Source organism: Furipterus horrens, unplaced genomic scaffold (genome assembly GCF_987537825.1).
Source record: "Furipterus horrens unplaced genomic scaffold, mFurHor1.1.pri manual_scaffold_9, whole genome shotgun sequence".
NCBI classification, from domain to species: domain Eukaryota; kingdom Metazoa; phylum Chordata; class Mammalia; order Chiroptera; family Furipteridae; genus Furipterus; species Furipterus horrens.
In genome coordinates this window covers 44013203-44157381 of record NW_028327179.1, presented here as the reverse complement: position 1 = coordinate 44157381, position 144179 = coordinate 44013203, and the positions used below count along the sequence as shown (strand labels likewise).

The following is a 144179-nucleotide window of genomic DNA, read 5'->3' as shown; positions in this document are numbered from 1 at the left end:
GCCAGGGCCTCTTTGCTTCCTTTGAAATGGCTGATCCTTCCTCACTCTTTAAAACTCTTTGATTTATCAGGCCTTCCTCATTCCTGTTTCTCATCTTACACTTAAAATTCAGTTTTATAGATCGCTTCTCGCTTGACCTATTCAGATTTCAGATTTTATATATAGAAAATAGATATGACACCTACTTCATATAGTTATTGAGAAAATTCAAAAGCCATGTACATGAAGTATCTAGTGACATGCTCAGTTAAAGGGGATTCTTCATGATTTTATTTTCTTCTGCTAAGATCAGATTTAGGGTATAATTAAGCAAAGTATTCCAAACCAAATATGAGTTAGAAAAATGAATTAAACATAATTTGAATTTCTTGCAAATTTCAACTTGGGATAAGAAATACAAAATATTGTTTTATCTTATAAAATGTATTTGGTTACTATTACTATCTGAATAGGTTTGAACTGTTTTGATACCATCTCTATTTAATCAATCGTAACATCTTAAGAATCTTGGAACTGTAGTAATGTGCAAAAGAAGCTAAATATGACCAAGAACTCAAGCATTCAGTTTTTTAAAAAATCATCTTATCCATGTTTAGGTTAAGAGAGAAGTCTATGAGGATGCCCAACTGTATACAGCTAATGAAGTTACAAAATGTAAGCAGTTTTTCATTAGCTTCACAGTTGTGATCAAACTTCCTTATGTGGTCTAACTTCAACCAGTCTCCTGCTCTAGCAGAGAAGGTTATTAATACTAATGAAATGAAATAACACAACGCAGCCACATGGCCATCACGTGCTCAAACTCTGTTTCCTTTTTCTACCCTTACCTGTCAGAACTATACTGCTGGCTTGTTTATATTTTTTGTTTCTAGAAAAGACAATCTCCTTCTATGGCTGCAGCTGTCCTATTAGAGCCCTTGAATAAAACATTATATAAAGAAGAGAAAGGAAATTAAGTTTTAAGTCTGATTAAAATGCTCTGGCATTTTTTATCATTATATTAAATTCTAATAAAATTATGCAACAGATTAGTGAGTTTGAAGGACTCCTCAGCTGAGCATGATGCTCTGTATAAATTAATGTCAGAAAGGGCTCTGCCTTTTCCTTCCTGCTCTCTCCTCTCTGGTTCTCAGCCCGATAAATTCTAGCTGCATCGACTTCCTTAATTTCAAGCCTGTCTAATCCCTTTAACTCCGGCAGATCATGAGGCTTTGTTTGGGTCCTGCCTCCCTGTGGCGTGGACTGAAATTCCAGACAGTGAGCTATGGCCATTGCGGGGCTGACCTTGTTTGTTTTCCCTCCCCTCAGGCATGGCTGCACAGTGCTGCCGTTGTTCAATGCGTCATGCAGTGACTGCATCGTATGTTTTTTTCAAGGTTTTGTGTGTGTGTCTGTGTGTGTGTGTGTGTGTGTGTTTAAGGCAGAAGTGTAAAGCCAATACTGGCTACTCTATCATTAACAGAAATGAGCCAAGAATTAACATCTTTTTACTCTTATTAATTAGACCAACAAAATTGAGGATTCCAGTAAAGAATAGACTATAAATATTACAAGCTCAACTTATATGTAGAAATAATGTTAATAATCAAAAGAAGAATAGAAGATAGAAGTGGTATAAGAAATCTGTTTTCTTATGTTTTATTGCAGTGATTAAACATTAATTAATAATGTTTAATAATACAACAAATAAGAGAGGTTATAAAAGTAACCACCAAGAAGTCAATATAACTAACTAAAATTGAAAGGTACAGAGGAGGGAGAGGAGGAGAAAAAGTAAAATGTATTAATAATGTCATTATTCAAAATAGTGATCCAATCAAATGTGTATAAATAAATAGAAATTTAAATGTTTTTTAATCTTACAGCTAAAATGGAACCACTAATATATAAACCATTTAATTGTCAAAATATGTACATGCACAGAAATTACTCAAAAGATTGAAGGAAAAAACAGTAAAAGAGAAGGCGTTACATAAAATATGCCAAAACAAAAATAAAATGTGTTTACCATATTAGTAATTATTGACTGGCTAAAATCATAAATTGAAGAAAAATAATTTCTTATAAGATCCTAAAGGAAAATGCTATGCAGTCAATGAGTCTCTTGTCTTCCAGGAGTGGGTCTTTCTTAGGATCCCTGCTGCTTCAGTCATTGGCTAGGAGCAGCCCATGGGAAGCACAGCCTGGGTACATACATACTCAGTATACATTTCAGAGTACAGACACAAGGTCTGGGGTCAATTATGCTTCCACAGTTGGAGGTCTTGAAGGCCCATTCTCATGGTTACCATAAAGAAGCATTGTGTTGAAGATTGAAATAAAAACAAAGCAAAAACAGAACACTGAATACTATTCATGACTAGGCAACTGACTCAAATTAACCTCCTGAAACCATAAAGAGTTACATGAGAATGTGATGGTCCCTCCTCAAAAACTCAAAAGTGCTTTGCGTCCTGTTTTACACTTATTTTATGCTTCAAACCTATGCAAATAAATAAAGGTATTTTTATTTGTCATTGGTCTATTAAATTATTGCAAATAAGTAGTCAGAATATGTAGACATGCAGAAAAGAAGCTTTGATTTTATGGGGTAAAGAGGGTAAGTATAATAAATTTTATTCCAACTTTTTGTCATAATTCTTGATCCTTCACCAATGTGTTACATAAAGTATAAAACAAGTTTTAAAACATTGGAAAATAAAATCACTAAAAATTGAATAAAACAAAAAAAATGTAAAAATGTATTCTAGAAAATCATATCCATAATTTTTGAACCAGAAAAATATACTACCATATACAATGAAACATTCAACAAATTCTTCTTATAATGCAAATAGTGCAATTATAGTCCAAATACTGTGGGTCAATAAATGTTTATGTAACAGTAATTCTAAGTTAATGCAGGAACATACTACCGATTCGCAGAATGATGTTTCCTATACTCCTTTGATTTCTATAGCAGGTGCTCTAGTGAAGATAATTATTTAAACATACAGAAGTTCAAGACAAAAGACAGAATCAAATGAGACTTTTCCTATACCACAGCAATATTAGATAGAAATCAAATTTTAATGAAATCCACACTGCTTCTGAATAAGCTTAAGTTTAGCTCCCAAATCTCCATTGTTTGATAGTCTCCCATAAATGAATTCTTAGAAGAGATTTTAAACAATAAACCTCATTTTAGTAGCACAGTGGACTTCACTGTTAAATCTTCATCGATTGACAATTGATCGCTGTCTTTGAGGGAAGTCCTAACCTGTTCTGATACATGCTCCCTATATGTATAACAACACCTCTGTTTTCACATTTAGGCTCCCACTGTGTGTGGCTACCTTATCTCCTGTCGGGATAACAGGAACAATTTCTGTATGCATAAACTCTGCAGTAATCAAAGGATGCTTCATACCATGGCTACAGGATCTAGTCTAAGATCAGATCACCTTTTCTGTGCTGATAATTCCTTGTAATTAGCTATCCCCTTCATTTGTTTTTCTCATTTTTCCATTTTGGCCAATACCATCCTAAAGTACTAACCAAGTGGATATGGTTGTTCGAAGCCTTTAAGTTCTCAGAACAACCAAACTTAGAAGTCAGATAAAGGATCACCTGCCAAATTACACTTTTAGCATACTTAAAACATCAGTGTTTCACCCTGATTGGTGTGGCTCAGTGGGTTGGGCATCGTCCCACTAGCTGAAAGGTCTCTGGTTTGATTCCCAATCAGGACACATGCCTGAGTTGTGGGCCAGGCCCCCCAGGGTGGGGCACATGAGAGGCAAGCAGTCAATGTTTCTCTCGCAAATCCATTTCTTTCTCTCTTTCCCTCCCTTCCCCTCGCTGTAAAAAAATAAATAAATAAAATATTTTTAATGAATTGCCATTTTTATTGTATTTTTCCATTAAAATGTATCCCTCTAATAAATAAAATATTTTTTCATCAGTGTTTCATTAGCATGTCCAGGATTTGCAACCTCCTGATTGATTAATTTCTGTTTTCTCCTTATCTGGGAAAGTGCTTAGTAATAAGGGTGGTTTATGGTGTCACATTTGCAATTTAGATGAATCTGATCATACCCAAGCCTTTGATTTTATTTTAATTTATTAAAATTAGTTGCCATACGGAAGTATATTAGTTTCAGGTGTACAACATAGTGATTTGACATTTGCATACCTTACAATGTAATCACCACACAGCCTAGTAACCATTTGTCACCAGGTAAAATAACTGGGAGTTTGTACCTTTTGTTCTCCTCGCCTTTGTCACCCATTCCCTAGTTCTTGACTTTTAATTAAGCTGTGTTTCATTGTTGAGAAAGCTCTCAGTTGGGTAGAAACAAAGATTTTTTGTATTACTGTTTATAAATAGTTAATGATTCCCCAGGGTCTTTGTGTAAGTCAGCCAGTAATACATAAATCAATAGAAAATTGGTCTTACATTTACATAAGTGACAGTAATTTATTTAAACCATCTTATCTGTACCATTTAATCATAAACCGCATGCATTTTTTTCAAAATTGAATAGTTCAGGTAAAATTCTTATGAATTTTGAGAAAGATCTTGGAAATATTTTTTAAATTAACTTTCACTTTATAATAGTTTTAGATTTACAGAAAGGTTGCAAAGCTAGTACCAGGATTTCCCAGATACTTTATATTCAATTTTTCTTCTTTTAACTTCTTATATTAGTATGGTATATTTGTTACTGTTAATGAAATTATATTGATATATTGTTATTGCTATAAGTCCATACTTCACTCATACTCTTAGTTTCTACTAATGCCCTATTTATGTTCAAGGATTCCATCATATTTACGTTAAACTTAATTGTCATGTTCTTAGAAGCATGTTTCAACTATTTCAAAAATTTTTAATGTTCATTAAAATAGAATTATGTTTATAATCTTTCAGAATTAGATAACATTGCAATGCATTTAAAATTTCATTTTAAATTTAAAAAGTTCATTTTAAATAAAAATTTATAGAAAAGTTTATTTTAAAATACATTCTTATTAAAAATGTCTAAAAGTAATTACATCAAGGGCATTATGTGGGTATCTAGAATGCATTCTGAATGCATTTGTTATAGAAGTATTTTGCAGACATTTAACTAAATGTTTATAAGATAAAACCCTAGACTCTGATGGTTTTGATAAGGATGAAATACTGACACAGACATCACTTTTTGGAAGGGGAAGAAGGAGGGCTTGGGTGGGCTGGGTTTGGAGCTATTAGAAGTCCTAGGATTAGTTATAGGACATTCTTTGCCAAAGAGATGGGTGAGATGAAGAATATAGTCCTTAAATCCTATGTGAATAAGTATAAGCAGCAAAAAGGTAGGATTGAAGCAACTTGCCTAAAAGGTTCACTCTTATCCAAGGAGGGTAGGGAAAGACTCTAAGAGGGGCAGGGAGAAGAAGGGGAGGAAGAAGAGGAAGAATATTATCATGGCAAGGGGGCCAAAAGGGATCCTATATCTCAAATAAATTGCACCAGCCACAGGGATATAGAACTTTAGATGTACAGAAAACATTAAAAGATTCTGGAGTCTGAGAGATCAACAGATTAAAACACCTTGAAACTGAAAATAAATGCCGTCCTGTTACCGGAACAGAGCTGCTCTCCCCTTTCCCATAACCTTACCCCTTGCCTCCCCCATTTATCCTGACCTCCTCTGCTTTAGGAAATAGATGAGTATGCTGGGGAACTTTGGGGAGAACAAGAAGTCAACCTTTTATAACTCTGTTGAATGCACACGCCCAAGTCATGTTCTATGTGGGTCTGTCCAGGAGAGTCTGCTAGGCACAGGGGTGGCCAATGCACCAAGAACTGCAAGGAGGAGCCATGGTAACGGGGAGGGGTGGGTATAGCAGAAAAGAGTCCCTGGACTTGCTTGCTTGATGAATCCTGGAGGTTCACAGGAAAGGAGGAAGCACCCATCTTCAAACTAGGGACCAAAGGAGAAAATTCTTCCATACTGATCTCCTGTAGCTTCCCGTTTTCCAGTAGAAGAGTGTTATCTCCAAGTGGCTGTGGCTTTAACCTCTTACAAGTGTGCATAAACCCCTTAGTCTGTGCTCTTGAAAAAGAAAAACACACTTTATTCAACTGGTAGGATTTGGGCAAATTGCAGTGAAGAATAAAAATTAAAACGACCTCTAAGGTGAACCCTTTGGGGCTATTCAGTGTGTCTTCCACAGCTGCATGTATAATTGGGACTGATCTGTCCCTTGCTTGTACTGTAAATGCTCAAGAAATGTAGAGTGAATTCTTCCATTCAGGTTCTGCCCCAATGTGGAGAGGTGACCCCTATCTCTTCCAGTGTGCTGTCTAGCAAAAACGGAATTAAAATTCCAGAGGAAAAAGAAAAATCACAGCTTTAGTGATCAATTAGATGACAATGGCTGCCCAAGGAGAGGCAATTCCCCAGTACAGGGTGCCACCTAACTGAAGCAGGTAAATTCTTTCTGAAAGGAGTTGAGGACTGATGGGGAGTTTTGTGGTGCTCAGGTTAATGGAGCACCTCAAACTAGGAGACTCTGAGACTCCAGGTAAGTCAAACCAGACCCGATGGCAAATAAGGAAAGGGCTCAGCAAGCCTTGCTAACCAGATGGAAATAGTGTAGCTGGCCTCACCCTGGTGTCATCTTGGTTTTAAGTGAAATGGCAGCAGCTACCTTTTTTAGGTCGAGCAATCTTGGATAACACCATGTAAGACAATCAACACTGTAACAATCCAGTGATTGTGCCCATGTGACTTAATGATACCAATGTAATATGATCCAAGTCAAGTTTATCCTGAACTGCAATGACCTGAGACCCTGTAGGCAGTGTTTGCATGTAGGGAAGATTGGCAGCAGAATGTCTCCAGGGGGCTGGCTTTTTGGCCCATCCATTGCCTGTTGTAATTATTGACAATGACATTAAAGATCAGCAGACCCATCATATGGTCTCCACGTGGAGAGATTTCTTTTATAGCACATTCTGTATCTCTTCTTGTAACACTTCACAGTATAAACCTTACTGTTTTTAGGCTTAACTTTTGTTATATAAACCCATGTCTTGACAGGTAAAACGCTTTTACCTTTAAAGAAAACATCTTTCATTCAATCTACTGCTTTCAGAAATCAAATTAAAAATCATAATGGAACAATTACTTCTTTGTTCTACCATGATATTCACCCTCCTGAGAAATTAGGTTCACCTTTGGGAGAATAAAATAAATCACATTGATGGAGAACGGTGGAGTAATGTGACCCATGGGGATTTTTCAGAAGATATGAGACATCTTTTCTGATGTTATGGTTGATTAGAAACAGTGGTTCAAATGGCATGTACTTTGAAAGATACAGTTTCTGCAAAGGAGAAATTTCCCTTGGAGTTTCTAATCAACTATCTGTTGGTTAAGGGAGAACAAGAGTAGGGACTTAAGGCCTACAGGGACAGGATAAAACTAAGGGCCTGTGTCCCCAGAAGCACAACTGTTAGGATGCTGAACCTTCAGTCAACAGCAGAATGTGAACTCACTATACAATCGGTGTAACATAGAAAATCAGATTCACTAAGAAAAATGATTTGGGGAAAACTTCTTTACAATAAAATGAAAAATAAAGTTGTTTCCTTACTTCTTACCTTTGAAAAAGTACTTCCCAGATTGTTTAAAACCTAAATGAGATAGATATCCAAAAAACAAAATAAAATAGAAAGTTTCTTACACATATCAAAACCCACAAAATACAAAATGAGAATGTAGCAGTTTGACTACATCAAAATAACATTTTCTTTAAAGATAAATTTTACAGATGTGTAGAGGAATGTTAAAAGATAATACAAGACTCTAGGCTTACATTAGACACGTATATACAGAATATAAGGTGAAATGCTGAAAATCAACAAGAAGAAAAAAAATTCCATAGAAACAATATATAAATCATATAAATATATATCTCATGGAAGAGGAAATAAGAATTGCCAATAAATATGATCAGAGATGCTCAGCTTTATTAGTAATAAGAGAAATGAAAGTTAAAAAAATGAGAAATCACATTATACAATGTAATTTTGGATAATCAAATATTTATGAAACTATAAAATTGAAGAACGAACTTGGGAAACCAAAGGTGAACAGTTAAGGGAAATTAAAATTATTTATATCACAATATCCTGTAATGTTTTTCCTCAGAAATATTTCACCAAAGAAAATTCTTGCACAGATACATCCAATAATATATGCATACTTTTTTTGCACTGTGTGTGTTAATTGCAGGCAACATTCCTGTCTATAACTAGATAAATAAAATTTGGCGAATACATAAAAAAGTATATGATATAGGCATCAGTGTAGATCTATATTGAAAGCAATATACATAGTTGTTAAGAGAATAATTTTGAGTTTAAAAATAGCAACAGAATGAGATTCATAATGTAACTTAATGGAAATTAAAATATACACACTAAACATTATTGTTTATTTTTCAATTTAAGCACTTATTAAAACATGTTGAAGTTGGCCGCTATCGCAGGAAACAGAATGAGAGAAACCATGGTGATGGGAAGAAATGAAATGAAGTAAAATAAGAAAAAGGTCTTATATCATTTTTTATGAACCAAAGTGTATGCTGAACTCAACTCTCCACTCTAGCACTTCATCAATTACAGTTGAAGTTTTCCTTCCCAGCGCTGGTTGTCAAGGCAGTTTCTGCTCCTGAATATCTATCTCCTCAGGTAAACTATGACATGTTGTTTTTGTCTTTCTGTCTCCATTTTTGGTATAGCAATTTGTCCTCAGCTCCCTTATGGATCCAAGAAGAGTTCATTTCTCATTCTGTTCAGATTTTAACTTGTTAGGATAATACAAGGATGTCTATTCTCACCACTCTTATTCGACATATCACTTGGAATCTTAGCCAGAGCAATCAGGAAAGAGAGAGAAATAAAAGACATCCAAATAGGGAAGGAAGAAGTAAATGTCATTTTTGTGGAAGATATGATTCTTTACATAGAAAGCCCTAAAACCTCCAACAAAAAATCTTTTAGAAACAATAAATAAATACAGTAAAGTTGCAGGATACAAAATCAATGTACAAAAATCTACTGCATTCCTCTATACTAACAATAAAATTTCAGAAAAAAGAAATTAAAAAAGCAATATCTTTTGCAATTGCAATAAAAATAAAATATTTAGAAATAAAATTAACAAAGGATCTGAAGGACCTATATGCTGAATACTACAAATCCTTATTAAAAGAGGCCAAAAAAAAACCCACAATGAAATGGAAAGATATTACATATTCATAGATTGGAAGAATCAACATAGTTAATATGTCCATATTATCCAAAGTAAAATACAGATTTAATGCAATCCCCATAAAAATACAAATGAATTTTTGAAAGAAACACAACAAAAAATTATTAGATTTATATGGAACCAAATAAAGAACATGAATAGCCAAATCAATCTGAAAAAAAAAAACAAAGCAGAAGGTATTGCATTTCTTGATTTCAAATTATACTGCAAAACAACAATAATCAAAACAGCATGGCATTGGGAGAAAAACAGATACACAGAACAACGGAACATAATTGAGAGCTGAGCAATAAATTCACATATATACAGGAAAATTATTTCTGACAAAGGAACCAAAAACATACAAAGGAGAAAAAAAAGTCTCTTCAATAAATGGTGCTGGGAAAATTGGAAAGCAACATGCAAAAGAACGACAATAGACTAGACTGCTATTTGTCCCCATATACAAAAATTACCTCAAAAAGGACCAAAGACCTAAAAATAAGCCCTGACACAATAAATTACGTAGAAGAAAAAAAGGTACTAAACTGATAGACCTTTGTCTTAGAGAAGATTTATGAATTTGACCCCAAAGACAAAGAAAGTAAAGGCAAAAATAAATGAATGAGACTATATCAAACTAAAAAGATTCTGCACAGCAAAAGAAACCACCAGCAAAACGAAAAAGGCAACTAAGAGAATAGGAGAAGATAACTTGCAAATGGCAGCTCTGACAAGGTATAATGTTCAAGACATATAAAAACCTCATACAGCTCAACACCAAACATACAAACCATTCAATTAAAACATGGACAGAGGACCTGAACAGACACTTCTCCCAAAAGTACATACAGATGGTCAACAGATATATGAAAAGATGCTCAACTTCACTAGCTATTGGAAAATGCAAATCAAAGTTACAATGAGATACCGCCTCACACCTCTCAGAATGATTATTATCAACCAAAAAATAATAAAAATGTTGTAGAGGTCGTGGAGAAAAAGCAACCTGTATTCACTGCTGGTAGGAATGAAAAAAGGGAAGAAAAGAAAAAAGGTCCTAAAAGAAGCCCAAGGGAAGAAACACTTTCTTTATACCAAGACAATGATAAAAATTACATCTGACTTCTCTTGAGAAACAATGCAAGCAGGAAGAGAAGAAAGTAAAATATCTACAATGTTGAGAAAAACAAATACCAAACTGAAGTTTTAAACCCTACAAAATTATCCTTTCTCAGACAAACAAAAATAAAGGGAATTTGTTGCCAATAGACTTCAGTGTATTAAAAGAATTACATCATAACCAAGTAGGATTTATTTCAGCTATGTAAAGTAGGCTCAACACTAAATTAAAGTAATTCATCACATAAACATGTTAAAAAAGAAAAAGCATATGATCATATCAATGATGTAGAAAAATCATTTGACAAAATTCAACACCCATTTATTTTAAAACTCAACAAACTAGGATCAGAGGGTGACCTCCTCAACTTGGTAAAGAATTCCTACAAAAACCTCAGCTAATATCATATTAGATGGAAAAAAAAAAACCTCAAAAGCTTTCCCACTAAGTTCAAGAATAAGCCAAGAATATCTCCTCTACCCCTCCTTTTTAACATTATACTAAAAGTCCTTGCTAACTTAGTATGATTTTTAAAAGGTAGTAAAATGTATAAAGATTGGGAAAGAACAAATAAAACTGTCCTTGTTCATAGTTGGATGATAACCTGTGTAGAAAATCTGAAATAACTTACCAAAAATCTTCTGGAACTGATAAATTGTTATAGTAAGATTGCCAAATACAAGGTAGTAGACAAAAGTCAAAATTGCTTTTCTATATACCAGCAACGAACACGTGGAATTTGAAATTAAAAACATAGTGCCATTTTCATTAGCACCTTCAAAAATAATTTTTTTAAAAACTTAGGTATAAATCTGATAAAATATATACAAAATTTATAAGGATAACTACAAAACTCTGATCAATAAAATCAAATAATTAAATAAATGGAGAGGTATTTCATATTCATATATAGGAAGGCTCGATATTTTCAAGATGTCTGTTCTTCCCAACTTGGTCTATAGATTTAAATCAATCCTAATAAATATCCCAGAAAGAGACTCACAAAAGTATGGTGAACTGAACTTTATCAAAAGGCTAAAGCTAGTACAATGGAGCAAAGGTAGTCTGTTCAAAAAATGGTAGTGGAAAAGCTGGACATCTTTGCATGCAAAAAAAAAAAGTGAGTCTAGACAGAAATTACACACTTCATCAAAGGAACTCAAAATGAATCACAAATCTAAATGTAAAATTCTAAACTGTAAAACACTTAGAAGATAACATAGGAGAAAACCTAGATGACTTGGATATAATGATGAGGTTTTAGATACAACACAAAAGGTATGATCAATGAAAGAATGTATTGATAACATGGACTTTATTAAAATGAAAAACTTCTGCTCTGCAAAATACAATGCCAAATGGATGAGAGTACAGGCCGTAGACTGGGAGAAAATAATTCAGATATACCTGATAAAAGACTGTTATCCAGTACAAACAAAGAACTGCTAAAACTAAACAATAAGAAAACAAAGAACCTGCTTAAATAATGGGCTAAAGATCTGAACATACTTTTCATGAAAGAGGATATACAGAAGGCCAGTAAGCATATAAAAAATGTTGAATATTACATCATTAGGAAATTGCAAATTAAAACAACAATGAGATACTACTATATATCTATTAGAATGGCCAAAAATAAAACATTATGTCGACACCAAATGCTGACAAAAGATGTGGAAAAATGAGAATTGACATTCATTACTGATAGAAATGCAAAATGGTACAGCCACTTCGCAAGACCATTGGTGGGTTGTTTCAAAACTGAACATTGTATCACCATAACATCAACACTCATACTCTGGTATTTATCCAAAGGACTTGAAAAGTTATATCCAAGCAAAAACTTGAAGCTTTGATTATAATTTCCAAGACTTGGAAGCAACCAATTTGTCTAATATGTTATAATTTTAATGAAGATAGACTTTTAAAAATATATTTACATTTAGTGAAATCTTAGAAAATTACATATTTAGTTATGACTTTTAAATATCCAATTGTAATATAGGATATTTTCTTCCATTTTTTTACATTCTCTGTTTTCAAATTATATTTGTTTTAATAAAATAATTGATAATATCCAAATCAAGATCGGTTTCTTTTATTGTTGTTTCGTTATTATTGATGTCTTTGCACAAATTCATTTGGGTTTGGGGAAACATTATGTTTTGACTTTTCCCAAATTCTGTCTTCTCTGACACTGTCATTTGCATCTGATTATAGCAATCATTCTTTGAATGCCACATCTTTTAATATGGGTCCATGTAATACATGCAAGGTAAGGACAACAGAATTTTAATTCCAATCCCAATTTCAATGTGATGGGATTATTACACAAGAATCATACCTGTCTTTACCCATTAAAATGTAATTCACAATTTTTTAATAGAAGTCTCTAGAAATGGCTGTGAGGTTATCAAAATTTGTTCACAAATAACTTTCCCTCCAACATTATTTTGTGGATATAGCTCCTTCTTCTACCTTTATTATTTCTTTGTAGAGGTGGTTTTTTTTGTAATAGAGTGAATCAGTGCCTTAGGCATCCTGGTCACAAGGCAAGAAGTAGAATTCTTATGTCCCCCATATTCTTTGTGTTTCTGAAGGATTCTACTCTGTCACAGTATTTCCCTGTCACAAATATGAAGCTGGAAAAGTGAGAATGATCAATGCTTTGACTTCAAGGTGTTGTATAGGTTTTAAAGAAAGGCATGGCAAGAAATCCTATTAAAATTAAAATTGAAAAATTTTTAATTTTCTGCTTAAAAAAAATAGAAGCGTAAATAGTGTGGAAACTAACCTAGTTTATAGATTTTTCCTTACAATAACATTTTCAAGTCATTATTTAGTCTGCCACCATAAATGTATATCTATATATTCTGTCATAGGATAAAGTGGCATCTGGTTTGATAAATCTTGTAGTTGAGTTATATGAGGGAGAATTAAATTCAGGCATAAATATATTACCTTATGATTTAATAATGACATTTTAACTTTTTAATAATGTTTTATGCATAAGATAGTGCTTTATAAGAGGTTTAAGGGAAAGAAAACTCTGGAACTTTAAGTCAATAGAAGTTTTTTCACAGGGTGACTCTTTATAAAGATTCACAAGAATAAACTGAGAAGGGTAGAGCATTATGAAGGAGTATCAAAAATGTGCAAACGAAGTTTCTTTTGCCACTAGATGGCATACGTTAGCTGTGACTCTCCCTTGAACAAAATTTAAGAGATTTAAGACTTGTTTCTCCAGAGTACCCAACACATTTCTCAACTATCTCCTCTTTCAGGCTTCACTGTTTTGTGTTGCTTCTTAAGACTAATAAATTTTACATATTTATCACAGATGTTAGAACCATATAAACCATTTTAATAATTGAATAACATCATGTGATTTTAACATAAAATCATATATCAAATAAGTGGTGATGGTAAGAGACTTGACTTGGATTGGAGAACACACAATACAATGTACAGAAGGTGTATTGGATTGGCCAAAAATTTCCTATGTTTTTTTACATAAAATAAAAGACATAAAAAAATTAAAAATTTTATATTTTCACCAATAACTTTATTGATTTGGTTATTTTGAGTATGTTGACTATCTCCTACATGGTATAACATTGATTGTTCTTGATTAATATCTCCATTTGATCACTATCAAGTTCAACTGGTCTCCCCAACCATGAGCATCATCCAATGAGAAATCTCCACCACAAAATTTCACAAACCACTTTTGAGAGATTTGATCAGTCACAACACCTTCTCTATACACTGCACAAATCTTTTTTTGTTTCATTGCATTTTTTTAATGTGTTTTATTGATTACAGTGTTACATTTGTTCCAATTTCCCTTCCCTCTGCTCCCCTCCACCCGGTGGCCCCCCTCCCTCCAGTTGTCACCCCCTTTTAGTCCATGTCCATTGGTTGTACATATAGTTCTTCTCAACCTCTCTGTCTATTCCATTCCCTCCTATGATGTTTCTTAATTCCTATACCATCTCCCTCCCTCTCCCCCTTCCCCCTCCCTGCTGACCTCCCCCCAATATGCTCCCCATACCTATAGTTCTTTTTCCGCTCTCGTTGCCTATTTAGTTTGCCTTTGTTTCAATTCCCTAGCTTCTGTTGTTGGTTCTTGTGATGCAGTTTTCATTTTAGTGTTCACAGTTTTGATCCTCCTTTTACTAAACCAGTCCCTTTAACATCTCATATAACAGTGGTTTGGATCTAATGAACTCTTTCAGTTTTATTTTGTCCAGGAAGCACTTTCTCTGCCCTTCTATTCTGAATGACAGCTTCTCTGGATAAAGTATTCGTGGTTGTAGGTTTTTGCTTTTCATTACTTTGAATATTTCTTGCCTGCAGGGTCTCCCTTGAGAAGTCAGTGATAGTCTAATTGGGACCCCTTTGTACATGATTCTTTTCTTCTCTCTTGCTGCTTTTAAGATTCTCTCTTTATCTTTAACTTTTGACATTTTGATTATAATGTGTCTTGGAGTGGTTCTCCCTGGGTCCAGTTGTTTTGGAACTCTCTGTGCTTCCTGGACCTGTAAGTCTATTTCCTTCCCCAAGTGTGGGAAGTTCTGCTTTATTATATTTTCACTTAATTTTTCAATTTCTAGTTCATCTTCTTCACCCTCTGGCAAACCAATGATTCTTATGTTGGGCCTTTTATAGCTGTCCCAGAGGTTTCTGATCCTCTCATGGTTGCTTCCCGTTTTTTCTCTCTGCACTGGTTGGCTGTTTGTTCCTTCTCTGTGTTCTGGTTTGTTGATTTGAACTCTGGATTTTATTTCTTCACCATCTGTCTCGTATGAGGTTTTGTTCCTTTCAGTATGAGTGTTTTTCGTTTCTTTCTCATCTTTTTCCAGATCTTTTGTTAATTCTGTAAGCCACCTGATAACAATGGCCCTGAACTGAGCCTCTGACAGGTTTCTTATTTGTTCATCTGTCAGGTTCTTCATCTGTTGCCTGGTGAGCTGCGCCACCGGGATTTCTACAGTTGTCTGCCTCATTTTGACAGATTTGCATTTTGCTTTCTTGGGCCGGCTATAGGGGGCAGTGCCTGTGTACTCGTCACAACCCAGCGACCAGCGGTGGTCCAGCAACCTATTTCGCAGCGCTGTGGCGCTTTCTTTGGGGGCGGGGGTCCAAGATGGATTCACACAGTTATTCCGCCAGGAGACCAGGATCCGTCCTCCCGCCCTCTGGGCCTCACCGTCCGAGGCAATGCGGTGGCTGCTTTCCCAGCGTTGGGGTGGCAAGCTGCCGGGGTTCGACTGCAGCTGAGATTGCTCTCCCTGCCGCTGCCCCTGGTGCTACCACAAACAGCTCCGCCCCCTTTTGCTCTTCTTACCTGCCCAAAGGGCGCCGCTGGTTTATAACTTTGTATGTTGGGCTTCCATGTAGTTTTATTTTCTGGAATTTCTAGTTATCTTTTGTTTTGAAGTAGTTGTATTCCTCTCTAGTTGTAGAGGGAGACCGAACGTGTCCGTCTAAGCCTCCACCTTGGCCGGAAGTCCTCTCTCATTGCGTTTTTAACTTTCTTGAAATAATAAAGTATAATATGCCTAAAATGTTGCATATTTTCTTACATATTTAATATTAAAATGGCTACCAAAAATTTACCAATTTTGATTTTTTTTAAATGCATGCTGATGTGACAGCTGTCACAATACAATCTAACAAAATTGTTTTGAATGAAGTTAAAGACAAGTAAGCACCACTAGAGCCAGTTTACGGAAAAAGACAAATGACATTTTTGGCCTAGTCAATATTATAGAATTGTATACCTGAAACCTATATAACATGATTAACTGATGTCACCCTAATAGATTTAATAAAAAAGAAAAAAATTACAGAGGGGCTTTATATTGATATTTTAAATGTATAAATTATGTACAGGAAAATAACATTTTCTTGGTCCTTTCTTGGAAAAAGGTCCCCAAGAATTCTCAATATGAAGGGTTAGCTATGTAAGATAACGTGGATGAAATCTTGAAAAATAAAATACAAGTCTGATCAGATAGATACTAGAAATGAAGGGAAGGCTTTACGTTTTTGAGAAAATTATTTTAAAATATTGCCATTTGGGTACTAATTAGCAAGGAGTCTTCTTGATTATTATCTACTTGGAATGAAGTAATTGTCTTTAAGAAATCTGAGCCATATAAAGACATACTCCGTGAGGCATATCCCTTAATAATCAATATAGTACATATATAAACATCAGTTGAGATCATTCTTGCCTATGCTGGGAGAAGAAGAAAGACAAAGGGAAGGAAATATTACAACCAGAGCCAGGAACTACAAGGAAGGATAAATTGGCACCATTTTATGGCTTAGAAATTCAGTGGCTTGAATGTTATCTTTGGCATTCAGAGTTCAGAGAAAGCTAGGATCAGACTCAGAATATATTTATATTGTTTATATTTATATTTATATTTACATATTTATATTCATATGGAACTCCAGTGAAAAGTGAATTCACAGCCATGGCAAGTCTGCTCCACCAAGGTCAGAACTTGACTGGAAAAAAATGTAAAAGTTGGAGTCGAGACATATGAGATGATACACTTGATAAACTTGAAACCAGGTTCCCTCTGAACTCGGGGCCTATATGACTGGCTCACCTTTGCCTGTTGAAGATGAATGCTCCTCATTGGCTTGAAGCCAACACCTAGCAATTTAACTTATTGATCATTTAGAGTCAATCTCAACCTCCTCTGCTTGCTACCAAACCAACAACGAGGGTCAAGTCAAAACATAACTAACTCGGGGAAATATTGATTCTGCCATGGGAGGAAAATGCACCAGAGAAGCTGCAGGATGTAGTGTGTTGATATGCTTGGGATGCTATAACAAAATATCATAAATTGGGTTGTTTACAAACAACCAAAATTTATTTCTCATAGTTTTGGAGGCCAGGAAGTCCAAGCTCAAGGCACAGGCAGATTCAGGGTGTGGTGAGAGCTCACTTTCTGGTTCAGAGATGCCTTGGAACTATAGCCTCACATGGTAGAAGAAAGGGGCTATAAGAATACTAATTCTATTCAGGAGGTCTCTGCCCTCATGACCTAAGCACTTTCTAAAGACCCTACCTCCTAACAATATCATATCAGGCATTATGTTTCCACATATGAATTTTAGGGGGTCACAAACATTTAGACCATAGCATGTGGCTAGCATGTACCAGCATACGTTTCAAGAGTATACATGCCACTGAATCCTCAGGTGCTGAGGTTGATGGATCTAGAGTTCTGGAACATAAAATTGATAAGGAATAATTTATCAATATGACAATGGGGAATAACAGTCTGGCAAGGACCATGGAAAACAGTATTAACATGTTCCTGGAAACGTAGAAGAATAAAGAGCCACACTAAATAAAATAAAAATTACAGAATGTTTATAGTAGATGTTTCAGGAAGGAACAAAATGGCTCACAGAAATGGCATTCTAGGAGGGCCCAGAAAACACTGAATTCACTAAATCAATAAGGAATCCACTGGTGAGAGCGGCATCCCATCGAGAAGTTCAATGGTAGCTGTTTTCTGTGGGCCAGAGCAGGTAGTAGGCATTTTTGTTACAGATTTGAGCACTCTGATTACAATGGAAAGTAAAAGTGTGAAGTAAGAAACATTGTAATGAGCAATATGGTCAGAGTACCAGCTGAAAATGCCTGTCACACAAAGTTATGGAAATGGTTACTAGGATACATGATTCCATGTACTGGACAGATGGAGAGCCAATTAGGGTATTTCACAATTTATACAATTAAGAATTCAAAGATCCATAATCTGGAGATTTAGGGCAGCTATCCCAATAAAAAGTTTGATCTCATGCCAGTACCCAAAGGTGAGATATATTGAAGACTCTGAAGGACTATCTGGGTAATACAGAATGTGTATGTGGCAACAATTCCTCTAGTAGTTTTTCCCCAACAGAAACTAGATCATTTTCTTTTATAAGCGATCAGTGTAAAAAAGAGAAAGACATTCTGGTAACTGTTAGTTATAAGGTTCAAGATGAAATTGATTTGTTTGGTCTGAAGCATCACCATGGCCTTAGACTTAGGGCTTGTGGAGGCCAAGTAAAAATAAATGAAGTCCCAACCCAAATTCTCCTCACTGTTAGTCTATGAAGTTCATATTCCACATGGTGATCTGGTGAGCATTTCCACAGTGCCCAGATATATACTTGGAATGGGCACACTTGGTTGCTGGAAGAGTCACATCATTAGTTCCTTGATCTGTTGCAATGGCCAAAAGTTAGTCTCTGAAACTACTTCTGCCTGGCAAAGATAATAAAATAAATAAATAAAAATAAAAGCATAATCTTGGAATAGATGGGATGTGACAGAAACTAGAGTTATCCTGACAGATATAATGGGTGGTGATAGTCCCCATGTATGCCTCATTTAATTCACAATTCTTTCCTTTACAAAAATTAAATGGCTTCTGTGAATGAGAGGAAGCTATCAAACTCAACCAAGAAGTAGCCCCAATTTCAACACCTGAGTTAGGTATGACAACTCTACTAGAGCAGATCAACAAACACAGCCTCATGTAAATGGTGTAAAGACATTGATTTGATGAATACATCATTTTTATCCATATGAGAAATGCCTTTTTATTCACAGAATAGGCTATAATATGTATTCATAGTCTTGCTCAGATTTAGGTTGATTCTCTAACTTGCTGTCATAATATCATCCCAAGTATCCAGGATTGACTGGACATCACATCATATTGTTTCATAATATTATGTCATTATATTAATTGTATAGATAAACAAAAAATGGTAAGAAAGTTGGAGGCCTTCATAAGACACAAGCACATCAGAGGATGGGAAATAAACCTACAAAGATTCAGGCACCTTCACCTTAGTAAGTATATTAGACTTCCCATGGTTAGGGACAACCTAGACATTCCTTGTAAAATAAAGGAAAATTGTTTCACTTTGAACTTTCCACTTACTAAGATAGAGGCAAACAGCTGTTAGTAACAGTACACTGGTCTGTTTATTGGGTGACATTCAAAGCTAACAAATTTGAGAGGGGCTCAGAGTTGGCAAGGGCTCTGCAGCAGGTCTTGGCTATAGGGCAGGCAGCCCTGCCTCCTGGGCCATGTGACCTAACAGGCATCTATAATACGTACTAAAGGACTCTGGTGAGAAAGGCATTGCATAGTTTCTTAGGGAAAAACCCAATTAAAGAATGACAGTGTGAACCAGTAGGTTTTAGTGGCAAGGCCATGCCATCTACAGGTGGGAGCCCTATGCCGTTCCTTAAAAGAATAAATAAATAAACAGCCTCTGGTGCAGTAGAAATAAACTATCTGAGCATGGAACACTAAGTCACAATGTGGTTGTAGCTGCCTCTCATGACTGGATTCTATCAGACCAATCAAGTGAAAACAGTTTATTCTGCGTGTTGGAGGAGGAAAGAGGCTGAGTTTGTTTTACTGGCAAGCTGGCTCAGTATATGAATGCAAGCAGAGAAGGGACTTCCACTGCTGCAGCTGGTCTGAAAGCAGTTAACTGTTATTTCATATGTGCCTTCTTTACTGAGTATTTTAGATTTCTTTCACTTCAGGCTAGAAGCTCAGATGGGTTCTCTGTTGCAACTGTATCACAGATCTATTTCTGCCTGGTTCTTCTTTTCTCACTGCCTTGGGTGTTGGTTCCCAAGGCACTCCTGCAAGCAAACTGTTGCCTAATAATTGCTTTTTCAGGGCACCTGACCTAAGACACTATCTGACTTAAGATGTATACCTAGGAAAAACTTCAGCAAGTATAAATTTGCTTTTTTTGCTTCAGTATTGCTACTCTCTTATTTCTGCAGTAGAACTCTAAAGCTTTTGAGGTATATTAGGATATTGGAATTAGGTAAGAATATGGTATAGTCTCAAAACTTATTAAACAAGTTCACTGTTGAAAACACATGAAATTGTTTACCACTTAGATATTTGATCTTGTCTTTTGAAAAAGAGAATCAAATCCAGTTTTTGAGTATTCTGATAAAGAATTCAGTCTTATTTAATGATATTGTATTCTTTTAATTTATACATTATTTTACATAAACGATCTTTATTTTCAAATGCCTTCATTTATGTTATTTAAATACAAATACAATCTGAACATGATTGGAATCCTCAATTTATTTTTCTATTGGTGATTAGTCTATCATTGTAAATTTTTTAACTAAAAACAAACATCTCTACAGCAAGTAAATCTTAGCATAATTGCAGCACTAAACGACCTATGGAGGCTAGTGCAGCCACTGCAGAAAGCAGTATGGAGATACCTCAAAAAATTAAAAGTGGATCTGCCTCTTAACCCAGTGATCCCACTTATGGTAATATATCCAAAGGAAGCCGAAACACTAATTTGAAAGGACATAAGCACTGCTATATTTATTTCAGCATTATTTATAAGACATGGAAGCAGCTCAAGTGCCCATCCATAGATGAGTGGATAAAACAACTATGGGACATTTACACAACAGAATTCTACTTGGCTGTGAAAAAGAAGAAAACTTTATTAAACTTTGCAACAGTGTGGATGAACCTAGAGAACATTACGCTAAGTGAAATACGCCAGTCAGAGAAGGACAAATACCATAAGATTTCACTCATATGTGGAATCTAATGAGCGAACTGCACTAACGAGAAAAACAGAGACAGACTCATAGAGGGAGAGAAAATGACAGCTAGTGGGGAGGGGGATTAAGGGGTGGAAGGATTGAGTAAAAAGGAAAAAGGACTTGTGGACAGGAAGAACAGTGTGGTGATTGTCAGGAGGAAGGAGGTGTAAGGGGACTAATTGGTCATGGAAAATATACAACAAATATTAAAGAGAAAAAAATATGTGACAGGTTACACAAAAGTATCCCCTTATTTTGAAAAACAATAGGTACTGTTTATTGTTAAAAGTTATATTTGTAAAAGACCTTTTCAAATATAGCAAGTGACAGGAAGATATGGTGACCTTTATTCTTGTTAAAGCCAAATGTCTTCCTCCAAAATCACTTTATTTTCTTAATTGCTCAACACCTTGACTTCACCTGTCTGACTGTTGAATAGATATTGCATTCCTGTCACTGAAAAGAAAAAAAAAAACACTTTGTTAAGTACTTATAATAACTTGAATGACTATTAACTATTGGAGGTATAATTTAACAAATAAAATGTAACAAAATGGAAAATACTTTATGATAATATTTTTGGGGACCCTTCTGTTACTAATCATTAGTTCAGCAGATGTATATACATTTCAAAAAGTCTTGATTAATTCTGGTTTTCTTATTGATTCTGGTAAAAAGCATATTACTGGTAGAAATCAGAATAAAAAATAATTAACAATATCCCAAATTCTTTATAACGTGAACGTAAAACATCGTAGGAAACATACATTGAATATTATCACTCCATTCTACTAATGAATTTTCTTGACTCCCTCCTAATAAACCTAAGTCACCTTGTGTTCTTGAATGCTTAGCTTATCTTGCTGAATTCTTTTCTCAACTTTCACTAACATCTGTTTGAAAGATTAGAAAAGAGGTGAACGCTTCAAGATAAAACAAAATATACACATAGTAGATATATACATGAACACCCAACCAATTATGATTCATTTAAAGTAGCCTAATCTTCCTTCACTTATTCACTCAACAAGTATTTATTTCATATTATCTCAAAGAGATTGAGATTGAAGTTTCTTTCACCAAACCACTGGGATTTGTATCCTTTTCCCACCATTTACCAGACACCTAACATTATACAAGTTACTTGACCTCCTCTGCCTCATTCTCTTATATGCAAACTGGACAGGTAAATATGGTACCTACCTCCTACAATGAATGTGACCATTAAATGGTTTTAGACATATACCTACCACATATAAAAAGTGCTCAGTAGTCTAGGAATTTTTGTCAAGTGCTAATTAAAGGGAAATTCTTTCATCTTGTGTGAATATTATTATATGCAGCTACTGATCTGCAAGACTTGAAAGGTTTAATTCATGTACACTCTCAATTAAGAGATTAATTAAACATCAAAACAGTTGAGGCAGAAAGGGAGTCAAGAAATAATAGATCAGCATTGAGAAAGCCTTTAACATAGAATATGTGAGGTGTGTTTCTTGAGTTGGACATTGAATGAACATTATATGGAGGTGTGGTGGCCAATTTTTATGTAGATTGTACTCTGGCGTTTAACATTGGGAATCACTCTTCCTTTCTCTTGAAGTGGGAGTAAAACGGTACACTTTAAAAGCAAGTTTGGTGTACTTAACACTCACTTTTACTTTTACTACTTTTTTTTAACATAAAGGTCACAACTCTTCACAAAGACATGAAACAATAGGAGAGACCATGGTGAACAAACACAGAGATAAGTGGATTTTTTCCTAATTAAAGAAAACATAGTATAGTGAGTTGGCACACACTGAGATCAATCACCCTACAGTACTGGCTATGAAAAAACATGCTGTTCGATATACATACATATAGACGTGAGACATAAACATAACCATTGGCCTTTTGGGAAAAAACGATAGCCATATCAGAGTTAGGTTCTCTATAATGGGAATACATAGAAATAACATTAATTTAAGAAATTAGTAAAGCATGTTATTTTTTGATAAGCAAGAAAAAAGAAAGTCAAATAGAATCCTTGGAAAACCCAAAACAATTAAATAAAGTCACATTCAAATATGAAGCACAGTAAAATATGTCTTCACTATAGAAACAGAAAGTATTAAAAAGAATGATTTAACCCTAATTATAACAATCCTCCTTCATGTAGCAAATGGAGACATACACTGGGTCTGTAGAGCAATGGCTTCCAAGGCTGGGGACACAACATGACAGGATGTGCGCAAGACAATTTAATGACCATAGAAAGTTTTCAGGAGTTTTTTACTTTTATTTTTATCATTTTACAAATTATACTGGCAGTTTTTTGTATATATAATATAGTAGTACAGTACTTCACACATAAGCATCTCTATGTAATGAATAAAAAACACAAAAATCAGGCTGTTGCTCACAATTTATTTTCCGATAAGGGTGTACAGTGAAAAAGGCTTGGAGAGCAACAATGTAGCAAATGAAATAATATCCTTGCGTTATTTGGCTCTTTAGTGAGGAGCATTGATATAATAACAATAGAATATTGCTTGCTATTTATTGACTTTTAGAATCAAGTTATTAGAATTGAATAACAATTTTGTCTGGAAACTGAGACTAAGGTGAATGGTGGGTGCCATGGGATGAGGCAGAATACAGTTGCTTTTCATTATAAGCTCTTATATCGTCGTCGGCAGCCGTCCGTCTCGAGAGACGATGGTGTAGCTTCTTCAGAGTCTATCTGCACCGCCGAGAATGGCTGTGCAGTCCGACTCGGGAGTGACATGGTATCTGTCTCCTCCCGTGTTGAATCGACATCTTGCGATGTCGCTGAAGCTACAGAGCCTGGGCAGGGTAATATGGAGGGTCTGCTGTTGCCCATGCAGCAGACCCCCCCTCTCTTCGCAGCTGAAGGGTCCAAGGGAAAGACGGAGTCGATACAGCTTGGCTTCAGGTGCGCCGCAGGAGTTGCCGGTGTTGACTACAACGTCAAACCGCCTTAGGGACTCCGGCTCCGGATTTTCTGTCGGGGTTTACTCCCTTAGCCTTTCCCCTGAAGAGGTATGCCGCAAGGCAGCGGAGGTTTTTTGGAGTCAGAGTTTTCCTTCTCTGATGTACCCTGACTGGAAGATCGAACCAGCGACACTTAGCTCGCAGGCCGACGCTCAATCCACTGAGCTAAACCAGCCAGGGCAATAAGCTCTTATATACTGTTTTGTTTTTATCATGTTCACATACAGTAGTCCCTCTCTATATCACGTTTCACTTATCACGACCTCACTGTATCGGAGGATTTTTAAAAATATTATGTTTAATTATTTATTGCAGATTTTTCACTTTATCATGGGATTTTGTGGTACTGTAGACATATGTTGTTAAAGTTATGTAGGTTTAAGAGTGTAGAATGTTTAAGAACACAAGTAGTGTTTATAAAAGTGTGGAAAAGGTTAATAAGGGAGTGGGAAAGGTTAATAATGGACTGGGAATGGTTTATAAGTGTGTGGGAAGGGTTTATAAAGCCTTAAAATATATATAAATACTAAAATAAGTGTAAGGTTCCTACTTCGCAGATTTTCAACTATCGCGGGAGAGTGTACAACATAATACCCGCGATAAGTGAGGTAATATTGTATTACTCAAGCATGTCAAAGAAAACCATATTATTTATTTTTTAAATTAAGCATTAAACTTAAGGTCAATTTGTATATTCATCATGTGTTATATTAATCATGTGATTCATTAATCAAGAAACTAGACAGTAATTCAGATTGCTATTTACCAACTACAATAATTTAAAATATTTGTTAGAAGTACACATTTCCAAGTCTATCTTCCTGAAGATACTTACTTTGGTTAGGTGGGGCTCAGAAATCTATTAGTTAATAAGTATCTTAGATAATTCTTTAAAAAATTTTTTTTTTATTTTTTGGTTTTTCAATTACAGTTGTCCCATTTTTCCCCCATTGCTCTCCTCCACCCAGCCCACCTCTTCTCCCACAATCATATCCCTCCCCGTTGTCCATGTCCATGAGTCATTCATACACGTTCCTTGACTAGACCCTTCCCTTACTTATCCCCCTTTTCTCCCTCCCCCCTCCCCCCCTATTGACTGTTATTCTGCTCCTTGTCCTATTTAGTTCATTTTTTTATGTTGTTCTTTAGGTTCCTGTATTAGGTGATATCATATGGTATTTTTCTTTCTTTGCCTGGCTTATTTCACTAAGCATAATTCTCTCTAGTTCCATCCATGTTGTTGCAAATGGCAGGAGTTCCTTCTTTCTTTCTGGTACATAGTATTCCATTGTGTAAATGTACCACAGTTTTTTGATCCACTCATCTATAGATGGGCATTTAGGCTGTTTCCAGCACTTAGCTATTGTAAACAGTGCTGCTATGAACGTAGAGGTGCATAAGTTCTTTTGAATTAGTGTTTTAGGATTTTGGGGGTATAATCCTAGCAGTGGAATCTCTGGTTCAAAAGGCAGTTCCATTTTTAGTTTTTTGAGGTAATTCCATACTGTTTTCCATAGTGGCTGCACCAGTCTGCATTCCCACCAACAGTGCACTAGGGTTCCCATTTCTCCACATCCTCACCAGAACTTGTTGTTTGTTGATTTGTTGATGATGGCCATTCTGACTTGTGTAAAATGGTATCTCATTGTGGTTTTTATTTGCATCTCCCTGATGGCTAATAATGTTGAGCATTTTTTCATGTGTCTATGGACGTTCTGTATGTCCTCTTTGGAGAAGTGTTTGTTCAGGTCCTTTGCCCACTTTTTAATTGGGTTGTTTGTTTTCTTGATGTTGAGTCGTATAAGCTTTTTATATATTTTGGAGATCAGTCCCCTGTCTGTGATGTCATTGGCAAATGTGTTTTCCCATATGGTTGATTTCATCTTACTGATGTTTTCTTTTGCTGAGCAGAAACTCTTTAGTTTGATGTAGTCCCATTTGTTTATTTTTTCCTTTATTTTTCTTGCCTTAGGAGATGTATTTGTGAAGATATTGTTACGTGGGATATCTGAAATTTTCCTCCCTATGTTTTCCTCTAGGACTTTTATGGTGTCATGGTTTACATTTAAGTCTTTGATCCATCTTAAGTTTATTCTTGTGTGTGGTGTAAGTTGGTGGTCTAGTTTCATTTTTTTGCACGTCCCTGTCCAGTTCACCCAGCACCATTTGTTAAAGAGGCTCTTCTCACTCCATTTTATGTTCCTTCCTCCTTTATCAAATATTAGTTGACCAGAGAGGCCTGGGTTTATTTCTGGACTCTATTCTGTTCCACTGATCTATATGTCTGTTCTTATGCCAGTACCAGACTGTTTTGATCACAGTGGCTTTGTAGTATTGTTTGATGTCTGGTATTGTGATTCCTCCTGCTGTGTTCTTCTGTCTCAAGATTGCTTTTGCTATTCGGAGTCTTTTTTGGTTCCATATGAATTTTTGGAGTATTTGTTCTAGGTCTGTGAAATATGTCATTGGTATTTTAATAGGTATTGCATTGAATCTGTAAATTGCTTTGGGTAGTATGGCCATTTTGATGATGTTGATTCTTCCCATCCAAGGACATGCTATTTGCTTCCATTTATTTGTATCTTCCTTAATTTCTTTCTTCAATTTCTTTCTTCAATGTTACGTAATTTTCAGAGTACAGGTCTTTTATCTCTTTGGTTAAGTTTATTCCTAGGTACTTTATTTTTCTTGTTGCTACAGTAAATGGTATTTTCTTTTTTGTCTCTGTCTCTGATATTTTATTGTTGGTGTACAGAAATGCCTTAGATTTCTGTATATTTATTTTGTACCCTGCTCTTTTTGCCAAATTCACTTATTATATCGAGTAGTCTTTTAGTGGAGTTTATATGGTTTTCTATGTATGCTATCATGTCATCTGCATATAATGATAGTTTTACTTCTTCTTTCCCAATTTGGATGCCTTTTGTTTCTTTTTCTTGTCTGATTGCTGTGGCTAGGACTTTCAACACTATGTTGAATAGGAGTGGAGAGAGTGGACAACCTTGTCTAGTTCCTGATTTCAGGGGGAATGCTTTCAGTTTTTGTCCATTGAGTATGATGTTGGCTTCAGGCTTCTCATATAGAGCCTTAATTATGTTAAGGTATGCTCCCTCTATTCCCATTTTGCTGAGTGTTTTCATCATAAGTGGGTGTTGTACTTTATCAAATGCTTTTTCTGCATCTATTGATATGATCATGTGATTTTTGTTTTTCATTTTGTTTAGGTGATGTATTATATTTACTGATTTGCGAATATTAAACCATCCTTGCATCCCTAGGATAAATCTCACTTGATCATTGTGTATGATCTTTTTGATATATTGCTGGATCCTGTTTGCCAATATTTTATTGAAGACTTTAGCATCTATGTTCATCAGTGATATTGGCCTGTAATTTTCTTTCTTTGTTGTGTCTTGACCTGGTTTGGGGATTAGGTAATACTGGCTTCATAGAAAGAGTTTGGAATTTTTCCCTCTTCTTGAATTTTTTGGAATAGCTTGAGGAGGGTAGGAGTTAGTTCTTCCCTAAATATTTTGTAAAATTCACTTGTGAAGCCATCCGGTCCAGGGCTTTTGTGTTCAGTGAGATTTTTGATTACTGTTTCAATTTCCTTCTTTGTTATTGGTCTGTTGAGACTTTCTACTTCTTCTTGATTCAGTTTTGGAAGGTTATATGTTTCTAGAAATTTGTCCATTTCTTCTAGGTTGTCAAATTTCTTGCCATACAGTTGTTTGTAGTAATTTCTTACTATAATTTGTATTTCTGTGGTATCAGTCGTGATTTCTCCTCTTTCATTTCTGATTTTGTTTATTTGGGTTTTTCTCTTTTTTTCTTGATGAGCCTGGCTAGAGGCTTGTCAATTTTGTTTATTTTTTCAAAGAACCAGCCCCTATGTTTGTTGATCTTTTGGATTGTTTGTTTAGTCTCTATGTCATTTAATTCTGCTCTGATCTTGATGATTTCCTTCCTTCTTCTTGCCCTAGGCTTTGTTTGTTGTTGTTGTTCTAGTTCTTGTAGCTTTAGGGTTAGATTTTTCATTTGAGATTCTTCTATCCTTTTCAGATGTGCCTGTATTGCTATGAACTTCCCTCTTAGGACTGCTTTTGCTGTGTCCCATAGGTTTTGGGCTGTTGTCTGTTCATTATCATCAGTTTCTAGAAATTTCTTGATTTCTTCTTTGATGTCTTTGTTAACCCATTCATTATTTAATAGCATGTTATTCATTCTCCATGAGTTTGGGTGTCTTTGATTTTTTTTTGTCTGAGGTTGATTTTTAGTTTCAAGGCATTGTGGTCTGAAAAGATGCTTGATATGATTTCCATTTTCTTGAATTTGTTGAGGCTTGTTTTGTGTCCTATCAAGTGGTCTATCTTTGAAAATGTCCTATATGCATTTGAAAAGAATATATATTTTGCTTCTTTGGGGTGAAAAGTTCTATATATATCAGTTAAGTCCATGTGGTTTAGTGTGTTGTTCAATGTCTGTATGTCCTTGGTGTTTCTTTGCTTCGATGATCTGTCTATTGTTGATAATGGAATGTTAAAGTTCCCTACTATGAGTGTGTTGCTGTTAATATCCTTCTTGTGCTCTTCTAGTATTTGCTTTATGTATTTGGGTGCTCCTATGTTGGGTGCATATATGTTTATCAGTGTTATATCTTCTTGATGGATTGTTCCTTTAAGTATTATGAAATGTCCTTCTTTGTCTCTTTTTATTGCCCTTGCTTTGAAATCCATTTTGTCTGATATTGGGACTGCTACTCCAGCTTTTTTCAAGTTCGTTTGCTTGGAATATTTTTTTATATCCCTTTACTTTGAGTCTGTGTAAATCTTTTGTTTTGAGGTGTGTTTCTTGTAGACAGCAAATATGCGGGTCCTGTTTTCTTATCCATTCCATTACCCTATGTCTTTTAATTGGAGCATTTAATCCATTTACATTTAAGGTTATTATTGACATGTATTTATTTATTTCCCTTTGTACCTCTGTTCCTCTCCTCTTTTTTTCTTCTTTTATCTTAGAACATTCCCTTTAGCATCTCTTGCAATGCTGGTTTGGTGGAGATGTATTCTTTCAGTCTTCCTTTGTCTGAGAAACTCCTTATTTCACCTTCCATTTTGAATGAGAGCCTTGCTGGGTAGAGTATTCTTGGTTGTAGGCCTTCGTTTTTCATTGCTTGAAATATTTTTGACCATTCCCTTCTGGCTTGTCGTGTTTCTGTTGAGAAATCAGTTGATAGCCTTATCGGAGCTCCCTTGTATGTTATTTGCTGTTTTTCTCTTGCTGCTTTTAGGATTCTCTCTTTGTCTTTGAATGTTGCCACTTTAATTATGATGTGCCTTGGAGTGGGCTTTTTTTGGGTTCCTCTTCATTGGAACTCTCTGCACTTCCTGAACTTGCATAACTTTTTCTCTCATCCGGTTGGGAAAATTTTCTGTCACTATTTCTCCTATCAGTTTATCTATTCCTTGTTCTTCTGATCCCTCTTTAATTCCAATGATTCTGATATTGTTTTTCCTTATGCTATCCTGTTATTCCCTTACTTTGTCTTTGTACTTTTTCAATCTTTTTTCATTTTGCTGTATTGTCTGGGAATTTTTTTCTACATTGTCTTCTAACTCACTAATCCGATCCTCTGCTTCGTTTAGTCTGCTTTTGACTGATTCTACTGTGTTTTTAAGTTCAGAGATTGAATTCTTCATTTCTTCCTGGTTCTTGTTAATAGTTTCTATGTCTTTTTTTATGCTGGTGTAGTTCTCTGCAAGTTCCCTGTAATTTTCTTGGAGCTGTTGGTAACTTCCTTGGAGGTTGTCATAGTTGTTTTTGAGGTTGTCGAGTATATTGAGCTTCTTCATCACCATTGTTTTGAATTCCGTGTCTGACATTTGGGCTATGTCTATTCCATCTACCTCTCTTTCTGAGGATTCCTCTTTTCTTTTCATTGAGAGACTGTTTCTGCGTCTTACCATGTTGGATTCTTCTTGTTTGTTTTTGTTTTTTGGGTTTGTCTGCTTTGACTTCCCACCTTTGTGGTATGAGATTCTTTATAGGAGATCTGGGGTTTCAGTGGTGCAGTCTCTTCGATCTCCTGAGTCTGATGTTCTTGGGGTACCCTTTATGTCATTTGTTTATGCTGTCTGGTTATATTTCAGATGCTCTTTGATAGGATGTTCCTTCTGGCTAGTTGATTGAGAGTCACTCTATCCACTTTGTCTTGAATTCTTTTGTGGAGATGCTGTTAAAAACATAAACACACACCCCAGGCAGGAAACCCACACCCTCAAAAATATCCCCCACCCTCTATCCCTCTATCGTCAGCCAACGAGCCAGTATTAATATAAATGTAGAAAGACTAGAGCTTTTATACTATAGGAAGAATAGATAAGAGTTGTTTTTAGGGAGGAAAAATATGATTTTTGAGAGAGGAAATGATAGATTAATAATAGTTGAGACTATGCAAGACAGTAGGTAATATTTACATTGTCTGTTAATAACAATAGAAGAAGAGGGAAGAATGCAGAATATAGTAAGAAAGTGGGATTGTATAGCATTGGATTTATATAGTAGTTATATTCTATTTATTTAGAGTGAAAGGGAGGCTAAACTAGACACACAAACAAATAAACAAAAATTAAAGAAGAAGGATGAGAAGGAGAGATTGTATGAAACAAATTAGAGCTATAGTCCCCCCCACCCCCAGGAAAGAAAAAAAAGGAAGAATTATAATTAAAATTAAATTTAGAATTAAAAATAAAAAATAAAAAATAATTTAAAGTGAAATAAAATACAAATAAAAAACTAAGATAGAAATAGAAATTTAAAAAGTATATGAAAGGAATGTTTTTACTCAGTTCAGCCTTTGTGTGTCATCTTTTTTTCTGCATCCAGAGCAGGTCTAATGAGGCGGGTCAGAGGTTCCTGTTCCTCGCAGCAGCGGTGTGCGCCCGTGGTGGCCAGCATGGCCTGTTCCTTTGGCGCCTGTTGGAGCTGGCCGAGGTGCTTTCGCACGCACGCCCCTGCAAGAGCAAGGCAGCCTGAGAGCTAGCCTCAGGCCTGCCAAGCTGTGTTCTGGGAGTAGGTCTCTCGCTTCTTAGGGCGGGGCCCCAGACACTTGTGCACAGTGGAAGAGACCGATTGGCGCCTATTGGAGCTGGCCAATGTGCTTTTGAGCTCGCGCGCCCATGCACGTGCAAGGCAGCCTGAAAGCTAGCCTCAGGCCTGCCGAGCCGTACTCAGGGAGTTGGTCTCTCTCCTCTTAAAGTGGGGCCCCGGACACTTGTGCACAGAGGAAGTGAGCGTCCGGGAGTCGCTGCCGCCTGCTGTTCCCACACCGCAGCCGCCCGCCGTTCCCCCACCTGCCTGGGTGGGCACGAGCAGAGCCTGAGCAAGTGGTCTATGCTCTGGCCTGGTGCCCACTGGAGCTGGCCAGGGGTATCAGCACATGGTCTTCTGCGTGTCCAGTGGCCCTCCCTGCCCCTCTTGGGGCACTGATCTTATGTCTGTTGGGGTGTGTCCGAGGGGCACCTGTACACACGGCTCCGCGCACCTCGGCCAGTGAATGAGGGCACTTCCCTATGTGCACCCGCGCGACCCAAGGAAGGGTTGGGGAGTGGACAATCGCACTTCTGCGCCTGCGCTCCTCAAGAATGTCCTATCACCCCCAAACTTTCCACCCCTCTCCACAGTTCCCAAGAGAAAAATATGAAGGAAAATTATGTTCTCACTTGCACAGCAGTATGCTGTTTCTTGTCTTTCAGTGTCAATGCCACCTGGTTGAGTCCTGTCTCTGCCAGCGGGCAGAGATCTGCTCTCCTCCCAATTCCTCTCTAGGGAATCCTGTGGTCGTCAAAAAGCCACTGTGTACTTCCAGCCACAGCTTGGGTAGCCACCCCAGTCAGAACTCCTGTCTTATCCCCTTTTCCTCCGCTATCCTCACTAAACAGGTTGTTCTCAGATGTTTTTTCTCTAATCCAGCAGTGCCAAGTCTCGACTCCTACCAGTGTTCAGCTGCTCACTGAGATGTTCTGTCTGCAATTAGTCCAAACTACAGACGGGTCTCGGGAGCCTGAAAGCACAGCCTCCCCTCACTCCTCTGCCATCTTCTCCCCCCGATAATTCTTATGATTAAGCAACCTAGGAGAGCATTGTTCCTGATACACTTAGTGCATTTTTAATGGAGATTATGAGATTGTCATTTTGACAAATTTTCTGTGGTGTGCGTGATGCTTATAGAGAATTTTTGGCATATAAGAAATTTAAAATTAAGATGATATTTTGATCCTGGCCAGTGTGGCTCAATTGGTTGAGCATTGTCCCATAGACCAAAAGGCTGCAGGTTCAATTCCTGCTCAGGGCACATACCCAGGTTGTGTATATAAGAAGGCAACAAATCAATGTTTCTTGTGCATTGATGTTTCTCCCCCCTTGTTCCCTTCTCTCTCTAAAAGCAATGAAAAAATGCCCTTGGGTGAAAAATTTTTTAAAAGATAACATGTTATATTCAAATTACATCATGCCTAATAAATACGCAGTATATATGCTTAATGTGTTTTCTTTTTTTGTTTTATTTATATTTTATTCCAAACTCAGCCAGCATAATGCCTCTCTCTGCCTACACACCAACTTTTTGATACCTCATTTCAATTGCAAGAAACAAACAACTCACACATGCTATTGGGTTTTTTACTCTTATCTTTATTTGTTAGGTCCTGCTTCACTTCTTTTACCTTCACCTTTTAGAGTTCCTCTTACTTGTGCTTTAAGAGGGGGTCCACCTACTCTACTCATAAACCAACCATTTGCACTTGAACAAGAAAGGTGTTAATAGTGTCAATTCCTCTATAGAGTGTTGCTTCTCAACCCTGGCTGCACATTAGAATCACCTAAGGGGCAAATAGGCTTTTAACATTCCTAGTCAATGAGAACTTCCATGAGAAGGACAGAGGTATCTATCAGCATTTTTCTATAAGAACAATAGCTCTTATTTACAGATGTGAAAACTAAAGCTCAGAGAGACTAAGTGGTTTCCCCAAGATTATATGGAAATTAAATGAAGCAGTGACACTATTTTAGCTTTTATCTTGCAATTCACATTCTTCCTTCTGTCTTTAATACCTGAACCATACATTATCTATTGTTCACTCATCTATGATTTCAGTACATACACATACACACACAAGAGAGAGATAAACATACACAATCCTATCCTATTCTAGAACAAAAAGTATTTTATGACTATTTCTTGAAATTATTCATGTTGTTCTACTACCTTGTGCCTTTCTTTCCTGCTGCTAGAAAAATCTCTGGGAAGAACAGTTTGTATCTGCTTACTCATTTCCATTAGGTCATTAATTTGTTATAACATGGTATTTACCTTCATAAAGCTTACCAGACCTGAATCGCCTGTTACGCAAACATGATTTGAGTGCCTAGTATTTGGTTGACACTAGGGATAAACATTCAGTTAACATTTCTAATGATCTTCCAAGAAGTTTACAGTAAAAAGGATGGACCAAAAATATTATATATGGTGATAAGTGTTTTAGAGTACAGTGGAGCTGTGCCCAAAGGAAGGTGATCCAGGGATTGTGATGTCTGAGTTGTCCTGCTTTACAAGTAAGAGTTAGTCATTGGAGAAGAGTGAAGAGGATCAGAAGGGAATGAAACAGAAAGGTAGTGTAAACAGCATACATGTAATGAAGTTCTATTCAAAAAAATAAAGGCATGACACAGTGACAGACTAGTGAGCTATACAAGTGGTGTTATAATCCCAAAATTAATGGACTATATTTGAGATTGTATATGTCTAAGAATAGTGAAGATCATGATTGTTTTCATTAGCTAAGGATTTAGAATTTTGGCAATGTGATGTTGGCCCCACATTTTTGTTTCCTTATATGTTCAAACTGGAATAATATTATCTTCTTTATGGTGGTTTCATGACATTCGCATATTAAGATTTTTGGCACACCAGGCCTACCTAGCACTTAGTACATACTCACATAATGTTGTCCATATTCTCCATTGTTATATAGTAGCTGTGGAGGCAGTATTTGAAATTGTTGAAGCAAATGCAGGTTAAAAACAGTGAGGCCAGTTAGAAGCATTAAGCATTAGTGTGGCAGGCAAAAAGTGATTAATTGTGGCTATGTAAGTAGTAATGGAGATTAATGAGGGGCATTGAAATCTACTTGGGATAAGGTTTGTGAATTTTCAGTATATAGCTTTCAAAAAAAAGTATCTCAAAAATTCATGAATCATTGTGACTAAGAACAATTAATAATTAATTTTTAATAGTATAACAATTTATTAATATAAGGTACTTGGACATTTAAATAAAAATTAGCATTTATAATTTTCTTAATTTATACATAGTTTGCATAATTAAAATCTGATGGCACATAATTAATCACTCCATTCTTCTCATTAGTATTGTGGAGACTTTTCCATGCTTTTAGAACACTTTTAAACATCGGGACATTAATATTGTATTCCTTTCTTACCCGGGTCAATTGCACGTCCATCATAAACTCTTATTGGCTAGAAGATAACTTACACTTATTATTCTGTTCTGAATCTGTATTTCTATATATAGATGTTGCCATTATCAATTACCTTATAATTTCTAATAGGATTACTATTTTGTAATTCATAATCACTTTACTAGAGTCATTTTATACAATAGGAAATTTGACAATTGATTAAAATGATTATCTTGTTTAATCCTATTACCCATGTATAAAATAAACATATTGAAAGCTTCCTTATAGTTTCATAGCAATTTACTTGTTGACAGTAAAGCTTTACTTAGGCATATCCAAGACACTGGTCACTATTATACTATGTTTCCAGGACAACTAGAAATGATATGCACCAGCACTGCTGTATTAACTCCTGAACAAGGTGTTTAGAGAAATCAGAATTAGGCCATATCTCCCCTCAATAATGGGTCATTGGAGATGTGGATAAAGGACTATTTCAATGGAATGTTGGAGAACAACTTGTGTTTGGAATGAATGAGTAGATATGTGAAAGAAAGGGATTGTACATAGCCAGATTAGGTAACTCTTTTAAAGGTGTAATTATGAAGAAGGAAGAACAAAAATGGAGTGGCTACTAAAGGGGAAAAGAGGGTCAAGGGAGGCACTTTGAAATTAGAATATTGTAAGTCATGTCAGCAAGGTGAATTATCCAGGAGGGAGAGGATTTTTCCCAGGAGACTATCAGAGAGAGATAGGTACCCAAAGCATAACTGAAAGGATGGTCCTAATTGGGGCAAGTGCACATCTCTGGACTTGGGGAGGTGAGGCCAACAAGTTGGTTCTAGGAGTCTGAGAGAATTTTAAAGTATAATTATTTTATTTTATAAACTGTGATTAGATATCACAGTTCAGAGTTAGAAGAGGTGGAAATATTGGAGATGTGAGAAACAGGAAATCTTGAAACTGTCATCCCTGAAAATGGTAATAGGAGTTTATTAGGGACATATAGACAGGTATAGCTGTGTTGAGCTACCATTTGAAGCATGGTAATAAATCCAAATAAGTTGAGAATGCATAGTTGTGTCATTTTTTACAGAAAAATACTGATGCTTAAGTTCAGTCATAGAGCAGGTAGTAGGACTGAGAGTGAAGGAAAAGAATTGGGCCAGATGAGTTAGAACGGAGCAGTGGATCATTTTTGTGGTGGTTCAATATGTCATGAAATATACCAAGAAAAGGGGTGGAAATAAATGCTGTGAGCCAGAAATTAAAGTCTTCGATGAATTGGAGGATAACAATAATAACAGTAATTCCTGTTAAAAGTAGTAATACCTCAAAGGGCAGCAATTTGTGAAGAAGAAAGGAAACATGGTAGAAGAGGAAGAAATGGAGAACAGGTCACATTGCATCTCTAGGCACTGAGACATTGAGATGTGTTTTCAAAAATAACCTCTACAGAAGTGTTGTTTGAGGTAAAAAAAAAATTATTAGTGTAAGAAGGTGAAAGGAATAACATGGAGAGACAGACTGACACAGATATTATAGTACAGTGTCATAAGTGCTATGATGGAGTGCATGTAGATTTCTATAGATGTAGCTAACTTTGACTACACAGGGGAATGGAGAGGGTGGCAGTGAGGATATGAGTTCAGTTCCTAGTATTAGAAAGGCAAAGAAGAAGGGAAAGCTGGTCCAGGTGGACAGAAAATTTGTGAAAAGACTTGGAGTTGTACACTGTCCTTAATCTCAAGACTGCAATTTCTTTGTCACTGTTCTACATCTACAAAAAGACACATATGCTTCATGTGAACCCCAGTGGTAATTCTTTTACAAAGTTTCCTCTGACTGATCCAGCTCATAAGGACCTTCCTGTTTTTGGAATTCCTAAGTGCTATACATATTGGTAAAAATTAATAAACTACTGTACACTATTCTCTACAATATTTTACTTTTATCTTTTTCTAGCTGGATTATGGGTTCTTAATGAGTAAAGACCTTATTTTTTACACCTTTGAATTTCTTTTCTTGGTATTGACTAGAAAATATCTTACCCATCCAAAAACATTGAGCCAAATATAGTTTTACATAAAAATTAGTTCTGTAATTCAGTATAATATTGTGCTTTGGTTTTAATATTTAACTCAAATTTTAAATAAAATGTAGCTCAATGAATATTGTAATTGAAGAAAAACTATAAGAGTATTTGTCATGTAGCGTACACTGTTGAATACCGAAGTGGCATAAGGATAAATGGACATCAGAAGCATTCCTAGTAACACCTCCACACTATTACCTATGTAGTCGAATTTCACCTTTTATCCCTAGATATTAAAAGGGAAAAAACAAAGAGCAACAAATATTTGAATGCCATTTCACACAATCAATTTATACTTTTACAGGTATATCAGACTTAGGATATTATCTTTCTCATTACTGACATCATCAATGGCAATCCCTTCAAGTTGAATGTTAGCTCTTTTCCCCTCTCAATTTCCATTTTCACTTTCAACTGATAGGCATAAATCCTCTTAATTGTCTTTATGAATTATCATTCACTATAATTTATTTGAAGTGCTTTTTATTGTCTGTATGTTACAAAAATAAAAGAGTAAACATTGTAATGCTTATGAAATTATTTTTCTCTTTGTCCTCACCTGATGATTTCCAGGCAGCAAGTTTGGCTTCATGTTTGGTTTTAGGTCACTATTCAGAAAGGTTTCATGCCTATGAAAACATTAAATAAATAATGGCAATTTTTGTTTTAATCTCTAGTACAAAAGTATATTTTAGTCCATATAAACATAAATAATAAGTGATTCAATAATAAGTCCTAAAAACTCTAATTTTAAAAACTAAAGTTTTGTTCTGTAAAGCATCAAGATGGTTTCTACCTTGGTACTTGCCCAGGGTCTTCAGTAGTAAGATTTGGTAGGCTTTTCTGATGTTTGTGACAGCGGGGAAAGAATCTTGAACAGGAAGGAGCACTATAGATAAAGGAACAAAAAGAGAGAGAGAGAGAATTTTAAGAAAGAGATTGAGTGCTTACTTTTTTGTCACAATTGTCAAATTTGTAAAATCATTTCCCTGCTTTGATGTTAATCAGTTAACATTAAGTTTCCCAGTTAACAAACATTACAGACACACACAAATAATAAAACCTAATTTAAATAAAATGCTAATAATAAATATTTCTTTTGTATATGACCCTGAAAATAAGATTTTTAAATCATTTCAATAAAATTTTTATAAGGAAATATCAGATCCTTAGGTGCTTAAGGTATTTCATATTACTGTTATTTCTGAATTTAGAAAAAAAAAACTATGAGTATTGTACATGATTTTGGGATACCTGGGGAGAAGTTTCTAGTTTAACAGAGACTGTGTTGTAGCATTATATAGAATTCCTACATTCTCCTGCTGGCAATAGCACATCCCCACATCACATCCCCTTCCATGGTGTATGATTTCAGATCAGAAATTCATTACAGACTATAGAGGGAAATAGATTCAACACACTTTTAAACCCACTTATTATACTTTCTTAGTTTACTATATTTTTCAGATAAATGGTTTTTAGCTTGAACCATTTGTGATTGATCACTGGGAAAAGAGCATTAGCTTTAGAACCAGAAGATAGTGGTTAACATCCTGTGTCCATATCTAGAAGAGTGATGCTATTATCTCTTAGTTTTGTTGTCATTATCAGCAAGGATACCATCTATAAATCATAAAAATAATAAAGGTTCAATACATTTTTACAAATCTCTCTCTCCTCTTCCATCATGGCCTTTTAAGGCACTCTTGATTAACTTTATAAACAATGAATGAATTCAAATAAAACAATAATTCAAATCTTACTCTTTGCAGAGGCACCATGCAACAGCATAGAGACACATCACAAAAAGAACTCCAGTGAGCGTTAGCACTGCAGGAATCCAGTTATCAGGGCTCCAGTAATATGAAATCTTTATTAAGACAGAAGTGGTAATCTGAGAAATATAACAAATATTTATTATGTATTAACAGTAGTATTATTAACAAAATTATGAACAGTTTGGACTGAGTAGTGTGTTTTGTACATTTCACTTTGTTTCTCTTTATATTATTGAAATAAGATTATCTTCTGATTCTTATCTAAGCCATAAAAAAAGACCCCACAGTAACAGCAAATTACAAGGCATAATAAACTAATACCTCCCTCTGCCATGAAAATGAATGTTTTTTTTTTTTAGAAGCAAATGTCTTTGTTCGTAATATTGCCTCTGGTCAAAATCACCCTTCCGCTCATGATCAGGTCCTGGTGAACACTTGTTCACTCACCATTGTTAGCATCCTTGATTTTGCAAGAAACCTGACTACTTGGTGGAAATTATCATGGCTCCTTGTTTACATTTATACTTTAATATCTAGAGTAATCTTCTGCAATTATTTTCTAGTTCTGATTTTTTCCACTGGGAAATAAATTTCTATTAAACAAAGACTATTAGTTGCTCATCTATAGAGATATGGGTTCTTCATAGTTCTTGCTACAGAGAATGTCAACGAGCGTTGGGTGAGTGACAGATTGAATGAATCAGCAACTTATTTCCAAGGCAAAGTATTATATTAAAAATGGGTTATTGCCCTTTCAAGTTCCCTACAAAAAGCACAAACTTTTTTTCCCTCAAATTCCCATCTAATATATTACCATTTAAAAAGCAAGTAATAAAAAATGTAATATAGTTTAATTTCCATGACTAAGCAACACTGTATTCCAGGAGATGGCAGCAGAGGATAGGATAGCTTTTGTGAACATGTAGCCATTACATGCACCATTTAAGGCAACGTAAGTCATGAAGCTAGTTTTACAGAAATGAAAAAGGGAGAAAACAAATCTTTGCAAATAAAGATCAGTCAACAGAGGTGGTAACATAATAGTACTCTTTGTATAATTCAGTGAGAAGAATTCTGATTACTTTGTTGAATATATTGGTAGTTGTTGAGGTTAAGTATTATATGATTAAACATTCATTCTATTTTACACTAAAACAACCTGGGCATGTCTGGGCAAAGGAAGATCAAGAAATTTATGTTCTAGCAGTGTCAGTTGAATTACTATAACCTTGTTTTCTTAAGTAAATCAATATGTTGTATTTCCAATTGATAAATCGATCAAAAGAATAATAATTTGGCTATGTTTAATCATCTAGCCCAATTTTCAGCTCATTAAGATAATATATTACTACCAAACACATTTGGTAAGAATGCCACTACTCATAAAAAAAGAGAGATCCCAGACCTAAGCCTGTTAAGTTAGCTAGCAAACTTTCTTTCTTTCCCTTCTTCCTTCCTTCCCTCCTTCTTTCTTTTCTCCCCACCTAATTCTTTCTTTCTCTCTCTTTTCCTTCCCTCTTTCCATTTTCTTTCTTTCTCTCAACAAATATTTACTGAACACCTAGTACATCCCAAGAGGTGTACATCAGAATGCCTATATAAAGGAAATATAAAACCTTGAAACTGAAAAACGTAGGAGTAGCACTTATTTAATAGCAACTCTGGGCCTTTTAGCTATGTTATTTCAGTTTCCACTAATGTCAATCCTAAAAAAAGGTGTTCATTGTTTCTAATTCACAGAGGAGAGTTGAAGCCCCAGGAGGTTCTTTTTCATGTTACCTAAAGTTCTCCAGTAACTAAGTGGCAGAACTGGTGTTCACATACAGATTTGTGTGATTCTAAAGACTGTGTTCCTTCTAGTAGACAATGCTACCTACCAAGAAAATGGGGATATTGTGAGAATTTTAAGAACAACAACAAAAAATCAATTCCTATTGTATATCACATAAAAGTCATTCGAATTTTTTTCATAAAAATTCAACTGTATAGATTCAATTCAAGATATTAAAAAGTTGTTTAGAGGTAGGAGGAAAAAAAATCATCCTTACTTCTTGTACTTGGTTTGCCTGACAAACAAAGGTAGATGAACCAGTTTCTTTATTCTGTAGTTTCCCTTCTTTTCTCATGCACAGATGCCAAAAATATCTAAAACTTTTATTAAAAAGAAACCGCGCATCTATTTTTTTTAATATTTCAAAGCCTAAGACAAGTTGAGATATTAGGGTTTTTTTTTCTCAGGGATTATATAAAGACAAACAAATTTTACTGCAGGGATTAAATGTAATACTAATGACTTGTATATACATATCACGTTTATTACAAGAGCTTTCATGTCTCTTGTTTCATTTGATCCTTGTAATATCCTTTGTACAATACATGCAGCTATTTTAATCCCTTTAGTAATCCATGTACAGTACACAAAGTAAATATTTCAATGTGTATTATTTACAAACTTGGCTCTCAATTATATACTCTTTCAATTGGTGATTCAAAACAATTTTTAAAAATTAAAAAAAATGGAGGATTAGCATTTGATACTCTTGGTGTTTCTATAGCTTACTTCATTATCACCCATATTTTAATTGTTTATGAAAATTTTTTGGAGTCCCCAGTGGAAAATAATCACGAGGACAAGGACATTCACTCTTGCCTTACTTCTTGCAATGGCAATCTAACTGGTATTCTCTTCTCCTCTTCCCCATTCTATCCTCCACTTTGCTGGTATACTTTTATCCTGAAACCATTCATTTTTACTTCCCAGTAATCTAAATTGGCTTTGCATTGTCTGAAACAAAGTCAAGAATTCTTATTGTTGACTCTAGAGCTGTATCAACCTACATAATATCTATCTTTCTGGGCTAGCCTCTGACCAATCTCCTCAAAGGCTCTAGATATACTTGGTTTTTAATTCTTTCAAAAACCAACCATATACCCTCACACCTATATTCCTTAATTCCTGATAGTTCTAAATGTCTTTGCTTCTTGTTCTATCCATCAAAGGCCTACATAAAATTCAAATATCTCTTCTTGGACCTTCTCATATTCTCCAAGCCAGAATTTGTGACATTTCTGTAAAACCATGTATTTGTTTACTCTTCCTTTACAGCACTTGTCCTAATGACATGTAATTAAATGATTTGAAATAAACCTATATGCTTATTGTGGCTTATAAGTAATTGCACGATATGACCGCTGCCAATCTCTTCACTCTTTTCTCTAATTCACCATACTAGTCAGAATATTGCTCATACCTCAACCATTTTTCTACCTTTTTGCCAGTACCTTGGTTCTATCACTTACTGAGTCTGTGACTTTGAGAAAGTTATTTAAACTCCTGGAATATCATTTTTTCCTTTGTAGCATAGACAAAAGTAGTTGAAACTTTGAATTTGAATTAATCTTTTTTACTTAACAATGTCAAAATTTAATTTTAGTTAGGTTCATAAACATAAATTTTGTGACAAGTTAGGAATTTTGTGAATATATGAACAGAATTATTTCCTCATAAGGGGAATTACAAAAATTTGATTTAATTATTAGACCCTAAAATTTCTGGAAATCACTTCAGATCACGTATATGTTATTGTGCAAAATATTCTCTTTTTGTATTTAAATTTTAAATATAGGTTGGAACTTCTTAAATTGTTCACTCTTTGCTTAAGCAGAACCCATGAAGATACTCTTATAGTTGAACAATTGAGCAGTTACCTCTCTCTGGAACGAACATGAGGAGTGATATAATAAATGGGTAAAGATTGACAGGACACTGGACTTTGTATGTCATCAGACATTTATCTCACCATTAGGTAAATCACCAGTGAAAACAAAAGAATTTCCCATCTGTTATTTGGTCAAGTACTAAGCTTCTTACAGCTGTTTGCAGTTAATTTGGTCTGATTTCTAACCTTAATTACTTAACTTGTAATATTTTACAGAAAAAGACAATAATAACATTCTTCCCTGACACAAAATCTTTCATCATTGGTATTTGGGTCACAGCATTTATGCAAGGCTATAACCTAGTAGAGTGCAATTTATATATTTCTGCTGACTTTTAGATTATTTCAGTTAACTCTCATTGAGGAAGAATTTTTAAGTGTTCCAATAAGAAATTCTGATTCAAGATTATGTAATAGTTGCTTCTCATGTTATCTCAAAATTTCATCAAGTATAAACCATATTTCTATAAAAAAGGATTTTTAATAGTAAAACACTAAAAATTTAAGTGAAAATGTTGGTGTTCCTCTTTCACCAAAAATATAGTATAAAATTAATAAATATTATCAACTATATTTTTTTAAATAGTAATATTATAAGGAAAAGATAAACCTTTTTTTTCCTTAATGGGAACTGCAAATAAGAAGCAGAGTATAGAGGAGGAAAAATAATTTTCTCTGTATTCTTATAGGTTCTGGGCTGAGAAACACCCCCACCCCATCCCCATAGTAAAAGAAAATTTAGCAGAAACACAAACAGAGGTTTAATAACATGTATAACACCTGGATACATGGGAGAGACTCAGAAAAACCGAGGAACTTTGAAATGGCCCAAGCTATCATCATAAATACGTTTTCCGCTAAAGACAAAAGAAGATGTTTGGGGTGGGGAAGCCAGTTAGGATGGGCTATTAGGAAAAAAAACAAACAAACAGTAAACCAGAGTAAGGTTGTTATGCAGATTTGGGTCCTTGCCTTTTCCATAAATTTTATACATTTCTAGAGATTGGGCCATCCCTCTTTTCCTGGTAAAAAAAAAAAGGAAAATAGCCCTACAAATGAAGATTTTTATTTTATAAACATGAATGTCTTACAAATGAGTAATTTTGACTCTGATTTCAGAAGTTTACTTGGATTTACCATTACTTAAAAATAATCAGCCTAAAATAATCCTTATGCCCAAAAGACATGTTTTGCAGGGGTAAGTTCTGCTCCCCTTCAAGAATTTTGTAAACCATATCGGCCATGACTTATCCTTAATGTTTTTAAACAGTCTTTCTGTGTTTTCAGTCAACTGATAAACATTTATAAAATAACAAATAATAGTGATAATACGTATTAATCACCTCTTATGTTTTGGGCATTGCACTAGGAGAGGTTTATGAAATAGCTTTTAATAATCCCTGTTAACATTTTAGAAACTGAGGTTCAGAAGTGGTAAATGCCTCAGCCCAGGCTCACAGTTATCTAGTGGAAGACCTGGGATTCAGACCAAGATCTGTTTTATTCCCCAGGCCACACTCTCTGCTGGGTGTGAAGATTGCTTATTGTTTGTATTAAAATGGTTTTGACAGAATCTATATGAAATTATATCAATAGCACTTCAAACTTTCATTTAAAAACTTTACTTCCTTCTCATTAGATGGCCTGGTCATACTATGAATAAATGAGTATGGTGAGAATTTTAAAAGTAATGTTATCAAAGTGTTTTCTGGGCATTATTGTTTTAAAAAGTCTGTTTTTTACCTTTTGCTATGGTATTAATCCTACAGCTTCTTATTTATTCTCATTTCTGAGAGGCTAATTAAAACTATATATTCTACAAATAAAAGTAAGTGCAAAAAGATAAAAAATGGACAAATTATTTATAAGTATAAAGACATAAGTTCAAAGTATTTAATTGCCCAACCATGAATGAATGACAGGACTAATTAGCAAAAGACATTATTAGGAAATTAAATAAATAAATTTCCTAAGTTTTTAAAATAAATTTGTCTCACTTTTATTATCCATTTACATACTTTTGAAGGCCATGTGACTTACTTTTTATTCTGTAAAATACGAAATGTTATTAGTTTCTAGTTTATGAATAACTTCTTGAAATAAACCAACTATACTAACAAGTTCCAAAGAAGTTGTTTTCTATCTTAAAATGAAGTAGCATTAAATCTAATACCAATATACTTAAAAGTACATATATGTGAAACATCATAAGATAAAAATTGATATCATGAAGCTGAGTATTGTTTTATACTTGTACTTTTGAGTAGCCTTTTTCTTAAGTTTTATTTAATGTTCTTGTATATAGAAACTCATACGTAGCAAACAATTACATATTTTTAAACTGCAGTAGGTCTGACAACTTCGAGGACTTCTATGTAGGAATTTCATCATGCATGAGCAAACACAATCTTATCTTTTTACTAAGGGGGGAAGTGTTTATTTGTGAGTTTTATTTCTTGAAGCATGTAGCCACCAGTCAAGAGACTGATATAAATAATTTTCCTTTTAATTAAGCAAGACACTATTTTCTTTAAAAATAAACCCTAGCTCCTCTGTTGAGTAGCTCAGGAAGACTAAAGTAATAGAATAATCAAACGGTTTCAGAAAAGGAAATTATGTATTATTTGTCTAGGATGTGATTTGCTTAAGAAGTGGTAGGCAGAGTTACGCCATGCTTGATTATCTTACCTCTACCTACACCTTTTTAAATACAGTTGACCCTTGAACAGCAGGGGAGTTATGGGTACCAACCCCCATCCTGTGCAGTTAAAAATCTATGTATAACTTTTGCCTTCCCAAAACTTAACTACAAATACCCTACTGTTGACCAGAAGTCTTGCTACTGACATACACAGCATATATTTTGTATGTTATATATATTATATACTGTATTCTTATAATGAAGTAAGCTAGAAAAAAGAAAGTATTATTTAAAACATCATCATCATAAGAAGTACTTTGATTGTATTTATTTTAAAATCCACTTATAAGTGGACCTGAGCAGTTCAAACCTGTGTTGTTCAAGGGCCAACTGTAGTTCTCTCCATAGTCTTTGGTTATGCTGTTTCTATTTTCTACTGGGAGTTGTATGGACACAAAGACCAAGAAATTAATGAACATAAAATGTGATTCTAACTTTTTATTCAAGGAACTAGTTTTCTTATAAGGTATAGAAACATAACACATAAAATACATAAAAATGAGTGACCAAATAGTTGCATAACTTATGTTATATCACAACATAGAAAAAAAGTGAAATGTTTTGAGGGTCAGCAAGAGATTTTACTTTCAAGCCACAGCTAAAGAAAGAAGAGTGACTTAGCCACTTAGTTTCCATGTCTATCATTCAAGAAGAAAAATTACATAGTTTAAAGGTAAAAGTTGAACATCAGACTGGTTCAAAATATAAAGCAAAGAGCCTCATGTACCCCATAGGTCCAAGGGAACACTTATTGCTCTTTCACACAAAGGTAAATAGATACATCATATCTCATAATACATGTTCTGCATGTTCTGGGGGAGCAGATAAAATTAACCATGCTTCCCTTTTATTTGTTTCTTCATATTCTCTCCACTTCTGGCCTACAAAAAGGGAATTGTATTCATCATTGTCAACCAACCTATTATATCAATGCCTCTTTACTGATTTGTTCTTAGAAATAATTTAAGATAGGAGAGATTAATTTGTTATAATTCAGTTACTACATTTAAAAAGAGATAATTTAATATATTTTTCTTCTCCTTACAAAAATAAGATAAAAGCTAGTTTGAAAAACAAATCATTTATTTGAAATATGGTGTTGAAGGATAGCTCTGTGGATACCCTGGACCACCAGAACATCAAACAAGTGGGGTCTGGAGCAAATTAAGTCTAAAACAACTGGAGGCAAAAATGAAAAAACTGAAGCTGTCCTACCTCAGGCACAGTCTGAAAAGGCAGGGTTCTTTGGGAAAAATAATAATGCTAGGAAAATAGAACGCTGCAGGATAAGAGGAAGACCAAAAATGAGATGAACTGACTCCATAAAAGAAGCCATAAGCCTGAGTCTTCAGGAATTGATCAGGGCTGCTGAGGACAGGGCATGGTGGACATCACTCAGTCACAGGGTCTCCAGGAGTCGGAGTCCACTTAACAGCATGTAAAACACACAATGCTGAATGTCAGGGAGGTTTTGTTTTTTTTTGGTTTTTGTTTTTGTTTTTTCTGTAAGAGGAGTACATGGGTTAATCAAGTTTAAAAAATACAGTGGTAGTAGGATAGTGGAACAAAAATGGCCTCTGGAAATAGACATATCTGGGCTGCAATTATGACTGTCACTTAAAATTGGGTAGGTTAAGTTCTATTTGGAACAATGCTGTCTACTTGAGTACGGTTGCTATGAGGAATAAAAATGCCTTAAGAAGGCATACAGTATTCAGTAGATAATCAATTAGTGGACATAGTATCACTAATAGGTTGTTATTATTTATTCATATTAAAAAAAGAGATAAAGAAAAACAGGAGAAATTCAGTTCAGGGGTGAGACGTTGGGCAAAATACCACAATGAGCTTCACTTTCTAGTCATACAAGGCACAGAGGGTGTTAAACCACTGCTTGCAAGTTAATATATTTCCCTAATTTCCCTATATACAAAGATTAGATTCAGGTCAAGAGAAAGTGCCAGTCTTTTTCATGAACACTCTGACCTATTAAAGTGTGTGGCTATAGGGCTATATTATTCTTTAAAATGCAGGGTGAAAAAGTAAAGTAAATTCTCTTTCTTTCTTTCTTTTTTTTTTTCTTTCTGGTGACTTAACTTTTGCTTATCATACATAAGTATCAGCTAGTCTCTCTTAAATCTTCTTTTTTGCCAGCTTTAAATTTCTTCTACTTTTTCAGGTATACTAAGGAATAAGGTGAACAGGTCCAGCACTGTGCTAGCAAACATACTCTTGAAAAGCAAAAAAATTCTGGAATGTAGCATTTACCAATTTTTATAGTACTAATATTTCCACCATGACTAAATTCAAATACTAAAGGCTTAATAATCAGCCTACAAAATTTCAGAACATTTAACAATAGGTTATTCTTAGCTTAAATGAGCCAGCTCCAGCATACCACTGCTCTGAATTATCAGCTGAAAACAAAGTTCTTTATACATTTGATTACAAATTATTGTGAGGTATATTCTAGTAAAGAATTAATCTTGGATGAGTCAAAATCAGCCTTGGGAAAGTAATACACCTCTGTAATGAGCATAATAGTATAGAAAACATGGTCATAAAGACAAAACCCTTGTCTCTCAGCAAATGTCTTTGAGAAGCCATAATATCTTTAGGATTAGCCTTCAAAATTCAGATTAAGTGAAAGACACTAAACAATTCCAATTTTGTCACGCTATTCATCTAATGCCTCTTTTTTAGTTATTCATTGATGGATTAAAAACCTTTTAGGAGACTTCAGGGCCAAGATGGAAGCCTAGACTGACAAGTTCCATCTCCCTCCACACTAAGAAGGAATACAACTACTGCAAAAACAGAAATAACCAGAAGTTCCAGAAAATGAAACTACATGGGAGTCAAATGTATGAAGTTATAAACAAATGGTGCTCATCCAGACAGGTAGAAGGGGCAAAGCCGGGGTAGAGAGGTCAAGCTGTGCTGGTGGTGGCAGCTGCAGTGATGGCGGAGGGGTGGCGGTAAGCACAGACACCTATATTTAAGGGGAGGCAAGAAGCGCCTGGGAAGCACCCCTGCCTGCAAACCAGACTTGTCAGCTTGCTATTCCAATGCTGGGGAAGGCAGATCTCCATTGCCTCAGACTGTGAAGGCTAGAAGGGGTCGGGACGGAGGGAGAAGCTCCCGATCTCTCAGCGGAGAGTAAATGGCAAGAATGCATCTTGGATCCCCGCCCCCACACAAAACGCTACAGCATGGTGAGAAGTGTCATCCAGTAGTGATGAATGCACAGGGTTCTGCCCCCTATAGCATAGGAGGTGTGACAGCCCCACCTAGGAAGCAAAGGTAAACACAAAACTGTCAGGATGGCACAGATCGTAATAGAGATCCCAGTGTCACAGCTCACCAGACAGCAAATATCTGATCTAATAGATTAACAGATAGGAAATCTTTCTGAGGCACAGTTCAGAGATTTGGTTATACGAATGCTTACAGACCTGACAGCAGATCTTAAACAAGATGGGGAAGGAATGAAGGCTAGTCCTGCTGAAATGAATGAAAACACATACGAAACAAGTGATGAGGGAAAGAAAACCAGGATCAAAGCAACAAATTGGAACATAGGGAAGGAACAAAACAGTCAACCAGTGCAGAAAGAGGAAACAAAAAGTGAGGAAAATGAGGAGATGCTCAGAAACCTATGGGACAGCAATAAGCGGGCCAACATCCAAATCATAGGGTTGCCAGAATGTGAAGAAGAATAACTGGAAACTGAAAAATTATGTGAAAAAATAATGAAGCAGAACTTCCCTAACTTGGGGAAGAAAATAAAATTACAGGTCCAGGAAGCACACAGAGTTCCAAAAAACTAGACCCAGGGAGAACCACACCAGGACACATTAGAATCAAAATGTCAAATATTAAGGTTAAAGAGAGAATCTTAAAAGCAGCAAGAGAGATGAGAATTACATACAGAGGAGTCCCAATAAGACTGTCAGCTTATTTCTCAAAAGAAACTCTGCAGGCAAGAAGGGACTAGCAAGGAAAACTCAATGTAATGAAAAGCAAAAACCTACAACCACGATTACTCTATCCAGTGAAGTTGTTATTCAGAATAGAAGGGCAGAGAAAGTGCTTTCAGGACAAAGTAAAACTGAAGGAGTTCATCAGATCCAAACCACTGTTATATGAAATGTTAAAGGGACTTGTTTGGGAGAAAGAGGATGAAAACTATAAACATTAAAATGAAAACTATCACAACAACCAACAACAGAAGCTAGGGAATCGAAATGAAGGCAAACTAGGTAGGCAACAAAGTGGGAAAAGAATTATAGGAATGGGAAACATATTGAGGGGGTGATCAGCAGGGAGGGGGAAGGGGGAAAGGGAGAGAGATAGTACAGGAATTAGGAAGCATAGTAGGAGGGAATGGAGTAGACAGGAAGATGTTGAAAAGAACTATATGCACAACCAATGGGCATGGACTAAGGGGGCAGGGGACAACTGGAAGGAGGGGGGTCACTGGGTGGAGGGGAACAAAGGGAAAAGAAATTGGGACAACTGTAACAGCATAATCAATAAAGCATATTTTAAAAAAGAAAAAACCTTTTAATTGTACTAATACACATCATTAAACATGAATAGGTAGCCAGGATGAATCAATGAAAAGATTGGACCGTTATTTATAGAAACTTTCTCCTTTTTACTCTTTTATATTTGCACTATTTATGTCAAAATCAGGGTAAAAAACATAGCTATACATTAGTATTATTTAAAGTTTCTACTATCTTCTATATTTTACAAATGGATATTAATTCTGGGCTTTTTATTATGGACTCAATTTGCTGAGTGCAGATAGTTTCAGGAATTTTGATTCATAATTCTTTAGGGATTTTATTCGCAGGAAATGGTGTCTAGCCAGTTACCTCATTGTCTCTTTAGCAATCTGTACTTAAACTGGAGGAGTTTAGTTCAGTTCATGAAATATGATCATTTCTTTCTTCTCTACCTGCCCTGAGAGGAACCTCTGACTAGGCAGGTAGGGGTTCAGAGACAAAGGTTAATTAGGAGACAATTTACAACCATTCTGTTTATTTTAGTCTAAGGTTGGGCTTATTTATTACTAGCTTCTTTGACAAAGTCATTCTACATTAAAGATAAAGGATTTTTTTTCTATTTTCCTTTCTAAGCTTCAAGGTGTTATTTTACTCATTGTAATGTCTATAAAAACATGCCATGTTAACATATTTATGATATATATTATGTAAAGTTTTCTCTATAATTATTTTAGTGACTTATATTACTGTGTTTATTTTATAAAAATAAAAAAATATTTTCCTCATGGAAATATTTTTTACAATTCAGAAGCAGTAATAAATTCTTGTTTTTAGTCAGGATTTCTTAATCTAGGTTCCAGAGATGGGTTTTATAAGCTTCTAATGTTAAATATTAAAGTATATGCACATATACATGTGTACATTATTCTGGAGAGAGAGACCATAACTTTCATCAGATTCTGTAACAGTTCATAAATCCCCCTTCCCCCAATTAAGAACTATCACATACCTTTTATATAACATATGACACTGGTCCTTTTACTTATCAAGTACCGTACTTGGCATTGTAAAATATGCAGAGGTCTTTATTGAATGCCTTTACTAGATTACAATTTATGGGATGCCCTACATTTGCTTTCAAAAGCTAGTAGAATATTTTATATTACAGAAACTGCATTTATAGTAAACTTCATGCTGACAATGTCTCCTATAATATGTATTATATGATTGACTTTATTTGTAATAATTTTGAGCATTTTATCCACAGGCCATAGTTTTTTTTTTTTTTTTTGTAACTCATAGACACACATTTTTAGTAATCTGGATTTAAGAACATTCTGTAATGGGATTTTATAGTTTTATTTAGAAGAAGAAAACTTCTGGCAGTATATTGAAACCATTTAAAATGTTTTTAAGTTTTTGTATCTTATTTGATATTCTGAATGGAAAGATCTGTCTAATAATAATAATACCTACAGTCTAATAATAATGGCTAATCCTAAGAGAAATTATCTTTCTCACAACATATTGTAATTTTAAACACAATAAATTGTGAATTCTATTGTTTATGTATATTTCAAATTGTGAGAAATAATAGGAAGCCCACAGAGCCAATATAAATTTTCTTGTGCTAGACACTTGGGAACATTATCAGCACTATACCATTTTAGTTCAAATCATTGTTTTCTTTGGATCCAGAACATTCAACATGTAATATAATGATTTTGTATAGCCAATGTAAAACTTCTTGACTGTGAAGTCAAGCAATGGAAGGAATTTACTATAACTTATTTAACAAAAGGCTCTTTTATCATTATTTATTTATTTTTCCATAAAGAGCAGGATGACAGCTATTGGGCGATGGGGAGGTTAGGGGTGGAAAGATTGAGCAAGAAGGAAAAAGGATTCATGGGCATGGACAACAGTGTGGTGATTGCAGAGGGAGGAGGTGGATACAAATGACCCTTTTAATTGAAATGCCTTTCATTGTGTTAGCTTGGTTACATGGAAAACATTACAATAATGTTCGTGGGGGCATGGATTTGAATACCTACTTGGCTGTTTAAACTCCACCTTTTTGAAATCAAACAGCATATTCCACACAAACCAGTTCTATTACATCATTGATTTTCTCTTTATTTCCATAATAGCAAAATTTGTGAGGCATCGTGATTCATTCTTTTATGCTGTGAAATTGTTACAATTTCCTGTCTTTAGTAATAACCCCCAAATCTCATCTTTACATTCAAAATGTTCCATGCACAAATATTTTACATATCTACCATGAGTTTCATTTTTTCTGACACAAATTTAGCCTCCAGCTTCACTGTCTTCTCAACATTTCACAGAATATATTACACTCTTCCCAGGGATAATTCTATGCTTTCTTCTTACAAAGCTTTTCTTTATATGTTTTTAAAGAACTAGATTATTATTTTCCTTCTCTATTTATAGAGAATTTATTGCCTATCTCAACACAAAGTTACCCTATGTTAAACTTCAAAGTTAAATAACAATTGCACTATCATTTGATACTGTCTTATATTTATTTAAATTGTTCTCAGTGTATATCTTGCCTTCTAGTGAGACAGTATGCTTTTCAACCTTAGATGGTGCTATATACATGACAAAAGCTCCTTAAGTATTCATTTAGATAATAGTACGCTATGATGAGAATCAACAGAATTACTAAAAACTAAATACTAGCAAAATAGTCTACAAAAAATTATGAACATTGACATATTTATCTTGATTCAGAATTAATGACTAGCAGCTATAATATGTTCTCCTTATTTTGATGATGAAATTTCTAATGCATTAAAGTAGCTATTTAATTGATGTCTTTCAATGCCAAAATATAAGGATAACTCCTGTGAGAGTTCCTAACCTTCTATGTTTATGACTAATTCAGACTACTTTAGAATTATATTTCATCACTATGTACTCACTGTAGTTGTAGTTGTTTCTGTGGAAGAAGTTGGCTGCGTTGTGGTCCAAGGAAACACATGAACTATGACTGTTGTAGTCGCTGACAGCTGACTAGCTTTATTCCCACTTAATTCATCAGTAACTTCAATAAGTAGCTGGAAAGCCAGAGGGTCCTGAATCCCTTGAAATGCATCATACTGGAAATTCTGAGTGGTGGTCAGAGAAGGAGGATCAACACCCAATCTCCAAAGTGTGAACTGATTATTTGTATTTCCTGAAAATGATGAGGTAATAAAATAGAAATAAAACCACATTATATATTATCTTATTTCTATTGTCAAGTTCTTATTTAAAAGTGTTTAATATTAATATGTTTTCAACCATTATAAAATATCTCACATGAGTATCTTTTACATAGCATGGAAGTGACTTATTAGCAATCATATATGTCTTACCTCCTACAATTGAATAGCTCAGCTGTTCTTGTGGAGAATCTTTGTCTGAACAATCGAGCTGAATAAAAGGAACCTTAATATTGGAATAAATCTGAGTTTCCAGATGTGGTGGATTGCATACAGGAGGCTCATCATTCATATTCTATAACACAAGAATATTGTCTATTTTAAATTATGTCTTAAAAATATCACCATAATTAATTAGTTACTTGTTTAATTTTTATTACTCATTGCTTTCACCTTCACAATATTGTTCAAACATACTTTTACAATGCATCTTAATAATTTTACATTTAAAGAGTATATTTTAGTGTTTCACCATATAAACTTGGTTGTTTGGGGTTATCCAGGAGTATAGTCCATGTTCCACTTTTAATTTTATGAATGTGGAATTGATTTTTAACAAATGTCTATTTCCTATATAATATTGCTAAGATAGGTGTTCAAATTGAGGTTATTCAATTTTAAAATTAAATTCAAAACTAAATGTTATTTACTCTAAGCACCTCCCTTTAATCTTGAATATATATGTCATCGACTCTCCTTTTGAAAAATTCCTCAGAAAAGGTACTTAATGCTTAAAAGGAAGCATTTTCCACTATTGGATAGTTTTGCTTGTTAGAAATATTATTATTTATTTCATTTGTTTGCCTGTAAATTCAACCTATTCTTTCTAGTTTTTGTTCTAAAGAAACTCAAAATCTAATAGGATATGTGACTTAGATTTCAAACATGTGGGAGATTCCAAGAATTAAATTGAAAGGGGAACTATATTATCTCTGGGAATATTCAAACTCTAAGGTTCTTTGACTCTATAGTATAAAAAATGTCTGATAAGCTATTTGGAACTATCCCCTTTCTCCTTTTCACCTGTAGCAGACATTGCACATCTATGCACTCTCCTGAAAAATGTGACATGGTCTCAGAGGTATTTTCAAAGTAACACTCAGTGAAGACACTATCAATTTATCAGAATGGAATGTAAAATGAAACTAATTGAAGTCTCTGATTTAGGAAAATACAATGTCTAATTTTATATATGCTTTTTTCCTCTTACTTAGTAATATTTCCTGATCATTCTTGGGCTCTTTCAATTTGACTGGTTAATTCCTTAGAATGCACCTGAGAGTGCAGAGCAAATTCCACTCTTTTTTCACTCCAATACAATGCAGCTGGTTTGTTAGCTTGCCCACTGAAGTACATAAAGGGGTTCTTGCTAATATTTAAGCCCTATTTTACTAAGTACCAGTTTCCTTAAAATTAAAATCTTTATAACCATATTTCCCTGAAAAATGAATCATTAAGTCTCTCTTTCTGCCTCCTACTATAATACAAAAAGGGAAAGATATTATCTGTTCCTTCACAATTTTTCATGGCTACTTAAGTAATAATAACCAATATTACAACTAATATTTATTGAATACATAACATGTGCTAGACTTTAGTTTACTTTTATTAATATATATCCAACAACCCAATAAAAAAATGCAGTAGTGAGGAGTTCTGGTCAAAATGGTGGCACTGGTAAATGCAGTACTAGCATTCTCCCATAACCACATCAAAATTGCAACTTACAAAGGACCTTCCTTCAGAATTCCTGAAATCTAGCTGAACAGAAGTCCTGTGACTAAAGACATAAAGAAGAAGCCACACAGAATTTGGTAGGAGGGGCAGAAATGCCGAACCACATGTGATGGGTAAAAATCTCAGCTGTGGAGTTCCCTCCTAAAGACTGAGTCATCCTAACCCCACACCAGAATCCCTAGCCCAAGGTTCCAGTGCTGGGAACAAAAGTTCCCATAACTTCTGGCTATAAAAACCAGTGAGGATTGTGATTAAGTGAGATGGAGGGCTGCTGGAGTGTCATGTGTTCCTCTTAAATGGCCTGCATATGGACTTACTCAGACTCATTTGTTCTGAGTGGCAGCTTTGGGGCACCAGTGACATACAGGGAAGAATTGAATTGTCTGGCATCAGGGAGAGAGCCAAAAGGGCAGCTTTCTCTGGGACAGTAATGTTGGCAGAAGCCACTATTCCTTTCCTGGGCCCTATCCCCACAGAGCAAGCAGGCAAGCGAGTACCATATCTGAGTCTCCATCAACATGGCTAACACTATTAGACCAACCCAAGTAATTTTCTAAGACCCCCCACCCCACCCAACTTTCAGGTCCAACCAAAGGTGTTTCTAGTGGATTTTCCATATAAATGGCCTCTCTTGGCTCATGTTTCAGACTGTCCTAAAATATCTCAAACATGCAGCATTTGACCTGTTTCTCAGTGGCCCCAAGCTAGGACTAGCAGCTGGCCTTGGTTCACAGCTTGGCCTCTTTTGGACACCTCTCAGTCTAGCACAGGTAGCAGCCATCTGTAAATCACTTTGTAGCTCATGCCAGGTAGCTCCAGGCAGGACCCAGGTGGTTCTGAATTTGGCCTGCACCTACCCACGGGCCTCAGATATGGCTTACCCAGTGGACAGCTTCATAGCATGTTGAATTCACCACCCAACCTACTCTTCAAGGGACACGGTCAAGGGACAAACTCAACAGACACCAGAGAGCCACAGAAATAAGTTCTGCTTTGTGGGGTGGGCTTCTGCACAGCTTATCTTCTTATAGTGGTTGTAGCCAGTCCTCACAACCAATCAGACTAAGGGGTAAATATCTCCCTTTGAGGTGCCAACAACAATCAAAGCTCAATGACATGAGGAGGGTGTATACAACTGACACATGGGAGGCTGTGCTACAAGATTCTACAGCAAACCTACTATATAAGGTCACTCTCTTTCAAGCCCAGAAGGCATAGAAGCTTTATCTTATACATACATAGAAACAAACACAGGAAGGCAGCCAAAATGAAGAGACAAAGAAACATGTCCCACATGAAAGAACACAACAGAACTCCAGAAAAAGAACTAAACAAAATGAAGACAAAGCAATCTACTAGAGGCAGAGTCCAAAATACTGGTTATAAGCATACTCAATGAACTTAGGGGAGGAGCAGAAAAGCTTACTGAGAATTTCAACAAGGAGATAGGAGACATAAAAATAGATATAGAAAACAAAAAGAAATAGAAATGAATACATTAAGTGAAATAAAGAATGCATTACAGAGAATCAGTAGTGGAACAGGTAAAGCAGAGGATCAAATCAGAGATTTGGAAAACAAGGAAGGAAAAGCACCCAATCAGAACAACCAAATTAAAAAAAAAATTTAATGAGGATAATATAAAAAGCACCTGGGGATCAACATTCACATCATGAGGATGCCAGAGGAAAATAGAGAGTGCAAGTAATTGAAAACCTATGTGAAAAAATAATGATGGAAATGCTCCTTAACCTGTTGGAGAAAATAGACATACAATTCCAGGGAGGACAGGGAGCCCCAAACAAGATGAACCCAAAGTTGCTTACACTAAGACACATCATAATCAAAATGCTAAAGTTAAAAACAAAGAGAGAATCTTAAAAATATCAAGAAAAAAAGCAATTAGTTACCTTACAAGGGAGCTCCCATAAAATTTTAGCTGATTTCTCAACAGAAACATTGTAGGCCAAAAGGCATTGGTAATAAATATTCAAAGTGATGAAAATGAAAGACCTACACCCAGCATTACTGTACCCAGCAAACTATCATTTAGAATGGAATTTAGAATTGAAGGACAGATAAAGAGCTTCTCAGACAAGAAAAAGCTAAAGAAGTTCAGCACTACCAAATGAGTATTATAAGAAATATTAAAGAATCTTGAAGAAGATGATGAAGAAGGAGGAGGAGGAGGAGAAAAAAGAGGAAGAGGAGGAAGAGAAGGAAGGGTAGGAGGAGGAGAAGGAGAAGAAGGAGAAGAAGGGGAAGAAGGGGAAGAAGGAGAAGAAGAATGATTAATAAAATGGCAATAAATATGTATCTATGAACAATTACTTTAAATGAAAATGGATTAAATGTTCCAATCAAAAGACATATATAGGCTAAATGGATAACAAAATAAGGCCCTTATATATGTTGTCTACAGATTGAAAGACACACACTAAAAGTAAAGGGATTAGAAAAAAAAAGATGTTTTATGAAATGTAAACAAACAAAAGCTGGAGTAGCAATACTTACACCAGACAAAATAGACTTTAAAACAAAGGCTATATAACAAGAGACAAAGAAGTACCCAGCAAGTTCACTTCTGGGTATTTATGCTAAGAAACCTAAAACATTAAATCTAAAAGACATTCATATGTTCATTGCAGCATTATTTACAATAGCCAAGATTTGGAAGCAAACTAAATGTCCATCAATAACTGAATGGATAAAGAAGTAGGAATATTACCCAGCCATAAAAATGAATGAAATTTGTCATCTGCAACAATATGGATGGACTGACTAGAGGGTATTGTGTCAGACATAGGATGAAAAATGTCATATGATTTCACTTATTTGTGGAATCTAAAAAACAACATAAATGGACAAGCAGAACAGAAACAGGCTTATAGATACAGAGAACATTTTGACAGTTGCCAGATAGAAGGGTTGTTGGAGGGATGAATGAAAAAGGTGAAGTGATTAAAAAGTACAAGTTGAAAGAACAAACTGATAGTGACCAGAGGGGTGGGGGAAGAGGGAGAAGGGAGGAAAAGAAGGGGAAGAGTCTAGTCAAGGAACATGTATAAATGACCCATTGATTTGGACAACAGCGTGGGGATTGACTGTGGGAGTGGGGGGATGGACGGGGCAGGGGAGAACAATGGGGTAAAATTGGGACAACTCTAATAGAAAAAAAAATAAAAAATAAGTTACAAATGGAAAGTAAATTATAGCATAGGGAATACAGTCAATAATACTGTAATAACCATGAACAGAGTTAGAGCTAAATTTTTAAATAAAATTCTAAATAGATTTCCCTTGCTAATCAAACATTATTTTTAACTAGTTAAATAAAATTTAAATATTTTAAACTAAAATATTGGTTATAAAACAATATATTTTAAATACAAATATTTGTCTATATTTTTCTAGGCAAAAAAATTATTGCTCAGTACTGAATTTAATTTTTTTCTTTTCTTTTTTTTCCAATTTAGTGAAAAGGAAAATATATACAGATATATTATGAAAAAAATACCTGTTTAAAACGAGATATAGAAAGCTATTGAAGGCACAAACAATATTGCAGATATGGATAATTAATACATATAGTAAGATGTAGGTGAAAGTTATTGTTATGTTAAAAATACATATTTTTTTTTGCCCTGGCCAGGTATTCAGTAGATTAGATCATCCTTCCAATATGCCAAAATTGTGGGTTTGATCTTCAGTCATGGCACATACAAGAAGCAACCAATAAGTGCATAAGTGGAACAAAAGATCAATGTTTCTCTCTCTCAAAATCAATATATTAAAATTTTTTCTTAAAATAATCTGTATTATTGAATATTCTTATATTCTGACTTTTCCCTGAGTTTTCTATAATTATACTTTTAAAAAGACTGATTTCCTTTTGGTTATAGAGAATACCATATTAATACTTCATTAACTCACATCCTTAATATCTGATTCTTGTCCTTATATCCATAGAGTGTTTTTTATATTTTTAATCATTAAACAATTCTAATTTTTCAGACTCATAAATTCAAGCTCCACCTGCAGTGATGATTCTATGTTATGCCTATCTCTGTTGTTTGCATCAAAGTTAGTATTGTTATGTGCAAAAACAGTTATTAAAATTCCATATCATCTTTTTTTTTAATTTATTTAATTTTTAAATTTTTTTTATTTTTGGTTTTTCAATTACAGTTGTCCCCTTTTCTCCCAATTTCTCTCCCCCACCCAACCCACCCCCTCTCCCGCAATTATATCCCTCCCCGTTGTCCATGTCCATGAGTCATTTATATATGTTCTTTGACTAAACCCTTCCCTTTCTTATCCCCCTTCTCTCCCTCTCCCCTCCCCCCTATTGACTGCTATTTTGCTCTTTGTTCTATTTAGTTCTTTTGTTTGTGTTGTTCTTTAGTTTCCTGTATTAGGTGATATCATATGGTATTTTCTTTCTTTGCCTGGCTTATTTCGCTAAGCAAAATTCTTTCTAGTTCCATCCATGTTGTTGCAAATGGCAGGAGTTCCTTCTTTCTTTCTGCTACATAGTATTCCATTGTGTAAATGTACATCAGTTTTTTGATCCACTCATCTACAGATGGGCACTTGGGTTGTTTCCAGCACTTAGCTATTATAAACAGTGCTGCAATGAACATAGGGGTGCATAAGTTCTTTTGAATTGGTGTTTTAAGATTCTTCGGGTATAATCCTAGTAGTGGAGTCGCTGGTTCAAAAGGCAGTTCCATTTTTAATATTTTGAGGTAATTCCATACTGTTCTCCACAGTGGCTGCACTAGTCTGCATTCCCACCGACAGTGCAGTAGGGTTCCTGTTTCTCCACATCCTCGCCAGCACTTGTTGCTTGTTGATTTGTTGATGATGGCCATTCTGACAGGTGTAAAGTGGTATCTCATTGTGCTTTTCATTTGCATCTCTCTGATGGCTAGTGATGTTGAGCATTTTTTCATGTGTCTATGGACCTTCTGTATGTTCTCTTCGGAGAAGTGTTTGTTCAGGTCCTTTGCCCACTTTTTAATTGGGTTATTTGTTTTCTTGATGTTGAGTCGTAACAGCTCTTTATATATTTTGGAAATCAGTCCCCTGTCTGTGATGTCATTGGCAAATATGTTTTCCCATATGGTTGGTTTCCTTTACATCTTGCTGATGTTTTCTTTTGCTGAGCAGAAACTCTTTAGTTTGATGTAATCCCATTTATTTATTTTTTCCTTTATTTCTCTTGCTTTAGGAGATGTATCCGTGAAGAAATTGTTACATGAGATATCTGATATTTTCTTGCCTATGTTTTCCTCTGGGACTTTTATGGTGTCACGGCTTACATTTAAGTCTTTGATCCATCTTGAGTTTATTCTCGTGTGTGGTCTAAGTTGGTGGTCTAGTTTCATTTCTTTGTAAGTCCCTGTCCAGTTCTCCCAGCACCATTTGTTAAAGAGGCTCTTCTCACTCCATTTTATGTTCCTTCCTCCTTTATCAAATATTAGTTGACCACAGAGGCCTGGGTTTATTTCTGGACTCTCTATTCTGTTCCACTGATCTATATATGTGTTCTTATGCCAGTACCAGACTGTTTTGATTACAGTGGCTTTGTAGTATTGTTTGATATCTGGTGTTGTGATTCCTCCTGCTGTGTTCTTCTGTCTCAAGATTCCTTTTGCTATTCGGGGTCTTTTTTGGTTCCATATGAATTTATGGAGTATTTGTTCTAGGTCTGTGAAATATGTCATTGGTATTTTAATAGGTATTGCATTGAATCTGTAAATTGCTTTGGGTAGTATGGCCATTTTGATGATGTTGATCCTTCCCATCCAAGAACATGGTATTTGCTTCCATTTATTTGTATCTTCCTTAATTTCTTTCTTCAATGTTATGTAATTTTCAGAGTACAGGTCTTTTATCTCTTTGGTTAAGTTTATTCCTAGGTACTTTATTTTTCTTGTTGCTATAGTAAATGGTATTTTCTTTTTTGTTTCTGTCTCTGATATTTTATTGTTGGTGTACAGAAATGCCTTATATTTCTGTATATTTATTTTGTACCCTGCTATTTTGCCAAATTCACTTATTATATCGAGTAGTTAAAATTCCATATAATCTTTAAGATTCATACTAGGAAGATTATATTTCTTCCAAGGAAAGAGTGCTTAGAAACCTAACATAGAGTAAACAGAGTCCCCCAGGGAACTATATTATCTGGACCAAGCAGTTTATACAGGGAGACTGCTACGTTATGTTGTATGTGCTTTGATGCAAACAACAGAGCTATATACATATAACATAGTAGCATCACTGCAGGTACAGTTTGAATTAATGAAGACAGAATTAAAATTGTTTAATGATTAAGAAAAGAAAAAGCACACTGTGGCTATAAGGAGAAAAATCAAATATAAAGACATGAGTTACTTAACTGAGTTAAAACTATTGATACATTTTCTTGTATTTTCCTTTTTAAATTAATTCATTTCTTAACAGCAATAAAGAACTAACAAGCCTGAAAAGAGTAAGCCATCACTGAAAATAATAGAGTAGAAGGGCAAACACTTCTCGGATTGTAATTATCCAAAAGTTTTCAAAAAATCTTTCTGTGAGTATTGGGGCTTTTATTTATTGGTGACTTCCAGATTCATTTCTTGACCTTATTTTCCAGAGCCGTAATTTGCAAAAATCTTTTTGACATTTCCATGATGTTTTGAACTCAAGGAACATGTGGGAAGGAGCAATTCCTTCTTCTCCAACAGTGTTATGACCAGGCTTTAAGCTAGTTCTTAACATCGAGCACAAGGAGACCCTGCCAAGTCTGAATAATCAGCTCCTTTCCTGGGGGGTTGTTTCTATGGCTCGGCATTTAATATATTATGCCAATGTTGCATGTCAGAATTAACTTTGTCAAAAGACCATCATTATTCTGACTAATTGAATCTCCGATTACGGGACAATATAGCACATTCACTTCTCTAAATGTTCCCAATGAAAATATTAGAATTGTAACCCTGGATTATGGAAATTTGCTGAATACTTACAATGGCTATAACAAAGAAAAAAATAAATTTTAGGCCTTTATATGTTTCAGAAACTTAGAATTATTAAACTTCTAAAATGCAAGTAGATAAAAGTCTCTTTTCACTAAGGAAAAAGGGGTAGGCAATGCTTCACCTTTCTCAACTTGCAACACAAAAATATAACTAAAAAGACAAGCTAATGTAATTCAAACACTATTATTTTTTTTCTGGACTGAGAACTTACTGCTGACTTTTATTTACTTCTTTACAATTTGATAATTATGGCTTGTTTTTTTAAAAGGGAAGTAAATATTACTTTCATAAAAACAATAACAATCACAGAAACCAATTCCTTCATTATCTCTTGAGAAATTTGATTCTTTACAACTTTTACCACACCAACTTAGAATAGTCTTAGTTTAAAAAAAAGGCCACAATCCAAAGCAAGTCTGAGGAATTTCTCAAAATTCCAATAAAAGTTAAACAAAAATATATAAATAAAAACTGTTGTAAAAGATTTCTTAAACATTTTAATCTTCTATATCATCACTTGCTAGTATCTGCACAGCACCCACTATGCGCAAGACTTCGCTGGTCCTATGTCCAAACACTATTTTTCATACTCTAGAATTTATTACATATATTTACTAACTAAATTTCAAAATTAAAGTCAAATAGCCAATTCATCTGGAAAGTTCTTTCAAACTTATTTCTGATAAAAGACAATTATCTTTAATTAATAAGAAAAATTCATTTTCAATTTCTCTCTCATTAGTGAAGAAACTAAAGCTACTATATTTTCTTATTTCTTAACTTGTAAATTATTAATATAATAGATATAATAACTTTAATAATATTATTTTCATTCTACATTCTGGAGATAGGACAGATTTTACTTAATGTAGAATGTGTGTCAATTGTTAAAATACAAAAATATATATATACACAGATCATTTGGGCAGCTATGAACCATTTTCTTAATATAAATTAGTTATATAAAATTATTAAATGGAAACAATTAAGTAAATTTTCTAACTTAACATACTGTGCTAATATGGATGATATGCACTGATTCTGATTATCCACAACAGAGCAGTTCATATAAAATAATAAAACTAAGAACTTCCTCTGTAAAAAGGATTGAGAGCTCAGGTATCTGTAGACAGAGCATTATCCTATGGAAATGTTTAGAGAAGATGTGAGTGTTGAATATTTAATTTAAAATTATAGCCAGTTATTTGCATGAATACTAATGAAATTCATATAGGGACAAATGGGGTTATATATTTTCCAAATATCTTAAAAATTTTGCTTCTTGTGTATTGATAAAATAAATAATGATGATAATTAGGAAATGGCAAAGGCCTTTTGGATCTAGCATTCTATAAATTATATCATATGCAAGCTTGTAACAAGTTGCTCAAGTTTTTATTGTGATCCCGGTACATTTGCACACTAAAATAAAATAAAATAAAACAATTGAATTTTGAATTAACATATGAGGCAAAATGATTTGTAAATTTTCCAGCTCACAAAATGATGAATTCTATTGATGAATTATACTGTATGTCATGTTATTTAATTATAATTTACACAAAGTCTATAAAGAACAAATCTATAAAAGTGAAGGATAACATAAAGATTACAAACAATCATTTTTACATTTTATGTTAGGTATTTGAGATAAATCTTAAGTTTTTGATTAATATAAACTAGTCTATTTCTATTCTTGTTGAAATTATTTGTAAACTAGATAACTTCTATTATCCATAGTGATATACTGTTTTAATTTTAACTAGACCCTTAATAATCAAAGTTAGTGTATAACATGGTGCCTAAGCTCACAAAAGTTTTTTCTATTTGATAAGACAGGACTTGGAAATATAAAACAATTAGAGAAAAGCCATGTGCTAAAACTTGTGTTAAAGTTCAGACACATAGTGATAACAGTTAAAAACATTTTATAGAAGACATAATATAGTTCAGAAATTTATTCCACAATCTCACAGAAATATTTGTGGTCTGTTAGCATTTTGAATAATCAGATAAAAATTATCTGCGAAATTAGAATTTGATTATACATCATATTAAAAATAAATGTACATGTAGTTATCAGTTAATGCAAACCCAAATTATTTCATTGAATTTCGAAGTTAGAAGATATTTAGAGATTACTTATATCAGAAGTCATTAACTGATCTGCACAGAAAAATCAATGGTAAGCTTTTAGAACATAGTTCCTCAAACCCCTTCTGACATTTTCTCCTCTACTAAATTTGTACTTGGGATACTAAAGCCTTATTTCAAAAAGGACAATTCTACATGTTAAATATCCAAAGTAAGGTGTTTTATACACACACACACACATTTATGTATGTGTGTGTATTAATACATATGTGCTAATAACTGCTAATATGAAAAAATACCTCTAAAATTCTAATCTGTATTTTAAAGACATGGGGCAGTTAAGTAGAGAAGATGCTTTTATGTAAAAGTAGAATAAGGGCCTTCTTATTTCTTAAAACAAGCAGAAGACAATATTATGCTTATACTAATAGGTGAAGATAGGTATACCTCTAGGAAAAAAGATAAACCAGGATTTGGAGAGAGGACAGAGATGCCAGAAGCCATCTGGGGTAGAGTGGTGTATGATGTAGATCAAGCCAACAAATTTGCAAGCTCCTAAACTGAACAATAGTTGTTTATTTTTGTTATTGTTTAATGTAGTGTGTTTTTCTCTAAATAAAAATAATCAAAATTAAATGTAATTGCTGTATTGTTTCTTTTTACTTATATATATATATAATCAATCATAAATTATCTGTGAAAAAATCACCATTATATACTTTATAAATATTGTTTTTAAAATTGTGTGAAAGCAATGATATATGGCATTAGTGCCAACCCCAAGAAGCTAACAGCTTAGCTATGACATGCAATGTTGTTCAGTTAAACCTACAGAGAATAAGTATGCTAAATTATGAGGTGCTGTTACAGGCTTTCAGAAGACAGGGAGATAGAATTTAGAAAAGACTTTTTACAGAAAGTAGTGAAGAAATGTACTACAGGAATTCACCACAGGCCTGAAAAAAATAGTGGTTTTTCTTTATTCTTTCTTTCCTTTTTTTGCTATTGTGAATGGTCAAATTAATAATCCTTTCCATAGTTGTGATTTGATCTTGATTTTATTAAACATAAATTGAAGTTCAATTGTTGGTTAATGCAGGATGCAAATTATATCATGAAATTTGAATGTGAGAATTACAAGTCATCTAGTTTGGAGTTCTCAAATTGTTTATTTTTTAATTTCCTGATAATCTTAAAAATTAAAGACACTCAGTTTCCATCTCCAGAGATCCTGATGTCATATATCTGTGCTGAGTTCCAAGAATGTCTACTTTGAACAAGCTACTCATGGAATTGTGGTGTGCACAATGTAAGAGGCCATAATTCATTAAATTGTTAAATAAATTTTAGAACATATAGTTGAAAATTTAATGCAGTATTCTAAGTTATCACAATAGGGTTCTAGACTGAAAACATAGTTACAAATTCCTCAATTAGATTTTAGATTTAGGATGTTTTTCCATTTATTGTTTATGTGCACTTTGTATTTGTTTATTATCAAATGACACAATTTCCAATATAAACTGTATCTGGTGAGTGCTTTGTGGCTTTCTTTTTTCTAGTGCTATTATAATGGATGACAAATATTTACTACTTCCTGTAAAAAAATTTTCTAAGTACTAAAAATAATTTTCTGGAATATGCATCGAAAAACCTCATTATATGAATACAAGTCAAGATTGAATGTTGGACATTAATAATCTAGATCAAGAAGAGCTGTGTTAGCAGCACTACTATTTATCTGACATCTTTTATTGAGGACAAATAAAGTTTTAATAGAGTTCTAAACTGAATGATTTGTTATCCCTATAAATGTATGCATTTAAATCTGGCTTCTAATTCTTACTAAATTTAATACAATCTAATTTTTTTTAACTACATGGCACAAAATTTAGGTAGCTATTAAATAAATTACCTGGAACATGCATTGAAATATCTCATCAAGTTGGATATTAGCATATTTAAAATGACCTTTAAAAATCTCAAATGGAATTTCAGGAAAATATGATGATGCACATCCAGTTAAGGTTAAGGACAGTTGTGGATAATTCTTAAAAAAATGTTTAATCAAAATGTATAATTTTTACTCTAAAGTATCCTTTAATTTTTTCATTGTGTATACCAGTAATTCTCAACCAATGAGCTCTTGCAGAATTACCAGCACATATTAATTAAGTTTACTGAGAATTTTGCTTTGTGTGATAATCAGATCAGTTGCTCTGAAGGTGTGTTGTTACAAATAAATAGATTCTAGAAAAAAAATGATTAAAGCATTTATGATATCTAAAGAATTAATATTTTATGATGAAGAGAGAGAAAGAGAAGTTGGAACTTGGATTTGTAAATAAATGCTAAGACAGACCAGTGGCCACATCAGCATTGCGATACTGGGACTAATATTTAAAGCTAAAAGAGATGAACCGAAAATGTTCCTATTACATCAGGCTGCATGAAGATTTTAGTGGCTTTTAATGGGTAGTGAATCCTTTCTCAAAGCAGAGGCAAAAATCAAGTTCTCTTCGGAAGAAGACATCCCTAGTTTTCACCACAGGGTTCCCTCGGGGTAAAATCATTTACCTATTTGTCAAAACCAGGGATCACGTAGAGAAAATGGCCAGATGAATGACCATTTGCTGACACAACTAACAATAGAGCATTTCCAATTGCTGCTTATTGTTGATGGAGATACTGATCCATCTTCTGTGGTATTGGGAGTTGTCAGAGAGATTCTTGTTCCACCCAGAGGCAGAATGAGCCTACCTGAGCTGCCTTTTGTTGTGAGGTTGGGGGTTAAGAAAAGAGAAGTCTGAGTCATCCTTTTTAGGGAGGGAAAACATAAGATGCCTGTCATTATGTTGTTCCTCAAATGGTGGGGTTCTAGGCAATTGTGTCTTTTTTTTTTTTTTTTTAACAGCCTTTAGGAGCTCTCCTTTGCTTAGCCCTTGTGTCATCCCCAGGGTTTAGAGTTGCGCTTAGCAAAGAGGAGCAAGGCGGAAGGTGACTACACTGTTTTGATCGGGAATTAACTTGCTATTTTGAAAAAGCACTGAATGACTAGTCTATCCTTCAGAATTCTCACATCAGGGAGAGAGCAGGAAGAACATTGTGAAAGTTAGCGAGCAAATCTTAATTTGCTGTCATTTCCAGGTTAGTCATTGTTCACTTAACGATCATAAACTTCTCAGATATTCACCAATATTTGTTCCTCTTTCTGGAAAAAAGGTGGGAGTAACAAACATTTTCCTGTTAATTATTTGTTCTCTATGAAATTCCATTAGATTTGTCTTTACCTTTTGTGAAATAGTTTCACATTATTGTTACAAATGGTATAAGCCTTCCTTACCAAGTTCCTGTGAGACATCTTTGTCCAAAAATTGTGTCAGTTTACCTTCCTATAGTACCATGAAATATCTGCCCAAGCCAGTGAATCTGCTTCAAGAGAAATAATGAAGCCAAGAACTGATCTCATCATTGCCAGCATTTCTGCCATGAAGAGGCTGTAAAAAGGACCTGAATATGTATCCCTACTTTGAAGTAGACACTTTTCTTCAGAATTCCAAAAATGGTAGACATTTCAAAAATGTTTGGGAATGAAATTTTTTTTAAATCCACAATCAGAGGGTAGAAGCAAATGCAGTAATATCAGAGCCTAATATAATATTGAGTTTAAATTAAAAATTTTGATAGAAATGTACATCTAGCCATGCAGTGTTTCCTACTTCTGCCATTATGCTCTCAAACCTGCTTTCAAGATAGCATCACCAGAAATAATCTTCATCCTGAAATTAGCACTCAATATCTTGCTTTTTTTTAACTTTTGAAAGTATGCATATGATATTTGTAATCTTTTGGAACTTATGAGCATTTAATAGCATATTGCTAAGATCCATGCATATAGTTGGCTATTACTATGAATTATACAGTCAGACTACTATATTATCATTTGCCCACTGTTCTACTTATCATCAAGATCCTGAGAATTATTTTGTGTGATAGGCTTAAAGGTTCTAATTTTATTATTAAAAATGGCAAAGAAAATCAGGCCATGGAAGAACAATGAGAGTAATTATGAACGAATGATTACAAAAGTGTCCAAGTTTGTTAACCTGATGTCAGTTTTATAAAATAAATGAAAAGTTAATATCAAATTTTCAGAAAAATGACAATAGCATCTTCTACTATAAATTGCCTAAAATGCTGAATTTGAGCTTACTGAGTTGAATTTATAAGAAAGAAAAGGCAATCTATAGATGTTACCAATGGAGAGGAACCTGAAAGGCAGAGCAATAAGGGGGCAAACTTGATGCCCAGATCCTAAAGGATCATCATATTTGCACAGGAAGCAAACAGTAAGAAGCTTGACATAAACGTCTGTGGGGGAAGGCTGGGAGAAAAGGCCTTGGGATTGTCTGAGGCAAAAAGTTAAACCTGACAAGTCTGTACAGAGTCAGAACTGATGAAAGCTGGTAATTTCATTGTAAGTAAGATACATATATTCTGTCCAGAGCAAGAAGAATCTTCTTTCCCCAGGGCTCTGGAAAGGGAAATTAAGAAGTTTCCTGGATAAATAAAAACTACAACGTGGTGTTTGTTCTGGTATAGCATTCAAATTCACCCTATTTTCATACAGATGAAATCCTGAAGAAAAGATTTATATAAATTTGATCCAGAATACACGATATTCATGGAGTGCAGAGTATAAATAAAGAAAAATCTATTCTAGAGGAATATTTTTTTCAAGCCAGTCAATGGACTTTCTATTAAAAACAAAAATTCCATAAGAGCACAATGAAAAAACACAAATAATCTTCCAGGAAGTGATAAAATTATATATGAGACAATAAAAGTTAGTATGCTTAAACTAACATAAAAATTTTAAGTATTATAAACCACAAGGAAAACAGAAGGCTTATTTAGTTTCCTGTATCTTTTGAAAATAATGGCAAAACAATTACAAAAAAATCATTTAAAATAAGGATGAAATTTATGTTAATTGTAGTTTATAACCTTACCATTGAACTCTACTTTGACTTACTAATTATAAACAAATACAATAAAAAATAATTTTCCAAATACAGAAGACTCTCTATATCCCCTATAAAATGGGAAACTCCTTACAACATAAAGTAAATTTGCTACCATTTATAGCTTTTCTTGAATGGAAACACAAATACGAACCCAAAATGCCATACAATTCAGAAAACCAGTGAAAGTAAAGATCTCTTTCTCTCAAAATTGGTTTCTTTTCTTCAGTAACAAAACAAGGTAGCATTCTGGATAAGGTTTGCTAGGAGAACAAGAAATGCTACTTTACTTATTAGCTAAACTTCCCTTTTAATACAATTAAAAAAAAAATGAAGATAGAAGATGAAATCCTACCCCTTAACTGGCATAGTAGGATTAAAAAGTTATTCCTTTATTATGTTTTCCTTCTTAGTTTATGGGATCAATTTTCCATATGGAATTTGTAGCTCTTACATGAAAGTTGTATTTTGGCTTTGTTTCTCATTAAAAAAAAAGAACATGTTCTTGAGTTCTTGGAATCTAGTACATCCTCTGTCTCAGAGGATGCCTGGAAGGCCGTTTTTATGTTATCTCTGGGGTTTCCACACACAGCTTCAAGCCAGAGAATGGACTTCAATTATTTTAACTTAGGAGGGCTTTCCAGTTGTGTGTGGGCATAGACATAATTTTCCCTTTGTCTTTTTTTTTCCCACACAGTTTCTTTGAGCCAAAATAACACACACAAAGAAAGTAACAATAATGGTTCCCACCCATATTTTCATCATTATGTTAAGATTTGCTGCATCGTAAAAAGAAAAATAAAGTAATTTGGATTAAACAATAATAGCATTGAAAATAGAGACAAACTCACATTTAGATTTAAGCAAATAACAAAACTAAAAACCAAAACCCCTCAGGCTTTATTTCTGCATTTGCTTGTTTTAGCCAAAGAAGAAAAAGAGAAAACTCAGAAAGAAAAGCTCTTACGAGGAAATGTGTATCCAACATTGTTGTCATCCTAACATTCAGAATCTCATGAGAAATCTTGGTTCCCATAGTGAGTGCAATTTTAGGTCTGACACATTGCTCTAATACGAGATGGTATGAATGTTGACAGACTATGAAGAAAGCAAAATGGCACTGAAGCCAATGTAGGAGAATCTGCTAATCTGGAATTTCCTTTGTTATGGTCTGGCAAATTTCCCATTATCAAACAGAGTAAAAACAGTACTACTACTGGGGATTATCCAGTATTAACTTATTCAAATATTTTCCATGCCCCTTAAACTTCCAGTACTGTCTCTTCCTTTTTAGATATGACTGTGTCTACATTAGTGAAGTAATCAAGGGTATTCAAGATCAAGTCATTTAACATTTATCCTCTAAACTAAATACTTATATGCCCCATTGTCCATTTTTTAACAAATTAGGTTATATATCTAACATAATTTACCTTTTATAAAGTATAGTTTCTCATTTAAGCTCCACAATAACCCTAGTAGTTAGATAAGAAAGAAAACCTTGTGACTATTTGAAGAATGAAGAAACAGAAGTGCAGATTAGTAAATGACTTGGCTAAATGACCAGTCTGATAAGTGATCAAAAGGCCTCCAGTCACAAGTTTCTTTCTGCCTACCAGCACTGAATCAGAATTTTGGGTTAAAATCTTATCTCCATGCCCTGGCCAGTATGGCTGTTTGTTGGAGCACTCTCCCATAAACCAAAAGGTCATGGGTTTGATTCCCGGTCAGGTAACATGCCTAGGTTTGTAGGTTTGTCCCCAGTTGGGACATGTGCAAGAGGCAACTGACTGACATTTCTCACATCAGTGTTTCTCTCCCTGTCTCTCTCTCCCCCTCCCTTCTCTCTCTAAATAATCAATAAGCTTGTCCTCAGGTAAGCATTAAAAAAAAAAAATGCTTAAAAAACATTCTACCTTTGTGGCAGGTTCTTAGTCAAGAAATCTCTTAGTTTCTCTCTTATCAAATAAGAATTTTAAAATTCCTATACTTTAGATTTTTATGAGAATTAAAACATTGTATAAAAAGCATTTAAAATAGTACCTATTTTATCATTAATAAATGTTAGATACTGTTATTATTTCTTGAGGAATAATGTTTGTTTTCATTCTTTTGTATCCCTAGTAACTTTATTTGTTCCCTTTTTCATTCCGGTCCATAAATACCTTTTACCATTTAGTCACTCAACACCCTTTCTACCTCAGGTCTCCTTTTTCTTTCTGTCTGCCAACACAGTCAGTTTTTTTTTCTTCTTATACTCAAGAAAATCATTGTTACTCTCTCCAAATATCATCTTTTTCTCTCTCCCTTACTCTAAATTTTTTTGAAGAGACACAGATTATTTAATTTTTAAGCTGAAATCATCTTCTAGTTCCTCACTCTTGTTAACGTGTTAGGTGCAGAAAGCTCAGAGGAGCCAGCACTCCGAGCAAGGAAACAAGGTATTTACCTGAAGGAGTGGACCAAAGTCTTGAATTCCATCATGTCCCCAAAGGGAAAGGGCTTCTTCTCACTGCCGTGCTCTTCCTACCCCATTTCTACTCCAATTTACTCATTAATTTCCTGATGTTCGGATTTTTGCTCCAACAACTTTTCTAAAAATGAAAACTTCAGCTCATGTTCTTCAGCATGTAAAGCTCTCAATTTCCTGTTATATCTCTACCTTTTAATATGGTACACAATGTTGAGTTTTCTATTTTAATTCTCCTTTTAAAATGCATTCTTTTTTCTTACTATCTAACAGAGATGCTCTACCAAATTCATTTCAGCTTGACTTTCTCACTACACTTCTATGTTTGATTTCAGAATTCTCTTACTAGGCTTTAATCATAACATCACTGCAAGTCATTTTAAAAATGACTCCCTCAATTTAATCTATATATTTTTTGAATCTACATAATGAGACGGGCCCTGTGCCACACACTTGGTATGCAACTAGAAGAAAGAAGATCTGGTTATGGTGAAGCCTCAGAGAACCAACAGATGGGCCTGCTACTATTTAACAACTGATTCTACTCTTCTCCCCAAATGGAAAAAAAACCTCTGATTTATAGTTTGCCAAATTCCATTGTGTAAATGCTTTGAAAATACTCCTGACATAGCAGATTTCAAGCTACCAAGAACACGTTATTCAATGGAAAGCTGGGAAAAACACTAACAGTGGACTCCTGCATGCCAGAGCTATCTCCAGTATACCGGTAAATGTTAAAACATCAAAACCCAAATAAATAAATACTAACAAGCTACATAAATTCTGTGTTCAAATTTGAACTTTTTCACAAGTATTTGCAAAGAACCTAGGTTAATTTTCCCATTACACCATAAATCCTTTTTCTCATCTTTTCAGGAAAAAAAATAGCTAAGTTTAAGAAAATAAAACAATTGTTACTACAACTATTATTTGGAAGTAAGTCACCCCTTGATCTGTGAGAAATTTAATAAAAAACAACTATAAACTTTGTGTTTTAGAGCAGTTTAGGTTTATAACAAGATTGAGCACAAAGTACAGAGAGTTCCCATATACAACCCTGCATGAGCACACACAAAACCTCCCTTACTATCAGAGCCTTTCTCTAAACCTCTCTGAAGCATGCCCAAGCCTTTCCGTCTCTCCTTCCTCCAGATGCAGATATGCTTGCTATTTTTCTCCTAAGTGCCAAGGTCTTTCCTTTTGCCTCAGTAACTTGTTTCCTGAGCTCTCACAGCTGGCTGGTTCATTTCTTCCATGGCTAATTTTTGCTTGTATTTGAGTCTTGGCTCTGAATTCTTTCTTAGCCAGAACTCAAGTCCTAAACGGAGAGGTCCAATTGCCAACAACATTCTGATACATTTTGCCATTAACAAAACTACAACAAACAATTAGAAAGTTCAGAAAGATGGGTGGGTGTGGAATACAGAAATCAGTAGCTGTAATATTGTAATATATTAAGAAATATATATTTGGTCTTCATCCAGGCTCCTGACACAAGAGCTTCTAAAACCCTTGGAGTTTCTTGAATCATAGGGATGAGGGAAGCTTCTTCTGTCATTCCTCATAAGCCCCTTTTAACCACACCTGAGTTTATGCTAATGAGGTGACTCTTGGTGGGCTCCTAGATAGTTTTAGGATGAGGGCGGTTGCCAGAAGATCCAACTATGTGGTTAGAGGTTTGGAACTCTCAACCCTACCTGTAACCTAAGGAAAGAGAGCAGAGAGGCTGGAGATTAATCACCAATGGCCAATGAATGAATCAATTATGCCTTTGTAATAGAACCATCATAAAACTCCCTAGATGATGGGGTTCAGAGAGCTTCCAAATTGGTGAACTCATCACAACGCTGGGAAGACGGCACTCTCAGAGAGTCTGTGGAGGGTTTACACTTCCCACCCCTCACCGTGCCCTATGAATCCCTTCAACTGGTTGTTCATTTGTATCCTAAATAATACCCTTCAGAATAAACCTGTAAGAGTAAGTAAACCATTTCTCCTGAATCTTGTGAGTCATTCTGGCAAATTATTTAAAATGAGGAGGGAGTCATCGCAATCCCCCAATATATACCCAGTAAGTCAGAGGAGAGGAGGCCTGGGGCTTGCAGCTGGCATCTGAAGTGAGGTCAGGTTTGTGGAACTGAGCCCTTATTCTGTGAGGTCTGCACTAACTATGAAATCAGTATCAGAACTGAATTGAATTATTGGGTACGTATTGGTGTCTGGAGAGTTAGAGAGGTGATTACTTGTATGGAAAAAAATCTATACATTTGGTGTCAGAAGTGTTGTGAGTAGAAATAGGTCAGAATAGTGCAAAAAAATGCCAACATCAGAAGATACACTGCAATAACAATGAAAAGATAAAATACTTAGGAGCATAGATCTAATACCTGGAAAACAAAAACTATGTACAATCTATGATAAAAACTTAATACACCTGAAGAACATTACTTATTTTCTGTATTTACTTGTGAACATGCAAAATGATGAAAATACAAGGTTACAGTAGTGTTACAAACAGCAAAATTTTGCATACAAGAAGTACAGCAGTAGAGAACTAATTATGTTACCATATGTGCTGGATCTATCATAAAATGATGAAGACCTTTATGTAATTATGTGGAATATGTTTCAAGATATATTGTTAATTAAACACATATTCACAGTGCAAAACATATTTATAGTCTTCTACTATTCTTTTTTAAAAAGGTAGGAAGAGGAAATATATATATATATAAACATATACATTTGTGCATTTGCTAAAATATCTGTGGAATGATATATGATACTCATAAAACCATTTGCTTCAAGAAAGGGGAACTGAATTTCTGGGGGACAGAGATGGAGAAAAAGTTTTCACTGAATATGTTTTGATTCTTGAACTGTGTGTGTTTATTAACTATTTGACAATTATATAACATTTTAATATTGTTTATAAACTAAATAAAATCAAATGCTTTTAAATATTTTAAAACTTTGTTATTATTTACCTTTCTTCACAAGTTATCAAACAAATTTAGGATTTGGAGTCACACAGAGATCTGAGCAGGCACATAAAATAGTGATCAAGCGCAGACTGTACAGCTTCAGGCTGTCTGAATTGAATCCAAGCTGTGCCAGTTACAATCTGTGTGATCTTGAGCCAATGAATTAACATCTCTGTGCCTCTGTTTATGTACCTGTAAAACAGCAGTATTGGTAACTTCTTTGTAAAATAACTGGGATAATCTCTGTTCAGTGTTTTATCCAGCGCCCTGATGGAGTAACTATGTAATAAAATTACCATGAAGTGTCTATCAAGACAAACAAGAGATGGAGGAGAAATTGTTTGTGGGGATATTTATCATATATGTTAGAGAACCATAGAGAGTCTTAAACCTGAAAGTGACCTTAAATTTAAGAAACACTACTATTAAATTTTTTAAAACCCCTCAATATAAACATCATGTAACACAGAGGTATGTTGTAACAATCTATGCATCTATGTCCCTACATTGACACATCTTTATCACCTAAGTCTGTAGTTTTGCTCTTGATGTTGCATATTCTATGGGTTTGGACAAATTTGTGATTGTAAGTACAGTGATCCCTCACTTATCGCAGGTATTACATTCTAGACCCTCCCCCCCAATGATAGGTGAAAATCCATGAAGTAGGAACCTTACATTTATTTTAGCATTTATGTATATTTTAAGGCTTTATAAACCCTTCCCACACACTTATAAACCATTCCCAGTCCCTTATTAACCTTTCCCGCTCCCTTATGAATCTTTTCCACACTTTTATAAACACTACTTATGTTCTTAAACATATTCTACACTTTTAAACCTACGTAACTTTAACAACATACCTAAACAGTACTGCAAAATCCCGCAATATAGCGAAAAATCCATGATAAATAATGAAATACAGTATTTTTTAAAACCCTGCGATACAGTGAGGCCGCTATAAGTGGACGGCGACACAGAGAGGGGCTACTGTATCCACCATTGTAGTATCATACAGAATTTCCCCCTGCACTGAAAGTCCTCTGTACTGTGCCTATTTACTCCTCCCTCCTCCATAATTTTGAAAATCACTGATAATTTTCCTGCACTTGTACCCTTGCCCTTTCTAGAATGTCATATAGTTCACATTATACACTATAAAGCCTTTTCAGGTTTGTTTCTATCACTTAGCAATGTGCATTCAAGGTTTCTCCATGTCTTTTCATGGCTTTATAACTCTCTTCTTTTTAGCATTTTCCACTTAGATTTATGGTCCATTTTGAGTTGTTTCATGAAAGCTATAGTGTTTATGTCTAGGCTCACTTTTTTTTTTTTTCATGTAGATGACCAGTTATTCCAGCACCATTTGTTAAAAGGAATATCTTTGCTCCATCATCAAAGATTAATTCATTATAGTTATGTGGTTTTATTCCTGAGATTGTTAATCTGTTTCATCAATCAATTCATCTATTCTTTCACCCCTACCACACTGCCTTGTTTATTATGGCTTTATAATCAATCTTGAAGTCAGATAGTGTCAGTAAACTCCAGCTTTGTTGTTTTCCTTCAAAATTATGCTGATTATATTCTAAGTCTTTTATCTCTATATATAAACTTTAAAATTACTTTATTTATATCCATAAAACAACTTTCTGGGATTTTATTTGGGATTGCATTGAATTTATACATCAAATTGGGAAGAACTAAATGTAAACAATATTGAGTTTTCTGACTGAAACATTTTGTTTGTAGGTTTTAGCTCAAATAATTACAAGAGCAAAAATCCTAAAACTAATCCCCAGAAAACTGTAATAAATAAAACTTTTTAAATGAATTAGGGGTAAAAGTATATGTCTAAGAGATTGGTTATTCAATAATATCTGTATAAATTAAGCTACACTATTATACTTAAATTTCTTGTTTTTATTTTAATCTCATTATATATTATTTATTGTACATTGTTTCTCAATTCATGTTCTAAGGAACATAACTTTTCATTATATGCTATATGGACACTGAGTTTGGGAACTGCTATAAACTATTAGTTCCATCCCCTTCAAAGAGTCATATGCATGTTAGCCTACAAAATACCTGAGAATTTGAGAAGAAAAAAAAATTATATTTTTGATTCCATATTCTCCTATATGTCTGTGTATCTATCTATCTTCTGTTTATCTATGCTACATTTTGTCTTAGTGCTAAATTAAGCTGTGTTACTGAATTTAGGTCAAATTTTTAAACTAACTTTTACCAAGAACGTTGTTATGTTAACTAGGTAAAAGAGTATGATATTGTTTGAGTTAGAATTTTAGTCCCTGTGAATGGAACCATTCTATGAAAGTTAGTTAAAACTCAAGTAGTTGTAATAATAGCTAAAACAATGATAAACACTAAAATTTACTTTGTATTTATATCCCTGTTACTGTTTTGGATTGAATCATCTCCCAAACTTTTAAAGTGAGTGATATTATTAGCAAGTGTTACTTGTGAAAAAACTGAGGCCCACAGAGTTAAATAATTTTCTTAAGATGTACAGTTTATACAGGCCAATTGGTGATTTCTACCAGGTTTATCTAATACTAGAATCCATGTGTACAACTACTGTTGTAATTGAACAAGAGAGAAGTTCTGCTGCCTGTCATACAAAAGCCAACTCATGAGGCAGGTGCTGGTACAAAAGGAAAGATATTGACCACTATAATATATATGATTGTTATCAGTTGAATTGTCTACCCCCAGAAAGATATGTTCAAGTTCTATCCCCTGGTATATATGAAGCAGCTCGTGTGTGTGTGTGTGTGTGTGCGTGTGTGTTTTAATAGAGTCAGGTTGAAGTCATATTGGAGTAAAGTGGCCCCTTAATCCAATACAGTATCCTTATAAGAAGCAGAGATCAGACATAGGGAAGAGATAAGTAGAAATAATGCCATATGATAATGAAGGGGGAGATTATAATAATACATCTACAAGTTAAGGAATACCAAGATTTGCTGGAGTCAGCAGAAGCTAAGGAAAAGGCATAGAACAGATTATCCCCAGAACATTCAGAGATTACATGGCTCTGGTGACACCTGAACTTCAAACTTCTAGCCTCTGGACTCAGAAAACATATTTTTGTTGCTGTAAGCCACCCAGTCTGTGGTACTTAGTTATGACAGTCTTAGTAAACTAATAGAGAATATTAAATTTAGTACTTAAAGCTAAAAGGATATATATATTTCTCATACTTGCAGAAATGCTTGCAGATTATTGGGAAATGGTGAAAATAGAATATAAGTCTTATTTCCAAGATTGTAATATAATTTAACATAATTAAAACTATTTTCAAGTAAATGTATATAAAATGATAATAATATATACATTTTCATTTAGGAAATATATATGTTTTCATTTAAGAATATGTTATATATGCTTGTTATCAATTTTTCTCGAAGTTAAATTAAATAAAAGATTCTGCATTTCTGGTTCACAACATATTGTAGGGAATAAGTCCTGTGATTTACTTCTTCTTCACTTGCCAATGGAATTACTAAGAGAAGAATTTTTAACTATTACAACAGAAAATGTCATTTTATATAGTTCATTTTTATGAGTTTTTTTAAAATCATAAAATCATTTCTCTCTCTCAAAATTGTGTTTTCCAAGAAATACACTGATTTCTTGTAATCATATATAATAATCTTGTATAACATTGAGTCATCACCCTCAGGGTAATTGTAGTCCAGAAAAAATAAAATATGAGAATAAATTAGAGAAACATTAATCTCAAGAAGTGGATCACATAAATCACATATCAGAATAAAAATGTCAAAATAGATAATTTTTAAAATTACACAGATACTTTATCTCAATTTTTGTGATTTTCAAAGCACACTATGATGTATTCTTGTTGAAATGGAAAACTTTTTGCTAAAATAAGCAATTATTACATTTTATCAAGGAAGCTCTAAGCTTTTAAAATTTTTATCATGCACTAATACTAGAAAAATTATCAAGCAATTAAAAAAGCACACAGTTCTAAAGAAAAATTATCTGGTAAAATTTTATATTAATGATTGTTCCAATAAAAGATTTCTCATATAAATATTTATATAATCCTATAACTTAAATAAAACCATGAGAGCATACACATAGTGGAACTTGATGTTATAAAAAGATGTTGCTTATTTTCAAAGCCATAGGGATATTAATATTGAAAGAAATTTGTGAGAATTCCAACTATCTGGGAGAGTCCAACTGTCATCCAGAAAAAAATCTGTATCAGGCCCAATTGGCTAGACAATGTTGTAGTTACAATTAAAATGTGAAATCTGTTTGATTTACCATGGAACAAGGTTAATTCCTGCTTATGTCATGGACATGTTTGGTGGTCTTCTTGGAGCTCTTTTTCAGGCAGTGACTTTCATCTTGTAATGTTTGTACCTTTGAAAAATGGTCTTTGAAAATCACTTTGCAAAGAGAAAGAAGACAGTTGCACTGGGGTTTTCATGGCCAGACTTGGGAAAGAGCTTTAGCCCACGTCCCAGTTAAAAGTAGTCAGACAATGTGGTCTTCCTTGTACCCAGAAAATAAATTAGGATCTGGTAAGCACAAAACAATGTATCTGCCATTACCTCAGCTTCAAAGCTGCACATTTGTGGAACCATTTTTAATCACATTTTTCAACTTCAGTAAGGCCACATCTTAAAATTAGAGGAGAGATACAGGGTTCTCTTAAATTTTCTAGCCCCTAAATTCTCGTGCTCAATGACAATTAGTGCTTAGACCCTGATGTATTTTTTCCAGCTCAGTTTCTGTTGAGTTTATAATCACATATATACGTAGTAAAATAATTCATAAAATTCTATGCATAATAAATAGAAAAAACATACATAAGAATCCTGCCTTCAAGAACTTAATGACTTAAAAAGATAAAAAAAATGGTTTTTATAATGTAAGCCAGAAAGAATTGACACAATACAGATATAAGAACACCGGAAAACTGAGAAAAGGATAATTACTTTCCAATTCAGTGATTTACTAAAACTATAGTGAGTGAGATGGTTAATTTTAGGTATCAACTTGACTAGATCATGGGTTGCCCAGATATTCAGTTAAACATTATTTTGGGGTATGCCCAAGAGGGCATTTTTGGGATGAGATTAGCATTTGAACAGGTAGACTGAGTAAAGCAGATTGCCCTTCCCAAAATAGGTGGGCACCATCTTATGTACTGAGGTCCTGAGTAGAATAAAAAGGTGGAAGAGGGAAGAATTTGCTCTTTTTGCCTGACTAATGAGCTGGAACATTGGTCTTCTCTTGCCCTCAGGCTGGGGATTATAACTTGGTGCTCATGGTTCTCTGGCTTTCAGATTCCAAATGTAACTATATCTCCAGCTTACCAGTGACAGATCATGGAATTCTCCAGCCTCCATAATCATGTGAACCAATTTCTCATAATAACTCTTTTCATATAGAAATATAGGAAGATAGATATATAGATATTTCTCTGGAGAACTCTAACTAATGTATTTTTTTTTCTTTTGCTTCTCTCAGCTTGCATTATTTAAAATATTTTTCTCAAGTGTAATCATACACATTTTATAAATATAATCTGCTGTAGGCTATTTTTATGCCATATATTAAAATATTAAGCTATGCCATATTTAGTACATTAAATTTATGTACAGTTTTGGTTTTATAATAATATAAATAATTCAAAAGGTATTATGCTTTTTAAAAGCATGCAAGCTTAGTGACTTTTATGCTGTAGCTTTATTCCATAATCTGCTAGAAATAACAACATTCTGAAGTTCCTATTGGTCATATTTAATTGGTTTCTGGCCTTGGTTTTGATGAGTAAATTATTAAAATATAATTAAGTATGTAGACTCAATAGAACAAATTTTACATCACTTTTTTTTTAATAGTTGTAGAAATGGTTCTAGTTTATTCACTTACCAAACACTTGTATGGTGCTTACCATGAGCCCGTCAGTGAATTAGAAATATTCAGTTTTAAAAATCTTATGTCTAACTTCTGGGAAAGGCACTATTACTTATTATCATTTTATAATGAAGAAACAAGGCAAAAGAGGTTAAATAGCTTGCCTAAGGTCATAAAAACGGTAAGCAGTGAAGCTTCAAATCCAGGCCATCTGGCAAAAGAATCTGTATTCTTAAACACCATACAATATTATAAATGATATCTGGCAATACCATCATCCCTAAATACATGTGGATATAATTACTGGCTCTTATGGTTAATAGGCATCCAGGTTAAATATATGTATATATCTGATATCTATTTATTAATCACAGAAAGTGCTTCAAGAGAAAAATTGCCACAGAGAGACACTCAACTCTTGGTAATGCTTCATCATATCAGATGTTTATTTCTCTACTTTTAAATACCTCTCTGTAAGAAAGAAATGTTTGTAAAATTTGCCTACCAAAGTATTTATTTATAAAACCAGATATATTTAGGGTGGCCATTACTGTGCTCTTATCTGTTCTTTTAGAACAGGAATGAGTTCTAAAAGTTTGAAAACTCTTATAATCCCATTTAAGGAAGGACAAACATTACTTTAAAAATAATTGGCTCAGAAAATTTCAGTCAAGATAGTGGTGTAGGCAGACATGTCTTGCCTCTTTCACAACCACGTCAAAATTAAAACTAAAATGTAGAACAATGATCACTCAGAACCATTAAAAAATCAAGTTAAATGGAAGTCTGACAACTACAAAATTAAAGAACTCATATCCATCCAGACTAGTCAGAGGGATGCAGATGCAAAACATGGTGGTGCCTCACCCACATGTGGTAGATAAAAACTTGGGAGGGATATCTCAGGAGCAAGGAGTCCCAGCCCCACATCAGGCCCCCTAGCCAAGGATTCCAGTGCCAGAAAGATAAATCCCCACAACTGCTGGCTGCAAAAACCACCATGGATTGAGTCCATGGAAGAAACTGCTGGACCCTCAAGCAGTTCCTCTTAAAGAACCCACACATGGACTCATCTACTCAGACTCACTCCCTCAGAGCTCAGGCACCAGGGTAGCAGCTAGAAAGGCACCAGTGTTATACACGGAGAAACTGAAGTGTCTGGCATCAAGGCAAGCAGAGGCCATTGTCCCTCTTTTAAACTTTCCCTCCACAGAGCCATAGAGCCAACAAGCTGGTGCCATAGCTGAGACCCCATCAACCTGGCTAATTTTGTTTGACCCACCTTGGAGATCCTCAGAGACTCCACCGCACCCAACTCATGGGCCCACCCAAGCTGCTTTGCTATTTGAATGGCTGGTCTTGGCTCATACTGCACAACTTACTAAATCCTCTCAAACAAGCACCAGTGGGCCTCAGTGAGCCACAGTCCTGACACTAGCAGCAGCCAGCCTAGACTCACAGCTTGGCTTTGCCTGGGAATCTCCAAGTGCAGCATAAGTAGCAGATATCACAGATTGCTTTATAGCTCAGATTACATGGCCCCAGGCAAAACCCAGGTTGGGGTTGACCTTGGCCTGCATCACCTGGGAAAGCCCAGGGCCAGTTCACCCAGTGGACAGCTGCAGACCACATTGAAGCACCACCACACTTCTTCTGCACAGCTGATCTTTCATGGAGGGCAGAGATTGGTGGTAAGTGGTCACAGCCAATCCTTGGAGCTAACTGGCCTGGGCAAATCCCTTCCATTGATATGCTAACAGCAACCAAGTCTCCACTACAAGAGGAGGGTGCATTCAGCCTGCACAAAGGACACACCTCGAGACCCCAGCTTGGGTGATAGGGGACGATGTACAACTGGGCCCTAAAGGACATCCACTACATTAGGCCACACTATCAAGACACAGAGTCATAGCAGCTCTACGTAATGCATAAAAACAAATACAGGGAGGCTGCCAAAATGAGGAGACATAGAAACATGGCCTAATTGAAAGAATAGATCAAAACTCAAAAAAGGGAGCTAAACAAAATGGAGATAAGCAATCTATCAGATACAGAATTCAAAGCACCAATTATAAAGATGCTCAAGGAACAGTGAGGGTCTCAGCAGCATAAAAAAGATCCAGTCATAAACAAAGGATACCATAATTAAAATAAAGAACAATTTACAGGGAAACAACAGTAGAGTTAATGAAGCTGAGAATCAAATCAATTATTTAGAACATAAGGAACCAAAAAGAAAAACAACCAATCAGAACAACAAGAAGAAAAAAGAATCCAAAAAAATGAGGATAGTATAAGCAATCTCTGGGACAACTTTAAGAGGTCCAACATTCATATCATACAGTTACCAGAAAGAGAAGACAAAGAGCAAGAATTTGGAAATCTATTTGAAAAAAACAATGAAAGAAAACTTCCCTAATTTGGGGAAGGAAACAGACATGCAAGTCCAGAAAGCACAGAGAGTCCCAAACAAGATGGATGCAAGTAGGCCCACTACAAGACACATTATAACTAAAATGCCAAAGGTTAAAGATAAGGAAAGAACCTTAAAAGAAAAGTTGTGAGTTACCTGCAGGAGAGTTCCCATAAGAGTGTCAGCTGATTTCTCAAAAGAAACTTTGCAGGCTAGAAGGGATTGGCAATAAATATTCAGTCATGAAAAGCAGGGACCTACAGCCAAGACTGCTCTACCCAGTAAAACTATCATTTAGAATCAAAGGGCAGATAAGGAGCTTCCCAGAGAAGAAAAAACTAAAGTTCATCATCACCAAACCATTATTATATATTAAAGGGACTTTTTTAAGAAAAAGAAGATCAAAACTATAAACAATAAAATGGTAAAATAGATTCTGTTGACAATAGAATCTAAAAACTAAGTGAACAAGAAGAACTGAGATAAAATCATGGATACAAAGAGCATTTTGAAGGTTGCCAGATGGGAGGGGGTATGGGGGAATAGGTAAAGAAGTGAGAGGATTAAGAAGTGCAAATAGGTAGTTACAGAATAGCCATGGGGATGTAAAGTACAGTACAGGAAATGGAGTAGCCAAGGAACTTACATGCATGACCAATGCATATGAACAATGGTGGGGAACCTGCCCAAGGGAGTGAGGGGTGCTGGGTGGAAAAGGACGTAGGGGTAAAAATTAGAACAACTGTAATAGCATAACCAATAACATATTTAAAATTTTTTTTAAATAAACGTAATTGGCTCTGTTAATAGTTTAGTGGTAATTATATATTTACATGTTCTTGAAATAAAGTAAGCATCTGGTCTTGGGAGAGCCACTGTATTCCAGTTTGAAAGAAAGGGAATGTATTTGGTAATAATTTCTTCAAAAGAATCACTGAAGAGACAGTGATAACTTAGAAACTACTGTCTGAGGAAATTTATTATGTTCTTTTCCGGTGACAAAACAGCTGTCAATTTTATATGCAAATTCTTGTAAGCAAGCACATGCTGTTGTAACAGATAATGTATGATCATGCTAAGAAAGTGGTTTTGTTTGATTTTTCACATCAGTAAAGAAATTCCTGTTCGTTTGTTTGTTTTTCAGATCTAGGTAGTTACATTAGTGGTGGAAATAGACTTATTTACATTGAGTATTACAGGTGCAAATATTTTGCCTCTGACTAGATAAAAACACATTTCCTTCAGTTATTTGCTTTGTAAAAAAGACAGGCCTCTTTCTATGCTTACTTTTAATTGACATAAGGCACAACACTAACTATCGACTGAAACCAGTCAGATCATATCCACTTAAAAGGACAAGTTTTTCTATCCTTTTAAAAACTGATTTCAGCCCTGGCCTAGTGACTCAGTTGGTTGGAGCATCTTCCCATACACCATGGGGTCATGGGTTTGATTCCATTAGGGCACATACCTAGGTTTCAGGTTTGATCCCTGATTGGGGCACATGTCGGGGGCAGCTAATTGATGTTTCTCTCTCACATCAATGTTTCTCTCTCTCTCTCTCTCTCTCTCTCTCTCTCTCTCTCACTCCTTCTCCCTCTCCCTTCCTCTCTCTCTAAAATCAATGAATGTATCTTCAGGTGAAGACTAAAAATAAACTTATTTCAGATATTATGATCCAATTCATTAAATATCATTTGATAAGAATATCTATTGATAAAGTAACTGAATGGATAAGAAAACAAGACTCCATATATAGGCTGTCTACAAGAGACCCACCTCAGAACAAGATACACAAAGATCAGAAGTAAAAGGATGGGGTAAAAAAATTTCATGCAAATGGAAAGGGGAAAAAAAAAGTTGAGGTAGTAATACTTATATCTGACAAAATAGGGAAAGGCATTACATAATGATAAAAGGAGCAATTCAAGAAGAGGATATTACCCTTTTAAATATGTATGTACCCAACATAGGAGGACCTAAATATAAAAAGCAAATTTTGATGGACACAAAGAGAGAAATCAATAGTAATATTCAGGCAGATTTCATATATAAAAATCTTTTACATTTTAGGTAGAAGGTAAGTCTCTTCAAAGAAGTTTTGATTCTGTTTCTGCCAGCAGTTTCTCAAAACAAAAGAAAACACCCCAAACCACTTTTTTTCTAATGTCTTATCTTAGATTTTCTGATATTTTGTAGTATATGTAATTCAAACAATATATTTACTTTAAATTTCAGGGAACACTTTTTTCCCTTAATTCAGAACTCAGGCCTATATGGGTAAGTGTTCCTTTATTTTTAATCATTGTGAAGTCCCTCTTGTTAGAAGGAATTTCAACTCTCTGGCTTTCTTGCTTCCAGATTTTTATTTCCTGTTTCTAAGTAGCTATAAGAATGCAATCCTCTTATTTACAGGGGAAAAAAAAACATCCCAAGATAATTAGCGGCTTTGAATAGCTTTTTTTTATTTTTCTTCCTGGAAATTTCCCTTAATTTCTTCACCAGTTAATTTGCTGTTTTAAAGACTAACATGTTAATAGTTTATTATATATTCCAAGGTGATTTTTTGCCAAAATATTCTCTTTACTTTATAGAAGAAAATGGAAATAAATTGTAAATTGTATAAATTGTAATCCTGCTGATGTGGGAACTCCTGGGCTGAGCAGCAGCAGGAGACACCATCAATCTGTTCTTTTATGGCTTAATTTTGTGTTTTGCATAATTTACATTTAGAACAAATGTATTGGTTTCAAAACCCCAGAAGCAGTGTCTTTCATATTAGTAGTTTAGTAAGTGATATACACCTTGGGTAAGAGTAACTCCCCCAGGCTCAACACTTTTAGACAGCTGAGAAATCAGTTCATGGCATGAACATATGTCCTGTGATACAGTTCCAATAAATATTTGCATTTTATTTAAAAAGTACGGCTTCATACAGAAGGACAATATTGGCCCTTAAAAAACACATAAAATACTAATAGATGCGGAAGAGGGTAAAACACACATTAAATTGAGAGCAACATCCAGAAACCTGAAAGCACAGGTTATGGTATATGCACAATAGTAGATGAATAGACATCATCAAGTAATGACAGTGACCATGAGAGAAGATTTTCTAACTTCCTTGAGAACCATGGTGTTAGGGATTCACTTTTTATAAGAAAAAGACAATACAGTAGTCCCTTTCTATATCGCTGTATCGCGGGATTTTAAAAAATATTATATTTAATTATTTATCACGAATGTTTCGCTATATTGCGGGATTTTGCAGTACTGAATACGTATGTTGTTAAAGTTATGTAGGTTTAAGAGTGTAGAATAAATGTAAGGTTCTTACTTCGCGGGGGAGGGGATGTCTAGAACGTAATACCCGCGTTAAGTGAGGGAATACTGTAATATTCTGTAGGGTAAAAATGGAATGTGTTCTTCGCTTCTTTTTAAAATGTTCCCTGAAACTTTGGTGCCCAATTTTGTCAAAGTGAAAGTATATTTCCTCAAAACCTGCTTGCAATATGTATTTTTCAACACTAGTTTATTATCATGATGCAGTTTTATTATCATAAACTAAGAATTATCTTAGAAATGCATGACCCAAGAAGATAATATTCCAGAAAGAACTATAGATCAACTAGTCAATTGAAAATAACAAATTGAATTTGGTAACAGCTAATGATGCCTATAAAATTCATCTCATTAAAATATCTTGACATATGTGTTGAAACTATTTTATCTTGAAGGATATAGCAAGAGATCATATACATGCTTTTAAGTTTATTAGCTATTCTGTGTTTACTAGTTATTGTAGCTCCACTTGTGTGAGAATTTATCATTAAGCTATAATCATATATTTTGGATCCTAGACTTCCTAGTATGTGTCATTGATCTAACTATGCATACATTATTTACTAGGAATATATATTTTAATACTATACTTTATAACATTTTTAAGCTTGTTAAAACAAATTGGTATATTTCTTAGTCTGCTTGGATGCCACAACAACATGCTATAGGTTAGGTTGCTCAAACAACAGAAATTTATTTTTTCAAAGTTCTAGAGGCTTGAAAGTCTAAGATCAGAAAGCCCAGCAGGTTTTGATTTCTGGCTTGCAGGTGGCTGCCTTCTTGCTGTGTTCTTACATGGTGGAGAGAAAGCAAGATCTCTGATGTCTCCTCTAGAAGAAAACTAATCCCCATCAACCAGAGCCTCAATCTCCTGACTTTATCTAATCTTAATTGCTTTTGAAAAGGCTGATCTTCAAGTACCATCACACTGGGGATTAGGTCTTTATCCTAGGAGTCTTGGTGGGACAAACATTCAGTCCATAACAATATTCATCTTTTGTTTTGTAAAATATATAAATTTTTCTTGTTTATTCTCACAGATAAAACTTAGATTCATTAATCTACTTCCAATTTAAGTACAATAGTATTGTTCTATTGTGTTTATTTTATATATGAGCTTCAATCTTTCTTGGAACAAAGCGTATTATAAAAAATTGTATTTTACTTGGGAATTTTGGTCTTATTTTATTTTCCTGAATAAAATATTTTTGATATCTTGAACCCAGTTTTGGTTGGAGGTATCTTTAGAGGAAAGGTATTTGAATTCAGCAACAATGTTTTAGGTAACAGGTAAACCTACCTGCCTTATGGTGAGAAATGTATAACGTTTATACATAGTTCCAAGAAATCAAGTATTCATTCCTGAATAAATCCTTAATGTGAATGCTTTTAAGGCTGAGGAACAAAGATTTTCTGTTCTATATTTATATGAATGTAGGAGTTCACAAAAGGAAAGAAAGAAAGAAAGAAAGAAAGAGGAAATGATCAGTTATAGAAGTGCAAATAAATGCAAAGAACATCTATTGAAATGTATAATGCAACTTAGGGTGCACTTGGGGTGCATTATTGAAAGCTTGCTAAAGACAGCAGGTTCTTTAGCTTATGACATCCTCTGAGTCATGGTTGAAACCACTCAAGTCACTTGATTAAATTTCTCTCCACAAAGATTTTTGGCCTGGTTTATTGTGTTTTCCAGACATAATGAGCTTATATTGGGGATTGTAACACTGAGTCATGGGCACTGTTAAGGAATTTAGCTTACCAAAAGCACATATGAAAGTATTCACCATGTAGGAGTATGCATAGACACTAAACAGCACTTCTGGTTTTAAACTGTTTTTTATTAGAAGTCATTGCCTGCTTTATCAGATCCGCTGTTGGAATGCATATTGCTCTCAAGTAGCAAGAAGGAACACAAAGTTAGAAGATAAAGGGAAGTTGGCACTATCTATAAAGAGGAATTTTTTGATATCTCCCAATAAAAGTAATGTACAGAATTGTATTGATGTCTTAAATATGCCAACTCAAATATATTTTTGCTTTGAATATTTAAAAAGTATTTATGTCCGAAATGCTTGCTTCTATACTTTATGTTTGTGAGTGTCTATAACTGATCTCTCAGAATGTTGATTAATGAAAATATTAGAATATTTCTTAAGTGAAAACCAGAGAGGGAGAGAACAACCAAATAAGCAGAGAAGCAGCTCTTATAAGAGCATCAAACAGGATAACTTCCTAAACTCTTGAACATAAGTTTGCTTGTTTCTGGGAGTATGTGTAACAACAAAATAAGTCTTCCAACAATTTATTAAATACAACTTTAAATTTCAGGCACTCTTAACCTAAGATCAGATTTGTGAGACAATCAAATTATGAAATCAAACATTAATTTATATACAATGTATGTTACAGTTACCATGTTTTGAAGTTATTCTCTGAATTAGGTCTATGCTGAGGGCACTAAACTTTATTCACAATTATCTCTTGTTTTTATTTCCCAAGAATATGCTACCCAAAGGATAAGAGCCTTCAGAAGAGTGACTCTTTCTTACCAGAACATTGACAGTCACCTGAGCAGTACTACTCCTCTGTCTGAGGGGGTCGGGAACAGCATCATTGTCCAAATCGGTTATCCTCACAACTATCTTGTACTGTGATTCGGTTTCCCTGTCTAGTGAACCCAATAGCTTTATCATTCCTGACACAAAAATGAAAGGAGAAGAGTTATCACAGCACCACTAAATATTCTCATTTTATCCTGAATTATAAACTATATAAATGAAATAATCACCAAAAAAAAGGGGGGGGGAGAATGAACTAATACAAGTTAATTTTGCTAATATATTTATACCCCAGCATGAATTTGTCAGCAGAATAATGGCAGATGTTAATTTGCACACCAATTTACTCAGCTTTAATACAGGCTTACATATATGAAAGAAATACATGCACATAGGCTTTCTAAAGATCTTTTTGGCAAAAGTCAAAGCTTCAGTGCTTTTTCTGCAGTAACTAAGAATTTACAGATACAGCTAACAAACCAATGTGAACATTATGCACTTTAAGAGATTGTTGCTTTTTAAGATGTTCCAAGAATCATAATTTCTCAAAATAAATTCCAAATAAGTATAATATATATGAGCTCATTATTTTTATTATCAACTGGTATTAGTATTTTACAGTACCTGTGTCTGGTTCAATGTAAAATTTAGGAGGTACTCCTAAAGTGCCTCCAACAATGGTATATTTTATATTATTAAATGGCCAGTCTGCATCCGTAAATGTGATTTTTCCAATTAGGGTGTCAACTGGACTATTTTCTAATATATTGAAGGTAAATGTTGATGTCAGTCCAACTGGATTCAATTCATTTATGCGACTCACCCTTATGATGATTGTAATAATTGCTATGGAGAAAAAAGTACATACAAATGTAGTTGAGGTGATCATGTGTCTTCTATATTCTTATTTTTCTTTTTTTTTCAATTAACATTATATACTAAATTCTGAGTATGCAAATTATACCCATATACCTATATTGTTAAATTCTGTCATTAAATTATAATTGTATAGAGCATTTGAAAATAAGTTTAGGATTAAAATGCTTTATTAAGTGATTTTAAATACCCATCAAAACACTGCCTTTTATATGTGTGTATATATAAATGCTACTATTCTGAATTAAAGGTCATAGTTTCCAAAAGTGCATTGTTCCCTGATTGAAACATGGTTAAAATACTTCATATGACAATATAATAAAGAAATATAAAGGACCTGCATTTTACTATGATATTTTGAATATTAACACTTTTAACGCAAAATAAATTCACTCCAGAAATCTTTTAAACAATAAAGAATTCAGAAAAATTAAACTTTGACATTGCTTGAAAACAGCTGCAATGTGCTGTAATAACATATGGGCACCGTTCTTTCACTTATGTGTTAGTCTTTATTTGAATTTTCTTTTTTTAAAAATAGTACATATACACTAAATAAGTTAATATAAGAGAAATAATTTATATACTTCATTATAACAGATCATCAGAATATCTGCAAGTATAATAAACTTCTAAAAAATAATTTTTAAATTACTTTTTCTTTTATATAACTCAATATTTTAATATTTTAAATTGATAATTTCTTACTTGATAATACAGGATTTCCTTCATCAGAAACTCTCACAAACAATGTATATTTGAAATGTATTCCTGCAAAAGTAGCATTATCATAATCTAGATGTGCAGGACCAACCTGCAAATAAAAATATTACATTGAAGGTTATTATTTTTTAATTAAAAACCTATTTTATCATCCATGTGAATATAAAACCAAGACATTTATACTTGTGGTAAAAAAATTAGTGAAAATATATTCTATAACAGTGCTCTTCAAGAGGTATATAGTCAATAGTAATGTGAGCCACAAATGCAAGCCGCATATGTAATTTTAACCCTTCTGGCAGTGACATTATACAGCAGAAGACTAAAAGAGAAAAATCACATGATTACACAGGATTATACTGATAGATGCAAAAACATTAAAAAAATCCAACACTCACTTATGATAAAAATTCTCAGTGAACTAGGATTAGAGGGGAACTTCCTCATATTCATATAGAACATTTTCAAAAAACTATAGCTAACATTATGCTTTGTAGTGAGAAAATAAAAGCTTTCCCACTAAGATGAGGTTTAGGGCAAGGATATCCCCTACCACCACTCCTTTTCAACAGCCCTGGAAGTTCTATTAACCACATTTTTTAAAAATTAAATAATAAAAATAATGAAGGTAAAATTAATTTTAATAAAATATTTTAATTAATTGTGCCCCAAATACTATCATTTCAACATGTAAGCAGCATTGGAAAATATCAATGGCCTTTTACATTTGCTTGTCCATGCTAATTCTCTATAGTCCATTGCTTACTGCACACTTGCAGCATATCTCAATTCAGGCAAGTCACATTTCAAGTGTGAAAAGCACATGAAGATAGTGGTTTCCATACTGGAGAACAAAGTTTTACAATATATAAACTATAAATTTATTGCAAAAACTGTGATAATATTATTGCATAGTCTTGGACTTGGTATTACCACATATTATAGCAGTATACTATTAGCAAGACTAGGATTACATATTCAATTTACATTTGTTCACACTAATTCATTTGCCATAGATTGTCCTTTTCCTATTCCGTCCATACATTTTATTCATAAATAGATGCTCTGGTGTTTAAAGATTTTAAAATGGAGTTGTCATGAATTTATTTGCACTTTTAAAAAATGACTTAGGTATTAGTATTACCAGGAATAATCTCTCAGAAGCAAGCTTTAACTTGCAGGCTTAGAAATTATTCAAAAATGAAATTTGAGATTTATTCTGTGAGAGAGGTCAAAGTATCTCATATTTTTTGCTCTTTCACTTTACTCTCCGGGGAGGGATTGCAGGGCAGGCATGATGTATTCACGATCTTTCATAATGTTAAATAAAAAGGGCGATGTTAAGAATCTCTGCCTCCACAGCCCATGCATAATCACACAATCCTCAGAGTGGCCATAGCTAGAGTAGGTCTAAGGCCATCCAAGAGGAGTGGAAGGAGTGTGACTGCGTGCCGTTTTTCCGAGGTCTTTTTTGTGCTTTACCCACTCACATTAACTATTTTCCTTAAGAAGCAGCCAACAGTTATTAGGGAGGGGAGTTATGTGTAGCAGCTAGGCAATAAATTGGTGCAGAAAAGCATAGGTGATCAACATTATTTTCTTAAGGTCCTACAATGCCCAGAGAGTTATACAAATTGAGGACTGTAAATGAATTGTTAAATGGAAATAAATAGTATTTTTCAATCCTATAATTCTGTAAGCTATGTTCTAAGTATAGATGAAGAGTGGCGACATGAGAAACATTGATGGCACTGAATCAAGTGTCAGTCAAGAAGTTAATAATTCACATTGGAGTGTTACTATTAATTTACTGCATGCCTTTTCTCATCCTATTCACATTAAAATAATATGAGAAAATACAAATAAATTGAACATTGAAAAGAAGTACAAGAAGAAGAAAATAATGAGAGGCACGCACAAACATACACAAATTTCTACATGTCAGAGAAGGCATTGCAGGTCACTGTAGAAATAAAACTGTGCAAATCATTATTACAAATAATGAAAAAAATTAATTGAATTCCTACTTCACTCCAAATCACAGAATTAGTTCCCTTGTGCTTAGAAACTTAAATATGAAAGGTCACTTGCTAAAATATTTCCAGGAAAATGTACAATATTTTCCAGAATATGTGACTATATCATACAAATCAGTAAGGAAAACAGACAAAATAAGAATGAGTTAATACTGGCTCATACTTTTTTACACCAAGTAAACACAGATATTTCATGTTTATTTTTCACACAATTGGAATGTATAAAAAGATGTGCAACCTCATTACTAATCAGGAAAAGTCATGTTAAACTGTGTAAGAGCACCAACTATCATAAGGATATTGATCAAGAGCAATGCTTACACATTGCTGGTGACAGTGCAACACAATGCAACAATCTTGGAAAACAATTTAGCATGACCAGTCACTACTCTATAGGTAGGGGTCAGGATGAACAAAATACCACAAGATTAAATCAGCACAAGAGAAAATGATGCAATCAAGAGAAGCCTAAACAGGAAATGTGTAAGGCCGCTGTCAGTACAACATGGCATACTGCATTACTGCAAACTTTTGTTTTATAGGTAGAAAAGTATACACTAAAGTAACAAGAAAAAGTATAGTATAGTAAATGCATAAACTAGTATTATTTTCACTTATTATCATTATCAAGAATTATGCACTATACCATGTGCTATACTTTTATATGACTGACAATGTGATAGGTTGTTTACACTAACATCACTCTAAACACATGAGTAACTGTACTGTGTTATAATGTTAAAATAATGACAATGTCACCAGGTGATAAGAATATTTCAGTTAAGTTAAAATATTATGGGACCACTGTGATATATATGGAGCCTGTCATTGACTGAAATGTTGTTCTGGGGTGCATGATCTAACCTTATGTCATTAACCGTTTACATATACTATGAGAAGGCAGTTCTGTTTAAGTATAAACCCTAGAGAAGGTGTTGCATGTGGACACCAAGAGGAACAGAGAAGAATGTTCATTATAACCTTAAGTAAAATTCAGAAGGAAATCCAAATACCTACTAATGGGAGAATAGTTATAGTCACACAATGGAATGAATATTAAGGCATATAATGAAATGGTTCAGCTGCTAGGATGGACAGATAGATAGATGATAAAGAAATGATAGACAGATAGATTCATAGGTAGATAGATACTCACCATATATAAATAACTCTTAGAGAGAACATAAATGAAAAATATTAAGTCACAGAAGACTGAATAAAATATGATACCACTTTTTTAAAGCTCAAGAGCTAAGTAAATGAACCATGTTATCCAGGAATATACACATACATAATAAAACTATAAAATTCACCAAACAATGACAAATACAAAATTCAGGATATGGCTGCTCATGAAGGACAAGCAGCAGGGGTGAGAAAGGCTAGTAGCACAGCTGTTAGCAATGTTCTAGCTCTGAAGGGAGGTGATGGGTTCAGGGGTTCATTTTATTACCACATGTCGTAACTTGCAAAATAGTATGCTATCTTATAAATATTAAATATTATATCACAAAATAGTAATTAAAATGAATTGACTAATAAAAATATATTGGGGTGATTTTTCAGGTCAAGGCTCATTAAACAGTAATGACCTAATAAAATACATTATCAGCAATGCTAATATAAAGACATTATTTTTTATTATTTTATTAATAAGTTAAACATATATGAAATAGTTTGGATTCATTATTTAGCAATTCATTATTTAAAACTAAAATGGCATGGCTATCATCAGTACTCTGGTGAAGGTCACTCCTCAATGAATTAAGATAAATTCAGAGTTGATATATACTAGTCTGTTTGTGCTTCATTTGTTATTTTAACATAAAACTTCTGGTGCTTATTACAAATCCTAGTTTTGAGTGACTGCTAATCTTTTTTTTTTCTCCCCTTAGTAAAATATACGTGCAAATGTATGGCTAAAAACAAATCAATTTTATTTTTTTTAATTAGTATCTTAATTATGCCCTTTTGTGAGTTTAAAACTCAAACATTGTTGGAAAGTCAAATATATGTTCTATGTTCTTTTAATAAAGGCTTTACTCACTAAGCATTAAAGTTGTATCAGTTTCTTTCCTTGTACAAACTGGTTTCTCGTTTGGCTTATATAGCAAAATAAGAATGTTGCCATTTAATAACCCTTTCTGAATTTAATCACCTTTTAAGAAAGCTACTATTATTCTCATTTCATAATATAAATTTTTTAAGAGAAGAGGGTTATAGCATATATCAGTAATTTTGAAGGAGGTCCAAGTTTCATAATTTACATAAAAAGCTAAGAAAAGTCATGATCCAATTCAATTTTGCTTTTAAGAAATTTGTGTGGCAGATTTATAAATTTGTTAAATTTACGGTAGGACCAGTACAACAATTTATTCTTGTTGCCATTTGTTCATAGTTTGCGTGCTTGTTTTATTAATTTTATTCTTACTGAAAGTTGTTTGAACAAGAAGGAACCAAAGAAATGTTACAAAGTTCCACAATCTTCATATTCCTAATTTAAAATATGTTTTGACATTTTATTATTTTCTATCATTATTGAAATATAAATTTACATATATAGTTTTTGAGGATATATTTTAATGTTCTGGTCATATTAACAATACATTTTAGTTGCAAAGAATTGTGAAAATGTGGTGTTAATGCATTTGGAACTAATTCGTTACTAAATCCTGTCAATGTCTTATAACACTATTTCACAGTTTAATTTTGTTCATTTATTACTCATTAACTTAGCCATTCTCACAAATACTGAATATGTGTCAGGCATGAGTTTAATAACAAATTTTTTCTTTCTTTGTCAAATTGGGAAGGCAGAAATATAGTAAGTGGTATGGTAAAAGCGATACAAAATGCTGTGAGAACCCAATGAGAAGCACCTGTCCCAGATTAGAGGGAGAAGAAATATCAGGAATGGCTTGCTCATGGAGTGATGTCTAAACAGTGTTATGAAGGCTGTGCAAAAGGGTATGGGAAATCAAATGCAAAATGCTGGGGCATATTTTCTAGCATCATGACCAGTGTGAACAGTAGGACCAAAAGCCAGAGGTGAAAGACACCACACTGTTTTGAGGTTGTGAAAGTGATTCTATGTACCTTGTTCATAGAGTGTGTGGCTGCAAATAGTAAAGATGTTAAGAGGGTTGTATGAAATGCACCTTGAGGCTTGGGAATTAGTCCCGTTGCAAAGGACATGTCAAAGCAAGATGAACATCTGTTTATTACATATCTGTGTCTTACTTATTCAGACCATGTCTGTTGTCTTAGCCATTTGGTTAGATAAGCAATTTTTCATCATGATAATACCCAGACATTAACCACAAATCCTGGTTGAATACAATGTCTAATCCAACCCTTCCTACTCTATTTAAAAACATGAATATAGCAAAATATAGCATGATTTTGGTCTCAAAAATTATAAAAATAAAATTTAAATTTACTGAATTGGTAAGATATTTAAGCTATTGTATATTCCAAAATGCAGCAATAAAATATGCCTAATTATTCTGTTTTATATGTTATTTAATATAAAATGGCAATTACAGTAATTTCAACACATTCCAAAGAAATAACCAGTACTTTATCACAGAAAGATTTGTTCTAGGAAATTTATAACCTTCCTAGTTCAGTTCCCAAGATCAAAATTGCATTCCTGCAATTTAAGGTCCAGTTAAAAATACGGGAACAAATTCTGCCATTAGCTATTTGAACTACTGTAGTTCATTAAGAATTTTATTATAATAAAAATGTTTTATCTAAGGTTTATCACAGGGGCACAGTCAGAGCTCAACTTTAAAATACTTACTTTTAGTTCATTGTTCATAAGGGTAAATATTTCTTTTGCAAAAGCATCTATAATCAAATGATAAGTGATATTGTTATTAGGAACAGTTCCATCCTCATCTGTACAAGTTAGAGAAACTAAAAGAGTTTCGGCTGGGATGTTTTCAGGAAGTTCAATTCTGTAATAAGAAAAGTATGATAAAAAATGTGGTAGAGCATGTTAATCTAGATTTATACAAATTAATAATATGTAATTGAAAAAAATTTAAATGTGCTCATAATTTAAATAGCCACTTCTGCCAATAATAAAATTATAGTGTTGGTTAAAAATCATAAAAGATAAATTATTTGGCATTCTTGCTAATGCCTAGGGAAAATGACCTACAATTACATTGGATTAATAAGCAGCAAATTTAGTAAGAAATATACATACATTATCATTGGAATAATGGCAGTTTGTACTTTAAATTCATAATTTTTTATTCATAAATCTTAGAGCTGAAAGTAATATAAAATTGCTCCATACTTTTGTTTTTAGGCAGATAGCTACTGGATTGAAATTTTTAATTCTAATAAAATGATAACTGTTACTTAGCTCTGTGGGAACACTGCTTTCAGTATAGACAGAGTGGGGGGAAGAGAGGTGAAAAAGGGAAACAATGAAATTGGAAACATTCAGATAATAGAAGCATCTAAGACTAATGGTTCATTGTCCCAATTCAAATTAGTCTTAAATTCAATTGTCCTTTCTTGTTTCAGCTCTGTTTTTCACCTATCTATTCAGTCCTTCTAATTTTAAAGTAGTGCTAATCCTCTGAATCTTTCCCCAAAGTCCCCTTTTCTCTGACCTCCCAATTAGCTAAGGCAGCCCAGCCTAGGCTCTCCTGTTGCTTCTTCGGTGCTAAGCCTTTCCTTGTTTTACTGTTCCCCACCTGGATTCATGTTGTGAAATCTTTCCTACATGATGTCACAAACCCACACACTACAGGCTGGCCCTAGGCAGACCCACTGAGGGCCAGGCCCCTGTCTGGTAACAGCACAGAGCAGCACCACTCAGTAGAACCAACCAATTTTTACTGCTTTTTGCATGAGACAGAGAAATGCTTACTGGGTTAAGTCACTGTTATTTTTGTAATTTTATTTTTTGTTACAGCAACTAGTGTTACATTTCCTGACAGATAACAATGGTTACAATTGTAATTGTTTTTAAAACAATATTTCTAATTTTAATTACTTAAAATACCTTGGGTTTAAAAAGTAGTGGAATAAAATATAAATTGTCTAATTTGTTAACAAACTTCTAATATGTCTCCCAAAAGAATCTGTAGACTGCTAGCTGGAATAGAAGATGAGAGCAAACTACAATTGCCGTGGCTACAGAATTAGTTTATTGTTTCTACCCTCTGTATCTTGACTTTTGAAGTAACACACAGCAATGGCAGTGTTTCTATATGTGGATTTTGGACTATGTTTTGTGACTACAAAGTGACCAGATATGTGCCTGCAATAATATGCATGAAACATTGTTTTAAGTGAGAGTTAAATTATTCAAGGGTAGACCACCAGAACACTTTTTTTAAAATTAAAACTACTCATTTATAAACAAACAAAATAATTATCTATAGATCAATTTGGGAAGGACTGACATTTTGAAAATATTCAGTTTTCATATTCTTGAACATGGAATATCTCTCCATTTATTTAGATATTCTTTTTTTTTTATCAGAGTTTTGTAGTTTTCCTTATATAAATTTGTATACATTTTGTTAGATTTATATCTAAGTATCTCATTTTGGGGGTGCTAATGTAGATGTATAATATTTTTAATTTTAAGTTTTATTTGTTTCATTGTGGTTATATAGGAATGCAATTGATGTTGTATATTAAATTTGGATCCTGTAACCTTGATATAAGCAATTGGAAGCACCAGTACACTTTTATAATGTTGTTTAAAACACTGTTTCTGCTATGTAAGTGAAAACTGATTAAGCTGGAGCTGTTTGCCCAGCTTGCAGGACTAGCAAAGTTCTACTCCATATGGTTAATTTTAACTCCATCTATATTGTCTTTTGTTGCTTAATGATATAAATCACACATTTCTAGGGTTTTCTTCAGGTGTGGATGACTACACACACTGTTGAAATGACATATATAACCAGAATTAAAAAAAAAAAAGTTTGTTATCAGAATACTCCCAGACTAGGTTAAGAATTTTCTGAGCACCTGGGTAATATGTAGAAAAAGTACTAAAGATCAGGAAATTTGTGTTTCAGGATTTAGTTCACTACTAATTAGCTCTAAACTTTGGGAGTAAATAAAATCTTAAGAGATTTGGTACTCCATTTATATAATGGTAATAACATGACTGTATTTTCAAATCCCTGTGTAATATAAAAAGCCACACTGAGGAATATGTATGCATGTGACTTTGAAGCAATCTTTAAATTAATGTCAATAAAAATTTTTAGGAGTTATCTCTCTCTCTCTCTCTCTTTCTCTCTCTCTCTCTCTCTCTCTCTCTATATATATATAGAGAGAGAGAGAGTCATGGTTGTTAACCACCCTGAAAGCAAGGGTTAAGACAAAAATCATCTTTTGGAGTCTCTTATAACTTTCATTTTTATAAATTTTTGAAACAAAATAAAAGAGATTCAATTGTATCAGGAAGGCAAAAAAAAAAAGCTACAAATAGTTTAAAATATAATAATTAAGGAATAAAGAGTTCATTCTTCATTCCAGAAATGTTTATGTTGGTTTATGTTGGTTACCCACTTATTTTTCTCTTTCTCTCTCTATGCCAAGATCTGAAGACCAAATTTTCTGTGATAACTTACATGTAAATATCCTGACTGCATTGAGGTGAATTGTCATTAACATCTTGTAGAATCACTGTGAGCGCTCCAGTTGTGGAATGCACTCTTCCATTGTCATAACCTCTAAAATATAATACCCAAGAATGCGGGGTGGCTGCATCTTCATAATCCAAAGGATAGGCAATCGTGACTTCTCCTGAATCTAAAAGGTAGACAAATACAAATTTGTTCAATACCTCACTAGATAAATACATTATAAACTTAAATAATTACACAGCCATAAAATAGTTCTAGAGATAAATTGTAGAGAAGAAATCACACAGTCTTTGACCTGATGAAGCTCACCACTGACGATCTATGTAGAATGGTTAGTCACAGGGAATAGAGAAGTCTCCTACACTCATAGACCAGAAAATATTTTATGGGAGGATCACAGTCAATGAGGGTGAAGTCTAAGCTAAGTGTTGAGCACAGGAAATCAAGGCAGAGAATATTGGAGTGGGGTAGAGATTTCAAGAATACAGTTATGGCAAAGGGAAGTGAAAGAAGAAGAGGAGATAGGATGTATACTCCAGGCAGGGGCAACATCACATAGAAAGGAAAAAATACATATAAGAATAGAGCATTTTGAGAACAGTAAATTTATATTACTGAAGACTGGGTGAGAGATATGATTGCAACAGTGATGAAAAGAAAATATTTTAATTCATATTTAGCAAGTAGATTTGATAAACATATATTCTAGCTGATTAGACTTTTGTCGGTGTGAAGGCAAAGAAATTCTTAGTATCTTTATGATATTATTCCATCCACTTTTAAAATTATGTTACTTTAAAGATATAGTTTATTGCAATTGAAAAATCAGTTATATACTTCTACTATGATGATGCATTACTTTCATGAATAAAACAATATTTATTTTAAAATTTTTATATTAAATATAAGAGAATAATACAATAAATTGTCATGTACACACCACTAGTTTAAGTGATTACAATTTATAGTCAATTTTGTTTGACTTATAGCATACATAGTTTATTCCCTGCCTGAATTATTTTGAAGACTATGCCAAATAATATATCATTTTATTTGTATTTTCTTATTTATTCTTAAACGTAAAGGACTCTTAAAAATATAACAGAGTTACATACCTAAAACATCACATTAATTCCTTAGCATCATCATATATCCAGTAACAATAAAAGTTCTTAGATTGTTTTATTGCTTTTCAAATTATTATGTAAGTAAAATGCATACTCTGTAATTGGCTGATACCTCTTAACTCACTGTAGTTCATAAGATTCTCCAACATTTTTAAAGTTTTTGTTACTTACTTTTGTGTTTTTTCCTTCATCAAGTAAATGGTAACACACTATGCACTCCCCAACTCATATCTTGGAAATTATTACATAATAATACAGAGAACTGCCTCATTTTACTTTTCTAGCCGGCAGCGGACACCGATCAGCGGTGTCAGCAGCATCGTGGATGTGACGAACAAAATCACACGGACTACACTAATTTGGTGGAGAAAAGGGACAGAACAGCCACTCTAAATCAGTGAGAGTGCCACGAACCTTGCCTGGACAGGCTTTTATTCCTTTCTGGGTGGATCACATCAAACAAAGTTACAAATCTTTTGCTAAGGTTGCTTTAGATGGTTGTTGTTTACAGATAATAAAGAAAAGAATGTTGTGCATGCAAGGAAATGATAAGGATGGGCGATCTGGCCACATCCTGTTCTTAAAACAGTTCAGAATAGACCTGAGAAGTTATTTTAAAGCTATATCGGGTTGGTGCAAAAGTAATGTCCAACTTTTTTAAAAGAAAGTTTTAGATAGTATTTATTAAATTTGTGCCTCTTATAATTTTTGATGTCACAGTGACTAATTTATACCTTATGTTTTCAGATTTTCAAAGTATTGTTCATAACTGTCTGCAATATTTGCACCTATGTTCATCCCATCTAAAGACCACATTAGAAATGTTTTACTCTATGGGTTTCATAATGGTACCAATGCAAGCATAGCAGCAAAGTCTATTCAGAGCGCTTATGGGGATGATGCAGTGACTGAAAGAAGTTGCAGGAAGTGGTTTTCCCATTTCTGAAGTGGGGATTTCAGTTGGAAAAACAAGCCAAAAGAGGGTCATCCAAAAAAACTTGAATCCGAAGTGTTGGAAGATGTTGTCACAGATAACCCCACCGTTAACCTCTAGGGAACTTGCAGAAGAATTTAACGTAGCCCATACAACCGTGCTACACCAGCTGAAAAGGATCAGAAAGGTTTCAGTAGTTGGAAAATGGGTTGCACACGAACTGCCTCCAGAGAATCTGCAACAGCGTGTTGCTTGTTGTGAATCATTGCTTTTGTGACACCTTCAGGCACTATTTTTAGGTAGGCTTGTTACAGGTGCTGAGGAGTGGATCCTTTACCATAACGTTAAATGCCACCAATCGTGGATCGGTCAAGGAGGAAGAAGAGTTCAACTAAGAGGAGAACTTCATCCAAAGAAGATCATGTTGAGTGTGTGGTGGGATATGGAAGGAATTTTACATTATGAACTGTTAGACAATTATCAATTACTGCTAATCTTTACTGTGAACAACGTCATCATCTGAAAGCAGCTTTGAATCAAAAGTGACCCTTGTTAGTCAACAGAAAGGGTGTCATCTTCCATCACGATAATATTTGTCCTCACACAGCTCGACTCACCAAACATTTCTTGCAAAGAGCTCAGTTGGGAAATATTGCTTCATCCTCCATATTCTCCTGACCTTGCTCCTTCTGATTATCACTTGTTTTGGGGACTACAGAACCATTTTGATGGTCTTAGGTTGACATCAAGAGAAGAGATTGAAAATGATTTGGATTCATATTTTGCTTCAAAACCTGAAGAATTTTATAAGCATGGCATTTATAAGCTAGTTGACAGATGGAATGAGGTTCTAGAAAGCAAAGGAAGTTATGTTAATAAATAAATATTTTCATAATCATGGGCTTTTCCATTTTTAAAATAGACCTCGAAATAGGACATTCTTTTTGCACCAACCTTATACATTAAACATCTGTTGCTTTTCAGCTCAAGGTGAAGAAGTTTGTCAGTAAAAGCAAGCTTTAAAGATACAATGCAGGCCTGATTCCCATGGGAAAGCTGATCTGCAGGCCTGGTTCCTATGTGCCACCTTGTGCCTATCAGTTTTCCAAACCAGGGCTGAGCTACGTTCGCCATTGCCACACGGACCGGTCCCCTATATCTAGTTACAAATATTTCATTGGCTATGTATATTTTCAATCTTGTTATTAAATAATATTGCAATAAATATCATGTATATATGTCTTTATATTTTTGCTAGTGTATTGGAGATATTTTCTAAGGTAGGATTAGAGTCAAAATGTAAATTCATATGCAACTTCCCTATATTCTGCTAATTATTTCTCCATGAGGGTTTAGTACTTTTCATTTTACCAGCAGTATATGAGGTCTGTTTCCCAAAACCTTGCCAACAGAAGATATTGTCAAACATGAATTTTTGCTAATACTATAGGTTAAAAACAGTCTTTGCACTTACATTTTATTTGTCAGCACACACTCGTTCACCTCCTCCCTGCGTAGCCATCCCAGTCTTCTCTGCCTCAATTTCCTATACTCATTTTTCAACACTCAGCCTAGGTTTTGCTGCACACCCTTCACCACCCTCTGCTGTGACCCTCCTATAACATTTTTTCCGACCTATGCAATTTAATGTACATCTAAATCATTTGGAGATTATGAACATCAGATCAGAAATGTATTCTCAAATGTTTCAGGAAAAAAATTTTCCCACATGTTTGTGATTATTTAAAACAATAATATATCATTTTCACTCTCAATTTTATTATGAGCAAGGCTGAGAATTCTTTCATATGATTCAGAGTCATTTACAACTCCTCTAAACTGTTGATTCCTGCCTTTAGGTCATTTTCATATATGGCTATTATTTTTATTTCTTCTAAAATACAGATATTTTCTCAATTTCTTGTTTGTACTTATACTTTGCTTTCAGTTATTTTGTTTGTATGCCATAAAGTTGTTTCTGTAGTAATGATGGTGATAATAATAATGGTGATAATGATATAATGATTATATCACATTTATCAATTTATAATCATGTGGTGTCTGGACTGTGAGTTAAAGTTATAAAAGTTTTTCTTATTCCCAGGTTTATAAAGAAATTTATTCATAGAAGGTGGGGCAAAAGTAGGTTTATAGTTCATATGGAAAATAATACAACAAACTTTTTACATACCTACAACTGTAAACCTACTTTTGCCCCACCCTGTATTTTTTTCTACTATGTGTATGGTTTGATATTGTAAAAATTGTCTAATCTATTTAATTTGGGGGGGGTATACAGTATAAAAATGTTATTATTTCTAATGCTATCCAGTTATTACATCATATGTTAAAATGTCAATTTCTTTGAACTTACTGAATACTACATTTTCATGATCATTTGGGACTTTTTTTGAGATTTTCTATTCTGTTCAATATGTCTGACTATATAATCATTTGTCAGCATCACACTGTTTACAATTCAGAGGCACTGTGATATGTTGTAATAAATACTAGGGTCAGCTTCTCCTCATTGCTGTTCTGTTCCAAAATTTTTTTTTCTTACTGTAAATCCTTGTTGTTCCTTTAGCTCCAGGGATAGCAGGGTTCAAGAAGGGCACTATATGTAAAGAAGTAACATAAGCCAGTCAGAGAAAGACAGCTACCATATGATCTCAATATATGAACAAAATAAACTGATGAACAAAATTTTTTAAAAGGCATTGATATATAGAATAGACAGTTGTCAGAGGGTAGGTGGGAGAGGAGACTGGATAAAAGAAGGCAAGGGGACTAGCCAAAAAAGAAACCATTATAAACATAACACATAGACACAGATAATAGTGTGGTGGTAGCCGGAGGGAAAGGTATGTTGGGGGCTAGGTGGAGGTGTGCAAAGGCTGAGGGCAATAGGGCCAGAAAGAAACCTGCTTGGAAGGAAGAGCGCATGACGCAGTGTGCAGTGATACTCTCTTGAGTCGTACACTTAAAACCTCTATGGTTTTGCAAACCAATGTCATCCTAATAAATTCAATTTAAAAAATAATATATACAAGTTTTTAAGAAGAAAATATCAATAAAAATAAAATTTGAGATTTTAATTAAGTTGTTTTTATATAATTTTATTGTATCTGTATTTGCAGAGCATTTAGCTTTTATGTGTAATACACTCTCTCCTTTTTAAGTGTTGTTCATTTTTAGTTTTCTAAGTAAATATATATTTAATTCCCAGCATTATTTCTATGCTGATATCTCCCCAGTTATTTTAGTTGCCTGGAGTGCATCCTCTAGTGGATCCCTCAGGAAGAGGAACAATATATCTTGAGTGCTTTCATACTTCTAAAATTCGATCTGCTTTCTTACCTGTGAGATCATTTTCTGTGTATAAATTTTCTAAGACACTTTTTATGTCCTTGAATTTCCTGAATATGTTACTGTATTATCTTGTGAAAAAAAGCATTGTAGAAAATATGTTTACAATTCTATTATCACTCTTTTATAAATGAGTTAATCTTTTTTGCCTAGGGCCTCAAATGTATTTTTTGTTAATATCTAATATTTTACAAGAATATGTTTCAGATTCAGTCATTCTGTATTGATTTATCAGAATCTTTGTTTTTTTAAATACATAACCTCTGATCTTATTTTATATTAGGAACATTTTCTTCGGTGATACTTTTTTTGGTATTTGTTATGTTCCAATACTTTTGTTTGATTATTCAGGGATATTTAGAATGTAATTTAAGGTATTGTCTCTTCTCTGCCTACCTTCTATATTTTCATTTTTGTCTTTATTCATTTCTATATTTTAGTCTTTGTAATTATTCGTCGTCGTCGTCGTCGGCAGCCGTCCGTCTCGAGAGATGATGGTGTAGCTTCTTAAGAGTCTATCTGCACCACCGAGAATGGCTGTGCAGTCCGACTCGGGAGTGACACGGTATCTGTCTCCTCCCGTGTTGATGACGCTGGAGTGTCCTCTCCAGTGAAGCTGAAGCTACAGAGCCTGGGCAGGGTGATGTGGAGGGTCTGCTGTTGCCCATGCAGCAGACCCCCCCTCTCTTCGCAGCTGAAGGGTCCAAGGGAAAGACGGAGTCAATACAGCTTGGCTTCAGGTGCGCCGCAGGAGTTGCCGGTGTTGACTACAACGTCAAACCGCCTTAGGGACTCCGGCTCCGGATTTTCTGTCGGGGTTTACTCCCTTAGCCTTTCCCCTGAAGAGGTATGCCGCAAGGCAGCGGAGGTTTTTTGGAGTCAGAGTTTTCCTTCTCTGATGTGCCCTGACTGGAAGATCGAACCAGCGACACTTAGCTCGCAGGCCGACGCTCAATCCACTGAGCCAAACCAGCCAGGGCTTTGTAATTATTAAATGTTTTAAATAATCACAAACATGTGGGAAAGATTTTTATGAACCATTTGATGGACTTGGTGATATCCATGATCTCCAAATACTTGAAATATTTCTTAAGAGCATTCTCCAACATTACCACAATAGAAACTACAAAATTCAGAAGTTAACATCAATGCAGCTTATGCTGAAACTCCCTTTCAAATTTCACTCATCTCACAAATATTGTTATATCAAAAAGATCTAGTTCAGAGCCACACATTGTCATGTCTCTTTAGTCTCCTTCAATCTAGAAAGTCCTTCATGACCATTTTGAAGATGAAAGACTAGTCATTCTGGAGAATTTCCTTCAGTTAGATGTGCCTGATGTCTGCTCACAATAAATTTGGGTTAAGCAGTTTTGGAATAAATTTCACAGAAGTTATACTGTGTTCCTATTGCATGCTATCAGTTTGTCTTGTTCCTGAGGATGTCCACTTTAACTACTTGACTAAGATAGTATCTGCCAGTTTCCTCCACTTTTAAGTTGTTATTTTATTCTTTGTAATTAATAAGTATTTTGTGGTGAGATATTTTGAAAATATGTAAAGAATAATGCTCACCACTTGGCTCGCAACTTATATATGTATTTTTATCTATTTGAACTCATGGTGCCCCATTTTATATAATGGGTTACAATCTGCAACCATTGCTATTCATTTTGATGTTCAAATTGCCCTGCACTGGCTACAGGGAGCCAATTCAAACTGATTTCCATGTCTTTTTAACATACCCTCATCAATCTCTGAGCATGTTCTTTCTTTCTGTCACAAGATATTTCAAGATTATCTCTACTTTAACTCATGTTACCTCAAAAAGAGCCATTTCTCTAAGGGGTTCTTATAGGTTAAAATGTCATTTATAACTCTCATATCTGATGGAAGAAACTAGCATTCATTTATCTTTAAAATAGTTCTTTTATGAATCTCCCTGATACATAACTAATCTATGCTGCCACTCCCCTCTCCTCACTACCGGCTGGGACACCTTTCTCTTCTGGCTTAAGCTCTGATCTGCCACAGTCCTGCTCTCTATCGTCAACTCTCACGGCTCTCAGATTCTACTCCCAAAACGGGGCTCTTTCTACTGATATGATAGACAGGGTATGTTCAATCCTGTTCCTTTATGTATAAAATTCTACTTCACTTTTTAAAAAAGAGAAACCTTTCTTTCTCCCCTTCCCTTGCTTTGTTCCTAGGTTGTTAGAGTCATGGACTCCTAACATTAGGTCTTATAGAATGTATTAGAGTTACAAATATCATAATCAAATACAGGTTCTGCCATGCAAATTAGCTTCATGAGCTTTGGGTACATTAAGTGTCCTCTCCAAGCATCACGTTAGTTGAAGATTAATATAGTAAAAACACAAAAGAGTTATCATGTATGCAGAGTGCTTATAAGAATGTATGATATAGAATAAATATTCAATTTATTTGACTAGTACTATGGTTTCCATGGGTAAATCCACTTCTCAGAGAAAACCTTATACAGTAATGTCCCAGGGACCCCTGCTGTGGGTCTGAATTGTTTGGGAGTCCCCTGGAGCACACAGATTGTGCAGACCATTTCCATACTTCTGAAAAGGAAGGGATGATCACTTTTTACCACATATAACATATGCTATACATGTTCATAAATATTGTAAAGAGTCTTTTACCCTAGAAGAGTGATAATCAGGCTTATTTTTAACTAGTAAAAATCATGCTTTATGTTATACTTTATGAAATTATTAGCAATAAAATTATTATACCTTCATTTATTGAAAATTCTCTTGGTGTGCCTATAAATTCATAATTTACTGAATCTCCTATGTCTCTATCAGTTGCTGTCAACTTGACTAGCTTTGTTCCAACAGGCAGATTTTCATAAATATTTATAGGTGCATCTGGTATGTATCTGTGGGACAAAAGGGATTTTTTATCACTTAGTGTAAACAAATGTCTCTTTTCATCAATGTCACACAACCTATATTTTAAATTTTGTGATACATATTTTGTAACAGTTTCAAGACTCTGTCTTTAAAAAGTCTTTTTTACAAATTTTATATATATATATATATATATATATATACATACACACATATATATAAAGTTTATGAATTATAAAGTAAAACTTTAAAAAATGTTTCCTCCTATCTATACCCTTTCTCTAGTTCTCTTTGTGACTGGTAAATTACACTTTAATTCAGATAACAAAATAGTATAAACATTTTTGCAATCACTTTTTTTATTTCATATATGTTTGAAAATATTTTTATATCAGTAAGTACTCATTGCCTAAATTTTTTTTAATGGCTACATTGATTTTTCAATATGACTGTATCAACATGAATTTTTCACAATATTTTACTTATTAAAGATAAAGAGCAGGAAAATAGAAAGCTTTGAATTCTTATTCCATCAAAAACAAAAGGACAGTTTCCTGTAGTTTCAAGCACCAAATATAAAGGGAGGTGACTTTCACTGTATGTAAAAAAGTGATAACATAGGGCTTACAGTGGTTTGCCCTAGGTTACTTTGAATATTTGTAAGAATATCGGCAATGGAAATAATATCCAAACACTGTTATTTATACCATTATAAAAAAAGTTTTAGTTGCTAAATTTTTGCATTTAATTATTTAGATTACACATTGCTTACCTAAAAATAGGACTCTCGTCATTAACATTTCTGATATTTATAGTGATGGTGCCAGTGCAGGACTCCAGAGACAGATTCCCTCTATTTCTCACAGCCACCACAATCTGGAAATGCTAAAACATGTAAGAGAAGACAGAATGATTTTTGAATGCTTAAAATATGCAATTCCCCTTTACATTAAAAAATGCTTTAAAAATAAAATTAAAAACACTTTAAAAAATTGCAAACATAAGAATGTAGATTCATTCCCAAAACATCTTAAGGTCATTTGTCAAGAGAAATGTGTTTTGTACTCTCCTACAGATTTCTGTTATTAATGTTATCTATCAATTGTTATGAAACGTTGACCATATTTTTAAACATTGGTTTAGGTATGCTATATTTAAGCCAACATAGTCAATTTCAATTTCTTGAAATACTTAAGGAAAGAGTAACAAGTTTCACTGGTTAGGAAAAAAATTATATAAATCTAAACAACTATCTTACTTTTGAAAAAAATGTTTAAAGTCTAGTTACTTTAGAAACCTCAAAAAGTAGTAAAACTTCATTTAAAAAGTTGATATTCTAATATGTAAATAAGAAATGTTGTCAAGACAAATACCATATGATATCACCTAATACAGGAAACTAATGAACAACACAAACAAATGAGCGAAATTGAATGAGAGGCATGTAAACAAGGAGCAGACTAACAGTGACCAGGGGGAGGAGGGGAAGAAAGGGAATAAGACAGGGAAGGATCTAGTTAAGGAACTAGTATAAATGACCCATGGAAATTAACAATAGGATGGGGGTTGACTGTGGGAGAAGGGGTGGAGGGTAGAGGGGGAGTATTGGGGGGGGATGGGACAGCTGTAATAGAAAAACAATAAATCAATCAAAAATTTAAAAAAAGAAATGTTGTCTAATAAGGTAATAGCTAAATTTGACAAAGAGTATAATTTAAATTTTTCTTTTATTAAATTTAATTCTATATGTAATAACTATGGTATAAACAAATAAATACTTCAACATGCTTTTAATTCTATATTTTACTTTGTTAAGAATTCTATTTTAGGAATATTTTAAATAAATGAGAAGAAACTAAAATTATAAGGAATATTTAACTAAAATGTGGCTTAACTGAAAACATATTACCGCTAAATTAAATTATTATTCAGGAAAAAAATGTATAAATTGCTTAAAAGGCAAGAAGAAAGGATGATTTAAAATGAAAGGTTTACCCTCAAATATGTCAATTTTCCTCTGCTTTGACACAGTCTTACAAAACAGGAACCCTATGACAGTGCAGCTATTGTGAATTAGCCAATTATTTATCTGTTCATTTATTCCCAGTATATCCATTAAGTACCAAACACTAATATTTAAAATGAGCAGCACACAACTTGGCCAGTGTGGCTTAGTTGGTTGGAACACCATCCCATAAACCAACGGTAATGGGTTCTATTCCTAGTCAGGGAACATGCCTGGGTTGTGGGTTTGATTGCCGGTGTGGGGCATGTGCAAGAGGCAATTGATTGCTGTTTCTCTATCACGTCCATGTTTCTCTCCTTTTCTCTCTCCCTGCTTCCTCCTCTTAAAAATAAAGTAAATAAATAAATAAAGTAAGTAAATAAAATGAGCCGCACACAGTTTCTATAAGGCCTATATAGCAGCAGAGTATAAAAACGTGAGGGAGGATGGTAACAGTTTCTCAAAAGAGATGACAAGCCAACAGTGGCAAGAGAACATGTTGGTGATTAACCATCTTAAAGTTACATTGCTTTTATTGGAATCATGACCCATCCATTTACTAGCTGGATGATCTTGGCCAAGTTATTTATTTGGACTTAGTATCTTCATTTGTAGAATGGAGGAGATAATGGTATCTATTTTACAGGGTTTTCATAAGAATTAAGTAAGTTATCATTTGTATCTTACTGATGCCTAAATCATACTCAACATAATGTAAGTGTTTTCTTTCTTTAGAACACAATTAGGATGAAAATAAATGTGTGATGTCTTAGAAATCAGGTGAAGGGTACGAACAAGTACTTGGCATACAGCAAATAATGGATAAAGTGTTTTTGAACCAATGAATCTCTATTGTTTCTTGATGTTTTAGGTCTTAACAAAGCACACAGACCTTTCAAATCAGTAGAGTTCATGCTTTCAATCAAGAAATATTTCTTAAGCATTAGTTGTGCAGTCCACAAGAGGCAAAAACTAGAAATAACTTTAACATTGAAAAATTCACATTCTAATAGGAAAAAGACCAACACGTAAACCAAAGTAGGGTAAAATTTATCAAATGAAAGTTTTCTTTTAGATCAGTTTGGTGGACAGAGTCAAATAATTTGCTATAATCCTTCTATAATGCAAGTGAAATACAATTATTGGGGGGGGAGGAGAGACGATCTCGTGTGTACAGGGAAAAACATGAGTGAACAAACCACCCTTGAGCTTTAGTCAGCAAAGGCAGGATGAAAGTCTCAGGATTAGAATTCCAGAATTAAATTAAAATATTAGCAAATGAAATACAGTAATCTGTATTGAAAACTACCTTATATGGGGTAAGTTATATGTCAGAAAAACAAGGATGGTATAATAAAAGAAAATATATTAAAGTAACTCAGAATTTTAATAGATTAAAAAAGAAACTCATGGAGAGCAGGCTGACAGCTCTAGGGGGTGGTTAGGGGGTGGAGGGATCCAGCAAAAAGGACAAAGGACTCATGGTCATGAACAACAATGTGGTGATTGTATGTATTGGGGGTGGGTGGGTATAAGGGGGATAAATGATAATGGAAAAATGAAATAAAAATAAATTTAAAAAAGAAAAAGAAATGTAAAAAGTGGGGAAAAAGAAACTACCTTAATTTTCTAAGCAGATGTTATGTTATAAAAAATAATATTAAATTTCTGACTTAAAAAATTCAACAAAATAGTAGTAATGCAAAATTATGTTACTTAATAAAGGTTGTCTATCATAACCCTAGAACTAATAACATTCTTATTTGAAACATTTAAGTAACTTTTAAATTCAAGACAAGGATGCATCCTATTACCTACCATTTGTAAGGAAACATTGTTCTTGAAGTCCTTTATTAAAAATAAAGCATATAATATGAATAAGAAGTTATAAGAATTAAAGAAAAAGAAACAACTGTCATTTTTACATGTATTTGATGAATGTTATACAAAAAATGAAAGATCATTGAGAAATTATTAGAATCAATATGAGTTAGTCGTTTGTTTTTAAGATCAAGATATAAAAATTAATAGTTTCTTCTATCACTCTGAAGAACAATTAGAAAATGAATATTTAACAGTAAAATTAAAGTTGTTTAGGACTATCATACATATCTGTAAAAATACAAAATTTCATGGAGTAAAATACAAGGACTTAGTGAAGCTATGAATAAATGAATTAATCATCCTGGTTTTTGGATGATAAAGATGCTAATTCCAGTCAAATTCATAAAGTCAACGCAATTAAAATAAAAATGTCAGTAGGGCTTTTTATATGAAAAGAACAAGATCACTTTGTTTACAAGTGAGTGAAAAACAGCAGAGTTGACAATATGAGATGATCCTACAGTGCCAGAGTAAAAAGAAATATTATAAGATATTAGCCAGTTATTCTGGAATAACTGTTGCTTTTTATTTTTATTTTTTCTTTACTTCTCACAGTGGTAAAAATTTTGGTTAAAATAATTGCAGTATTTAAAAGTTTGTTCTAGGTAAGATATTAAAAAATAATAATACCTGATGTCTACTACTAGAAACATTAAGAATGTTCAAAAAAACTAGAAAACATTTGAAATATAAGTGGCCCCATTTCCCAAATGATTTGGTAAGGATGCTGATTTGTTATTTTTTCCATCCTTTATACCTACCTCTCTCTTCCTCTCAAATATTTGTGAATTTAAAATTTGACCCTAACATTGGGAGTGGGAAGTGGGGAAGGGGTGTAAACAGGCCTGATCTCTAACTTCAAAAAGAGAGAGGCAATTCTCCAGGTAATTCATGACTGTAAAAGTGTAATTTTATTTAATTACCCAGAACATTGCCTCAGTTAATGCTTTTGAATATGGAGACAATCCCTTCTCCAACTTTTATACAAACCTGAAGAAGCAAACACAAAAACTAAAATAATATTTAAATAAAGTCTAAAGAAGAAAAGTAAAATGAATCAAATAAGTTTCTAAATTTACTTTCTTAAAGTGAATTTCTGCTTGGTCTATGGGAGTATAAAAATGAAATCACATATGTTTGGCATTCTTATTTTAATTTAAATAAGTTTAAAAAATTATTATTGAGAATATTGAAAATTATTTTAATGCAGAACATTTAAAGATTTTTGTTATTTTAATGTTAAGATTTATATTTGTTCTCACCTTAGGATTTATCTCGTAGTCCAAAAGAGGTTCTGTGGTTTTAGAAATAACACCATTGTATGAATCCAAAGCAAAGTAGGTAGTAGCATTAACTGAAGAATTTAATACTAAAAACTTAAAAACACATACACAAACAAAAAATAATAGGTGGTTAATCCATAATTGAAAAAGCATGAATTTTGAACTGACAGTTTTGATGTAATTGTATGGCAAAACCTAACTACACTAATAGTAGCTTTGTCACAATAACACCAGGAAAATAAAAGGTAAACTTTCTTTCAATTCTAGACTTCAAAAGCAATCTGAAAATTCTTTCACAATTTTTTTTTCCAAAGATTTGTTTTTAATCCTCACTGGAGAATTTTTTTTTCTTTTCCATTGCAGAAAGAAAGAGAGAAACATTAATGTGAGAGAGAAACATTGGTCTGTTGGCCTCTCATACATGCCCTAGCTGGGAACTGAACCAGTAACCTAGCTATGTGCCCTGATAGGGAACCAAACCCGGGACCCTTCAGTCTAAGGGACGATGCTCCAACCAACTGAGCCATACTGGCCAGGGCTCCAAAGATTTTTATACTTAAGTATTAGAGCATTTAAATAAATAACTATCACTGGGTTTATAATTAGTTTATTTTCCAGTGTTGGCATTTACAGAATTTTCTAATTAAAAAAAAAGTCATTTCTCCTTGTATACTCAGGAAGTGTACCTAAAGGAGGCATAGGGACTGAATTACTTGGTAGAAAGCATTTAATCTCATCTCTGTACTAATTTTCTGCATGATGCAATTAAATATTGCTTTAGACAAAGTTTATTTTTTATGAGCATCAGCATATTTCTCTTTATTATTAGCACCCATGATTATAACTGGACTCAGTTTCAAGATGAACATTAAATATTGTAGAAAGGATTTAGTAAAGACATTACATATTTTGAATTTACAACCCAAAATTTTGTAAAGCCTGGGAGACATGATGTCTTATGCCATTTGTAAACAGATATCACAATCATTTTGATGGGCATATTAATTGATTTTCTTTTGTCTATAAGTGAACAACCAAAGTTGTCTTATGTTAAACTAAAATCCATTAACTGTTCTTATGGAAAATCTCCTTTTCTTTGTTTTTCCTCTTATTATTATAGCTTTGGATTTGTTAAAAATTATTAGTTTCCAGACTTCTGGCCAAGATGGAGGCCTAGACAGACCTTCTGCATCTCCCTCCACAACTAAGAAGGAATACAACTACTTCAAAACTAGAGACAACCAGAAGTCCCAGAAAATTGAGCTGCATGGAAGTCCAACAAACAAAGAAATAAAGAAGAAATACTCATCCAGACAGGTAGGAGGGGCAGAGCCAGGGCAAAGAGGATGCAGTGTTGTGGCGACAGCAGTGGCGGCAGTGGTGGCAGCGGCAGTCTGACAGAAAGCATGGTCACATGTTTTAAAAACTAGGAAGAGACACCTGAGGAGCACTCCCAGCACCAGACCAGACCCAGACCGCAGAGCTCACAGTCCCAGCACAAAACCAATGGTGAAGGGTAGGAAGCTGGGGTTCAAATCAATGATTTGGCACATAAGGAAGAAATAAACAGTCAACCAGTACAGAATCAGGGAACAAGAATTAAAAAAAATGAGTAGAGGCATTACAACTTCTGGGACAACTTTAAACATATTAACATCTGAATCATAGGGTGCCAGAAGGAGAAGAGGAAGAGCAAGAAATTGAAAGCTTATGTGAAAAAATAACGAAGGAAAAACTTCCCAAATTTGGCAAAGGAAATGGACGTACAAGTCCAGGAAGCACAGAGAGTCCCAAACAAGCTAGACCCAAGGAGGAACACACCAAGACACATCATAATTAAAATGCCAAAGGTTAAAGATAAAGAGAGAATCTTAAAAGCAACAAGAGAAAAGCAGAGACTTACCTACAAAGGGGTGCCTATAAGACTGTCAGCTGGTTTCTCAAAAGAAACTTTGCAGGCAAGAAGGGGCTGGCAAGAAGTATTCAATGTGATGAAAAGCAAGGACTTACAACTAAGATTACTCTATCCAGTAAAATTATCATTTAGAATGGAAGAGCAGATAAAGTGCTTCTCAGACAAGGTAAAGCTAAAGGAGTTCATCATTACCAAGCCATTATTATATGAAATGTCAAAGGCACTTACTTAAGAAAAAGAAGATCAAACTTATGAACATTAAAATGACAACAAACTCACAGCTATCAACAACTGAATCTAAAAAATAAAAACAAAACCCAATTAAGCAAACTAGAATAGGAACAGAATCATGGGTATGGGGATCATCTGGAGAGTTACCAGCAGGGCAGAGGAAGAGGGAGAAATGGGGAAATGGTGCAGGGATTAAGAAGCATAACTGGATGATACAAAATAGGGGAAAGTTAAGAATAATATAGGAAAAGAAAGGGTGAATCCAAAGATCTTATATGCACAACCCATGGACGTGAACTAAGGTGGGTGGGATTGCTGAAGGGAATGGGGGTATTGGGTGGAGGAAGCAAAGGGAAAAAAATTGGGGACTAATGTAACAACGTAATCAATAAAATATACTTTAAAAAATTATTAGTTTCCAAGTTTTGGCTTTTTATTTTCCAAAGATTTCTGTAATAAAACCCAGATATTATAATTTTCAGTTATGGAGAATATAAATATAAGCACATTATAATTGATAATTACACAGACTCCATCCTTCAAGCCTAACCCCACACATACCTAAACACACATATTCTCAAACTCTGACCCACATCCTTCCCCGCACATTTATATACCCACATACATGGACTATCTGAGCCTGGTAAACTAGAAATTATACTTTCTTGTGTTATCTTATGTCCTCATTATAAATTTCACAGAAGCAAAAAAAAAAGTAGAAGAAGAAAAGAAAAAAAAACTGGCATTGCTGAAAAATGCCTAATTATAATAAGATCACCAGAAAAATTATATACAGATACATTCTCCACCAAGCTGCCCCTTAAATGTTCAGTTCAACCATATTCTCCAAGTGATGCTTATGAGCCAGCTGTTAAAGTATGGACAAATGGAAAAAAACAAAACAAAAACTTAAGTTGCTTTAATAAGAATTAGACTAAGGATTACAATATTTAAGAAATAATATTCCAGTGTGTTAATATGATTTCTAATATATTGTGTAATCAAGAAATCATTTTTTCTAACAATATAATAATAACGCAGGTTATATGTACACCATATAATTTTCTGAGAAAATCTAATGCGATGAATTATCTTGTGTTTCTTCTTCTTTACCCTCTCTTCATCTGCAGCTATTTTGTCATTTATTACTTATTAATTTGCTATTATTTATTTATTACTTCTGAAACCAGAAATAATAAGAATGTATAACATACTTTATTTAAATTATATGTATAATAAAATATTTTTGATCTGGGGTGAATAAAAGACAATAAAACATGAAAGGATATTCTCTCTGCTATATAAATGTCATTAGAAATGCAAATAAATGTAAGCTCTAGTTTTTCAAAGTGCTTTTACATTATTTTAGAAGATCTATTTCTTTCATTTTCAAGTCATAGTTTTAGTTTCTTACTATAGTCAAAGGCTTAAATTTCTTCTTTCACATCAATAACTACCATAATATATAAAGAATAATTCAAAGCCTAATGAAAAAGTTTTTTGCTCACTGGAAATTCAAGCACTTCTTAAAATCAAAGTTGGAAAAAAACAAATAGATGCCAATAAAACACGTACTTCAACTTCTTGTCCTGGATCTGGATCTCTTGCAAGAATCATATATATAAAAGCAGATGCAGGGACGTTTTCAGGAACAGACACTGAAACACCTGTACAATTATATAAACCATGGACCATAATTAAAATTCAAACATTCTACTACCACCTCTTACTGTCATGCTGTATTTCAGAAAAAAAAAAGAAGAAGAATTATCCCCATTAATTTCCATTTTAAGATAGCCAAAATAGCAATATCAGTTTTATATTTCTACATTTAATTTTGGGGCTAATGAACAGAATAGAATATAATTGCTCAATGTCTGGCACAGAGCCAATGGTTATTCAACAATTTCAACTTTGATTATCTAGGCAATTAAAGCTTTTTATCTCTTTTTTTTTATTATTTTGCAAAGTCAGAAATACATTTGCGCTTCTGGTCCATCAATTCTTACCCATACAATAGGGATAAAGTACACTTTCAATCTTAGAGTAGTTCCGAGGATTAAATAAAATGTCATACAGAACACATCTCACAATCGCTCAATAAATGTTAATTACTTTACTTTGTTAACCACTAAGCCTTTTCTTCCTTTCTATGTTACCAATTGCGATTCTGTCTTACCTCAAAATCATATAATACAAATGCACACACTTTTAAATAGGCAGTTTCTTCACCTGTTACGTGATTTAACAAATGATACTAAAAAAATAAAGAAGAAAAAGAGTATTCTTGCTTTCCATGCTCTTAAATCTTAGATCTCATGTCCAGGAAACATTGTATTATTATCCAGATTAGGAAGACTTGCAACAGCCTCATACGGTTTGTCTCTTTCTATAAATGTAATGGGACACTTTTTGTGTGAATGGGTTTGCTTATCATGCACCTTTGTTTCAAACTGAACATATGTTAACAGATTCCCTAATTTAGTGGTTTGCTCCAGTTAATTAAGGCAGTTATATAATTTAACATAGTAAGTGAACTGAATATTCATATGTCATATCAGTCACCTGAAAATTGTCAATAATCTCACAGACACCCAGAAAGTTACCCTAATTTTTAGATAAAGTGGTATCTTTTCTGCTACTCTTCTGTCCCAAGGACCATAGACCCATGAGATAGAAGAAAAAGGCATCTTGATGTTGATGCTGCTTAGGAAGCTCATGCTGGTTCAGCCAAATCTGTAATAGAAATCAGGTCAGAATGACTTCCTTGGGATCCATGTGTATCTTTAAGCTTTCTCTAATTTGGAGACCAAAAGGAAATTACAAAGAACACCAATTAAATAGTCTCAAAGTGATCCAAAATATGTTTTCATAAACACCAAACCTGTAAGTGTTTTTTATTGTCAAGGCCTACCTAGAAGGTTTTTCTATCTGAAGTTTAACCTCTGTGAACAGTTTCCTTTAACACAAATTTTTGTTTGATAGGTTTTTTACTACACATACCAAAGCTATGTTTTGATTCAAAGTAAGAAGTGTGTGTGTGTTTTGGAACTTAAGAGTTTCTAAAAGAGCAATAGTTCTTAAAAATGGAGAAAAGACAATGCTGGTGGTGAGAAATGGAGAGAACAGTAATGGGCAGGAATCCAGGGGAGAAAAAACTATTTTAATGAGTTTTGCCTTGTCGTTTTGTCCTCAATTTCATTTGCTTCCAATTCTCTCCTAGTTAGCTGGGTAGTTTCTCCTAATTGAAACAGCAAGAGGAATTAAAGGAGTCAAATCAGAGAAGTTAGAGAGTAGAGAGGTTTTAATATGAAAGGTAAGTCAGCAAGTAAGGTTAGAAATAAATGGAGTAAAAAGAATAGAAAATTAATTAGTGAAACAGATAAATTAATGAGCTCGAGTTAACCCTACCAAATTCAAATAAAATCAACTTGTATGTATTTTCTGAGATTCTACTATGTGCAAAGTCTCAAGTACATTCAAATATTTGAAAGTTTTTAGTTTTAGAAGGTCTTCATGAAATCACAAATACATATAAGGGTGAAGTCAGGGTATATATAAGGGTATGTGAGGTTGTGATTTGTATGGCTCTAATGAGAAAAACACAGTTATTAGATACACATGAGTATACAGATTTCAATTAATATATCAGGAATGCTTTTTGTATAAAACTTTTTAAAAATAAAATACAATTGACAAAATTTTAATTTATACCAAACTTCTCAGAAACATCTATTTTACTCATACTTAAGGGTACCTTGATATATTATTTTAATTATCTATTATAATTTATATAATTAAAATCATATTATAAGCAAGCATTATTTCCAGAACAAGACTATCAGATGAAATAACTACATTCTATTGGAACTAATGATCATTCTTATTCAATAAGTTGAAATTTACTAACTAAAACTAGATTTTTAAGAAACAAAAAATGAAACAGTAGGAAATCTTTATTACAATGTTGGAAAATAAAGAGTAATTTCTTGTAATCATTAAAAAAAAGGATAAAATGATGATTTAAAATATATATGTTATGGTATGTGTTTATAATTATCCATTAATATCATATAATATACAACAAAATTAAAGAAACTTCTTATAGTTTGTATATAATTTTATGCTTATTATTTTGAAATACATTTTTTAACGGCAAGATTGCATTTTATCAAATTAATGTACCATCTTTTAAACAATTTCTTTTTGTTAGACATTTTGGATATTTCAAGCATTATGCTACTATAAATTTTAAGCATAAATCTTGACTGTATGTTCAAAAATTCAAAAATAAGAACTTGAAGAAACAGGAATACTGGAATAAAATTATAATCATTTTAAAATTCCATAAATGTTTACTAAAACATAATTTAGGATGGTTATTCAAAATTCCACTTTATGGATATGTTCATTTCTTCATACCTTAGCCAAAATTGCTATTTTTCCTTTGTTATTTTTAAACCTTAGTTGACTCTGTAGGTGAAAATTATATCTTGTTGTTTATATTTTCATGTATTTTACAACTTGTGAACTACCTGTTAATTCATATGTTACATATAAACTTAAAACAATTTTGTAAGGATTCCTCTACCCAATCTGCTATACAAAGAAATAATTATTTGAATGTTAATTGAAATTACACTAAATCTAATTATAATTTTTAGAAGTATGTCTGTCACTTTGTATACCTCTGTCACTTTATATACCTCTCTTTCATAAAACTAGAGAAAAAAATGCTTAAACTATAAGAAATAAACTATAATTCCACATTTTACTTAAAAAATGTTCTCACCCTATTATTTTATGAATGTAATCAATAAAAATTGATTTTTAATATACCTGCTGTTGAGAAACTTGAGTCACAGATAATTGGGTCATCCACATCCTCCACAAAAACTGTAAACATGTAGGTATTGGTATTATTTCCATTATCTCTGGCCTCTATTTCCAAAGAGTATATTTCAGAGTTATTTGGATTGTCAAGATTCAAAGGCTGAAGAAGAGTGATTATGCCTGTGACTAATGAAAATGAATAAAATGAAAAAACTTACCAAATTCAAATCATTAAACACATTAATTTATTTATATTGATGGTGTTTTAATTCGGTTAATAATATACATTTTTAGTAAATAAGAAAAATGATGTTGAGCATTTCTACTTCATTAAAAATATTTATTTAAAAACACCCACTTGCTTTATATTTACTTTTAAAATATAATTAAATATTATAAATGGTTTCATAATATTTTCCTCTAAGTCTCTAAATTGTTATTTATGGATCTACCAAGCATAGGTAGCATGTCTACTTTAAAAATACTAGACACAAGCCCCTATATATTTTAATTGCAATATTAAGAGTTATTAGTGTTTTTGAACCTGAAAAAAAAGTCAAACCATACTAAAATTTTAATTAAGTATTGCTTCTGCCATCTGACTTAATCTTATTGTATAGAAAACTGAAAAATGAACTCAGAGGTCAAATGCGGGACTTTTGTGAAGACAGAAATGACTATCCCTGATACAATCAAGGGAGATTCTTGATTGGGAGGGTAAAAAGTTAGCAGCAGCTGTTTCCATTCTTACGTATGTTTTTGCTGGGCCACCATTTCATCCTGGTGTACAGTAGCAGCTAGGTCTGGAATTGTGTACACACCTCTGTTTCTTCTTTCAGCTTATCTGACTCCTAGAACAGGTGAATGTGCTCAAACTTGTGATGAAAGGCCACAGCTTCTGCAGGATACCCACACTAAGTTCAGAGGCAACAAGGACTGACAAGGGTTTTAGTCCATTCTCCCGGAGTCCAGCATATGTTTGAATGTTCTGGTCTATCTTTCATCTCCTTCATTTTATATCCCCCTTCCTTCCTGACTTCCTGCATTGTGAACTTCAAGCTCCAGCATCATACGTAGAGACAACAGCCTTACAAAGGCTGCTTAACTAGCCTTTGCAGTTCTATTACTGGTGTTTTTTGTTTCCCTGTGGTACTGCAATAGACTATAGGAAAGCAATATTTCATAGTAGTAATCCTTTCCACATAGACAGAAATATATCAGTAGTCAAATGTATAAAACATAATTATTAAGGGAAAGTCCCAAACTGTACAAATGAAATAGAGGCAATACATATGATTTGGTTGTCCTATATGTAGTCTACTATAACTTCGCAGAAGCATATGCATTGGTTGTCTCTGAAAGGTAATGGCTAGTTAGACAACTAAGGTTCTGTGACACTCTTTGTTTTGCAAGAATATCATTTTAACAAATAAGAAAATAGCAACTGTCAAATGCCACATATTTTTGGTGTGTTTCTTTGTCCATGTTTAATTTAATTTTGCAGTAATTTTACCAGGCTATCTGCTAAAGGAAATGTAAAGATTGGATAATGAATGTTGAAGAAAAGTGGGGCCAATGTGGGTATTTAAAACTTACAAGGGTCCAAGCCAAACATTTCCTGCTGAGTTTTAAAGGAATAAGTAATGCTGCTATCTTCATCTTGATCTGTTGCTTTTACTCTTGCTATAGTTTCCCCAACAGGTTTTCCTTCAGTCACATTAATAATATCTAAAGGAAATGGCCTAAAGAAAAAAAAATATGGTGGTGAAAAATGTTGAAATTTGTATGTATATATTGGCTACTATGATAACTTACAAAGAATCTTTTGGATTTGTGATGATACCACCGTTACTTGTCAAGAATTTAAAATTCTAAAAGTATTGAAATGTTAAGAAAATCCATTTTTGGCACAAAGTTACTTAATTTTTTTGCATACACATTAATTTTTATTCATGTAGTATCTGGCATCATGCAAGACATCAAGGATATCGCATCAGAGATAAAAACTAAAAAAAAAAAGATTGAAATAGTGAACCTCTGTTATTTCAAGAATCAAATGTATGAAATAGTTGGTAACTGAGCATAAGGGACTTATTCTCATCTTGTTATCTTGTGTGATGAAGTGCTGTCCAAAGTGATAACGTACAAAAGGAAACAATCTAAATATTTCTTGTAAATTTATTGCCCACCTCTTTCAGTTATAATTAAAGTTCTTGATCAATTTCCAGAACAATTATGAACCTTAAATTTCTTTCTTATTTAACCTATAATTCAAGCTTCAGACACTTATTAACAACTTACAGTGTGTCATTTCACTTTATACACAAAGGACAAAGTCTTCTCCTGCTCTTGATTATCTCACTGCTTGTGGGGAATGCAGATATAAATAACTATAATGCTATGTGGTAGACACCATAACCTGGTACAAATTTTTAAAAAAGGAAAGAGTAAATCTGGGATTGAAAAAGAGATTAAAGGATGTTATCAAAAAAATGTAAAGTAAAGAAAAAGGAAGTGAGTAGATGACACCATTCCTCTAAACAACCTGTTAACCATCATGATACAGTGTGGCTTCTCCTTTACAGTGTGGTTTCTTCTTGGTACCAAAATATAATGTAATTTCCAATGTTTACTTGGATCACTTTATATTAGTTCCTTTTCTCTTTCATTTTAATTGAACATACTGTGTCTCATAAGACATAAAAACAATATTTTGGGACAATATTTTAGTAATTTTGGTATTGCTTTTAATATCTAGCATTAAATTATACTAAGTAAAAGCAAAAATTCATTCTTATTGAAGGTGTGAAGGCAACATAAAAATGTTGCAAAAAGTTGGTGGCACCTTAACTGCAAATGTAGATTGACAGTTACAGAAACTGAGCTCCATATTTGCTTCTATTTTCAGATAATATAAGTTAAAGGGAATTTGAGGACTCAGCAATGAATTACTCTCCTTCATCTAGAGATATAACTTAGTGATAGAAGAAAAAATATTTGAATACTACTATTTTTCTTTTTTTCATTATCAATTTAAAAAGATTTTATTGGGGGCATGGAGGTGGAAGAGGGTATATGGAGGGCAAATGTTGATGAAAAAATAAAATAATAAAATATTTGATTATTCTTAGATTGTAGTAATATATTTGATTGCTACATTTTGAAGTATAAAATAGCACTTAACAGACATTTGTAAACTGCAAATGTTTTTGAATGCCACAATTTTATTTCAGAGTATGGAAGTAAAGTCATTTAAATTAAATATTTTATTATTTCAAAATAATGTATTTATTAAAAAGTGATCTAAGAATTTTATAAAATCTTTTGGGAAAAACAACAAAAGAGAAAAAGCACCCAAGAATTATTTCACCATATTACAATGTTGATCATTTCTACATTTGTTTTACAGTATTTTCTAGTATGTATTTTACTATCTATCAGTATATGTATCAATCATGGATATAGAATCATAGATTTTTAATATTACAACATAAACTGTTTTCTATATAACTACATGATCTTTTTATTGTTATTAATTATCACATGTGAAAAGTTTAGATAGTCATTTTTATAATTATACTTTAAAATAAATAGGCTTACTCAAATTGAGGCTTCTCATCATTTATGTTTCTGATTTTGATAATTAGTGTCCCTTGACAAAACAGACCTGTTCTATCTGTTGCTCTCAGTGCAAGCTGGAAGACCTGGAAAAGAGTTTTTAAAAATTTTACAATACACTATTTGATAATAGATATCTTTATGCTTCCTGGTAGTTGTTTTTTTTTTAATTTTTCTTCTATTTGATATATCTTTTTATTTTCTCAAGGCAGTTAAAAGAAATATATGCTTCCTTAGTTAGCTAGATTAGCTGTATATTTCTAAGCAGCTTCATTTTATATAGCACTATTTTACTCGAAGGTCTGTGTAACTTGGCTGTATACCTAAATATAGCTTAAATTGAACAAAAAGATAGTGAATAAATCCCAGATTCAATCATAAATCTAAAGTGCAATACACTGAAGCTATTTACAAGCAGTCTGTTTGATGCTAAACTCTAGAAACTGGACAACGAATTACTCTTTGGGACAAAAATAGGAAGGAGGTAACTTCAAGAAATGAGAATGTTATCACATCTCAACTACTTCCCTCACCCTCCTGTCACACATCTGACCCATTAGATATTATTTATTCATACGTATCAGCAAGTATCCTTTTGAGGAAAAAAAAAAAAAACAACGCTGTTGAGGCAGTAAGATATCCACTAAAACCATTCTTATGCAAACTTTCAATAAATGTTCACACAGTACAGGACGAGCCTGGGCTGAATAAGCTGATAGTGAGTGCACTGAAGTCTCTTGGGTGGGTACTAACATATCAAATGTCTTAAATGAACCGGTGAGCTGTGGAGTGGAAAAATGAAGTAGGTTTTAAAAGAACTTAGCGTAAGTGTGGTTGAGTGTGTGAGTCAAGACAAGTAGTGGAAGTGAGGCAAGAAATGGCTTTAAATTTGGAGCTGAACTGCTTAGTATGTGGCTCATATGTATAATATCCCATTTTTATCTACCTAGTTTTAACCTCATATTGTAGTCTGCCACACAAATTGCTTATAGATAGGTGTCATTAGCTTCTCCACCATCCTGTAACATTCAGTATATCCAAATTGAAACTGAAATCATTGACTTTCCTCCACCGTTTCTGTTCTTTTAGTCTAGAAAGTTGAGATCATCTTCAATTATTAATGCTTCTTTCTCCTAAATATCTGCTTAGCAGCATAGTCTCTATTTTATATTAGTTTTTTATATTTTCCACCTTATCTTACTTTAGCTACTTACATGTTTTGTTAATATTAAGTGGGACAGAATATCAATGTTCAAATAGTTTCAATGTGAAAGTTTTAATGTTTTAAGTTTCTTTCATTTCTTTAATGTTCAGAAGGATTTAAATTTTATTGGTTTACTGATTTAGTTTTCCTGGTTAGAAAGCTACTTAAAATGTTTTTTCTTATTTTTTGTTATTTTATTTATTTTTTAATTTAATCTTTACTGTATTTTATTCCATTACCATTTAATCCCCTTACACCTACTCCTCGAGCAATCACCACACTGTTGTCCATGCCTGTGAGTCCTTTCTCATTTTGCTCAATCTCTACCCCCTCATCTCTTCCCCACTAGCTGTCATCCCACTCCCCATTTTCCTTGTAAGTCCGGTCTGTTCATTAGATTTCACATAAGTGAAATCATATGGTATTTGTCTTTCTCTGAATGGCTTATCTCATGTAGCGTAAACTTCTTCAGGAAGATCTAAAAAGATGTGATCTGTATGTTTTGAGTAAGTGCAAGGACTAGATCTGGACTTTTGGTTAACTGCTCTAATTCTCACAGATGAATAACACTAATCATTACTTCCCTTTAAATTAATGTGTTTAACTTTTCAGGCAGAGTTTAACATTATAAAAACTTCCTGTCACTCTTTATAAAATAATTAATTAATTAATTAATTACATGATATCCAGCATCAAAATCCAGGGTATCGTTGCCCGTCAAGCTAACAATGCCACTTACGGAATCCACTCCAAAAGAATTTGCTCCTTTCTTTGGTCCAGATAACTGTGTCTCAATGGAGTACTAGAAAATCACAATATGCATTACTCACACCAAAATAAATGAAAAGGTATTTGGAAAGATTATTTAGATATAACAATAAAGCAAATATGTAAAAAGTTCTCTATTTTCATAGTGATTAATTTGACTTTCTTTATGACCTAGCATGTATTAAAAACACTAGCATATAATGATGCAAAATACAGAAAAAGAAAGTTGTTTAGTATATTAACACAACCAAAAGATTTTTTATATTTTTATAGAGCTGCATAACACCATATGTATTTTTCTAAGAGATTTTTCAAAACACTTAATTCTATTTCTGTACATTAATACAACTCTGAAAGAATATACAAAATAAATTCATTGTCACTGTTTGAATTTTAGGAAGCAAAACAGAAATTACAATGATATAAACCAGTTTCAAATATTAATTCACTTGAATATGAAGTTTTTAATTTATTTTTTCTATTATTTATTTGCCATCACCTCTGAGAAGAGGTGAGAGTAGATATATATTCACAAAATTATCTGAAAATAAATTTAATTTGAGATGAGGTAAAATTTGATTAAAGAAAAGTTCACTTATGTGTGCATATTTTTGTAATCTGATAAAGGTCTAGCCTTTAACACTATCAGTAATTCTCAAAACATTAAATTTTAAAATAATCACCTGCTGTGTCCCTATCCTATTCCTGCAAATGATATAATTGTAAATAACTATTTTCAACTGGATCATAGGTTATTTTTTGCATTTCTTGAAAAGACTTATAGAAAAGGTCTCATATTTCTTAATAATTTCATGCTAACTTGATATTGGCTGGTCTACAACACAATATTTTTGAGCAGGGATGTTGAGTACTTCGACTGACTAGAGCCCATCTATCACTGAAGGTTAGCTGTGGAAATCAAGGGCAACAGGGATTAAGTGACTTCCCCAGTATCACATCAGATTAGTGGTAGAGAGCTATTCCTTGACCCAAGTCCCCTGACAGATCCAGTGCTTCACCCCCATTCAATGCTCCATGACTTCATACTGTGAGTTACTAAATTAAAAGTAGTAAACTCTTCCAATACATGTTTAAAAAGAACAGCTGCAGAGCAAGCACGCTTTTTTAGTGCAATATACCACTAAATTCTCCAGATAGAGCTTTATAGGTTCTTTTTATTGTGCCAAATCTCTAAGACTTTACAACCATGAATCAATTATGAGAAAAGCAAGTCTTACAGTTAGTAATTAGGATACTGAAACATCTAAAATATAATCACATTCACATGTGTCATTGAAATAGTTAGAGAAGTGAAGTAGTACTCAATAGCATCCAAAAGGCAAAGCCCCAGTTTCAACTCAGCATTGACAACTTCCTATCAGATGCCCATCTCCAATAGAAGTCACATAATTATCTTGTACACATGAAAACAATTCTTCTTCTTAAAATGCTATTTCTAACATTAACACAAATATTGTGCTATAGTTGTCATCAACTTCTTTGTACTCTAATTATCAAATTAAATATATTAATTATTCTTGAGAAATATTTTCAAAGCATAGCACTGTATGCCAAAGTGATAAATATATATCTCACACAATCATCACCATTTACCATCATTCTATCACCATTTGAAGAGTCCTCATCTGTGGCTGTCACTCTATAAATGGGCTGAAATAATGGATAGTCTTCATCAATTTCTAAGGTAGCTGTGAAGCAAAAATCAACATGTTACACCAAAAATTAAAGTATATGACATATTCATTAGCTTTTTATATACTAAAAACAGAACAATACTAATTCTTGATTGTATGGTGGGTTTCAGATAACATTTTAATATATTATGTATTTTTCTTTTTTTATAGTTTTCTTTTTGGCTTCCTATCATCTTTCCTGCTCTTATGTAGGGCCTTTCTTTACTTCCTGGCTCTGTCTGTGGCAACTATAGCTTAAAGAAGAGCATGACATATATACTGACAGACGGCCACGTGGGGATCCAGTGGGGAGCCTCACAAAAGATTCTTATACTTCAATTTCTAAACCTGATGGAGTTATGCATGGAGAAATTCTTTATCAGAAATACATTTGCAGACAACTGATGGACTTTCAACTCTCACATCCCTTCTAACATGTTCCCATAGCCCTGACCACAGGTAAAAACCCAAATTACAAACAACACAGAAGGAGTGGACCCAACAAAGACTCAGGTCAATTGCTTTATTTGTTTTTCTGGTCTCTCTCTGCTTTATTATAGTTCATACAGTATGAGTTTGAGAGTTTAATTCAAGCTGGGTAATAAGACGTTTTATAATTTTCTATTCCTTACATACATTTAGCACCAAATTTATACATTATAATAAATTTAAATTTTAACAAGTTGCCCAACTATATTTAATTGATCTGCTTTTCTAATGTAATTACATTTAAAATGAGTGCCCAGGAGATTGGGAGGTAAGTGAAGACAGTAAGATAATAAGGACAGTGGTCACTTGCCTAGAAGCATATTTTCTCAAAAAAATACAGAAAAAAGAAGAAACATAATTACACAAAAGCCTGCCCTCAGTGTAACTTGAAGATAGAATCTGACCAAATTTCATAATAAAGTTAAGTTTTTTTTTAAAAAGAAAAGAAACAAATTCAGCAAATCCTGGTAAACAGCCTCTCAAGTTTCCATCTAACCATGAGACCTTGTGTTTTGCAAAGGGTAACACAGAAAAGCTGTGGGAAAGAGAAAAGAGAAAGCAAACTACAGGCCTAAGATTGATGTAAAATTGTTTCCAAGAAGGGTACGTAAAAGTGTGTCGACTTACTTCTCTATTATGTTGAAAGTACCATGTTTGGGAGATATATAGGTTAAAAAAATATCGTTTTATGCACCCCAAATTTATTTTTTTAAAGGCAAATAAATAATAAAAAGTGATTTTAAGATAAATATTTTTAAACAGGACAATAAATGAAGTAAAAGGTGTGCATCTATAATTTGTTTTTGACTCAATCTGAAAATTTGATTTAAATTATTTTACATTGTTTACCATTTAAATAAATATCAAATTTAGTGATACTTTATAAAGATAAGCCTGAGCAACTAAATGCAAGAAAATTAATAGAAGAATAAGAGTATTGGATCCTCAATGCTCTTAAGCAAGTCTCTATTCTATTTATTCAACTTTCTAAACATAAATTATTTCAAAACTTGTCCTTTTGTCCCAAACTTCTTACCCCGTCCCTTCTCCTATTTCCCATAGCAAAGCTCTCTTCTTACTGCACAGAATAAATAGGAACAATTGGACTAGAATAGCTCACCTTTTCCCATAAGATCCACAACCTTACTAATTTGCACCTTTTTTCCTCCTTGTATAGTGAAAGGAAAGTCATTAATGATAATCCCCATGCACTAGGAGGTGACTCCTCTTTTACACTTTCTCAGGAACTTGACTCTGACTTTATCTTTCATTTTCAAATACTCCCTCACTACTGTCAACATTTTGTTAGCATTTCCATTTTTTTTTTAAAGGAGGAGGAGGAGCAATCTGACTCGGAGCACATTTTTATGGTTGTCTTGTCTCTCTCCTGCCCATTAGGGTTGGAGTTTTTTATATTTCTTTACCTCCCACTAAGTCTTTAGTCCACTCCACTAAAGGTTCTGCCCCCACTACAAACAGTGAAACTTCTCCCAAAAAGTCATCGAAGGGTTCCTCCAGGCTGTTGGACCCAATAGATACTTAGAATTCATCTTATTTTACTTTTCTGTGGCATTTACACAGCTGATCTTGCTTTTTCTCTTGGCACAAAAAAAAAATCATTGCAAATCTATAGGATTTTTCTACAACTTCTGAGTACCTCTAAAAAATTTTGCCTGGGAAAATCAGACTTGGCAAGGTTCCTGGATATCCATTAAATGTTCAGATCAGACAAAATCCTTATGATTGCTTTTCAAATCTCAGGTAACTACTTAATAACCTGCTGCCTCTGTTAGCCACCAACCTATTCTGTCTTTCTTGAGTACACACTTTTACCTCCACATATCCTAGACAGAGCCAACACTAGGAGTGGAAAATGAGGACTCGGGTTCTCAGTGTGACACAGAAGGGGTTGTACATCCAGGAGGGCTTGGAGAGGTTGCTTAGAGTATTACTCTTTGATCAAGGGAAAAAGACAAACAAACAAAACAAACAAACGAACTGCAAGTATTCTAGTTATTTATTCACAATCATAGCCAATATCATTATTGAACCATGTATGGACGTGTTTGCTTTGAAAAATAACTGCACATTGTTATCAGAGAGCATTGCCTTTAATAATCAAAATTAGAAAAAATAATACTTTTGCATCAATATAATAAACATTTTATTTCTGAATGTAACCATTGTCCCTTTATAGTTTTTAAAGAAATGAATGTGATATTTTGGTACAATATAATAGAGATGCATATAGAAAATTCCTAGTTTATTTTTATAATTAATTTAAAAGGTACTTAATATGGCAGTTTAATTAAATAAAATATTGGTTTTAGTTTATATGGTTCAAATTTCAAAATAATTTAACATTTTCTTATATATATTTTACAAATTATAGTTTATATAGATAACTTTTCACATCAAAGGGTAATAATGCATACCTTCAAAAATACTATATTTTAATTGAAATTATAGGGAAAATTTCTTTCAGGCACACACTCAAATAAACTGAGACCCTCAATTCACTAGCACTTTTTCAGAGATTAGACAGTACCATCTGAAAGGAGAAAGCTTAAAGTTTCAAGGAATTTTGGAACTCGCCAAATATAAAAATAAATTGAAAGTATAAAGATTGGCGTAAAAATTTTTTATGATAGATGAGACTAATACATGCTTGATTAATTGATTTCACCTAAACTTTGATCCTGTCTCCCTCCTATTTTATCTTTCATGTGTCTTCAACTGTCCATTCAAATGTACTGTCCCCATTTGTTTGTAAAATTACCCAAAAGTCTCCCTTTAAACCAGTTGCATCAGACAAAACTCTTAATTCAATATGGATTTGCCACCACTGTCTCTACAGTTTTACATGCAAATTTCTTTTAAAAATGGCTTTTATTTTCACAATCTCACTTCTCATTCTGCTGCATTCTAGCCTCCACCCCTGTTAATGCCAATAAAATAGTTCTCAGTAGGCTCATTAGTTATCATTATCCCCATATCACTAACAAAATACAATGGAAATTTTAATACCTTGTCTTACTTGGTTATGGAATTCAAGTCTACTAACCACTGGTGCTTCCTTTCAACACTCTTCCTTTGCCATTTGGGGCATAATTCTCTTTTTTTCCCACCACCAGTTTAGCTGCTCCTTATTCTCCTTGGCAGGCTGAGTTTCTTCCTCACATCATTGAGTGTAGCAGTTCCTCAAGGTTTGGCTCTAAGCCCTTCCTTCTTCTGCTTCTCTACTCTCTGGCTGAATAATCTCATCCAAATCCATGGTTTTAATTACAAAACATTTATAGCCCTAGGCAAACCCTCTGACCTCAACTACTTAAACTCTCCTTTGATATAACAAAGACATCGAAAACAAGATGTTCAAAAGTGATCTCATATTTTTTCTCTCCAAATTTGGTCTATTTCTAGATTTTTCTATCTTAACTGAGGATCTCCAAACCATTTATGTAAATCAGAAACCTCAAAGTCTTCTACTCTTCTTTTATATTAATTTAAGCTGTTACCAAACAGCAATGGGGGATGGCTGTTGCCCATAGCCACCCTCTAGGCAAATTTCCAGAGGCAAGATTTTGAGATAAAGGAAAGGAGTCTTTATTCAAAAGCTTCACAATTTTGGAATAACAGCTTTCCACAAGAATTAGTCACTTAGGCCTATAACGTCACAGCTGTAATCACTTAAACCTATCAATTAAGGCTAAACTCTAATACCTGTGTTCTCTTTGCATTTTCCCCCTGTTTTTTAGTTATCTATTTCTATAGCGTTAGTTTACAAAGTAAAACAACATAGAATTAAAAAGTTATACAATTTCAGAAGCATGGCAGGCTTCTACCTCAGAGGTAGAATGCCCAAAGAATAAACCTGCCACCCTCTGTCAGGCCAGCCCAATCCTAAGCTGTGCCTGGTGTTCCTTCCCATCCAAACTACCACCGGTCGGGAAATGCAGGCTGCTGCAGAATGAGTATCCAGGCATTCTTGAGGTAGTCAGAGAGCCAGAGCCCAAGAGCCCCCAAGCCAGAGAGCTAGCTAGCCCTCTTTTATTTCAAATCTTCTAGCCTAAATTCCATGTGCTCTGGAGGCATTCAGCTTCTGAGCCAATCCTGTCCTAGACTGTTTACCATTGGCAAACTCCTATGGACCCTCCCTCTCCTCCCCAGTAATCTGATCAGATTCATTTACTATTCAAATATCTCCATACTATTCTTTTATCTTTATCTCCATAACCTTCCCAGGCCAAACTACACCATTATTTTCCTGAATTACTGAAATAAACTGACAGTCCTCTCTCTCTATTCCATAGCTCTTCAAACTACCATCCATGACCCAAATCTAGACTGTTCCCTGTTTCTATATGGTCTATAAGCTAAGAATGGTTTTTACATTTATAAATGTTTTTTTTAAGTCAAAAGAAATAATATTTTGTGATGTGAAATTTATTTAGAATTCAAATTTCACTGTTTATAAAATGTAACAGAAAACATATACACCCAATTGTTTACATATTGTCTATTGCCGTATCTTACCATGCTGGCAGCTTGGTAATAGTGATAGAAACCATATATGGTGCTCTCCTTACTTCATCGTCGGCAGCCGTCCGTCTCGAGAGACGATGGTGTAGCTTCTTAAGAGTCTATCTGCACCGCTGAGAATGGCTGTGCAGTCCAACTCGGGAGTGACACGGTATCTGTCTCCTCCCGTGTTGAATCGACATCTTGTGATGACGCTGGAGTGTCCTCTCCAGTGAAGCTGAAGCTACAGAGCCTGGGCAGGGTGATATGGAGGGTCTGCTGTTGCCCATGCAGCAGACCCCCCCTCTCTTCGCAGCTGAAGGGCCCAAGGGAAAGACGGAGTCAATACAGCTTGGCTTCAGGTGCGCCGCAGGAGTTGCCGGTGTTGACTACAACGTCAAACCGCCTTAGGGACTCCGGCTCCGGATTTTCTGTCGGGGTTTACTCCCTTAGCCTTTCCCCTGAAGAGGTATGCCGCAAGGCAGCGGAGGTTTTTTGGAGTCAGAGTTTTCCTTCTCTGATCCTTACTTCATATACTATAAATTACAGTAGTCCAGTCATAACAGCATTGTAAATACCAAGTTATTATTTATTACCATGGTTACTTACCATGGCTAAACAAGAAGAGGAAAATGAACTTTGAATGCTGCACTTTTAAAACATATAGAGTGCAGATTATCTGGTTATTGAATTATGTAGCAAAGCATTGTGTTTACTGTATAAAGTCACTACAGCTGTGATAAAAGAATATGATGAACAGCAGCATTGTAAGACTAAGCAGTCATCACAATATTCCCATTTAGCAGAATAATAATCGTCAGAAAAAATAAAAATTATAAAACAAAATATTCAATGATAACTGATTTTATTCACAAAAATAAATCAATATTAGGCTACAACCAAAATAAGATTCCGAGTGGCTTATTTGTTAGCCAAGCAAGGAAAACCACTCAGATATCGAGTCATTTAACCCTTCCACCCAATATAAGGAAATTTATCCTCCTAAAATAACAAATTTATTTTTCTCATTAGGAGACCTCTATTATAAAAAATTTAACCAGTTGTTGATACTATTATATATTTTTTAATTTTGAAAATAAAAATTTATATACATTTGTCTCCTACATTGTTCTGCAAGTACTGCATAAATAATGTCCCTGATTTTGCCTTTTGGCCTTCAAAACCCACAATATTTATTAAATGGCCATTTATAAAATCTGTTGCTATCTTTCAATGTTTGTTCTCTTCAAATCTTTCTCTACAGTCAACCAAATGTTTCTATTTAAAACACAGTGTCTGCTTAAAATATTTAAAAGAATTACCACACCCTTAGGGCAAAGACCAACATTTACCTTTCAAGAATCATTTTGAATCATATTACTTAGTGCTATCTCCTTTTCAATCACCATAGACTTTCAGTTCTTCTTACCCTGTGTTATCCTGCCTCAAGGCACTTGTACATTCAGTTCCTTCTACGTGAAACACTGTTCCCTCACTTCTTGCTTATTTACTCAGGTAAGAGTTTGGACCTAAAGTATTGTCAGTTCTTTAGAGAAAACTTCCCTTATGTCTGTGACTCTGTCAACCCCCACATACAAACACACACACACATTATTTACTCTTATAGTATGCAATTACCCTTTGAACCATAAAGATCAATTACTCTTTGTGACAGTTTCAGAGGTAAAGATTTAAATTTATGTATTAAGTTGTGAAAGCCTTTTATTTATTTGTTTTTCTCTCCTGCCTCATTTTTTTTTTACAAGTCTTTAGAAGAATCTATATTTCTCTTTTTAGTTTTTTTGTTTTTTGTTTTGCTTTTTGGTCCTTAACCTCTTAATTGTGGAGTAAGAATTTCTACCTTGCAAATACATATATTTTTTCCAAACAGTTCAATTGAGAGATTATATGTTTTCTTGTATACATGACTATTTGTGCATATTTTTGTATACTTATATGAACACACATTATATACATACTAAAAAGTCACTAGAATGTCAGGCTGGAAAAATGTGCCTGTTCTCTTCATTATAAATAGCTGTTAAAAGTAAACCATAAGAAGATGATGTAACATACCTGTGCCTAAAACAAACTGCGGATCAGCAGTACAGTCTGGAGGTTCCGGAACATCAATGATATTAATGGTCAAAACATGTCTCAGAAACCCTCCAGTATCAACTATCAATAGAAACCTTCTGGGATCAGTTTCATAATTAAAAATTTTGGTAGAAGTGATTATCCCAGAACCTAGTTAAGAGATAATCCATGAATTATAATTCACACAAATATTTAGAAACATATTTTTTGAGTCTTGAAAAATTTTAGAATTACAGATCTTTTTTTTTTTGCTATCTCACAAAGATTTAAAATAGCCAAATAAACACAAAATGCTAAGTTGACTTATTTTTTAAATGTTACAATTTAGACTTCTCTTTTTAGTAAATATATTTTTTATTAAACTGTATTTTGTTTTCAAACATTTTCATTAAAAACCACTTCCAAAGATTACAAAGACCATGAGTAACAGAGATTATATTGTGATCAAAATACATGCCTACTTTTTATTAACAGGGAAAAACAATTGTTTGTTTAATCAAACTTCATTAGTCATTATGAGTTTACTTAAAATCATGAAGTAGGATCGGTATAATTTTGAGCTGGCACCCAAGTAAACTTTATCACAAAGATGTCTGTTTTCAAAGGAGGCATGCATTCTACCTCCAAAAAGATATTTTTATACACTACTTACTTTCAGAGCAATCAATTCCCTGCTGGACTAGCCTAAGACCTGGATATAAAATAATTAACTGTTTTAAGTAAAGACAAGAATCAAAGGTATAAGTAAAGGGAAGAAAACAAAGATACTAATATAAACAATATTTTGTTGTATTATTATCATTGTGGGCAAGATTAGTTCCATTAAATTTGGGCATTTTTAAAGACAGTCAACAGTTTCTAACAAAGAATATCTTTTAAAAATATTTGGGATATTCTTAGAAAGCACAAAAGCAGAGGGAGCAAATATTATCCTTAATTATGGGAAAGTCACTATTATCCATAAGCAACTCTTTCTAAATATATATACACAAACCAATATTAGGCAATGGATTTAATATAGACCAAAAACTGTTTCTCTGTAACAAATAAATTTCATTTAAATTATTGCTGCATTTAAAAAAAATGTATGGAGTGATTAGTCAAGCAAAATCAAATAAACAGTAAACAATCTCAAAGTGTGGCGTTGGATCAAACCTGTAGAGAATATTAATAGGTTCAGCCACTCGGTGGCTGTTTATTATAATATTTCTTAATAGGTTTTCTCCAGCCAGAATAATGGCACTAAAACTTGACTGAGTAATCCTGTGAGTCTCTCCTGCCCCCTCTACCCAAAGCAAGATATTTTAGCCCTAATTTTGGTGTCAAAGACACAAGGGTGGAAGAGTCCCAGTATTAGTATTGATGATGTATTAACAACTTTTGTTTCGATAGAATCAGTTGGATTCATATAGGGGCTAGAGGGTGACAGACGAGGTTTCAGAAGTTAACGTGAACTTTCCTCTGGAATGGACATGAACAAACTTTTGGAATTCAGCCTTATGAGTGAATACAAGCAGAACCAAAAAAGGTGGGGGGGCAGGAAAAAATTAATAATCTAAACCCAAAGAACTATGAAAAATAAAATTCAGTGTTGTTTTAAACAGCTATATTTTGGAGTGGTTTGGTATGCAACTCCAGAAAACTGATATATGGGGGCATGCAGATTTGAAGAGTTGGAAGAATTAGAAATACAACTAAGAATCTTTTAGTGTAGGAACATGCATACAGATATACAATCAAGACATAAAAAAAATGAATCATGCATAGTCTTTTTGCCTGAGGGATATAACCAGGGAAATAAAATAACTAAAGAGTGATTTTAAAATAATAAGAAGAGTATTTTACCTAATGTTGGAAGCAGGATGGATGCTGAAATTACTTCCAAGAGGGAATTATTTCTGAACTAATGTCTGATAAATATGAAGGAGTTGGTTAGGTGAAGAAGTATGAAGGAGAAAAAAATGACATGATTGCACAAAGGCCCATAGGTAGAAGAGGTTTCAAGCATTAGAAGATGCATATTTTGATTAAAATATACAGTGTTATATGGAGAGTGATATTTTTTGAGTCTGGAGAGATAAAAATGAGCTACATCTTTTGGAGACTGTTGTGTCAGTTTAAAGATTTTGGATTTTACCTTGAGGAAAGTAGGATTCCATGAAAGAATTATAAGTGGTATGATAGTGGTAGATGATAGATAGTAGAGAGATGAGAGATAGATAGATATAGAGATCAAACAATTATAGTGATATGATCCTGTTTATACTTCAATAAAATTATCAAGTCACTGAAGAGAAAATTGTGGAAGAAGTCAGGAGGCAAAGAGATTAATGAGGAGGAGGTAGGTATAAAAATCTAGAAGAAAAGTATTGGGGAAGTAACTCAACATAGTGTTCATGGAGATGAGATAAATATCTCAAACCTTTAAAATGCACAGGATTTGGTGATTGATCAGAGGTAGAAGGTGTAACAAAAGAAGTCAATATGCATGCCTGTCACACAGTTTTCTGAAAGAAAGCTAACAAAATTTACCACATATGATGATGTCTGTAATGTCCTGCACCAACAGTAGATATTGACTAGTCGTCGTCGGCAGCCGTCCGTCTCGAGAGACGATGGTGTAGCTTCTTAAGAGTCTATCTGCACCGCCGAGAATGGCTGTGCAGTCCGACTCGGGAGTGACACGGTATCTGTCTCCTCCCGTGTTGAATCGACATCTTGCATATTGACTAGTAGGGTCAAGGATTATATGCCTTAGTGATCGGCTGCGTTCAAGAGAATAGCTTTATGTTAAACCCATAATGGTTAAAGTAGAAGTAGATTTTGGGACAAAATAACCAGTCTAGATTTGAATAATTCAATTGAATATAATGGTAAATATTTTTATAGATTAGTCATATTGGTTTGGAGTTTAGTCATGCCGTTTGTGGTCTGTATATATATTTGGGATCATCAGAATACGTGTTGTCATTGTAATCAGGGGATAGCTGAGATTCCTCACATAGAATGTGCAGTGTGAAGAAAAGAACACCGGGAGAGCCCTGAAAAACACAAACATACAGAATAGAGAAAGAACACAGGTCAAAAAAGAAGATCAAGAAGGAGAACGAGGAACAGGAGGGACAGGAGGGACAGGAGAAGGCCAGCGACAGAAGGATGGGGAAAACTGCCAGAATATAGTGTCATAGGAATCAGAGGGTGAGAATGATTCAAAAACATGGAATGTTGCTAAATGTGCTAAATGTTAGAGAAATTATATGAAATAAAATCTGAAACATAGTATTGTATTGAACAATAAAGAAGATCACTACTTATGGTGACATGTCTTGGTGGAGTCATGTGTCAATATTCAAACTGACCTCTGTTCAAGAATAAATGGAAGGTGCAGGAATGGAAAAGTGGTGTAGAAAATTCTTTAAAGATGTTCGACTAGTAAGAAACAAGACATGGTCTATAAAATGTCAAAAGGAAGACAATAAAAGAAGACGGATGTCAATCAAGAATGGGTCTTATTAGCATAGGAAAGGCTTAAAAGGGTACTTAAAATTTTATTGAAAGGAACCAAAGAAAGGAAGAAAAAATATCAGGAAAAGGGTAAAAGTCATGCAGCAAGATCTCTGACGAGGGGAAAAATATGGAACTCAGAACAAAGTTGAAAGAAATAGAAGTAAGTGAAAGAAAGGATGCATCTTTCTTTGTGACAAAACAGCAAAAAGAAGGGGCTAGATGACAAAGAACCAACCGTCTGTAGGTAACAACAGTGGGAAACTCTCCTGATTGCTTATATTATTTTTTTCAAATACATGAGCTAAGTTCACCTGACAAGAGAAGAGATTTTAGGTGAGTAGGAGATTTGAAATGAAATTGAAGAGAATTTCAAATAGCCGAGTTGGCAAATAAAAAGGAGATCTAACTAGAGAAATTTTGAAGGATTACCAGAAAGTATATCGGTCCAAGTGAAATTTAGTGTTAATATACTGGTTTATGTGGTTTTCTCTAACAAAACTCATCAACCCAGGAATAACAGGGAACATCAACTATTGTTGGAGTTTTCCTAGGTAAAATTTATAGAACAATGCAAGTTACCTGAGAATATTGTCAAGGAAGGGTTGACAGATGAATTATAATACTAGATAGAGAAGTAAAGAGAAGAGGTGAATTATAGAAAGAAAATGAATCAATGGATTTGTGGCCTTCATGATAGCAACAAAACAACCTAGTAGGGAAAACTGAATGAAAAGATGGAAAAAGTATAGCAGTGACATGTCTGAACTTAATAGTAGGGAAGAAGAGTTGTTCTAGGTGTTGATGAGGTTCTGGCTTTGGCCTTGGGAGTGCGTAAATGGAAGCGTATTTTAAAGTCACATGGATTTAGGGACAGGGCTTACACCAGGGAAGACAGAGAGACTGAACATGCTGGATGGGCCATAATGTGAATATTGAAGTAACCCAAGAGATGGTAGCAAAACTGAGATAGGGAGAAACACGATGAGTGATACCAGAGCTAGACAGGGAGTGATTAGTATGTTTTGTAAGGAGCAAGCAAGTTTCTGAAGAGGATCAGAGTACAGTTACTGATCAGGAATCAGCCTCAGGGGGCCAGAAGAATGCTGACTTCCCACTTTCCGATTCAGAGAGATGAGCTGTGTGGGCGAGTGAGTAACATCAGCTTGAAGCCTGCTGTGGTTGCCCCACAGGACAACAAATTCCAGTTAAAACAAAAAGTAGAGCAATGTCACACAAGAGGTTAAGAATGTAAGAAATTTACATTTGCCACATCATGGGGATTTCACAGAACATAATTGAAAGATGCAAGAGGAAGAGATTAGGTTAAGGGAGAGGCAGCTTGGAGTAGTATGGGGATGAGACTAGAGAAGAGGATAAATGTGTATTTGCAGGAAATTTCATCTTAGGCAATTACCAAAGATAACAAGCATGTGAGAAACAGGGATTTTAAGTGGGCACATATTCTTCATATAATTAGATTCAGATATTTCCACATTATTAAGGAAGAGATGTACAAAGAAGATGGGGGTTTCTTCTGGGATTCAGGCCAAGGTCTGTGGTATCACTCCCAGCAGAAGTCGAACAACAACAACAAAAAAGCTTTAGGTCTAAATCACAGGCAATGAGAAAGCATGAGGAGGTGGACCACACCACAAGGAATCAGAAACTCTCCCACCAAAGGAAGGCTTCCAGTATCCTGACCTTTCTTGTGAGGAAACAGAGGGTCTAGGGTTGTTCAGATATTTTAAATTTGGGGTTTTAGGGTACAGTCCTAGTTATTGAGAGGAGGGGCAGCAGATGAGTTAACAGAGCTTAGAATGGGACTTCCGAGGACAGGGGTTGGGCTTGTTCTCAGACTGTGGGACTGTGCTGAGCCACAAGCCAAGAGTTCAACAGAAGCAACGTTGGGCTGCAAATGAGACAAAAAACTGTCTATTCTTGTTCCCCAAACCATGGAGTTTTAATTCATAAAAATTAAGTTGGACAATTTTTCACAATTCCTGAGCAAAATACACAAGTGAATGCATACACATTTTGATAGCTATCTGAAAACTTGACAAAGGTTATGCTATCTTAAGCCTTAGTTTAAAATGAACATCTAGTTTCTTTTACAGATGGCATTCTGAGTAAAAACACCCTGGTAAGAAAATAGGTGGAATCTATTTTAGAAGAATTTAGAAACATATTTGTACTTGTAATTGGCATTGGTTGGATTATCGATTGTAAAAACAAAGGCATTTTGGATATTTTTAAACTTTATTTTTATTGTTTATGCTCTTAAAGTTGCCCCCATCTTTTCTCCTTTGCCTCTGGCATCCTAGCCCCCGCTGCCTCTTCCCCGCTTCCCTCTGGCCATCACCACACTGCTGTCCATGTCTATGGGTTATGTTATATATTCCTTCACTAACCCTTTCACCTTCTCTCACCCAGTCCTCCCCACCCCCCACCCAGACAGCTGTCAGTCTGTTCCCTGTGTCCATGCCTCTGTTTCTATTCTGTTCATTCGATTCCACAAATAAGTGAGATCATATGGTATTTGTCTTCCTCTGACTGGCTTATTTTACTTAGCATAATAATTTGTTGCTGCACTTTTTCTTTGAACCTACTGACTACCTGTTGTGCAAACCACCTGGGTAGGCACAGGGTGCTGAGGGGAGCACAAAGCACAACATGCATTCCCTGTCCGAACTATTTATTCTTATTTGTCCCCAAAATTTCCATTCCCTTGGTCTGTTTCATTAATTTTCTACTTTAGTTTATTGAGAATTTCAGTCAAATTGTTCTGCATGTTATTCTTTATGATGCCAATTTTAAATAGTTTTATTTAAGACATCGCATTTTCCACTTTACAATACAGTGCTTATAAAGTGCATTATTTCTTTTCCCTGTGCACATCACTCACATTCAAGTATCAAGAATGCTCGGTTTTATTAGACAGCAGCTCAACTTTCAAAAAGTTTGTTGTATTATTATTAATTAATTCCTTTTTTTGAAATTACTAAAAAACTATGTGTTCTAGATCATTTTCCCTATTATTTAAAAACCTTATTTTTTTCTTAAAAAGAATGGAGCGACTCTCACGTCAAATGAACGCACAATATCTTTTTCTTCTTTCAAGAAACACTTGTGGCGACATTGGGCTATCAGGAAGGTGGAACAGGGAAGTAATGAGAAGCTCCTTTAGAAATTGTTTATGTTACTGTCTCTTAACAGGTTTTAACACAGAAATACAACATATGGTTAAGTTTAACTAAATTTTCTTTAAAGACTGAATCTTAAAATAAGCAGAAAATAAAAATTATAATGTTAAAATGTATTTACGTGCATCGATGATAAAATCCTTTGTTTTATTCAGAAAGTGATAGGCGTCTGCTTTTCCAGCTACGTCCTTATCATAAGCTCGACTTAACTGAGTACCAGGAAGCATGTTTTCTGGCAAATTCACTGGGTTAATTAATATTTGGATTTCTGCTGCAATGTATAAAAATACTGAAGAGATAACACAGAGAGACTTTTAAGTAAAACCAAATTAAAATATAAAAATGAACAACTTCAACAATAGTAATTCCATGTGTTTACTTATAAATGATATTTATAAGTAAAACTGTGATTTTGAAAGAACTTTCATCTAATACTGTCAATATTTTTAACTAATATTTCTATATTTTTTTGTGTTGTGCAGAACAAACTTGAAATAAAGAACAAATTGAGATCTCAGATTTCCTACATCTTTATTTTTTCCTTCATGAACAACTATTATGTAGAATGGCTATTTCAGTTAAAAGCCAATTTCATTAATTTCTTACTTTAGTTTATTGATCATTTCAGTCAAATTGTTTTGCATGTTACACAAGCTATACTTTTCATGTAAAAGTTTGTTGTATTATAATTTAAAATGCTAGCTGAAAGAAATCAGTGAAACATCCTTTCTGCATTTATTTACTTATTTTCATTGCTTTTCTTTTTATTAGAAAAAAAAGAGGGCTCTGTTTTTGGTTAAGTTGTGACTCATTGTAAATTGTGTTATGCTGTGCCTCTGAAGCAAAATGCAGAAATAGCTACATCCTGTAACTCACTCCCAGAGTATGTAGTTTGACTAAAAAGAAATATAAGTAACATAAAAAGCCTAATGTTTTAAACTAGTCCTATACTAATACATAATATTTCATAAAATATTGTTATATAATGATTTTTATATAACAAATTACTCTAGAATACCCTAAAGAAAAAAAAATAAGTAAAATGCTGTTTGAAAGAATCCAAGATTTAGTAACACATGCACATGCATGAAGAGACTGAGTGAGAATGAGAAAATAATATTCAATGAGTTAAAAGTATCTCAGCAGGAATTCAAAGTCTTTAATTAACAGGTAAACTTAAGTTTCTTAAAAGCAAAGGAAACATCATAAGTTAAACAAACCTGTGCATATTAGTAAAATCCTTAAGATGTCCATGTCTAGACCAGCTTTCCTCATGTCCACAGCAATGCCTGCTAACAAACGCTTGGCTTTGGCTATATATACAAATTCAATCTTCATTACAATTGAGCCTATCAGTCAGTAAATTGTTACTCAACACTGAACCCAATCATTTTATTCTGTTTATTGAGTGATTATGCACATAGGTCATATTTCAGTTTTTGTCTGTTATTGGTAATTATTTGGTGAGAAGATTATCAGCACAGCCAAGATCATTATATAACATCAATTTAAATTATAAGTATTTAGTTGATGTGATGTATCCTATGGAGAACTTCTGGCAAGCAGCCCAGGTGATTTGCTTTTTAATCCTTGTTTACCTAACGAAAGGTGCTGTAAAAGGATGAAGAGATATTTTTAACATGATACTTACAACCTTAGGATGATTCAGTCAACACATATTTCTGAGTGTCACTAACTAACTGCATTCACTACTTTGCTGAAGAGTAAGGAGCTTCCAAAGTGACTAAGAGCCATTCTTAAGTATTTTCAACCTAGTAAAGATAGTGGATAGGAAAAAACTACACCCAGCATAGCAGGTAACAGGTTTCAGTAAAATCACATGAAATTTAAAGAGAGGGAAGAAGCATTTCCAAAATAGGGAAAGAGAGAAACTTTCAAGGAGGAACTGGCTTTTATAAAATAAGGCTTGAAAGCACAAAGTCTTTTGATAACAGCATTTTATTAGTAAAACAGTTTTAGTGGGTGTCTCTCAATAAGTGTTCAGTAATATCTTTATAAAATATTTATATGTAACATAGCATATTATATGCTCACAAAATATAAACATAAATTGAAATAAATTTAAAAGAGTCCTGGGTGGTGTGGCTTAGTTAGTTGGAGCATCACCCTGTAAAAAAAAAGGCCATGGGATGGATTCCTGCTTAGGGCAAGTGCCTGAACTATGGGTTTGTCCTTGGTCTGGGAGTGTATGGGAGGCAACCGATAGATGTTCCTCTCTACATTGATACTCGCCCTCTCTTCCTTCCTTTCTCTCTAGAATCAGTGATCATGTCTGTGAGTGAGGATAAAAACAAAAAATTTATAAAATGATATAAGGATGGAAAATATATCACATTATATTACGCATATTATATTTTAATTATCATAAATATTATATTGCAAAATGATAAAATATACTACAGTAAAGTGTTTTTCTCTCTTTAAAATATTACAAGTAATGTATTTTTAATGTTTATTATTATATTATTTAATTATACTTTATAATGAGATAAAGAATAAACTAAAGATAAATCAAACTATTTTATTTACAAATTCATTTTATCCATTAATCATACAAGAAGGATTTTACATATTAAACTCAAAATAATTATATCTTACATAATAAGCTATGTAAATATAATGATTGTTATATTCCTTAATAGTAGTTAGAATAAGAACAAATGAATATACTTTATTATTACTGATAATCTGATTTTCACATGGTGTGATATAATACTTTCTTAGCCAAAGTCAAAGTTCAGTTTATGTCCACATTTCTTGACTGTTAAAAATAGAGAAGATCCTAAAGATTCCTCTCAAATACAAGGCATACCTTGATTTATTGCACTTGGCTTTATTGCAGATTTTGTCATTTTTACAAATTAAAGGTTTGTCGCAACTGTGGGTAGAACAAGTCTATCAGCACCATTTTTTCCAACAGCATTTGTTCACTTCATGTCTCTGGGTCATATTTTAGTAATTCCTACAATGTTTCGAACTTTTTCATTATTATTAAAGTTGTTATGGTGATCTATGATTAATGATCTTTGATGTTATGATTGTAATTGTTTTGGGACACCACAAACCTCACCCATAAAAAATGGCAAAGTTAATCAACAAATGTTATGTGTGTTTTGACTGTTCCATGGACTAAACATTCCCGCATCTCTCTCCATCTCTTTAGGCTTCCCTGTTCCCTGAGACACAACAATATTGGAATTAGGCCAATTACTGAGCCTGCAAAAGCCTTTAGTGGTTCCAAATAAGCAATTTTTTAATTTTTTGTTGTTAGAATCTAACAGGTAACATAAGCTAAGGCATGTTGGAAATAAATTCTCATTCAAATATTGTGCATACCTCTCACAATGAGTGATTTGTTCTAATAATTGTTTCTTTAAATCTTTAACATATCTCTACATCTTCCAAAAGTTCATTAACAAAGCAGTGTATTTCACTTTGTCTGTTATTTCATGTGAGCTCTTTTAGCTATTTTCTACTGCATAAATAACTACTATTAACTCAATCAAATGTGAACTTTTGGATTTGTTACTATTCATTTATCGTTAATTGGTAAAGTTTTGCCAGGTTCCAAATGTACCCCTAATTTGCAAGATTGCTAAAAATATTGCATAATGTTGACCTCATGTTTGGGTACAAAATTTTAACATTTTGCTAACAGTAATGTTGTTAAGCTACCATGAGCTAATATTTCCCCCCCCTAAAATGTACTTAGGTCAAAATTCATCATTCATATAGTACATGTAAATAAGTACTGCAAATATTTTTTCTGAATAATATTGAATCTTTTTGGCTGACTTTTAGGATAGTAGGTCAATTTTTAGCCCAATACTACCAATAAGCATGTATATTTAATGTCATTTCTTGCTCTCCCCTATTTTTCCTCCATTGTTTTCTTATTTAATTTAAATTTATTTTTATTTAGTGAAGAAAGATTTAGTTTAAACAAGATAATATAATACATAAATTTACTTCACCTACATTTACATGAAGTGCAAATAAGATCAATGTGCTGGACATCAACAAACATGGAAGAAGGCCTTAGTATAATGGAATCCCCCCTTTGCTCTCCATGTGGCATGTGACTACCTGACATAAGGACCCAGTAAGAATACCACTATATGAATGAACCTTCATTTCTATTTTTTATATTAGATGAAAAAAATAAGTGTAAGTGTAAGTTCTAATATTTTCATC

At 33.8% G+C, this 144179-nt stretch overlaps 1 protein-coding gene across 1 annotated transcript; it reads right to left on the bottom strand.

The window, feature by feature from the left end:
• Positions 1 to 36839: 36839 nt before the first annotated feature.
• LOC150001661 (cadherin-related family member 3-like) lies at positions 36840 to 141218 on the bottom strand. Its single transcript, XM_090286884.1, has 23 exons — positions 141185 to 141218; positions 140086 to 140253; positions 133237 to 133407; positions 126074 to 126168; positions 124371 to 124493; positions 122470 to 122573; positions 120466 to 120611; positions 118876 to 119055; positions 115612 to 115703; positions 111870 to 111983; positions 107491 to 107603; positions 106602 to 106747; positions 98395 to 98575; positions 95583 to 95739; positions 89727 to 89832; positions 88767 to 88988; positions 88134 to 88279; positions 52715 to 52856; positions 52280 to 52533; positions 38383 to 38513; positions 37416 to 37508; positions 37179 to 37248; positions 36840 to 36845 (listed from the first exon to the last, which is right to left on the bottom strand). The coding sequence occupies exons 1-23, from the start codon at positions 141216 to 141218 to the stop codon at positions 36840 to 36842; spliced, it is 2994 nt and encodes a 997-aa protein (XP_090143010.1).
• Positions 141219 to 144179: the final 2961 nt, after the last annotated feature.

Excerpts from the sequence above, each read along its gene's own strand:
- LOC150001661 (XM_090286884.1), bottom strand. The coding sequence starts at position 141,218 with ATGGACATCTTAAGGATTTTACTAATATGCACAG. Across the intron at positions 107,604-111,869 it reads ACTACGAGATAAATCCTAAG|CATTTCCAGATTGTGGTGGC; the intron begins GTGAGAACAAAT and ends TACATGTTTTAG. Across the intron at positions 95,740-98,394 it reads TGCAGTCAGGATATTTACAT|AATTGAACTTCCTGAAAACA; the intron begins GTAAGTTATCAC and ends TTCTTATTACAG.